The sequence below is a fragment of the Muntiacus reevesi genome, chromosome 3 (assembly GCF_963930625.1).
Source record: "Muntiacus reevesi chromosome 3, mMunRee1.1, whole genome shotgun sequence".
Taxonomy (NCBI): Eukaryota; Metazoa; Chordata; class Mammalia; order Artiodactyla; family Cervidae; genus Muntiacus; species Muntiacus reevesi.
The window spans coordinates 30888964-31022125 of record NC_089251.1 but is presented as its reverse complement, the minus strand read 5'-3'; the positions used below and the strand labels follow the sequence as shown (position 1 = coordinate 31022125).

The following is a 133162-nucleotide window of genomic DNA, read 5'->3' as shown; positions in this document are numbered from 1 at the left end:
TGTAGGGCTGGCCCACAGAAGGCTTCAAACCAGAGCTCTAATTTCCATTGTGAATGGCATTCACTATCACCTGAGAGTGTGCTCCACTCCTGGGGAACCACTCTACCCTCTCATACTGCTGACGTGTTCTAAAGCAGAGCTGCCAAATCCTCCTATGACCTCCCCCTTGCTCCTTGGTCACAGAGCTTGGCCCAAGAGATGGGAATGTCACCCAAGCTCTGGAGAAGGAAATGGCAACCCACTCCAGTATTCATGCCTGGAGAATCCCATGGACAGAGGAGCCTGGCAAGTCCATGGGGTCGCAGGAGTTAGACATGACTTAGCGACTAAACCACCACCACCACCGAGATCTTTCTAGTTGGAATCTAGGAAGACAGACTTTCTCTCAGGAGAGAAGGATAGGAGGAGTCCTGCTGATACTGGCAACCATGATTCCAACCTCATGGAAAAAATCAGAGCAAATGAAACAAACATTCAGAAAGAGACCGTATCCGTATGGCAAAGATGTTCCTTCCAGTCCCCAGGGTCCCCTGAACTGGCTGCTCTACAAGCCCATCAACCACCCCAGAATCCTCCCAATCAATCTTCACTCCCCTGTTTTCTGCTTAAGTTTGTTGGAGTTTGCTTTCTGTTACTTGCAACCAAAGGGATATTAGAAAATAATAGACATTAAGGGTCATAAGCAGGAATGAGAAAGCTATGGTCTGTAGATTGGTACAGTACTTGATAAGTAAAGCGTGACATTTTAGATTTTAAGTATATCCAGATACTTGGTGTTTCTGTTTTAAAACAGTAATAACCAACTGTAAACTGAGAAGAATTAGGTTTACTCATTTTGTTTCAGAATCAATTTAAGATGCACAGTTTTATGTAGCTTTTTTGTTTCCTTTTGTTTGTTTGTTTTTTTTTTTTAATTTTTTTATTTTTCAGTGGGTTTTGTTATACATTGATGTGAATCAGCCATAGAGTTACACGGATTCCCCATCCCGGTCTCCCATCCCACCCCCCTCTCCACCCGATTCCTCTGGATCTTCCCAGCCCAACAGGCCCGAGCACTTGATACATGCTGTTCTTTCGAAACTTCCCACCCTCCCCTTCTCCCACAGAGTTCAAAAGTCTGTTCTGTACTTCTGCGTCTCTTCTTCTGTCCTGCATATAGGGCCATTGTTACCATCTTTCTAAATTCCGTATATATGTGTTAGTATGCTGTAATGTTCTTTATCTTTCTGGCTCACCTCACTCTGTATAATGGGCTCCAGTTTCATCCATCTCATTAGAACTGATTCAAATGAATTCTTTTTAACGGCTGAGTAATATTCCATGGTGTATATGTACCATAGCTTCCTTATCCATTCATCTGCTGATGGGCATCTAGGTTGTTTCCATGTCCTGGCTATTATAAACAGTGCTGCGATGAACATTGGGGTGCACGTGTCTCTTTCAGATCTAGATTCCTCAGTGTGTATGCCCAGAAGTGGTATTGCTGGGTCATATGGCAGTTCTATTTCCAGTTTTTTAAGAAATCTCCACACTGTTTTCCATAGTGGCTGTACTAGTTTGCATTCCCACCAACAGTGTAAGAGGGTTCCCTTTTCTCCACACCCTCTCCAGCATTTATTGCTTGTAGACTTTTGGATAGCAGCCATCCTGACTGGCGTGTAATGGTACCTCATTGTGGTTTTGATTTGCATTTCTCTGATGATGAGTGATGTTGAGCATCTTTTCATGTGTTTGTTAGCCATCTGTATGTCTTCTTTGGAGAAATGTCTGTTTAGTTCTTTGGCCCATTTTTTGATTGGGTCATTTATTTTTCTGGAATTGAGCTTCAGGAGTTGCTTGTATATTTTTGAGATTAATCCTTTGTCTGTTTCCTCATTTGCTATTATTTTCTCCCAATCTGAGGGCTGTCTTTTCACCTTACTTATAGTTTCCTTTGTTGTGCAAAAGCTTTTAAGTTTCATTAGGTCCCATTTGTTTATTTTTGCTTTTATTTCCAATATTCTGGGAGGTGGGTCATAGAAGATCTTGCTGTGATTTATGTCAGAGAGTGTTTTGCCTATGTTCTCCTCTAGGAGTTTTATAGTTTCTGGTCTTACATTTAGATCTTTAGTCCATTTTGAGTTTATTTTTGTGTATGGTGTTAGAAAGTGTTCTAGTTTCATTCTTTTACAAGTGGCTGACCAGTTTTCCCAGCACCACTTGTTAAAGAGATTGTCTTTTTTCCATTGTATATCCTTGCCTCCTTTGTCAAAGATAAGGTGTCCATAGGTTCGTGGATTTATCTCTGGGCTTTCTATTCTGTTCCATTGATCTATATTTCTGTCTTTGTGCCAGTACCATACTGTCTTGATGACTGTGGCTTTGTAGTAGAGTCTGAGGTCAGGCAGGTTGATTCCTCCAGTTCCATTCTTCTTTCTTAAGATTACTTTGGCTATTCGAGGTTTTTTGTATTTCCATACAAATTGTGAAATTATTTGTTCTAGTTCTGTGAAAAATACCGTTGGTAGCTTGATAGGGATTGCATTGAATCTATAGATTGCTTTGGGTAGAATAGCCATTTTGACAATATTGATTCTTCCAATCCATGAACACGGTATGTTTCTCCATCTGTTTGTGTCCTCTTTGATTTCTTTCATCAATGTTTTATAGTTTTCTGTGTATAGGTCTTTTGTTTCTTTAGGTAGATATACTCCTAAGTATTTTATTCTTTTTGTTGCAATGGTGAATGGTATTGTTTCCTTAATTTCCCTTTCTGTTTTTTCATTGTTAGTATATAGGAATGCAAGGGATTTCTGTGTGTTAATTTTATATCCTGCAACTTTACTATATTCATTGATTAGCTCTAGTAATTTTCTGGAAGAGTCTTTAGGGTTTTCTATGTAGAGGATCATGTCATCTGCAAACAGCGAGAGTTTCACTTCTTCTTTTCCTATCTGGATTCCTTTTACGTCTTTTTCTGCTCTGATTGCTGTGGCCAAAACTTCCAACACTATGTTGAATAGTAGTGGTGAGAGTGGGCATCCTTGTCTTGTTCCTGATTTCAGAGGAAATGCTTTCAATTTTTCACCATTGAGGGTGATGCTTGCTGTGGGTTTGTCATATATAGCTTTTATTATGTTGAGGTATGTTCCTTCTATTCCTGCTTTCTGGAGAGTTTTAATCATAAATGAGTGTTGAATTTTGTCAAAGGCTTTCTCTGCATCTATTGAGATAATCATATGGTTTTTATCTTCCAATTTGTTAATGTGGTGTATTACGTTGATCGATTTGCGGATATTAAAGAATCCTTGCATTCCTGGGATAAAGCCCACTTGGTCATGGTGTATGATTTTTTTAATATGTTGTTGGATTCTGTTTGCTAGAATTTTGTTAAGGATTTTTGCATCTATGTTCATCAGTGATATTGGCCTGTAGTTTTCTTTTTTTGTGGCATCTTTGTCTGGTTTTGGAATTAGGGTGATGGTGGCCTCATAGAATGAGTTTGGAAGTTTTCCTTCATCTGCAATTTTCTGGAAGAGTTTGAGTAAGATAGGTGTTAGCTCTTCTCTAAATTTTTGGTAGAATTCAGCTGTGAAGCCATCTGGTCCTGGGCTTTTGTTTGCTGGAAGATTTTTGATTACAGTTTCGATTTCCTTGCTTGTGATGGTTCTGTTAAGATCTTCTATTTCTTCCTGGTTCAGTTTTGGAAAGTTATACTTTTCTAAGAATTTGTCCATTTCATCCAAGTTGTCCATTTTATTGGCATAGAGCTGCTGGTAGTAGTCTCTTATGATCCTTTGGATTTCAGTGTTGTCTGTTGTGATCTCACCCTTTTCATTTCTTATTTTGCTAATTTGGTTCTTCTCTCTTTGTTTCTTAATGAGTCTTGCTAATGGTTTGTCAATTTTGTTTATTGTTTCAAAAAACCAGCTTTTAGCTTTGTTGATTTTAGTTTCTTTTGCATTTATTTCTGCCCTAATTTTTAAGATTTCTTTCCTTCTGCTAACCCTGGGGTTCTTCATTTCTTCCTTCTCTAATTGCTTTAGGTGTAGAGTTAGGTTATTTATTTGGCTTTTTTCTTGTTTCTTGATGTAAGCCTGTAATGCTATGAACCTTCCCCTTAGCACTGCTTTTACAGTGTCCCATAGGTTTTGGGTTGTTGTGCTTTCATTTTCATTCGTTTCTATACATATTTTGATTTCTTTTTTGATTTCTTCTATGATTTGTTGGTTATTCAGAAGCGTGTTATTTAGCCTCCATATGTTGGAATTTTTAACAATTTTTTTCCTGTAATTGAGATCTAATCTTACTGCACTGTGGTCAGAAAAGATGACTGGAATGATTTCAATTTTTTTGAATTTTCCAAGACCAGATTTATGGCCCAGGATGTGATCTATTCTGGAGAAGGTTCCGTGTGCGCTTGAGAAAAAGGTGAAGTTGATTGTTTTGGGGTGAAATGTCCTATAGATATCAACTAGGTCTAGCTGGTCCATTGTATCATTTAAGGTTTGTGTTTCCTTATTGATTTTCTGTTTAGTTGATCTATCCATAGTTGTGAGTGGGGTATTAAAGTCTCCCACTATTATTGTGTTACTATTAATTTCCTCTTTCATACTTGTTAGCGTTTGCCGTACATATTGCGGTGCTCCTATGTTGGGTGCATATATATTTATAATTGTTATATCTTCTTCTTGGATTGATCCTTTGATCATTATGTAGTGTCCTTCTTTGTCTCTTTTCACCTCCTTTATTTGAAAGTCTATTTTATCTGATATGAGTATTGCGACTCCTGCTTTCTTTTGGTCTCCGTTTGCATGAAATATTTTTTTCCAGCCCTTCACTTTTAGTCTGTATGTGTCTCTGGTTTTGAGGTGGGTCTCTTGTAGACAGCATATATAGGGGTCTTGTTTTTGTATCCATTCAGCCAATCTTTGTCTTTTGGTTGGGGCATTCAACCCATTTACATTTAAGGTAATTATTGATAAGTATGGTCCCATTGCCATTTACTTTGTTGTTTGGGGTTCACGTTTATACAACATTTCTGTGTTTCCTGTCTAGAGAAGATCCTTTAGCATTTGTTGAAGAGCTGGTTTGGTGGTGCTGAATTCTCTCAGCTTTTGCTTGTCTGTAAAGCTTTTGAATTCTCCTTCATATCTGAATGAGATCCTTGCTGGGTACCGCGCTTTTGTGAATCACCCGAGGGCTGGAACCGCCTGGAGCCTGAGCAGCCCAGACGGAGAAAATAGCGCCAGCCCCTCCCTGCAGCGCCAGCCTCACCCCGGAGCGCGACGGAACTAGCTACCTGAATAAGAATCCACCTCCGCCCCCTGGGTCAGGGCGGAAATTAGGCCCTGAAGAGACCGGCAACAGAAGCCAAATAAACAAAGGGAACCGCTTCAGAAGGGACCGGTGCAACAGATTAAAATCCCTGAAGAAAACACGGACTTCACCGGAAGGACCTATAGATATCGAGAAGTATAAGCTGGAACGAGGAGATATCTGAAACTGAGCCGAACCCACACTGACCGAAACAGCTCCAGAGAAATTCCTAGATATATTTTTTTCTTTTTTCTTTTTCTTTTTTTTTTTTTAAGTAAGAAAAAAAAAAAAATTTTTTTTTCTTTTTTCTCTTTTATTTTCCTTTAAAATTCCCTATTACTCCCCCATTACTCCTTAACTTTCATTTTCATAAGATTTTTACGATTTTTTTAATTAGGTAAAACAATTTTTTTCTCTTTTTTTTTTCTTCTTTTTCTTCTTTTTTTTTTCCTTTTCTTTTTTCTTCTTCTCTTCTATTTTCTATTTTTCTTTTTCTCATTTCTTTTAAAGTCATCTAGTACTCCTCTTACTACTCCTTAATTTTCATTTTCAATACACTATAACCTTACAGGGGGAAAAAAAAAAAAAAAAGAAGAAGAAGAGAAGCCCTATTTTTAAACCAAACTTCATATATATTCCTAAAATTTTTTTTTTTTTATGTTTTGGTTTTTGTTTTTAATATAGTATTTTTAAGAGTCTAACCTCTACTCTAGATTTTTAATTTTTGTTTTTCAGTATATGATATAAATTGTGAACATTTAAGAATCCAATATTCAGCTCCCATTTTTATTCAGGAGTGTGTTGATTATTCTCTCCCAATCTTGACTCTCTGTTTTCTACCTCAGAACACCTCTATTTCCTCCTTTCCCCTTCTCTTCCCAATCCAATCCTGTGAATCTTTGTGGGTGTCTGGGCTACGGAGAACACTCTGCGATCAGACAACTTCGTAGATCTGTCTCTCTCCTCTTGAGTCCCCCTTTTTCTCCTCCTGCTCATCTCTATCTCCCTCCTCCCTCTCCCCTTCCTCATGTAACTCTGTGAACCTCTCTGGGTGTCCCTAACGGAGGAGAAACTTTTCACCACTAACCTAGAAGTTTTGTTATCAGTGCTGTATGGTTGGAGAAGTCCTGAGACTACAGGAAGAATAAAACTGAAATCCAGAGGCAGGAGACTTAAGCCCAAAACCTGAGAACACCAGAAAACTCCTGACTACATGGATCTTTAAGTAATAAGTGACCGTCCAAAAGCCTCCATACCTACACTGAAACCAACCACCACCCAAGAGCCAATAAGTTTTAGAGCAAGACATACCACGCAAATTTCTCCAGCAACGCAGGAACATAGCCCTGAACGTCAACATATAGACTGCCCAAGGTCACACCTAACACATAGACCCATCTCAAAACTCATTACTGGGCACTCCATTGCTCTCCAAAGAGAAGAAATCAAGATTCACGCACCAGAACACTGACGCAAGCTTCGCTAATCAGGAAACCTTGACAAGCCAATCATCTAACCCCACCCACTGGGTAAAACCTCCACAATAAAAAGGAACCACAGAACTCCAGAATACAGAAAGCCCACTCCAGACACAGCAATCTAAACAAGATGAAAAGGCAAAGAAATACCCAACAGGTAAAGGAACATGAAAAAAGTCCACCAAGTCAAACAAAAGAGGAGGAGATAGGGAATCTACCTGAAAAAGAATTTAGAATAATGATAATAAAAATGATCCAAAATCTTGAAAGCAAAATGGAGGTACAGATAAATAGCCTGGAGACAAAGATTGAAAAGATGCAAGAAATGTTTAATAAAGACCTAGAAGAAATAAAAAAGAGTCAATTAAAAATGAATAATGCAATGAACGAGATCAAAAACACTCTGGAGGGAACCAAGAGTAGAATAACGAGACAGAAGATAGGATAAGTGAGGTAGAAGATAGAATGGTGGAAATAAATGAAGCAGAGAGGAAAAAAGAAAAAAGAATCAAAAGAAATGAGGACAACCTCAGGGACCTCTGGGACAATGTGAAACGCCCCAATATTCGAATCATAGGAGTCCCAGAAGAAGAAGACAAAAAGAAAGGCCATGAGAAAATACTCGAGGAGATAATAGCTGAAAACTTCCCTAAAATGGGGAAGGAAATAGCCACCCAAGTCCAAGAAACCCAGAGAGTCCCAAACAGGATAAACCCAAGGCGAAACACCCCAAGACACATATTAATTTTGTTTCCTTTTGATCCATTGCCTGTCAGGGGCACTTCTAATATGGTAAATTTCTTTCTTTTTTTTTTTTAATATGGTAAATTTCTAATCAAACTTTATTGTTAAAACATTCATTCACCATGCATTTATTGAGCACCTACTATATGCCATGCTCTGTTCTAGGCACTGAGGATATAAAAGAGCACAGAATCGACAAAAATACCTGCTCTGTGGAGCTTACATTCTTGTTGTTCTTTTTCATTTGTGGAATTTTGAAGAAAGCTTCATTTTTCCTTATAGGTTTATTTCTGAAGAGGCAAATTTGCATTTTTTGACTGCTCTCCTTTTGCAAAATTGCAAAATGCAGTTTTGCAATTAATACTGATTGCTGCTACAAATGGAAGACCATGTAGGTTGTTAAAATGCTGTATTAATTTTTTTCTTGAGAACTTGACCACTATCATTATACAAAGTGGTTTTTCCTGTTGACCTGGAGGACATAGTACTAGACTTTAGGGGTTTCTTTATATATGTTTTATATTAAATAATTAAAATATTAATATATTCTGCCATAGCAGTTGATAAGGTTGTGTTCGTTTTGAGAGGAAAATACCTAGAATTTCTGTTGTTTTAGTTAATAGTGTTTACCTCTAATTTCACCCAGTTAAAATTCTAATTAGCAGCCTGTTCTAAAGGATACTTGGACTTTAGGAAAATTATTTCTCTGTGCATCCTAAACAGTTACGTGTTAGTGGTAATTATAGAATCAGCAGATGCAGCCCATGAAAGCACGTGTACTAGGGAAGAGTAAGTAAAAGTCTATGACTGAGAAAAATCGAGGTGCTGCATGCCTCAGATACCAGGATGTGAACATTCTGCTGCTTTCAGAATATGAGAGAAAACAAAAAGTTCATGCAATAAATACTAAAGAGAGAGGCATCGTGTTAGGATAAATTTATTTAAGTTTACGGTTTTAACATCACTCCATATAAAAGCAACCTACCAGGAGTTACTGCCTCCTAGGGGGGATGGCAGTCTTCCCAGGTAGCATTTGTGGTGAAGAACCCACCTGCCAGTGCAGTAGACATAACAGATGCAGGTTTGATCCTTGGGTCGAGCAGATCCCCTGGAGAAGGAAACGGCAACCCTCTTCAGTATTCTTGCCTGGAGAAGCCTGTGGACAGAGGAGCCTGGCGGGTTACAGTCCATAGGGTCACAAGGGTTGGACACAACTTAGCAACTAAACCACCACAGGGGAGATGTCAGCGTTTATATGAGAAGATGCTAAATCCCCATGCTGTTCCCTCCTGCTCACAGTGCTGGTGGGGAGAGCACCTGGCCCACGACAGTGATCAGTTTCAAGCAAGGTTAGAGCTTCTGCCAGGCACTCTGGACTGCTGGCATGCTGGACAAGGACTCTTTAGTGAAGCGTCCTAGTGAAATTTTAGATATAAGGAAAATCAATATGGCTTTGTGTGGTGAGGCATAGAGCCAAGCTGCTCTTCATAAGAAATGAACAAAACTTCCAGGGATTGGGGCTACCTAAAAGAAAAGGAAGAAAAACTTGGATGAGCAGGAGCTGAAAGCTGGGGCACAAAGAAGGATTACTAGAAAGATCTTAGATATTAAAAATTATTGATAATCCTAGAAAGACAGCCAATGAGAAGTTCCCAGTGACAGAAACAATCAAAGGGCTTTTCAGAACATGCATGGCTTTAGTAATGTTAGTCCCACTTTACAGATAAGAAAACTGAGGCTCAGAGAGGTTAAGTGATGTGCTCTAGGTCAAACAGAAAGCTATTCAAATCCAAGCTCACCCAACTTTAGAATCCAGGCTCTCAGTGTATGCTATCAGCCTCACGGTCCAAATTTTAAAGCACTCTGCTTCATATTCATAAGTAATGTTGTACCTGCCTTACCATGTTACTTACATAGATATAAATACGCCTGCCTTTTTGGTGGGGTTACTTTTTTTTTTTTTTTTAGTTTTGGATCTCATCAAAAGTGAGATCATATTATATATACTTTTATTTGTCTTTCTCTTCTCATTCACTAGTACCTCATAAAAAAATCTTAAGTCAATGGTTTAGTTTTAATTCAGTCTTTAGTGGCTGAATAATAATAATTGTGTTGGTATGTCATAAATAATTCAGCCACAGGACTTTGTTTCCAGCTTTCTATCACTACAAATAATGCTGCAATTTTATCCATGTTTGTATGTTTTTATGAACTAGCAGGGTTTTTTAATTAACCTTTTTAAAAAAATTGAACTGAATATTCAATGGAAGGCTTAAAACTCAACATTCAAAAAACTGAGATCATGGCATCTGGTCCTATCACTTCATGGCAAATAGATGGGAAAACAATGGAAACAGTGCCAGACTTTATTTTCTTGGGCTCCAAAATCACTGCAGATGGTGATTGCAGCCATGAAACTAAGACACTTGCTCTTTGGAAGAAAAGCTATAAACAACCTAGACAGCTTATTAAAAAGCAGAGACATTACTTTACCAGCAAAGGTCTGCATAGTCAAAGCTATAGTTTTTCCAGTAGTCATGTATGGATGTGAAAGTTGGACCATAAAGAAAGCTGAGCACTCAAGAATTGATGCTTTTGAACTGTGGTGTTGGAGAAGACTCTTGAGAGTCACTTGGATAGCAAGGAGATCCAACTAGTCCATCCTAAAGGAGATCAGTCTTGAATATTCATTGGAAGGACTGATGCTGAAGCTGAAACCAGTATTTTGGTCACCTGTTGGGCAGAACTGACTCATTGGAAAAGACCCTGATGCTGGGAAAGATTGAAGGCAGGAAGAGAAGGGGGTGACAGAGGATGAGATGGTTGGATGGCATCACCAACACGATGGACATGAGTGTGAGTAAGCTTTAGGAGTTGGTGATGGACAGGGAAGCCTGGCGTGCTGCAGTCCATGGGTCGCAAAGGGTAGGGCACGGCCAAGTGACTGAACTGATTGAAAAATTGAAGTGTGGTTCCAAACACTGTCTGTTTCAGGTATACAGCAAAATGATTCAGTTACTTGTTTCAGATTTTTTTCCATTATAGGTTATTATAAGGTACTGAATATAATTCTCTGTGAATAGCCCTGCATTTTTAAAAAGACCACAAAGGTACAATTTTCCTCATTAATGGCCCAAGTTCAAATTTTTGTGCTTAGGAATGAAAAAAACGTTTTTCTGAGGTGTGCTCAAGCCAAGAGGGAGTTAACTTGACAACTTAAGTTAACAGTAAATTAAAATATGGAATATGATACGTCTGGATATTTACTAAGAGGGTTATTTAAGTGAAATTTTGAACAAACTGTGGTAGAACCCTCTGATGCCTCCAGAACAACTTGAAAATTGTGTCTTAAGGGATATCCGCCGTGAGAATCTTAAGAAATAACTGGTGGGCAGAGACAGACAGATTCCTTTATAGTACCTGTCAGCCTTATGATTTTGTTTCTGGGTGATTTTCACATCCCTAACTTATTCTTTTGTCATCTTTAGAACTGAGAAGCTATTAAAGAGCTGTTTCCCTCCCTCGCTCCATCCCAAAGCTTAGCATTTTGCACTAGAATCACTAGCATTGCAGGAAGAAGAGCTGTTTTATATTTACCATACTGCATAGAGTGACCAACTGGAGCGTAGGTTTTAGGGGATGGGGTCAGGTTGGCTTGACTTTCTTTTTAAGATATATTTTATTGAAGTACAGTTGAGTTAATTTCTGCCATATAGCACAGTGATTCAGTTATACATACTTAAATATGCATGCTTTTTCATATTCTTTTCCATTATGGCTTATCACAGGATATTGAATATAGTTCCATGTGCTGTACAGTAGGACCTTGTTGTTTGTGACTAGTCGTTTCAGTCGTGTCCGACTCTTTGTGACCCTGTGGACTGTAGCCTGCCAGGCTCCTCTGTCCATGGGGATTCTCCAGCCAAGAATACTGGAGTGGGTTGCTATGTCCTCCTCCAGGGGATCTTCCTGACCCAGGGATAGAACCTGCTTCTCTTATGTCTCCTGCATTGACACGAGGGTTCTTTACCACTAGCACCACCTGGGAAGCCCACCTTGTTGTTTAGCCATTCTATATATAATAGTTTGCATCTGCTAATCCCAATGGTTTGACTTCCTGCCTTATGCTTATCTATATTATTTGAGTTCTCCTGATGAATGTCAACTAGTTTAATCATCTAAAATGTTATATGAAACCAAGAACTAAATATAGCACCCGATTAAAAAAGAGATTCACTCTGAGGCTAGTGTGGGGACTCTACAGTATGGATGCTCTGGGCTATAATTAAATCTTACTTCTTTACATTAGTAGAAACTTCAGACTAAAACAGAAAAAATGCTTTTAATCATTTAGAAGTTTTTTGAAAAGCTAATATAGCATCAGTGCTCTCTGGCTGGAATTTCAGATTCACTTACTGTAGTTACATATCTGCAAAGACACTTTCTCAGATAACACAGAAGCAGTGGAATTGAAGTCAGAAGGCCGGAGACAGAGGCTTACCTGTTAATAGTGTTGTGTCAGGGTCCCCCTTCTGAGGTTTGATTCCTCCATTATTAGATGAGGTTGTTGGTTAGATTACACCTGTGGCCCTATCTGGTCTTCCCAGGTAGCACTAGTGGTAAAGAACCCACCTGTCAATGAGATGTAAGAAACATGGGTTCAATTCATAGGTTAAGAAGAACCCCCAGAGAAGGAAATGGTGATCCACTCCAGTCTTCTTGCCTGGAGAATCCCATGGACAGAGGAGCCTGGCAGGCTATAATCCATGGGGTCACAGAGTTGGACACGACTGAAGCGACTTAGTACACACACATGTGGTACTTTCTAAAGATCTTTATGTTTTGAGATTTTACAAAGGCAATAAATACTTGACCTCCATATCTCTTGTATATAATTCTAGTGTGACACTCCTACCCCCCAAAAAAAGAAGAGGAAGGAAAAGAAAAACTAATTTAGAAAAAAGTTAGTGAATTAAGTTTTTCCTAAAGTTAACAATAGGCATTGTTGAACCCTCTCATTTCTTTTGATAAAGAAACCCTAAAATTCTTGCTACTTGAAAATATGGCATCTCATTTTACAAAGGCAAATGTCACAGGTCTGAAATTTTTAGTAATAAAGCAATAAGACTCGGATATTCAAAGATAATCTTTATTCTTGTGAAATGAAAGTTATCCTGACTCCCAAGCTCACTGTTTTCATCAAGGACAGGTAAACTTAAAATTTGCCTTCTAAGTTAAGTTAGTCATTTCTGGTTTTAAACATGATCAACTTGAGATTAAAACTCAGTAAATGCAAGGTCCGCACCTCCCCCTCATACTTCCACTACCCGCCTCTTCCCAGGGGAGATCTAGAGCTGGGACAGGGCTGCCTTACCTCTCATCTTTTGGCCTTCATGGCATCTTTTATCCCAGTGGCCTCACTGGCTCTAGCTGGTCCCACCTGGCCTCCATCCGCTGATGTCATGGCTTCCAGCTTCAAGGTCCCAGCACTCATCCTCCTAGGTGTCCAAGCTGACCCCAGGTTCTTCTGCTCCCTGGTCCTCTAAGCACCTCTATACCCTGCTCACCTGGGCAGTCAGTAACATGGGCCACTTTCCCTCAGCCCAGCAATGATGCACAACAGCCCCTCTTTCAGTCATCACCACTCTACCCCAAGCTTCCCTGGTAAATTGCATTGCTCCCGGACTATACCTTGGAAAGCACCTTGAACTTCTTTATCAGGTCAGGGAGTTTATGGTGTGCTTGTAAACTGACTCTCTAGGAGGCGGGTAAGAGCCCCGGTTTGTGGCTTTTGCCCAGTTTTCATGGCATAAATACTCTTTATGGTTGATTCCAAGTTGGAAAGAGATGCACCAGTAAACTTTCATGAGCTGTGATAACAGCAAATTCCAGCTTAGCTCTGGGTTTACCCACAGAAAGTGGAGTAGGCAGGGTGTTGTGCATCCTCTAGTGTCTAAGCTCTCCTCACACCCCTCAAGAACCTCTGCTTTTAAATGATACAAATGAACTTACAAAACAGAAAGAGGTTCAGACTTAGAAAACACTTATTGTTGCTGGGGGATAGTATATAGTTAGGGAATTTGGGAAGGTCATGTACACACTGCTATGTTCAAAATGAATAACCAACAAGGACCTATTGTGTAGCACATGGAACTCTCCTCAATGTTATGTGCCAGCCTGGATGGGAAGGGGGCTTGGGGGAGAATAGATACATGTATATGTATGGCTGAGTTCCTTCACTTTTCCCCTAAAACTACCACACATTGTTAATCAGCTATACCCCAATGCAAAATAAAAGGTTTATTTAAAGTTTGGGGACAAAAAGAAGATCCTCTTCTTTTATCTCATCCCTTCAACCAAATGGTTAACCCTTTGGGGCAGGGCTTAAGTTTCAGCCTCATCTTACAGCACTTGTCACAGTGACTTGCAGGAGGCACTCATTAATTCTGTTGACTGATTACAGTCTTTAACAATATTGCTGTTAAAGACTTTGAAAACCTCACTCCATTTTCCCTAATAGAGCCCTAAAGGTGACTCACTTCATGTGATTTTCCCTACAGACCAGATGAAATTAATCCAGTGCCCCAAAGCTATTTACTCCTGCACTAGAGTGTATACCCACCATATTGTCAGGGAATTTTAATACAGCAAGGCTTGGGGTTCTGTAAAATGCATTTTAGTGGGTTTGGTTGAAATTAAACTAGTGTATATCATGATGTAAATTGCTAGGTAGGAAGATTGGCTTAACTCACTAGTGGCTTCTGGTCAACATCATCAGTGGGTATTAAGTCTTTGATAGTCTTTTAAATCCAAAGTGTATGATTCATTGCAGCAAGGACAGATGGAACACCTGCTATTTGCAGAGCACGGTGGGTGCTTCAGGAACTGAGCAACTGTGTAAGACCATGATTCCCAAAGTGGGAGCTGGGACCAGCAGCCTGAGCATCACCCAGGAGCTTGTTAGAAATGCTGATAATTCTTGAGCCCCATCCCAGACCTATGTGCCGGATTCTTGGGGGCCCAGCAGTCTGTATCTAGATAAGCCCACAAGGGGATTCTGGTGTGTAATGTTTGAGAGCCACTGACTGTCCGTGGCAGACTGCTGTGAAAGAGCATAGAGTGTATTGTCCCCTGACATTCCTTCACTAAATCTCTCCTGCTTAAATTGACCAAAGTGGTAGGAAAGAACGCATGTTTTGTAGAGAGAAGGAGGTCCTGCGTTCAGAATCTGGGTCTGTCATTCAAAGCTCAGTGACCCTGGGCACCCGTCTTTCTTCTCCAGGCTTCTGTTGCCTTATCAGTGAGTATCTTAAAGTTCCCTCTGCTCCCCAAGTTCCTCCCACCTATTGTTTTTGCAAGTCTGCAGGCTTCTCTTGTTTCACTCATTTCCCTTTCTTCTACCAGCCCTGGGCTGTGCCTCTACTGCTGGGGCAGCACCTTCAGGATGACAGAGAGGGACTCTGTCTAAATAACTCTAGGTTTTCAGAGATGTACAGCTCACAGAGGCTTGGCGGTGCTGGGCAGCCTCCACCCTACCCTCCACTGTCTTCATGTGTCCATTTCACCCTAAAACTCTTGCTGTCTCCATCGCTGCTTTTCTGGGGGTGACTGCAGTGTTGCTGCCTTAGGAGCCTCTGGCTGAGTCTGACATTACAGAGGGCCCAACCCATTTACCCTGTGCCTTCATAAAGAGAAAAGATTGGGGAAGTAACACCCTTTCCCGCAGGGGTGTTTCCTGCTCAAACACCTACTTTTCAAGCCTTTTGTTGCCTATAGGATAAAATCCAAGTTCCTGTCACTTGTTAAGCACTTACTATAGATCACAGACTTCCTCTGCAACTTAAAAGTGTTTTATCTGACTCTAAAATGATCCCTCGGGATAAATATTCTATCCCTGTAGTATGGATAAGGAAATATGCTCTTTAAAAGGTTGAGTCAATTGTCTAGAACTACAGCATTGCATTGTTGCTGTTTGATCCCCCAAAGAGATGTCCACCCAGAACCTCAGAATGCGACCTTATTTGGAATAAGTATCTTTCTGGATACAGTGAGGGTAAGGACCTTGAGATGCGCACATCCTGGATTGAGGGTGGACCCTAAACCTAATGACAAGCCCTGAGAAGAGAAGGGGGAATCAATGAGACACCAAAGAAAAGGAGAGCCTGTGAAGACAAAGCAGAGATTGGAGCTATAAAGACCCGAGCCAAGGAATACCAACCGTTGCTGGCAGCTTCAGAAGCTCGGAGAAGGGCAGGGAATGGATTCTCCTGAGGGAGCAGCCTTGTCCACACCCTCCTTTTGCACCTGAGGCCTTCAGAACTGTGAGAAAACAGATTTCTGCTGGGACTTCGCTAGCAATCCAGTTGTTCAGACTTTCCCTTCCAAGCAGGAAGTACAAGTTCAATCCCTGGTTGAGGAGCTGAGATCCCCATGCCCCATGGCCAAAAAACCCAAACGTAAAACAGAAATAGTATTGTAACACATGCAATAAAATTGTCCACTTCAACAACAACAAAAAAAGTCTTAAAATATATATATTTCTGCTGTTTTAAACCACCCAGCTTGTGGAAATGTGTTATGGCAGCCCCAGGAAACCGAAACAACCACTGAGCTATTTTAAGAGTGGAATATGTGTTCAGACCGGGGCCTGACTATAGCACCCCTGCTCCATACTGTCTTAGTCAGGCATAACCCAGCCTCCACCTGCCCTCTGTCCCCTTATCCCCTCCACCCCACCCCACCCCTAGTCCAGGCTCAGTGAACTTCTCGGTGTCCCCCTGCTGTCCACGGCCTGTGGCTTTGCATTTGCTGCCCCCTCGACATGGCATGCTGTTGTGGACTCAATGTTCATGGTACCCTCCCAGTGCATTAAAGTTCTAACCCCCAATGTCATAGCATTTGGAGTTGGGGGTATTTAGAGGTAATTGGGTGTAGATGAAGTCATGAGGGTAGAGGCCCATGATGGAATTAATGTCCTTATAAGGAGAGGAAGAGACACCAGAGCTTGCTCTGAAGTCCAAGCAAGAAGGTGGCTGTCTGCAAGCCAAAAAAAGAGCCCTCCTCAAGACCTGGACCTGCCAACCCCTTGATCTTGGCCTCCAGCCTCCAGAACTGTGAGAAAGAAATGTCTGTCATTTAAACCTCTCAGAATGTGGTATTTTGTTACAGCAGCCTAAGCGGACTGAGGCACAAATTGGCAAATTCTTATTGAACTTTGATGTCCAACTCAGATGCCTCCTTCTCTGAAATTTCTCTAGACTCACCTCAGCTGCCCAGGCACATTTCATAGATTTTTCTCCTCAACTGGACAGGTGTCTCTCCAGTGTATTACTTCTTGGCAGACTAAGACCTTATCTTTTCTTTGTGTTCTTGGTTGCCTAATAAAAGCATAGTCAATGTCTGATGAGTGAGTGAATGACCTCTGTTGCTGAACTGTGAAACAGATTGAAGATTTTTCAACCATGTGCTTTCCAACTGATTATGAAAGAAGTCACAGAACACAACTGAATGTTGATTAAAAGGAGCCTAATGGAGAGGGCCCTGATGTTGGGAGGGATTGGGGGCAGGAGGAGAAGGGGACGACAGAGGATGAGATGGCTGGATGGCATCACCAACTCAATGGACATGGGTTTGTGTAAGCTCCGAGAGTTGGTGATGGACAGGGAAGCCTGGCATGCTGCGATTCATGGGGTCACAAAGAGTCGGACACGACTGAGGGACTGAACTGAACTGAACTGAACTGAATGGAGAGTAAAAAAATAAGAAAAACGTGGGTGCCCTTTAGCATCCAAATATGTTCGTTAACCAGTCAAAGCTTGGCATAATTTCCTCAGTAAAAAAGTATTTTCCTGGTTTATAGAAGTTCCTCGGAAAAGTGACAGGAGAGTTGGCTTTGTTGGGAGTCAGGCCTAGTCCCTGAGGACCAGCAGAGTCAGTACTGTTGAAGGCCTATCCAATAGCCATTTCTCCTTTCTTCCTTGTTGGTAGAGTCCTAGTGTCTGTCTCTCCACTGTGAGACCCAGGGTGAATCATGAGTGACTGAAGCCGTTTATGGTGATACCAGTTCTTCTAGTGACTGATTTGGAAGTGGGCATGTGACCCTGCTGTAGCCAAAAAGACATAATGGACATTCTAGGGAGCTCCCAGGAAAGAATTTCATCCTCCTGAAAAGGGCAGCATGGGAGGAAACTGTTTCTCTTCTTCTGTGGAATAATGTATCTGTGTATGATGCTAGATTGTGGTGCCAGCTGGCCAAATGGGGAGAGGTAGCCTGTGATGGCAGAACTGATTCCCCAAGGGTTGGCAGGGCAGAATCTGGAAAGCAACATGCCCCTTACAGATAGGCCTGAGCCACCAAATAACTAACCTTAGACCTGTTTTAACCAAAGACTTGTTATAGAGATATTTTCTCTACCGTTAAGCCATTGTGAGTTGTGTTTGGGGTTACTTAGGACAGAAATAATCCCAAAAATTCTAATACAACCCAACTATCCCAAAACACCTCTTGGCCCCACTCCAGGAGAGATGACTGAGAACGTCACCATTTGCAATTGATTAAAGAAAACTTCTGTGTGTTAAATGATAAGTTTTACCCTTGAAAGGGATTAATCACTGAGCTTTTAACACCTTAGAATTTATTCATTTATTCCTAAGCATTCCTTCCTCCATCAAGCATTTATTAAGTGCCTTTTCTATGCCAGTCATTCTGTTAGACTCTGGGATAAAACACACACACACACAGAGTGAACAATGAGTATCAATTTATAGCTAACAGTCAAATCCTTTATATTATTCTCTCTAAAGTTATTTAAATGTATTTTTTGTTTAAAGGCATTTTTGAACTTGGGCTTGACTTAAAAGAATTCCCACTTACAGCTACATTAATCCAAAATCGTGAACAAGATGAAAAGAATGTAGATGACTTGTGGGGAAGCTTTTATTAAGAGAAGCAAAGAAATACCCCCTAAGAACCTGCCCTGAACCTAGAGCCTGTTATACAGAGTGAAGTCAGAAACAGAAAAAACAAAGTTCGTATATAAACGCTTATGTGTGGAATCTAGAAAAATGGTACTGATGAACCTATTTGCAGGACAGGAACAGAGACGCAGGCATAGAGAACAGACTTTGGACACTGTGGGGGAAGAAGAAGGTGGGACAAATTGAGAGATGAGCATTGACAAATATACACTACCATGTGTAAAATAGATAGCCAGTGGGAAGCCGCCGTACAGGTGCAGGGAGCCCAACCTGGTGCTCTGTGATGACTTAGAGGAGTGGGATGGGGTGAGAAATTGGGGGGGAGATTTAAGAGGGAGGGGACATAGGTATACTTACGGCTGATTCACGTTGTTGTGTGGCAGAAGTCAACACGATATTATAAGGCAATTATCTCGCAATTAAAAATAGGTTTCTTAAAAAAAAAAAAAGCTTGTCCTGCCTTAAGAAAGGGATAAAGAGAGCAGTGCAGGGAAGGCAAACGGGCACTCACCGCCAGAGCCAGTCTCTGACGGCACGAGAAAGAAAGAGCAAGAGGCACGGCACGAGAAAGAAAGAGCAAGAGGCCTCCAAGCCAGCAGCAGAAAGACTGACTCAACCCTAACAGCTGCTAAAAATAGCAGAGCAGAGTTACAAGCTTTCCTGTCCAAACAGATCTAAAGCTGGCAGGTAGTCCGGGGCTAATAGTGAATGGAAGAGTCAGAGCCATCTCAACCAGAGACCCTCACAAGGGGTTCTGATCCTCGCTCAGCTGTGAGCAGAGCCGTCACTGGCTTCCCACTCGGCAGGGCTGGGTGCATAGAAAGCCAGAGGCACCAAGGAGGGGAGGATGGGTGAGAGACAGGGTTGCTCCAACCCACCCTGAACCCACTTCACTGAAGTGAGTTTTAATAAAGTGAAAAAAGAAATTTTTAAAATAAGAGCTATAATTTTTTTTAAAAGGACCAAGTGTTTGGTCTCGTTTTGAAAAAGCTTAGCAGATATCCTTGAATATAACACTTTCAGAAAGATGCTGGCTCTGCCCAGTGTCCCCCATGTGGCAAAGGAGGATTGGAAGAGGGGTGGCAAAGCTTGTTAGCTAACTTATTTCTACCACCCCTTGAGTATGTAGCATCATTTCTTAAGAATGCGAGAGGGAACGTAATGCCAGTGTGTTATTTAATAGTTATAAAAATCACTATCTGAAATGTTGTAAAGTGATTGGCCTCCAACTAATAAAATAATATTAAAAAAAAAAAAATCACTATCTGGAGAAGCACATGGATATGATTAATTTGAGTGTAAGTCAGCACACCAGCAGGGCCTGAGAATTTTGTGGAATGACTCCTAGAGAGCGTTACTTAAATCTGGACCACTGTCTTCTGGTAATTATCATTTTGTGTCTTCCTGTCCATTATTCCTTGATGGTCTCATCCTTTTTTGAACCACTTTTTCTCCCACATCAGCTATAGCTGGTTAGAACATGTCATTCCTCCTGCTTTGCTTTCCCCACGGTCCAATGCTAACTTGAGCCCTAGCCAAGCAAGGGGACAGGCGATGGAGAGCTATTCCCCCAGTGATGTCCAGTGAGGCTGGGCAGGTCAGATTGCACAGCACAGCCTGAGGTCAGATGTCTGGGTGTACACTTGGGCCATGCCCTTTACCAGCTGTGGGACCTTGGGCAAGTGATGAGCCTAGTCTCAGTTTTCTCATCTGTAAATGGACATATAGTCATCTTTCTGCCATAGAACCATGAAGATTACATGAGATGAGTAAGTTGGGACCCAACCAAGGAATATCTTGGATGCTAAAGATTTTAGAATTGAATCTGAAGGCAGTAGGAAAACCATAGACACATTTTGAGGAAGTAAAATTGTCTGAACTGTGTGTGCTTCCGGGAGATATGCCAAAGACAGCAAAATGGGGGTTTGGAGAAGAATCTTGGAATGAATCCCATGAACCTCAGGCATCCATTCTTCTGTTGGGCCCATAATGTCCTCTTGTTCCCAACCAGCCATCATGGAACAATGCCAATTAGGTGACATGGAAGGGAGAGGGACCCACAGGAGGGCCTCTTCCTTCCCAGCTTTACCTTGCACTAGAAGATTTCAAGGGCCTCTTTTCTCTCAGAAGAAAGTACCTTTTTAAATGAGACTTTTAAAATGCTTTACAACCTCCAGATTTTACCTGCTAGTGCCTTTAGTGCAGCATCAAGAGTAGAAACCCTGCCTGGAGAGCATGTCAGGAACCTCCCCTGATCTGTGGAATAGTGTCTCCCCAAACTGTCCTCATCCTGGTCTCCAGAAGCTGTGAGATGCTGCCTTATGTGGCAAAGGGGATTTTGCAAATATGATTAAGAGCCTTGATGAGATGATACAGGTGGGCCCAAGCTAATCACATGGGTCCTTCAAATTGGAAAACCTTTTTCTGACTCTGGGGTGTGACTATGGAAGAAATGTGAGAAATACACTATTGCTGGCCTCGAAGACTGGGGAAGAGTCCCTGAGGGAAGGACTGTGGGCAGCCTCTAGAAGCTAGACAAGGTAAGGATTTAAGTCCTCCCCTAGAATCTCCAGAAAAAATGCCGTTCTACCAATGCCATGGTTTTTGCAAGTGAGACCCATTTTGGACTTCTGACATGCAGAATTGTAAGCTAACACACCTGTACCGTTTAGACACTGAGTTTGTGGCAGTTTATTATGGCAGCTGCAGAAAAGGATTACACTTACCAGGGACCTGCTTGGCCCTCAGCACAGGGCAATCAGCAGTTTAAAACCTGAAACGGAATCATTGTATCAACAGAACTCACAGACCATGGGAGAGAGAAGTGTTAGTTGCTCAGTCGTGTCGGACACCTTGCAACCCCATGGACTGTAACCTCTATCCATGGGACTATCCAGGCAAGAATACTGGAGTAGGTAGCCATTCCCTTCTTCAGGGGATCTTTCTGACTAAGAGATCCAAACCCGGATCTCCTACATTGCAGGCAGATTCTTTACCACCTGAGTCACCGGGAAGTATAGGTATGGAAATGTACAGTTGGATTCTTAGTTTCCTGTGGAACCAGAACAAATGATCACAACTTGAATAGCATAAAACAACAGAAATGTACTCTTTCCCAAGTCTGGGGTCCACAATTGCAGAATCAAGGCGGTCAGTAGTGCCACACGCCCTGGAGGCTGGAGGGGAGAATCCCTCCCCACCTCCTCCAGCTTCTGGGGGCTCCAGGTGTTCCCTGGCTTGTGGCCACATCCCTCCAGCTTCTGCCTCCATCGTCACAACACCTCCTCATCTGTGCCTGTCTTCTCTGTGTTTCTCCTAAAGACATCAGATTTAGGGTCATCCAGGCAATCCAGGATGATCTCGTCTCTTGATCACAGCTGCAAAGACACTTTTTCCAAATAAGATCACATTCACAGGTTCCAGGGATTTGGCCATGTACCTATCTTCTGGAAGGGTGGTGACAAGGAACCGTGCAACCCACTACAGATCTCCAAGTGAAAAATGACTACTATTCCTTGAGGACAACTTCAAGGGAAAATGATATTGAGCACTTTACAAGTATTATCAAATTTGATCCCCTAGCATGTTGGGGGGTGGGGGGTGGGTAGGAAGATGGGGATAAGATCAGATCTGGATTTGGAATGAACGATTGCCCTAGTTGGGGGTGTAGAGAATGGGTGACGGGAGGAGAGAGGAAGAATAGGGTCAAGAAATGCTTCCCGAATCCTGAGATGGGGCGCCAGGCCAGGGAGTGGCTGCTGGAATGGTTTAGGTTTGAATATCTGCAATGAGGGCATGGAGCTAGCCCTTCTTGAAGCCCCTAGCCTAACCCCCTAAGAACTGGGCTCTTTTGAGCATTGGAACCAGAGGGAGGGAGAGGCACTGTGGAGTGGAGGCCTCCATCTCCTGCTGGCCTGGGCCTTGTCACCTTCAGTGTTCAAAATCTTTTTCTACTCCTTCGAATCCCAGCAGGCTGGGAGAGGCTCATTAGGGCATATTTCTATGGTGCCTCTTCCCGGAGGGGCCCTGGCTCAAGTGCTTTTGGAAATGTGACATTTCCATAGAGGCCTCGGGATTACTCAGCATCCACATACTGCTTTGCACTCCTTGGGCATGTGTCTTACTTGCCCCAAATTTAACCTGTCTGGGCCTCCACTTCCTCATCCAGGCTGAAGCAGAATGATGTTTTGAGTGTCTTCCAGCTCTGACGCCTAGGGAGCCATGATTCTGCCAGGTGCCCCTGGCCATAAGTTGGGCACTGAGTCTGAGATCACAGTGTCCTGCCCGGAGCAAGCTTCTGAGGATTCCCACTGGAGCTGCGCTTGTGCACCACCCAAAGCACCTGGAGTTCAGCCCTCCCTTGCCCCTTCCTTGCTGTGGGCTCCGGAGCAAGTCACCTCTTGTCTCTGAGTCCATTTCCTCACCTGTAAAATGGGGACCTGGGTAGTACCCAAGTCATAAAGCTGAAAACAAGAACACCACAGCGCCTGGAGGCAGGATCCCACAGGAAACAGGGTCACCGCCCACGGGGCAGCACGGACCAGTGCGTGCAAGGGGATGAATGGTTGGTATTAAGTTGATGTTATTTCAGCAGCAGGTTATGGAGTAGCTGCTCTGTTTCAAACACTGGGCTGGAGGAGAGCTGGCCCAGCTCATGAGGAGATGCTCACACCCAGGGTGAATCAGACCCAGAGACACCCCCATCCAGGGAAGAGAAGGTGGTCCTCACTGTGCTCTCTTCCCACCCAGAGGCCCCAGGAAGGGAGCAGGGCACAGGGGCTGTCAGATGGGGGAGGAGGGGTGAGGCCAGCGCCTACCCGCTAGGGCAGTTGACTGTGCCATTGAGACATGTGCATGCTCGCCCATCACACTCATCACACAAAACATGTACTCATACACTCCGAAACACTCATACTCTTACTTGTACATGCTCACGGTGGTCCAACAAGCGACCCAGAGGAGAGGCAGAGCCAGGGAGACCCTAACATGGACGCAGAAGTATCAAGAAACAGAGGACAGAGACACAAAGAAGTGACATTTGGGCTGAGTGTCAGAGAGGAAAACCACAGTGGGGGTCAAGAGAGAGACCCAGATGTAACCACAGGCAGGGCCCGAGGGAGACGGCAGCCCAGCCTGGCTCTGAGTAGGTCCCGCAGGAACAGCAGCACCAGGGTGGCTGGGCGACCTGGCCAGGAGGTGGCCGGTAACTCCCATTTGACTTGTCCTGTGGAGACTAGCCAGCCATTCTGCTGGGCTTTCCTGGGAGCTCAGATGGTAAAGAATCCACGTGCAATGCAGGAATCTGGGTTCAATCCCTGGGTTGGGAAGATCCCCTGGAGAAGGGAATGGCAGCTCATTCCAGTATCCTTGCCTGGAGGATTCCTCGGACAGTGGAGCCCAGTGGCTTACAGTCCGTGGGGTCAGACACAACTGAGTGACTAACACCACACTGATGCCCTTGAGCCCCATTTCCTAGGGGGCAGTCTCTGTTATCCACCACGAGGATACTGAGAATTGGGGAGCTGGAATCATCTGTCTGAGTCCCCTGCAGCATCCAGGCCAGTGCCCACGGTTGACTCCAGAGGACTCCTGTCCTCCAGATGAAGGCTCCGAACCTGAGCCAGAGGAGTCGGTGAGGGGTCTGGGCCCTGTAGAAGACATCCTCCTGGCCCGCCCATCTACTCTGCAATTGCTGTGGGTACACCCTGCAGACTCCTTGCCTCTCTGCACGAGTGTCCTGTTTCCTGCCCCGACGCCCACTACTCGGCCTCCCTGAGGCTCACACTGGCATGCCTGCAAGTACTTGAGAGTAAACCCACCGACTGGGGCCCCTCGACCACTGTAGGATGGAAACAGACAGATAAATACCATCCCCCCTTCCCCCTGCTCCAGTCACCCAGCCAAACATGCCCAGGTGCCTTCTGCACGGCTCCTCAGAGGGTCCCAGAGGGACTGAGCCCCACTGCCCGTGGCAGGGACCACTCCCTGCAGTAAATACACACCCTGTATTTACTGGCTTTCCTGTCTTCCCTCCCTGGGAGTCACTCTCCCAATTAAACCACCTGCACACAGGCCCGTGTCAGGCTCTGCTTTCAGCTGAGGCCCCAGTCAGGGCCCTCCCGGGGCCCAGCACCAGGGGAGCTGGGGATTTCTCTCCTCCCACTTCTCTTTCCCCAGGACTCCAGGGTTCTGCTCTGATCTATTGTTTGCTGGATTCAGGAGCCACCGCTTTTCCCCAGGGGGGCACACCACTCTTGTTTATCCAATAACCATTAATTCTCAGCAATCATCTCTAGTCTCAAACCATACAAACAAAAGTTGCCTTTGGCAAACAGGTATCCTGTCTGAGTGGATCCTGGGATCGGGTGGAGGTTGGGACGCCCTCCAAGCTTCTAGCCAAGCCCGTAATTCTGTCTTCACTTTAGGACATGTGTCATAGGCAAGTCACCCACACAGCCATTCATGGTCTTGGGTTGTGTGGGTGTGTGCATGTGTGTTTGCAAGATAGATTTACTTTATCTTTTGATTGTAAAAGAATGCATGTCAGTTGTCCAGATAATGCAAGATGCATAGCTTAGAAGACACTTCACCCCCTTTTCACTTGAGTGGGGTTATTTTTTTATTTTTATTTATTATAATTATTTTTGCCCCACCATGCAGCATGTGGGATCTTAGTTCTCTGACCAGGGATCAAACCCACACCCCCTGCATCCCCGAAACAGAAGCTTGCAGCCTTAACCACTGGACCGCCAGGATAGTCCCTGTGTGCGTGCGTGCTCAGTTGCTCCAGTTGTGTCCAATTCTTTGCGATCCCATGGACTGTAGCCCACCAGGCTCCTCTGTCCATGGGATTCTCCAGGCAAGAACACTGAGTGGGTTGCCATGCCCTCCTCCAGGGGATCTTCCCATTCCACGGATGGAAACTGCATCTCCTCTGTCTCCTGCATTGGCAGGTGGGTTCATTAATGCCACCTGGGAAGCCCAGGATAGCCCCTAGTTATCTTTAATTTACCCTGGCCCAGGACATGTTCTGCATCAGTGAATGAGGCCTGTTGGTCCTCTCAGGGACAGCCAGGTGCATTTCTCCTTAAGGAAATCATCCACTCATTCAGTGGCTGTTTTGAGCACCCACTAGGTGCCACGTGCTGGAGAAGCAGCCGTGAGGGAGCCAGCTGAGACTCTTGTAGCCTCGCTGTCTGTCTCTGACTAGCTGTGTCTTCCCTGACTGCCTCTCTTACTCAGTAGCCTCCGGCTTCAATGAGGGGCTGCAGCTGCCCTCCTGGGTTTCCCACATCCACAGGGAAGGGCTGTGCGTAAGACCCAGGATGAAGAACAGGGTTGGGAGTGTGCTGTCCTGCTGCTGAACCTTGGCAGAGGCTTCAGACAATCCGATGCTCCCCTCCGGTCCTGCAAGGCCCTGTTTCAGGTGGGCTCTGCTCAGCTGAGGGTCTATCTTGGTGGACACAGTACCCTGGCAGAGCCGGCAAGCATCTTGAGAGCATGGGCAAGGTGGCTCCTCTGGTCTTTCCTGATGGATGCCTGGGCCAGCTGGGCATCCTGGGTGCTCTCAGCACATGTCTGTTGAACAGGTGGCATGGCTGAGAGAGGAGGATTGTGGAAGGCCAGGGAGCAGAACAGTGAGGTCAGCAGTCAGGGTAGGAGGGGGCGAGAGATTTCTGTGTGGAACCCACTCCCCTCACGGGGTTCGTGGGGAGGAGAGGTCAGGGCATGGGTGGTAGAAGAAGGTTCATCAGGAAAGCCACAGGGCCCAGGGGCTGGGCGTGGCCTTGCCAAGTGGGGAGCTCCACAGAACCCCAAGAGTTGGCATGGGTGCCAGGAAAACAGGAGGGATTCACAGAAGGCACAATGTGCTTGTCCCTTGTGCCCAAGCAGGCTCAAACAGTATTCATCAGCTTTTTCTTTTTTAACGTTTATTAACACATGTATCTTGGTTGTGTTGGTGGTGGTAAAGAACCTGCCTGCCAATGCAGGAGACGTAAGAGATGCAGGTTCAGTCCCTGGGTTGGGAAGATCCCTGGAGGAGGGATGGCAACGCATTCCAGTATTCTTGCCTGGAGAATCCCATGGACAGAGGAGCCTGGCTGGCTACCGTCCATAGGGTCGCACAGAGTCAAACATGATTAAAGCAAGAGCATGAGCACTTGGTTAAACATAAAAATCGTACCTCTTTTAATATTGTGAAACGATTCAAAATTCAGAAAACTAAGATCATGGCATCTGGTCCTATCATTTCATGGCAAATAGATGGGGAAACAGTGGAAACAGTGACAGACTATTTTGGGGGGCTCCAAAAGCACTGCAGATTTTGACTGCAGCCATGAAATTAAAAGACGCTTACTCTTTGGAAGAAAAGTTCTGACCAACCTAGACAGCATATTAAAAAGCAGAGACATTACTTTGCCAACAAAAGTCCGTCTAGTCAAAACTATGGTTTTTCCACTAGTCGTGTATGGATGTGAGAGTTGGCCCATAGTGAAAGCTGAGTGCCGAAGAACTGATGCTTTTGAACTGTGGTGTTGGAGAAGACTTTTGGGAGTCCCTTGGACAGCAAGGAGATCCAACCAGTCAATCTTAAAGGAAATTATTCCTGAATATTCATTGGAAGGACTGATGTTGAAGCTGAAACTCCAATACTTTGGCCACCTGATGTAAAGAACTGCTTCATTTGAAAAGACCCTGATACTGGGAAAGATTGAAGGCGGGAGAAGAAGGGGACGACAGAGGATGAAGTGGTTGGATGGCATCACTGACTCAATGGACATGAGTTTGAGTAAGCTTCAGGAGTTGGTGGTGGATAGGCATGCTGCATTCCATGGGGTCGCAAAGATTCGGACACGACTGAGCGACTGAACTGAACTGAACAATTCAAAATAAATGTTTGTATTCCAAAGCGGGGGGAAATGCTACTTTATTGAAACTGTTGTTTGTTGTTCAGTCACTTCAGTCTTGTCTGACTCTTCTGCAACCCTGTGGACTGTAGCCTGCCAGGCTCCTCTGTCCTCGGGATTCTCTGGGCAATACTGGAGTGGGTTGCCATTTCCTTCTCCAGGGGATCTTCCTGACCCAGGGATTATTAAAATTACCCTCCTCCTAATTTTATGTCATATTTCTCACCTTTGGAAGCAAACCCTGACAGGTTTGGGCTGAGGTTAGTAGTTTTTCGTAGTTAGTATGAGGAACAGACAGAAACAGCTATGATAGGATCAAGTTTCTAACGAATCTACCCCCTGAGGTTCTGCAAAGGGCCCTCACAGATGATTTCAAGAGATCCAGGAGTCACCTTCATCCAGGGCCTGGAGGACTGGGTTTCTCTCTTTTCTTACCAAGTTCTGCTTTCCCCAGGGAGCCCACCCTGAAAGGGCTGGCTGTCCTCAGCAACTCCCTCCCCCCTCCCTCCACATAGTTACTTGTATTTCAAAACAACTTATCTCCCTTCTTTCCTTTTATCTAAATTCCTAAAGCCTGTGGTTGGTCTTGACTTTTTGTCAAATCCGAGGAAAGTAATTTATACTATGGTGTAAGAGACTGATAGACTTAACCATTCAAAAGAGCATCTGCGTTCTTAACAGCGTTCCTACATTCAAAAAACGCCTCAAACAGGTGGAATGTGCACAGCGATCGTTTGGAAGCCGGGTCTCTCCCAATTCCACGTGCCTCCTGGGCCACTCCTACCCTCTTCCTTCAAGAATCGGGCTCAGTTGCGGGCCCTTCTGCGGCAAGCTCAGGCCGGCGTTTGGGCTGCCAGGGTGGGCGGGGACACAGGCCTGGCGCGCCGGGCAGGGGAGTCGTCCCCAAACCCCAGCCCCCGCCTCTCCGAGCCCGGAAGGAAGTCGCGGCAGAGGAGGGGGCGCCCGGGATACCCCGAGCGTGCCTCACCTGCGAGAGGGCACGTCCCGGGCTTTTATCTTCCGAGACCCGGCCTGCGGGGGGAAGGCCCTGATTAGCCCATCCTTCCTGCCACCGCCCACCCCGAGCTTCCACGCAGCGATCGCCACCCGGTGCCGGAGCGTGGGGCCGCGGGGGCCCCTGCAACTCGCCCCCGCGCTCCTCCTCGCGCTCCTCCTCCTGCCCCCGCACCGAGTCCGGGTCCCGAGCGGAGCGCCTCCCCCCGGCACCTCCCCTACCCCCCAACCCCCGCCCCAGCTCCGGACCCGCTCGCCGAGAGGGCGACGACTGCGGGGAGGGAGGGGCGCCGCCCGCCTCCCGGGGCCTGGAGCGCGCGTGGCCCCGGAGCCTTCAGTGCCGCGCGGGGACTCACTGTGCCGCGCGCCCGGGCTCGGCTGGCTCCGCTCGGCGCGCGGGCGGGGCAGAGGATGCTGGCGGGCTTCCCCGGCCTCGGCCCGCGCTCCCGCCGCCAAGGGCCCCGGGTGCGCCCCTAGCAGCGCTGCCGCCGTCGCCACCGCTACCACTGCGGGGCCAGAGGGAGGGCGCCGGCACCGCGAGCCGCAGCCCAAGAGGCTGGCGCCCCCAAATTTTCCAGCCGCCGCCGCCGCCGCCTCCTCCTTTCTCCAGCGGCCGGGCGCCTGTGGATGCTGAAGGGCAGCCCTGAGCCTTTCCCGGCCTGACGGCGGGAGGGTCGCGCCCGGGCCGGGGTACCCGGGACCGCGGCGCTAGCGGGGCGGCGCGGCTCCGCGGGGAGCAGCCCCCGGGCGCGCCGAGCCCTCCTGTCCCCTTCCGCTACACGCGTGACCCGGCCTCGCAGCCCGCGAGGGGACTGGCCCGGGCCACGCGGCTCTCGAGTTCCCGCACAGGTAAGCGCAGGGGCAGGGCCTGCCTTCCGGAGGTCAGACCGTGCCCGGAGATGGGGCGCCCCAGGGGCCAAAGGGCTGGCTGGGAAGGGAAGTAAACAGAGAGATTCGGGAACCCCCCAGGCTGGCGCTGGTTTCTTGGAGCATGTTTTATCCTCACATTCTAAGACTTGGGCCTGGAGGCGACTGAGATGAGGAGATCGTGGGGTGAGAGAGACTGAGATGACGCGGAGAGAGACCAGGGATGGGTGGAGAGGTGGCCAGGCCCGTCCACAGCCGGAGACAGGAAGCAGAGTGTTTGGGTGGACAAGACTAAGTCTGTGTGTGGTCGGGTGGTGGCCGTGAGCGTTGGGGTGGCGGGAGAAAGGCCTCGGTTTTGGAGCCTCTGGCAGCAAGGATTCTTCCAGGAGGGCTGGGGCAGGTCGTGGAGAAAGCTCGGGTAGGAAGGAAGAGGGGTTTCTACTTAATGATGTCCTTTTAAGTTCCAGATGGTCAGCGCTCCCTGGGCCCTGGAATCCCGCTCTGCGTTCCTGCCCGAAGTGGCCCCAGGTCTCCGAGAGTCCCGGTCGGTGGCCGGTGCCAGAGCGCTCCCTCTGCTCTGCGGCCGGCTTCTCCGGAGCCAGTAGAAGCAGATACCAGCCAGGATGCCGAGGACCCAGGGCTTCTCCGAGCCCGAGTACTCGGCGGAGTACTCGGCCGAGTACTCTGTCAGCTTGCCTTCCGACCCTGACCGCGGGGTGGGCCGGACCCATGAAATCTCTGTCCGGAACTCGGGGTCGTGCCTCTGCTTGCCTCGCTTCATGCGGCTGACCTTCGTACCAGAGTCCTTGGAGAACCTGTACCAGACCTACTTCAAGAGGCAGCGCCACGAGACCCTGCTGGTGCTGGTGGTCTTCGCGGCCCTCTTCGACTGCTATGTGGTGGTCATGTGCGCCGTGGTCTTCTCCGGTGACAAGCTGGCCCCCCTCGCTGTGGCCGGGGTCGGGCTGGTGTTGGACATCATCCTCTTCGTGCTCTGCAAAAAGGGGCTGCTCCCCACCCGGGTCACTCGGAGAGTGGTCCCCTACCTGCTGTGGCTGCTGATATCAGCCCAGGTCTTCTCCTACCTGGGCCTGAACTTCTCCCGTGCCCACGCGGCCAGCGACACGGTGGGCTGGCAGGCCTTCTTCATCTTCTCCTTCTTCATCACGCTGCCGCTCAGCCTCAGCCCCATTGTCATCATCTCCGTGGTCTCCTGCGTCGTGCACACACTCGTCTTGGGGGTCACCGTGGCCCAGCAGCAGCAGGATGGGCTGAAGGGAGTGCAGTTGCTGAGGGAGGTGAGTCCCGCCTTTTGACCCGGCCAGTGACTTCCCTCCCCAGCGGCTCTCGGGGCTGAGGTGGTACCTGTTTCAGACAGGGGGTGGTCTGGGGCTCTCATCTACGTGTGTAGGAAGGACCACGTCTCTCTCAACCCCTGGCTTCACAGTAGCGCTGGCCTGTGGTTGGCTTGAGGGATCAGAGGGTTTCCGGACATTGGCCACTCTGTCAACCCACGCCCAGCCTGAGTGGGTGGCCGGAAGGGCCTGGGCCTGATCTCAAGCGAGGCAGCCTTGCCTTTGTCCTTGACCCCTGCCAGGAAGGACTCTCATGGGGAAAGAGGGCTCCCCCTCTTCTGACCTCTTAACTTGGCATTGAGTGGCTTCAGCAAGAGGCTGACTGTGTGGACTCAGTATGCCTCTGCCCAGTGGGAACGGTGTTTGCCTGCCTAAAGCAGTTGTTATCCAGATGAAAGGTTGTGGGTGACCTCAACGAACGAGATGTGAAGGACTGTGTGGTTGTCATAGAGCCCACTTCTGCTGCTGAGAGCTCAGGGTGCTTGAGTGCTCAGATGATAGAGGGAGTGGTGGTCTCCCCCTGGGAGCCATGGTGCAGGGATGCAAACGGGGATAGGGTAGCCAGCCACAGTGAGGGAAGGTCTGCTGGTTCTGGAGGAAGCCTTCTGCTGGAAGGGGCACAAGTTTGGCTTCAACTTAACAGATAGCCTGTGCTCCCCACTGGGTGCCAAGACCCTGGGTAGGTGCTGAGGGGCTGCGGAGATGTGATGCTTGGCCTTCTGAGCTGGGTCACCTATGGGGCAGTGGGGGTTCCGTAGGGCTGAGAGTCTATGAATTCCACAGCTGTGTATCCTACTCGCTACCTTTTCCTCATTTTGTGTATGAGCCCAGAGATAGAGAGTGACCTCTCTTAGTCCACACAGCTAGGTATGGCAGTGGGTAGCTGGGATGTCCGTGTCCAGATTCCCATTTCAGGGCTCTTCCTTCTACGTCACACCACTGCCCCCGTCTCAGCCAGAGTCTCCTGGGATGGGGGGCTGAGTCTCCAGGGGCTCAGCAGTGCCAGTGGTCGATGCAAGCACCCTCTGGGGCCGCCCCATTGGCCTCCGGCTTGGTTAGAGGAAAACACAGGTTTTTTTCCTCTGTTTTAACTTTCCCCATGGTTCTTGGACCAAGATTCTTCCTGTTTTCCCATTCTGGCTCATGCAGTGTCATCTCACAGAAGCTTTGTGCCTTGGTTCTGCAAGGGCCCGGCCCTGGGCTGGTGTACATGGATTCAGGTAGGCACACTGGAAGGTCCCTTTTCCTCCCAAGGCCCTGTTCATAGAAGGGTGACAGCCTGCCATACCCCTAATGACTTCCGAGTTGTCGAACTTCAAGTTGTGCCCCTGCCAGCTGAGGGCCCTGCTGGAAGCTATCTGGGCAAGAATGGTGAGAGACATTCCTTTTGGGAATCAGTGAAAAGCACAGCTTGCGGGCAGATCAGTGGGCATAGCAGCCTGTGGGGCCTGGGATCAAACTCGGAACCCTTTCCTTTTTCTAAACAGTCACTTCGTGCTCTTTCCTCTTTGCTGGGGTCCCTGGACCCCATGGATTTCCAGTATGCTTCGCTGCCCATGAATGAGGCAAATCAGACATTCTCCACATTGGAGCCCAGAGGGTGAACGCTTGATTACTGATGTCTTTGGGGCGCTGCTAAGAAACAGAAACTCCAAAAGATTAGGAAACAGGAAAAAAAAAAAAAGAAAAATAAGTAAATCAAGAATCGCAGTTGTTAGCATCCCAGGAGAGCATGACCTCGACGTGGGAGCAGTGCCGTGGATGCAGCTTTGGGACTAGAAGGGGAGAGAGGGGGGCTCACAGGGTCTGTTTGGGAGCCTGAGATAGAATGCAAGACGCCCCAGCCTTCAGTGGGCTGTGTTCCAGAAGTTTCTGAGTCACTTGTTTGGGACTAATATGACTTTTTGAAAAGGTGCCTGCGTTCCCAGGCCCACCCACTGAAGTCTTAAGCCATAGGGGCCCTGCATTCAGTTTCTAGGAGTATGATGGCGTCCTGAGCCCCATGTGGCCCCCTGCCGCTGTGGGGAGAACACCTGGACACACCCCCCCCAGCCTTGGATTGAAGCTCACCTGCCTGCTGCTCCCCTGGGCCCCTGAAACCCACCGGGATGGGGTGCTGGCATAGAAGGGGGCAGGGCTGGAGGACAGGGATGCGAGAACTGGGCAACCAGACCCCCCTTCCCCCCGACAGTCTGAGTAACACCAGGCACTTCCTTGCGTCGCCTTCTCCTGCCCACAGACTCCTTTTGCTTTGTCTTCTGCCATCACCTATTGGCTCCAGCCAGGGACTCCCTCCTTGGTTGGTGGGGGGTGAACTCAGTTTCACAGTTAGAAGGAGACACTGGATTTCTGGGGCTTTATGAGTGCCAGCAGCATAGGAACGTTCCCTATGCCTAAGTATGCTTCCTCTGGCCCTTCATCCCCACAAACCCATACCTGAGTCTGGGGTGGGGTAAAGGACATGGGGGCCTTGGGGTAGCCTGAAGTATCAGCGGCAAGCCACCCAGCCTACCCTGCAGGCTGGTTGGGGTTCCAGCAGGAACAGCTGGTGGAGTCAGGGGCTGCAGGATGGGGTGTTGCTGGGGCTTCATTTATCAGTGGGTGAGTGGCTTTGACTGAGCAACAAGTATGGGCCTTGCAGCCTGCAGGTCTGGGACTGAAAGGAGTCAGATAATGATGTCAGAGGCTGTGGTGGAGGAGAGCACGGTGTGGGGCTGGGGGAGGGAGAAGCAAACTGGCTTTTCCCACATCTCTCCCCTTGCCTGGGTCCTGGCCCAGCTTACCTTTTACTGCCCCATCGGTGAGCTGGTGAAGCAGGGAAGAGGTCAAGGGCAGGGCCAGGCAGCTGTTGATGGGTGAGAATGAAGGGGAAGATGGGGTGGGAAGAAGATGCAGCCAAGATGGGGAACATTCCTGTGGCCAGTGGCTGCTCCCGAGGCCCTCACATGTGGCCGCAGACATCTGTTAGCTTCTGAAAGGGTCCTTAAAAAATGAGTCTGGCAAATTAGGGGCCAGGAACCCCTGAGAAATATTTTACAGCTTTATTTCCTAGCAAAGAGGCTATTCAGGAGCAAAACTCTCTCATGGAATTAATAGCCTGTTAAGACCTTTATTCACAAATTAGAGCATGATGGAGCTGTGGATGTGTGATTCCTTTCACACCTACAAATTACATAGCAGATCATCCACCTTGTGAATGCGCATTCAGCTCTGGGAGGCTGGAGGGAGCTCATGCTGCAGATGTCCTGTGTATAGGCTGGAACTCAGGTTCACATGCATCATCTCAACTGATCTTGGGTGTTACTGGCTCCATTTTACAGATGAGAAAAGTGAGGCTTGGGCGGATGAGAGAAGGGAGGAGGACTGGTAACTAGGGAGGGATCACTGGTGGGGGGGATGATGGGTGAGGGACAGGGGGCATCCCTGAAAGCCTCTTTTTCTCTGCAACCTCTTTCGTGTGTCGTTGGCTGTCCCCTGATGCCTTTGCTATTAGCAGCATTGAAGAAAGGGCCAAGAGGTGGGAGGCCCTAAAATATCACAGGGAGCACCCCTTTATTTCCCCCTGGGAATTGGATGTAAAGAGGGGAGAAGCCTGTGACAGAGTGTTCCTGGTGGAAGCGTGGCCAGGAGTTCATGAGAAGTGAGTGTGGGGAGCAGGAACAGGAGCTGGATGGGGAGGTGGGGAGGCATAGCCTGGGGCTTGCAGCCTCCGAGGTAGGTGTGTGTGTGTGTGTGTGTGTGTGTGTGTATGAGTGTGAGTGAGACAGACAGGTATCTGTATGTGTGTGAGTGACAGACAGACAGACTGGGAGCGGGCAACAGCAACCCAGCTCTTGGCCCCTTGCAGCAGCCGAGGGGGGGGGGGGGGCGGTGTGTGTGTGTGTGTGTGTGTGTGTGTGTGTGTGTGTGTGTGTGTGTGAGAGAGAGACAGACAGGTATGTGTGAGTGACAGACAGATGGACTGGGAGTGGGTAACAGCAATCCAGCTCTTGTCCCGCTGGCCCTGGGCTCTGCCCCCATCCCACAGTGGGACAGATGGCTCACCCTCCACAAATGTGTAGAGAGGCATCATGTAGGAATTGGAATAATAAGGAAACACATAGGAAGGGACCGGGAGGCCATGGAATCCAACTGCCTGGGGGAAAGAATAGTTAGTTATTGAACATGTAAGCATCTTTGCAGAAAGTTCCCTCTCAGTCCCTTCCCCTGGCTGCGTTTTTCTGGGGTCTTTTCCTATCCTTAAAGAAAGTGAAGTCGCTCAGTCATGTCCAACTCTTTACAACCCCATGGACTGTAGCCTGCCAGGCTTCTCTGTCCGTGAGATTTCCCAGGCAAGAATACTGAAGTGGGTTGCCATTTCCTCCTCCAAGGGATCCAGCCTGAGTCTGCTGCATTGGCAGGTGGGTTCTTTACCACTGAGCCACCTGGAAAGCCCCAATCAGGTGCTCCAACCCTGAATAAACACCCGGCCACCCCCTGTCTGAGCTGTGCCCTCATGAACAAATGCACTCGTGGTGATCTACTTCCATGGGTACCATCCTGACCGACACTCAGATTTTGAACTCAGAGATGACCCGCAGGTGCAGACCCAGTGAACCTGGGGATGGTCAGGGTACTCACGTTTACTGAGTTCTTGCAGTGTTTCAGGAGCATCTTCCAGCAAGAGGCAGATTGTATTTTTGCTTTACAGATAAGGACACTGAAATATGTGAGTGAAATGGCTCATCCAGGGCTACATAGCAAGTGGAGGAGCAGGATATAAACCTGGCCAGTGGAATTCCAGAGTTCCTGCTCTCCTGCCATCGTAAAAGAACCCCTTCGATCTTCCCCGAGAGTCTGTTGAGATACAGTTCCCGCAGGACTGGGTCCTCAGTCTCTTCACCGACAAGTATCAGAAGGAACAACGTGGGGGATGAGGAGGTGTCTCTAGGGGCAGACATATTGCTGCTTATGGAAGGGCCGAGCTGTCTGGGCATTTCAGCTGATAGTCTGTATACACCTTCCTGGCTGGAGGAGGCATTGTTCCATACGGGACCTTACAGTAACCCATGTCTATAATCATGACCCCCACTTCAAGAAAACATTAGGTTACATTTAGTGTCAAATGGGGTCTAATACTACATTCTAAAAACATTTTTTATCAGAAATAGGTAAGAACAAGTTTGGATGAATAAGGATTATATTTTGGCTCTCTAGGAAGTTCACTAATGTGGGGTTGCCTGTTTCTCAGTGGCCTCACTATACATGTTGGTAAAGAATATGCCTGCAATGCAGGAGACCTGGGTTCAATTCCTGGGTCGGGAAGATGCCCTGGAGAAGGAAATGGCAACCCATTCCAGTATTCTTGCCTGGAGAATCCCATGGACAGAGAAGCCTGGCAGGCTACAGTCCGTGAGCTCACAAGAGTCAGACACGACTTAGCGACTAACCCCCACCACCATCCCTTCATATACTTTGTGTTTCAGTTATCCATGGTTATATAACATAACCTCAAACTTAGTGCCTTAAAACAGTAACAGTTTATTTAATCTCATGATTCTCTGTGCTCAGCTGGGTGCTGCTCTGCTTTGCATGCACTGGCTAAGGCCACTCACTTGACTGCCTGGACTGCATCTTTCAGCACCAGCATTCAACTGACAGCTATGCTGGCAAGCCCGAAGAGGCCTTAGACACATGCCTGGAGCCTTGGAGCTTCTCTCAGTGACCCTTCCAAGTGGTTAGCTTGGACTTCTTCACAGCATGGTGGCAGTTATCAGAGATTTTAAAGGCTAGACCCATCCCTATTGGTCAAAGCAAGTCACAAGGGGTAACCCAGGTGCAGGATAAGGGGAAAGTGATTCTACCCCTTGATGTGAGAGTGATATGTATATACAGGAAGGAAGGGATGGAGGGCTGCCGTCTTCTGAGGCTTTTTACTAAACAAGGGGGTGCATGAGGGGTGTTGGGGGAAAGAGATGAAGAGAGCCATGAGTCTGGGTGGGGTACCATAGGATGCTTCAGAAGTTAGAAATGTGGTCTGCTGTATAGTCATTTCTCTGTATCCGTGGATGTGAAACTTCCACATATGGAGAGCAGACTGTCTTCATTGTACTGTGCCACTTTATGTTATTATATGCCCTTGTTATCCGTGACAGTCCCTGGAACCAGTCTTCTGCAGATACTGTGTATAACTTTTTGAAGGTATTGATTCTCTATGAGGCCCAACACATCATTTCTAAGATTCACAAAGTCAGAAACTGCCTTGCACGTGAAAAGATGATAGCTCATGGTTCATCTGCCTGGGATTTGCTTTATGTTTTGAGGAAGAATTTGTTCTTTTTTTCAAACATGCATACTCGCTCTGTCCAGGGCTCTGTCCGGGATGGAGCAGGGCACACTGCCTCCGATCACGACCCCAGCACTAATCCCGGCCCTTTCTCTCCACGTATCAGCTAGATGGGCAGCATGGTCTGATGTTCGTATTCCTTTCTCTGGAGGTGGAAATTTGCTTGTGCGCATCTGTCAGAAACACATCCAATTTGTCTTTCTTAGCAGATTGTCATTTGCCCCAAGGAGAGTAAGACCACTAGTATAGCCCCTTGCAGTGCCTTGGTCCTGACTCTCCCTCTATACATGCGTGTTGAATAAATACATTCCTGCTTTGCTTTTATCTTTATTTCCTTCCTCATCAACTCTGAGAGTTTGGTAAATATTTGGTTAGATCCAGGCTAGGGAAACGTTCTGATGTTAATTTAAGTGATTCAAAAATGACATTTTTAAAGCAAGACATATAACTCTTAAAGAGTGCTAGTCTGTACTTCCTTACCACTTGTTAATTAAGTTTTTTTCTTGTCTAGGGAAAAAGCAGCAATAGAAAAGGGTTTTAGGGGCCCAGAAAATGAGTCATTGATATCCTGTTGGCCTAGTTCTAATCTTGACCTTGGGCAGGAATGATTTGCATAAGATCATGTAGAAGAATGAGCAGAGTTGGAGCTCTCACCATCGCATCCCACCTTCCTGCTAGTTCCTCTAGTCTAAAGAGAAACTGTGTTTCCTGTGTCACTTACCAAGCATCATTCTAGGCAGGAGTATACAAAGAATGAGTGAAAGTCATCCCTTGGTATCAGGGAGCTCCCAGGTTATGTTAGTGAAAGAGACCCTGCCTCAGGAAACAGAGGAAGGCTTCCTAAGCGCTCACTGTTTTTTTTGAGCTGGGTTTTGAAGGATAAGTAGGAGTTTACCGGGGGGCAGCAGGAACAGGGCTCTCTGATCAGAGTCATAGGAGATTCTAACTTGCTTTGGACTGGTGAGAAGACTGTGTGACAGGAGCAGGAGTGGGTGGCAGGAGCTAGAGATACAAGGTATAGAGAAGCCAAGTAGTGGAAGGGCTAAGAAATTTGGGCTTTATTCCTCTAATGATGAGGCTTCATTGAAGTTTAAGCAGGCGACAGATAGGATCTGATTTGTATTTAATAGAATCCTTCTGGTGGACTTGAGTAAGGTTGAAACTGTTTAGGAGGCTATTGAAGTAGTCCAGGCCTGAGACCATGAAGGCCACTCACCAAGATGGAATCAGAGGATGGAGAAGACGAGTTCAGGCTCAGGTGCCCGTGGGATATCCAGGTGGAACTATCAGATTATTCAGTGGATCGTTATTGAACACCTTTTGTATACCAGGCCCTGGGCTTAAGATCTGGAGCTTAGAAGAGAGGTCATGGGTTTTAGATTTGGGGATCATCAGCCTTTAAGTGGTACCCAAAACCATAGGGAGGATGAGGGGTTGCCTAAGGACAGTGTGTAGAATAAAAAAGGAAGAGGGCTTAGGGCCTAACACGAGGGAGCAGCCTTGTTGGGGGACAGTCCCCCACAAGGAACATCCATGTCCAAACCAACCTCTGCTTCCTGCGTGGGACATGCTTTTCCCAGGTGACCGGTGATGAGCAGATGGCCCTTCTGGGAGCAGGAAGCAGTCCCTGGCTATTGGTGTTTACACCGTTTGTGCTTTTGCATTGGGGAAGCTTAAGACAAGCCATGGTGAAGTAGGGCTGGGGTGTCAGGTGGGGGACTGCTCATGGGAGTGTTTGTCATCTTGTGGGGGAGGGGGTTAGGTCCGTAAGGGCACTTTATAAATTGTAAAGCACCTTGAGAATGCTAGCTGTTTATTTCGTTATTGCACCTAATCTTGACAGATCATCTCTAATCTTTGATCTATGAATGAATCAGACCAGGTTTATTCATCATCCTTTTCCTCATCACTCTTCTGTGTAACCAACTGGCTCTTTCCCCCTCCTTGTGAAAGGATTATTTTAAGGAGTGTTTTTAATTATAAAATGCCATCTAATATTGCAGAAACTTTGGAAATGAGAGAAATTTATTATAATCCTATAATAACCAATTTTGTGTGTGTCTCTTTCTAGTCCTTCCTTTCTAGAAATTTTTACAAAGCTGTACGCATTACTCTCTACTTAGCTTTATAGCACAGACTTTTTTCTGTTTTAAATTAGTGTTCACAATCATCATTTTTAATGGCTGCATAATATGATGTTGGCTCAATGTACCATAATTAACTCAACTGTTCCTTTTCTGTAGGACATTTGGTTACTCTTACTTTATTAATTTTATTTATTTATCATCTCATTTTCATTTGCTTATTATCATTATGTATATGTAATACCAGCAGGCCCATTGCCTTTCTCCTTTCCCCTCCTGGCTGTTTTGTGTCTGATATATCTTCCTTCCTCTGATTACATTTTCAGCTGTTCCTTCCAGCAGAATTCCTTTGTGGTTCCTAAGAAGTTTGCTTTGAATAATGATGAAACCTTTTCCTGTTTCTCTCTTCAAGAGCCCTTTCTTTGTTGTAAACAGAAAAGAAAATGACACATTTCAGAAGAAATCCCATACCACACTTTACCCCCATTTGAAATCCCAGCGTATGCAGACTGGATTTGAACCCTCGCAAGATTCCGTGGTCATGGGTTGTTGTTCCCATGTCATTTGAGGACTGGTCCCCATGAAATGGGGCCAGCTGAGTCAGAACTGGCAGTGTAAGGCTGGGAGCTGCCTGCCCAGGCCAGGGTTGGGCTCAGGGCTGCCCCTGAAGTCCCTGGAAGGCTGGGTTTTTCACCTGAGGCGGCTGGGCAATGGGGAATTGATCCCCATGGGCCACATTCCTAAGAGACTGACCAATAAGCCCAAGGCTAAGTCACCAACCTGCTGATGGTAGGTGGCCCTCACCATTCTCAAAGGATGGTGACACTCTGTCTGTTATTTGGTACAAATTTACTACCAATTCCTAAGAAACCAAATCAGTTACTTCCTGAAGGGGAATCTGAGCAAAGAGCATTGCCTGATGCTGAAGTGGATCATTTTCCCAGGCTGGGCTGGGAGTCCCCCTGCTAGCCCCCAGGGCCAATTTCCCAGTAATGGGCGATGCTGTCAGCTAGACGCAGCCTCCCCCAGATTGCAAGAAAAGTGCCACAATTTCTCACTCTTCAGCTCTCTGTTTTCTAAACTCCTACACGTGATTACAGTTTATCTTTCATTGTGCTGCATCAAGCACTCTGGAAAACAGAGGAGTCCCCCTTCCCTAAACTGAGGCCATAGTTGTTACATGGCCCATCTCTGGGGACAGATCTGGGACGTTGCCCCTTTATGTCAATAAAGGGTCCTACGTAGGATGATTACTTTAGCTGAGCCACCATTTTTCTTGTTGTCTAAGAAACGAAATGCATACTTTTCAGATAAAGTTCCCTATGAGGACAAAAATTCTATACTTTGTAAAAAATAGATATATTTGTTTGGCTGTGCCAGGTCTTAGTTGCGGCATGAGGGATCTTTAGCTGTGGCATGTGGGATCTAGTTCCTTGACCAGGGATTGAACCTGGGCCATATGCGTTGGGAGTGCAGAGTCATAGTCACTAGACCATCAGGGTAGTCCCAAGAATTCTGTATTTTTGATGCAGGGCTGTTTGTTTGCATCACAGCCGAGGCCTTTCACTTAATATCTTTTTTCTTTATTCCCTCTTTTTGAGGAATCAATTACGAGTAGCAGCAGGCGAGAGACTCAGTGAAGGAAGTCTCTGGAATGATTTAGACTGGAGGAATGTCAAATGTGTTCTTCCTTTCAGTTGAATGCTTGAGATTTCAATATGAAGCTTGTTTGCTTCCTTTATTGCGAATAAGGGAGCTGTGGGTCCCCCCTGCTCCTGGGTGGCCTCATTTTGTTCATTTTCATGCCCACCTCACAACACTCATCGCTGGATTTAGGGGTAGAAAAGATCATGGAGCTTGCGGTCCAATTTACAAGGTGCCCAGAATCAGAGTGTGAAGATGGAGCATGGCTGGGGTCAGGTCCAAATGCAGTGGCGGTCCTTTAACCTGGAGAGATTGACACAGGTGTTTGGTCAGTTGATGCCAAAAGTTAAATTATTTGACGGTGGTCATACAGCTCTGTGTCAGAACAAAGAGAATTTTACTGTATGTGAAGAAAAGGGAGTGAAAACAAAAGCTAGATGGTGGTAAGCATTGGTGGTCACCAGATGACCTTGATGCATTTTGTGTGTGTAAGAGCCACGATGCCTTAGATACTGTGGGGCAAGAAGGGGGTTGGATGGGGCACAGAAGAACATTCTGGGGGTGATGGAAGCATTCCCTGTGGTTACTGTGGATGTCAACACTCATCAAAGTAACATTGTATTATTATTACTTGGCTGTGCCACATGGCTTGCAAGATCTTAGTTACCTGACCAGGAATGGAACTCGGGGGCCCCTGCAGTGAAAGCACAGAGTCCTAATCACTAGATGGCTAGGGAATATACATTTTACATGGGTGCTTTTTATTGTATGTGAACTTTAACTCAACGAAGTAGATATTTAAAAGTCAGTAGAATCCAGCAATCACAAAAAAATTGCACATAAACCTTTATATGCATTTAAAATAGCTTATATCAGCTGAAAACATCTAGCTACTCGTCTTTTGTGGAAAGGAAAGATCATTGCATCTGGGTGTCCTTTTTGGTGTTCCTTGTGACCTTTTGTAGGTAAGATATGACCTCTGTAATTTCTAGTTTCCTTAAAGTGGAGAGAGGATTAAAAGATACTTGAAAATAATCTGGGGACCGAATCCTCGATCTTTATGATTTTTATTTTGGCTATATTTTTACTGTTGTCTTGCCCACTTCTAATTCAGCAGCAATTTCTGTTAGTTACTCACATTTTTTCAGAAATTTCCAAAACATTCATTTTACTTTTCTTAGAAATGATATCTGTCTGTTGTTCATACTGATATTTTGTTTGTTTAGGTTCTTAATTACATTATGGGCTTCCCTCATAGCTTAGTGGGTAAAGAATCTGCCTGTAATGCAGGAAACCTGGGTTCGATTCCTGGGTTGGGAAGATCCCCTGGAGACGGAAATGGCAATCCAGTCCAGTACTCTTGCTGGAAAATTCCATGACAGAGGAGCCTGGCGGGCTACAGTCCATGGGGTCCCAAGAGTCAGACATGACTTAGCGACTAACTACCTCCACCACCAGAAGTTGGAGCAGATGTGCAGGAAAGTTCTAGAGAGATCCTGCCAGCTGTGCACAGGTCGGGAGGTTTTGTGGGAGTGGGTGGACTTGACTAATCCGGAACATGGGCTTGGAGGGCTTTAGCGCCATCCTGGTTGCTGGCCCTCCTGCTGGAGCCCCATTCTGCCCCTCTAAGCATCTGGTCCTGGTTCTGGTTTACCCAGGGGAAGGAACTCACGTCTGCCTCTCATTCTCTACTCAGTAGCCTTCCCGGTATTCGGATTCGGCCATCTTGCTCTCTCTCGGTCTCCTCTTCAGCCTAACGCATTGCACTTTTTCATGAAGCCCTCAGGTGACATGGTTTCTGGGCCTTACATCACCCTAGCACTTTCTCTGGCTGCAAACTGAGACGTGATGCCTTTTCCCGTCTTAGACACATTTTCCCTTGCCTGCTCTCAGAACCTTGCCCATCCTGCCTTGTTGCAGGACACAAATGCTAGAGATGTAAAGACCATACTGTGATTTGAGGTTTGGTGGGGTGGGTGGTCTCCATTCAGGGAAATTTAGATGTTGTTGTTCAGTTGCTCAGTCGTGTCTGACTCTCTGTGACCCCATGAACTGCAGCACCCCAGGCTTCCCTGTCCTTCACTATCTCCCGGAGTTTGCTCAGACTCGTGTCCACTGAGTCGATGATGCCATCCAACCATCTCATCCTCCGTCCCCCCCCCCTTCTCCTGCCCTGAAACTTTCTCAGCATCAGGCTCTTTTCCAATCAGGTCTTAATAAAAGAATCAGAGTCTATGTGAAAGTGGAAGTTAATCTAGAGATACCCACTGCTGCTTAGGTGGTAGGGTAGCTCCCCAGAGACTGACAGAATGTCCCTGACCTGGCAGGATGTGCTATTTAAGGGAGTGGGGGCTGGTCCCAGGGTCCAGCAGAGGAACTGGTCCCAGGGGCCATTCACTGAAACTGCGGCCTGGGGCTGGAGGTGTGTTTGCCTCCCTGGGCTGTCCTCTGACCTGGGCCATGTCCCTCTGCAGCCTGGATGCCCCTTATGCCTTCCCCTTCCCCACTGCTTCCCTGTTTCTGTTGCCCTGCCAGAGCAGTAAAGACCAGCACGATTATCAAGTTACCCAGAGTCTGACCCATCCTCTTCCCTGTCTGCCCTCTTCTTTTCCTGCAGGGATGCTGTGTTTGTTGTTGATTGCTTAGGAAGTCTAATTGCATGTGTGTGCCTATTGATGGGCATCTGTTGTCCTTCTGTCTGCTAATTTATCTCTTCACTTGGCCAAAAACATATGGTTCTGGACACATGTTTGCACAGGTTCCTGGGGACACAGACACAGTACCCTCAGGTCGTGCCTACAAGGGAACTTGGTTTATATATTTTCTTTTTTTTTTTAATATTATTTTACTAGTTGGAGGCCAATCACTTCACAACATTTCAGTGGGTTTTGCCATACATTGACATGAATCAGCCATAGAGTTACACGTATTCCCCATCCCGGTCCCCCATCCCACCTCCCTCTCCACCCGACTCCTCAGGGTTCTCCCAGTGCACCAGACCCGAGCACTTGACTCATGCATCCCACCTGGGCTGGTGGTCTGTTTCACCATAGATAATATACATGCTGTTCTTTCAAAACATCCCACCCTCATGTTCTCCCCCAGAGTTCAAAAGTCTGTTCTGTACTTCTGTGTCTCTTTTTCTGTTTTGCATATAGGGTTATCGCTACCATCTATCTAAATTCCATATATATGTGTTAGTATACTGTAATGTTCTTTATCTTTCTGGCTTACTTCACTGTATAAAAAAATAATCATTGTCTGAATATGGGCCTGGCACAGAGCAATCCCTCCATCGCTGTTGAATGTTGCATGAATTATGAGTAAGTTGAATCACATGAAATAACCAATATCCAACCATTTTCAACATGCAAGCAATGGCAATTTCATTTCATATGGTTCTGTTTACTACAAAAGTAACAAATGTGCTCACTAGGGAAAGGCTCAGTTCAGTTCAGTCAGTTCACTTGCTCAGTCCTGTCCAACTCTTTGCGACCCCATGGACTGCAGCACGTCAGGCCTCCTTGTCCATCACCAACTCCCGGAGTTTCAAACTCATTTGAATGAGTTTGAGTTCAAACTCATTTCTGTTGAGTCGGTGATGCCATCCAACCATCTCATCCTCTGTTGTCCCCTTCTCCTCCTGCCTTCAAACTTTCCCAGCATCAGGGTCTTTTTAAATGAGTCAGTTCTTCGCATCAGGTGGCCAAAGTATTGGAGTTTCAGCTTCAGCATCAGTCCTTCCAATGAATATTCAGGACTGATTTCCTTTAGGATGGAATGGTTGGATCTCCTTGCAGTCCAAGGGACTTTCAAGAGTCTTCTCCAACATCCCAGTTCAAAAGCATCAATTCTTTGGTGCCCAGCTTTCTTTATAGTCCAACTGTCACATCCATACATGACTACTGGAAAAACGATAGGCTTGACTAGATGAACCTTTGTTGGCAAAGTAACGTCTCTGCTTTTGCCTGGAAAATACTAAATAGTATAGGGAAATATTATCCATAGTATTATCCTTCAAGGATACCTGCTGTTAACATTAGGTCCCTTTTTACAGATAGAGGTGACAATTTTTTTCTTCTATACCATGTGTTGTTCTTATTGTAAGAAATATTAATATTTCATGCATGCATGCTAAGTCGATTCAGTCATGTCTGACACTTGGCGACCCTATGGACTGTAGCCTGCCAGGCTCCTCTGTCCAAGGGAGTCTCCAGGCAAGCCTACTGGAGTGGTTTGCCATTTCCTCCTCCAGGGGATCTTCCCAACCCAAGGATCGAACCCATGTCTGTTACATCTCCTGTATTGGCAGGCAGGTAGATTCAACTGAGGCAGAAACAGTAAAGTGAAGCCCCCTTTTCCTCTGCTGCTCCCCTCCCCATAGGCAACAATTGCCAAGTGTGTGGTGTGCATACATCCAGAGAGTTTTCTTTGAATTTGCATGTGTGTGTGATATATGCACATTTGAGATTGAGAGATTATTTATGTAAGTTTATGTAAATCAGTGAAGCAAACCTCTCAGTGCTAATACCCACACATTCCTTTATAGTAACTGGTGTCCCCCCCCCAAGCTGGTCACATGGCCTTGGTAATCTGTAGCCCTTCCCTCCTTCAGCCAGGAGCGCCCCGTGGGGTCCATCCTGGTCGCCTCTTGTGCGCACCTGCAGCCACTCCTTGAGCTGAGGGAGTCAGAGTATCCACACACCCGCCAAGTGCTGACATCCTTTGTGTTTCTGATTTTGTCTGTTTCATCATTGTCTTGTCATTGAACAAGAGTTGAGTTGAAACTCTGCCCTGCTGTGGGTGTGGGTCTCCGGAAAACCCCTTGACATCACGGAGCTTGGCCTTCTCCTCAGTGAGTGAGGAGAATAGAGGACATGAACCCAGTGAGCATGAGCCGGACGTGGGGCCAGATGCAGGGCTCCATGTCTGGTCCTGCCTCTTCCAGCTCCAAGAGCTTGGTCAGGTTGCTTAGTCCTCTCTGTGCCTTCATTACTAATTCTCTGAGTGATAAAATAAAGCTCTTGGAATAGTACTTGCCTTGTGTCTTTGCCATGCTGGTAATGATGACGCGCCAGCTCCTCCAGGGTTGTGGCGAAGGCTGTAATGAGAGGATGAGTGGACACACTTTGTAAACCACAAAGCCCCATTCAGATGCAAGTGTTACTATGATTATATGCTTATCTGTCACTACGAACAACCCCAAAGTTTGCCTGTTGGAAGGTGGCAGACTGCATTTTGCTTGAGTGGTATTTACAGATCGGGAGGAGTTGGGATTTGCACCTAAGAGGATCTCATTCCTGTGTTTGCTCTCCCCTGCTGCCCACACTGCTTCTGCCAGGAGGGGTGGCCTCTGAGTTATTACTGAGTGTTTCCAGAGAGGATGCTGGGGCCCAGAGGGGAAGTGACTTGCCACAGAGAGACCGTCTCAGTGCCTCTGTCTGTAGCCTCGGCCTCCAGGCCCCCAGGCCAGCACTGTGCTCCGCTGTGGCCCACCATGGTGGGCGCAGACCCGCGACGGGAACAGGAAGCAGAAAGGAGTTCGTGAGTAGTTTGTATGGCTCTGATTCAGGAACCTACTGTGGGGACGGCAGCTTCTAAGAGCTGCAGGCAGGAATGGTTGGTGGGTGTTGGAGGCAGGTGCCATTGTAGTAATGGAGTGAAAAGGGAGTGAGGGGCCAGTGGGGCGTTAGGAGGAGTTTGTTTAGAGAGGAGACTGTTGAGCCTGTGGTTGTGTGGGGAGAATGATGAGAATGGGAGGTGGAGACGAAAGGAGGGCGGTCACCTGGTATGGGCGTGTTTGAAAGGGTGATGTGGAGTGCTGGGTCAATGAAAGAATTTCCAGTGAAAAAATGGGATGGCCTCAGGCTTCATGTCTTTTGCTGGTGAGCTGCTCTTGGTTGCTTGATTCATTTTGCTTTAGTTCTTCTAATTTGGGGAATTCTGTTTGCTTTCTTGGGGCCTTGGCAAGGATTCTCTCCTCAGAGACCTGGATCCAAGAGCTGAGTGGTTTCCTGGAACATGATTGCCTCCTGCTGCTCCCCTGACTTTATAAGAAGGAAGTTGGAAGCTGGAACGGGTTTTTTCCAACTCTTGAGAGGCTACATTGAGAGACTGGTCTGAGAGTGAAGATCCTTGGAGGATGTTTCCTCTGGCTCAGGATAATTGACTTAATCTGCTGTGTGTTTCATTTTTCCCTTTGGAAAAAGGAGAGATGCTGCCTGACTCACTTCTTCCTAAAATACTGTGTGCTCAACTTCTCTCTCTGGAAAGTCTCGCTTAGGTGCATTTTGACACAATGTCACTCTTAACTCCCATCACAGAGTCCAATGCCTTTCTTTCTTTGGGGGCTGAGGGTGGGCCTCATCCCACATTGAGTGAAAGTATGTCCTCAAGCTCTCAGGGAGTCACTGTGACAGACGACCTGTGAGAGTACAGAGAAAAGGCATCATCCTGCCTTAGCTGGGAAAGGTCTCGTAGAGGAGGCAGTACTGAACTGTGCCTTGAGGGGAGAAATATGTTTTGAGCCCTGGATTGGTAGGGGGCAGAGACAGTTGCTGGTGGGCAGTGGTCTGGGGTTGAATACACACACACACACACACACACACACACACACACACACACACACACACACACACACACACACACCTTTGACTGCAGAATTGGGTGTATGAGACAGATGAGTCTGGAAGGTAGTTTGGGATCTCAAATGGGTGATCTGGAAAGCTATTTGAAATTGCTTTGACTGCCTTTTGTAGGCAGTGGGAAGCAATAGAATCCCAGAAGAAGAGCAGAGAGAAGACAGAAAAAGTATTTTTCTAGTAGTGAAAAAAATTCCAAATCCAATGAAAACTATAAATTCACAGTTCCAGGAAGCTCAAAATAACTCAAATAAATATAAAGAGCAAAAATAGAATCATACCAAAGCACATCATGATCAAGTTAGTTAATCCTAGTGGTTAAGGAGAAATTCATAAAAACAGCCAGAAAGAAAGACATAGAGGAACAAAGATAAGAATGATAGTAGATATCTGGCCAGAAGTTATTAAAGGTAGAAAACAACAGGACTGAAAAATAGATCAAACTAGAATTCTATACTCAAAAAATATCCTTCAAAAAACGAAGGAAGGATATTTGTCTTTTTAAATAGATAGACTGAAGTTGAGAGAATTCATGACCAGCAGATCTATACCACAAAGCATTAATGAAAGTCTTTCAGGCAGTAGAAAATTGATACTAGATAGAAATTTGGGCTGTACAAAAAGAATAAAGCCTACGGAAGTTATTTTTTCTCATTTTTAATCTCTTTAAAAGACTATATAAAGCGAAAACAAACAACATACTGTTTATAACAGAGATGTATGATGTATGACAACAGTAGCCCAAAGGACAGAAGGGAAGAAATGAAAATATACTGTTATAATTTTCTTACATTACATGTAAAGTAATAATATTTGATGTAGACTGTAGTTTTTTCTTTTTAAGAAATTTAAATTATGGAAGTATGGTAACACATTTATAGGAGACTTGAAAAATGCAGAACAAAGTTACATATAGTTCTATATATTACAGTTTTTTAAGTAAATTAAGATTTTTAGTTGGAGTTTCAATATCAAACTCTCAAAAATCAATAGGATGGACAGAAAAGTAGAAGGATATATAGACTTGAAAAGCACTATGAACTAATTCAACATAATTAAGATTTATACAATTTTCACACAACAGCAGGATACAAATTCTCTCCAAGTTCTCATAGACTATAAACCAGGAGAACTGGAACATATCCAGGGACATAAAACAAAGTGCAAAAATTTCATGGTCTAAAGGTATTGATATCATACAAAGTCTGTTCTCTTATCACTGTGGAATTACGTTAGAAATCAATATCAAAAGATGTTTGAAAATAACCCATATGTTTTCAAGTGCAGTGTGACATTTACCAAGATCTTTGACTTAGCCACTGAAAGCCACAATAAGGTTAGAAGATTGAAAAACACAGAATCATTGCAGAGGAGAAAGCATTTAAATGAGAAATTGATATCAAAATGAGAAATTAATATCTAAGATGCTTAAGAAAACCCATGTGTTTGGAAATTAAATATCCATGAAATAGACTACATTAAATTAAAGATGCATATAGGCATACCTCATTTTATTGTGCTTTGTTTTATTGCACTTCTTAGACATGTGTTTTTCATAAATTGAAGGTTTGTGGCAACCCTGCGTAGAGCAATTCTATTGGCACTATTTTCCTGACAGCATTTGCTCACTTGTTTCTCTGGGTCACATTTTGGTAACTTTTCCAATATTTCGAAGCACCAGCAAAAAGATTATGATTTGCTGAAGGCTCAGGTGATTATTAGTATTTTTTAAGCAATAAAGTCTTTTTTTAATTAGGGTGTGGTCCTAGTGGTAAAGAACCTGCCTGCCAATATAGGAGACGAAAGAGACCTGGGTTCAACATCTGGGTCAGGAAGATCCCCTGGAGTAGGAAATGGCAACCCATGCCAGTATTCTTGCCTGGACAATCCCATGGACCGAAGAGCTTGGCGGGCTATAGTCCATAGAGTCTCAAAAGAGCTGGACACGGCTGGAATGACTTAGCATACCATGTTGGTTTTTTAGACATGCTATTGCACAGTTAGTAAACTACAATATAGTGTAAACATAAGTTTTATGTGTTTGGAAAAATTTGTGTGACTTGCTTTATTTCAATATTCTCTTTCATTGCAGTGATCGGAACTAAACCCATAACATCTCTGAGGTATGCATATATTGTAAATCTCAGAGCAACAATTAAAAAACATAACAAAGAAGTGTGGCACATAAGCCTATAATGGAGAAAGAATAGAATGATAGACAAAATCAAAAGATGGCAGGAAAAGAGGGGAAAAGTAACAAAGAACAAAAAAGACCAGTAGATGACAAAAGATAGTTTTAGATTCAACCATACTGAAAATAATACTAAATGTATATGATATAATGACTCTATTTAATAGGCAGGTATTATTGGATGGATAACAAAGTAAGAACCAAATATAAGCTATCATAAAGAGACCCATTTTTATTATAAAGACAGATTTAAAAAGGATGGAAAAAACTATTCCATGAAACGCTAATCAAAAGAAAGCTAAGATGGCTGGCTATGTTAGTAACAGACAGTGCAGACTTTGGAATGAGGAAAATTATCAGGAATAAAGAGGAACATTTCATAATGATAAATGAGTCAATTCATCAAAAAGACATTAAGACCCTAAATATATATATGTATATATATACCTAATAACAAAGCTTTAAAATATGTAAAGCAAAAAAGCAATAAAACTTAAAGGAATTGACAAATTTGTAATTATATTTGAAGATTGCAACACACCTCTTTCAGTTATTGGTAAAAGAAATAGACAAATTAGAAGTATAAAGAATATAGGACACATGGCAAATTAAAAGTATGCATTAATAGAACTTAACAACCAGCCAGACCAAAATGGTATTTATAGAACCCTCTACCAATGACTGCAGAGTATAATATTTTTCAGATGCACAGGAATGTTCATGAAGACACACAGTCTGGACTACAATACAAGATTCAGTACATTAAAAAGTTACTCAAATCATGCAAAGTGTAATGTTATCTGACAAAAATAATGGATTGAAGTAGAAATAAATATATCTTGAAAATTCCAAATTATATTTGGAAAATTAAGCAACATATGCATAAATGGGTAGACAAATGACAAGTTACGTTAGAGAATGTGTTGAATTGATGTGAAAACACAGCATACCAATTTTTTGGAATGCAGACAAAGCAGTGCCAAGAGGGAAATTCATAGCACTAAATGCTAGTGATAATAAAAAAGATCTAAAATGAATGATCTATGGGACTTCCTTGGTGGTTCAGTAGTTAAGAATATGCTTGCAATGCAGGGGACATGAGTTCAATCCCTGGTCAGGGAACTAAGATCCCACATGCCCAGGAGCAACTAAGCCCATGTGCTGCAACTGCTGAGCCCGTGTACCACAAGTAGAGAGTCCAGGTGCTTTACCCACATCGTTTTCATGAGTTCCCTAACCCACCCTGAGGTAGGAGTCCTGTTATTTCATAGGGGAGGGAGCAAGCTTAGAGCAGTGTTGACAACCTCCCAAGGCCACAATCCGTGGTGGTGGAGTTGGAATTCAAGCCCAGTTTCTAACTGCTGTGTTCTACTGTCCTTGAGTGTTTACCTTATAGAGAGATGGGGGGTGTGTGTGTGTGTGTGTGTGTGTTAATATATTTGGGAGGGGTTGGGACAGATGGTCCTAGGGCCCCCCAGAGGAAGGATGCCACAGGAAGTGTGACACCAAGTGTGAGCCGGGAGGGACTCAGGTGCCAATGGGGCAGACCACTGGCCATGCTGGTGATGGGCTTTAATCCTCCGCTCAGGTGAGGAGAAGATCTGATCAAAAGCATAAGGCTGATAAGTGGGAGAATTCAGCAAAAACCAAAGGGAAATATTTAAAGAAATAGAAGCTTCTCAGGAAGTCAGGGGATGGTTTGAGAGCTCTCCTGGGAGCTTGGGATACATGTGTACCCAGGGTGAGAAAGTCCCTGCCTGCTGGGTCTTTGAAGGGCAAGGACGGTGGAGGTGCTCATGAGTGGACAAAGCATTTGAGGGAAGAGGATGAAAACCAGGTCCAGAGGGGAACTTAGACCCAGTGAGCCATCTGGCATCATCTGTAAGAGACTTTGCATTTGACAACGAGAGGCCCTCCCTACCAGTGGTGATGACCTGGAGTGGGACCACTCAAAATTCATGGCAGCCACCTTGCCAGCTGGATGCACCCTCGCCTTTATCCAGGGAAGGCTTGTCAGCACAAGGCGATGATGGCTCTGTGGGGGTAACAAGAACCAACTCTAGTTCAGGAGCCGGTGCCTCTTCTGCACGTGTTGGCACTGAATCTGAATACTGAATGACAGACGATCGGCTTGACCCCTAGGGTCTGGGGTGGGGCTCTCCCTTCACTCCTGGTGTCTGCAAGCCTGTGGGTTCCTGCATTTCATGAAGCAGAGCAGGAGGGCCGAGGGTGAGGCCATCTGATGCTGTGCCCAGATCTTGTCTGAAGACCCTTGGAAGGTTTATCTTCCCAGATGGCCCTCTGAGAAACCTGGTGGGGGGTGAGGCATGTCCTGTAGAAACAGGTATGTGCACAGGGGAGGTTCTGGGTGGGGCTGCCTGCCACCGAGTGTTTCTTGAGGTCCTTCCCGGCGCAAGAGGGAGTTTCCCTGAAGACGAGTCTCTATTTCTAAGGGTCCTGGTCTGGTGGTGGTTAGGGTGTTTCAAGCAAGTAGAGGGAGCAGCCGAAACTTCCCATAGTGCCCCTTGTCTTTTATTGTTTCTGCCCAGAGAGAGTCACTGCAGAAAGATGATGCAGTGAAAAGGAAAAAAAACAGAAGTCATCCTAAATCTCTCTCCCCTGCATGATAAGCGCTCTTGACATTTTGGTGTTTCTGCTCCTGCCCCATTTCATTTCTACTCTGAAAATGAGATCAGAGTATGCGTGCATATTTAGACTTTCTTTTTTTTTCTTCTAAATGACTTATCTTGCCCTTATTTCCTCTCTAAGAAACTAGAGAAGAAACACAAGGAGAGTGTGATCGCTCAGGGGTGGGGCCATCCGGGAAGGCTCTGTGGAGGGGCGGAGGTCAGCTAGATTTTGAAGGAAGGGAGGAAGGTGATGGGGGGGCCAGTTCAGGTAGGGCACTGCTCACACTGGGATGGATGCAAGGGTGTGCTTGCCTGGTGTACTCGGGATAACTCAGGGTGACTATAACATCTGTGTTTCCATCCTCCCTCCCTGCATCCTTGCCTCCCTCCCTTCCTTCAGTCTCTCCCTCCCCCCTCCATCCCCCACTTATTCATTCCTTCACTCAGTAGTCATTGAGGACCTCCTATGTGCCAGGTGTTGTCCAGTGCTGGCCACACAGGGTCCTTGGAACAGATCTTGTCCCTGTCCAAGTGGAACATGTAATGTAACAGACAGACTCATGAGTTTTACTCAAAGGCAAACATTTAAGACACTTAAAAATAATAATACAAACATGGATTTTTAAGGAATAGAGTGCAGAAGCCGCATGCCCCAGCAGGGAAAGAGGTGAAGCTTCCTCCACATGTATTTTGGCTGAAGAGTTTGAGGGTCCTCAGAGTGTGGACTGTGACACGTGCTGAGGTTCAGGAGTGCCTGCCGGGTAACAACGTTGGGGACATCAACTTGGCTAAAGCAGATGGTTTATATCCGGAGACTGTGGGAGATATTTGGAAAAGGTCCTAGGGGACAGAGTTATTTAGGACTTCACGTACCAGAATGAGGAAAATTGGCAGCTCTTGAGGTGTTTTGAGCAGGAGATGAAACTTTCATAAAGGTAATTGTGGAATTTTAACGTGATCCCAGAGGGTAGAAAGCTGAGTGCTGAAGAATTGATGCTTTTGAACTGTGGTGTTGGAGAAGACTCTTGAGAGTCCCTTAAACTGCAAGGAGATCCAACCAGTCCATCCTAAAGGAGATGAGTCCTGGGTGTTCATTGGAAGGACTGATGTTGAAGCTGAAACTCCAATACTTTGGCCACCTGATGCGAAGAGCTGACTCATTTAAAAAGACCCTGATGCTGGGAAAGATCGAGGGCAGGAGGAGAAGGGGACGACAGAGGATGAGATGGCATCACCAACTCAATGGACATGAGTTTGGGTAAACTCCTGGAGTTGGTGATGGACAGGGAGGCCTGGTGTGCTGTGGTTCGTGGGGTCGCAAAGAGTCGGACACGACTGAGAGACTGAACTGAACTGAACTGGGCTGAACAGAAGGTAGATTAGCAAGACCAGAGAGGGGCCAGGGAAACAAGTCTGTGCCCAGTCCTGGGGGAGGTGAGGGTTTTGGCTAGATGAAGGCAGGAGGAGGACGATGAGGAAGACCCAGAAAGACCAGATGGAATGAATGACCCACTGGAGGTATGGAAAGGAGCACCAATGACAGAGAGAACAGTCAGTCAACAAAGGCTTACTGTGGATTACTTGGGACGGGGTGCTGTTATCTTGAGTACACAGTCGGGTGAACTGTGGTCCCAACCCTTGACTGGCAGAAATGGGACCTTCAGCCTGGGGCTGGCTGGGGAGACTGCGACAAGCTTGGGTGTTCCCATTGTTCCCGGGCTATACCTGGGAGCTTTTGAACGATGCCCACATCTGGGCTTCAGATTTCACTGTTCTGGGATGCTGCCTGGGCATGACCCCCAGGTGAGTTTCAGGTGCTGCCAGGGTTTTGAGCCTACTCAGATGGTGCTAATTCAAGACAGTTGAGGCTGAAGAAAGTTGGGAACGGTGATAGCTCGCCAGGCGTTTAAATTTGAGTTGTGGAATTTGAAAGTCTTTGTGTGTCACGTGACTCAGATGGTGGACAGAGAGGACTGGGCCATGGCCTGGCAGGTTCCTCCAGGCCAGCCTGTGATGGTGACTATGTAACTCAGGGTGAGAAGGATCAGAAGATTGTTAGGAAAGAGAATAAATGGACAGAAGAGAAACAGGCAGTAGGCAGAGGGAGCTGATGTAAAGCGATCGCAATGTTCACAGTTTGGTTTAAAGAACCAGGAAGGTTCCAGGATCTTAGCTTTGTTTTTGATATTTACTATAGCACCTAGGGAATCCCATGGACAGAAGTGCCTGGAGAGCTACAGTCCATAGGGTTACAAAGAGTCAGACATGACTGAGCGACTGAGTACGCATGCCTACACCCTAGAACAGTGAATAAAAGAGAATCACCTGGAGTAGGGGTGCAAAATTTAGATTCCTGAGTCTTAATCAGTTATCCTTGGGATGCCAATGCACCTGGATCAGAAACTAGAGAAACAGCAACTAAGGAATAAGCACTGAAGGGTCGAGTCAGAACCAGTGACTAAAAAACCACATCCCGGGTGTCTCCAGGCAAGGCTCTGGGAGGCTGCAGGGCTGAACGAGGCTGAGTAATCCCTCAGAAGCACCCAGAGAGCAGAGAGGGAATCGAATCTCCAAGGAGAAAGCCATGACGCGGGTTTCTGCAGCTGAGAGTCTGCAGAAAGTTCTACTCTCAGGACATGAGTCATCTTGCATCGAGAGGTACAGAGTCCTCGGAATCCCAAGTTTGCTGAGTTCCGTGGTTCTGTGTACAAGGGCTTCCGTGTGCTTGTGAGACTGCAGATCCCTTTCGTGTTGGGCTGTTTGTGTGATGGTCATACTGCTGAGATTCTAGAGCTCTCCTTCTGTCTTCAGATGGTATGCTCCTCTGGGCTGGTGCATTTGTTCTCAAGCTCACTCAAAGACAGTTCCAGGAAGTCGGGATATCTGCACTCAAGCCAGATAAGGCTATGTAGAGTTGAGAAGGCCAGAGCAGGCAGCTGGAACCCTCTCATTGTTCTGGTGACTTCCATGAGTGTACAGTTTATTACTTTTTGCCTTTTCTGTGTTTAACTTTGGTCCTTGTGAGAAATTGGGTTAAATTGCTTTTACTATCCAAGTATTACTCTGGAGGAGGAAATGGCAACCCACTCCAGTGTTCTTGCTGAGAGAATCCCATGGACAGAAGAGCCTGCCGGGCTACAGTCCATGGGGTTGCAAAGAGTCAGACACAACTGAGCACACACGCGCATAGTAGGGCTTCCCAGGTGGCGCCAGTGGTAAAGAACATCCCTGCCATTGCAGGAAACATAAGAGATGGAGGCTCATCCCTGGATTGGGAAGATCTCCTGAAGGAGAACATGGCAACCCATTCCAGTATCCTTGCCAGGAGAATCATGGACAGAGGAGCCTGGCTTCTTCAGTCGCTCAGCCATGTCCGACTCTTTGCGACCCCATGGACTGCAGCATGCCAGGCTTCCCTGTCCATCACCAACTCCCGGAGTTTACTCAAACTCATGTCCATTGAGTTAATGATGCCGTCCAACCATCTTGTCCTCTGTTGTCCCCTTCTCCTCCTGCCTTCAATCTTTCCCAGCATCAGGGTCTTTTCTAATGAGTCGGCTCTTCACATCAGGTGGCCAAAGTAGAGTTCATGGGGTTGCAAAGAGACACGACTGGGCACACACGCACCGACACGCTTGCTGATCCATCTATTCATGTGTGTATAAAAGCTCTGTGTTGTCAGCATGTGTGAAAACCCACGATTGAGTGTGACTAGCCCATTTTACTCCTTCTTGGGGACTACTGTAGAGCACAGGGAGCTATATTCAATATCCTGCGATAAACTATCATGGCAAAGCATGTAAAGAAGAATGTATACATGTGTGTAACTGAATCACCGCTGGACAGTAGGGACTACCACCTTTGCCAGCCTGTCCTCTTCTCTCACAATCAGTCTGTGTTTCCTGTATTTCCTGTGGCTTTTTTTCCTCTAGTAGACCTGGGCTCTTGAAGTTCTTTTTCACTCTCCAGGACCCAGTATGGAGTCCATCACTCAGTAACAACTTGGGACAATTGAGGGTTGAGTTAAAAAAAAAAAATCTGAAGCCAAACATGATTAAACATTTAAAAAATAGATTCCTTTAAGTAGAAAGGGAATCATTTGGCCTGCGGAAAAAAACCAGGGTGACTAATGGGGTCACATGTGTAAGAAGAGACACAAAGTGCCGTGACCTGATGTTTTGTATTTCTGCTGTGAAGCCACATGAGGAGATGGAGCATTTTGGTTTTGTGGTTCTTCATCATCTGGGCAAACAGACCCTTTGGAGAATCTGGTGAAAGCAATGGAATTTGCTCCCCAGAAGAGGGCAAAAATCACCCCCCCCCGCCAATTTTAGAGGTTCACTGACTCTCCCTAACCTGGTCCACAGACTTCAAGCAGATAAACCTTCGTCAGTATCAAATGCCAACTGTGAGATGTTTATTCCTGCATCTGCTCCTCCAAGGAGGAGACAGACCAGGTGCTCTTCTCTGGTCTTAATCGTCTCTATACATGGGATTTGGACCTTCCTTCTGTCTATTGTGGGTGCATTTGTCAAGCTGCTGTGTCCTTTTATTTAGCAAGTGTTGGTAGTGTTGTCCTCTTAGCCCATGAGATATATAATTGATATAAAAATAAATCTTCTTGTTCCATCTTTGTCCTCAGAGTTCCTTGTTCTTCAGTCCAAAAGCTTAAGCAGGTTTCAAGTGAAGACTCAGGAATCAAAAGAGAAGAAGGCATTGCTCTGGGCCAGGGTTTTTCAACCTCAGAGCTGTTGACATTTGAGGCTGGATAGTTCCTCATTGTGGGAACTGCCTGGTGCACCATGCAGTCTTCAGCAGCAGCCCTGGCCTCCACCCAGGAGATGCCAGGAGCATCCTCCCCCCTAGTTGTGACAATCAAAAATGTCCCCAGTATGACAAAACCCACTGAAAAATAAAAATTAAAAAAAAAAATAAAAAATAAAATAAAAGCAAAAAAAAAAAAAAAAAATGTCCCCAGACACATTGCCAAATGGTTCCCAGATCACCACCACCCCACCCTAGTTGAGAACTGTTCCAGCCTTTCTGCAGCTGGATTTTGGCTCTTATTAAAGGGACACCACAGTGGAGAATGGACTGTTCATTCAGTTTCTTTCTATGACAGCCATTCGTGCAGCTAACTTCTGCTCTGTGCCAGTAACTGGGCCAGGCCCTGCGGCTGCAAATGTGAGTACAAGACACACCCTGACCACAGGTGTTCCTTGCATCTTTGTCTGGGTGATACACACAGATGCATCAGGAGGTGGAGGGGGAAGGACTGTCTCATGGGAAAGAGTCTTTGCACCAGTGTATTCTTCATCCAAGAGGCTCTTTCTTCTGATTTTTCCTGTAACTGGGACTTTTTTGACATTCATATTTCAGTTTAAGCAACACTGCTTCAGGGAGACCTATCCTAACCCTCTAACCACAGTCAGCTGTTTTCACCTAATGCTTTGTAACAAAAAGCCCAGACGTCAGTGGCTCACAACCGTACATTTCTTGCTCACATGTGTGTGGGTTGGCTGGGATGTGGGTTGGCTGGGGTGTGACTGATGTAGGCTGGGCTTCAGCTGGTTTTGGCTACAAGCTGCAGCTTCAGTTTAGCTCTACTCCATGGGTTTCTCATTCTACTGAACCAGTGAACTTTTGGTGCATGTTGTTCTCATGGCGACAGCAGCAGCACAGAGCGGGAAGCAAGTGTATTTCTTGCTTGTATCATACGCACGGACATCCGTTTGGCCAAAGTAGATCACACAGTCCGAGTCAGCAGGAGGGAGGAACCTCATCACTCTCCATGAGGCCATGGCAGAGGTGTGGCTGAATAGGACTTTACAGGGGAGTGGAGAATGGGGCCCAGCCGCCGCCTCACTCCGTCTACGGCAGCCACCCAGTCACTCACTCATTTTTATTCTCTGCTGAGTTTTGATACTCTTATTGTTGAATTATTTATTGCTTATTTGTCTTTTGTTACCAAATCATCAGCTCCATGACAGCAGGGACTTTTTCTGTTGTATTCACTGCCAAATGCCAAGTACCTACCTAGCACAGGGTGGGCATTCACTAAACTGATGGGTGGATGGATGGATGGATGGTTCTGTCTGGGAATCAGGGAGGGGTGTTGGAGATAATCTTGAAATAGTAACAGCAGCTAACGGTTTCTGAGGGATGACTAAGGGCCAGGGGTGCGCTGCATGCTTATGCTTGACCTGGTTAAGTCAGGGCATCATTTCAGTGTGTGGCCAGCCCTCCGCTGGTCAGGGGGGGAGAGAACAGGGTGTTCTGGATGGAGCTGTAGAGCCCTGAAATAGCACGTCTTGTTAGAGATTGGAGAGATGCCCAGTGTGGCTGGAGTGAGGGGAGCCTGGTGGGCAGCGGCCACATACAAGACATAAGAGTGAAATGGGAGACCCGTAGTCAGGGCTTCTGTGTTCCACATCTTCAGGGGAGCCATCGTGTCTATGTCTGGAGCAGTGCCCCTGTGGTGTGCAGTACACGACCTAGAAAGCTGTTCTGGTCACGTAGCAGGTCACAAGGAACCTTGTGTCACATGTCAAGATGATTGAATGACTATCTGGAAGTCATCTTTGTTTTGTAAGAGGGTGAACATTGAATATCTTTTAGCAGAGGCATGTCCAAGCTATTAAACAAGTAGGAAGCTTCTGGAAGTCCTTTTGAGGCAGGTGGTAGGAACTTAACAAAACACCTGACTTGGAAGAGCTTGTCACAGTGCCCCAAGGCTTGAGCTCTGCATTGTGTTGAGTGGGGTTGTATTGACTAGAGACTCCAGTCATCTCTTGGCTCAAGGATGCTGGCATTTACCCTGGGGGAGCACGGGAGCATGACCCCACTGACTGCAGACCTCTCCATACGCATAAATGCTCCAGGTCTTCACTGGGTGCTGAGCTCCCAGGGTCCCCCAGCCCCATAGACTTTGCCCAGCCTCTGCTGACCCACATCACAAATCAGCTACCAAGACAGGAATGTAGGGAAAGCGGCCCTGGCCTCATGTTTGAGTGGTGTGCTTGCTGGGCAAGAAAGCGGTGGTGGACCTGCTGCAAGGCCACCCATGCCCAGCCAGGCTGGTTTCTGATGTTTGGTCTTCTGGACCAGGACAGAATTTTTTTTTAATGTCTTGAAATTTAAACTCTGTGCTTGTAGGGGGAACAATGAAAAGGGAGATCTGCATTCCAGTTTCAGCATTGCTAGGAGACCTGTTTAATGTGAAAGTTCTTGTAAAACTTCATTAAAGTGTTATTAGGGGGACTTCCCTGGTGGTCCAGTGGTTAAGACTCTGCGCTCCCAATGCAGTGGGCACAGGTTCAATCCCTGGTTGGGGAACTAGGATCCCACATGCCACACAGCATAGCCTAAAATAAAAAGTGTTAGGTACCAATTTCCCTTCTCTTCTCTGGAAAAAATTAAAAAAATGTCATTAACATATTTTGTGCCAACCCCTCTGTTAGGTGGTGTTGCAGAGAATCTGTTTTAATCTTAGCGGAACAGCCTTCAGGGTTATGGTGAGGATGAGGAGACCAAGTCTCAGAGAGGTTAAGTGACTTGCTCCAGGCCACACAGCCTGCCGGTGATGGGTGACGGGGGAGTTTCTCTGTGACTGCATGGCCCAGCCTCTTTGCCATGCGTTCGTCTACCAGTGAGCCCCTCCAGGGGTCTGCTGCGAGCATGGCTTCCCAGGTGGGGACTCGGTGGGCACTGTATGGCTGTCACTGCAGGCTCTGGCCCGTCTTCCTTAGGTTGTGGAGGCTGGTTGCTGCAGAGGTGTCTTCTCCCCTGCTCCTTCCCACCCTGCAGCTCCTGGGAGAGTTTTTTTCCAAAACATCTAAGTTAGCTTTAATGAACAGAGGCCTTCCCCCAGCAGCAGAACTTCACAAGATCTCTGAGGACAGCTGACACCCTAGAGCTGCAGTCTTCCCCTCCGCCCCCCATTTGGCGAATGTTCTGGAATCTGCAGTCCTGAATGAGTTTACAGAGTGAGGTCACCCTGAGTACTTGAGCCATGAGCCTGCCTCTGGTGGGGTGACTTCCATCTTAAAGCCCCACTTAGAGCCCCTGTCCCTGTGGGCTGTTAGAGACTGCAGGACGTGGTGACTCGTCAGATTCCAAGAGGAAGGATTTCGTAAAGGAGTTTTCTCACGGTTGCATTTCTGAGCTGGGGTATTATAAACACTTGGTCCAGCTGTCGTGGGTTAGACGCAGTTTTAGTCTGATTGTTTACCCACTTGGGAGATTCATTCATTTCATTCATTATTTTTAGAATCTTGTGTTTAAAAGGAAAAAAGGACAATTCTTTTTTTATAGTTATGTTTATTTATTTTTAATTGATGATTGCTTTACAATATTGGTTTGATTTCTGCCATACATCTACATGAATCAGCCATAGGTACACATATGTCCCCTCCTTCCCACCTCCCATGCCTTCCCACCCCTCTAGGTTGTTACAGAGCCCCAGTTTGGGTTTCCTGAGTCATATAGCAAATTCCCGTTGGCTATCTGTTTTACATTTGGTAGTGTATACGCTTCCATGCTACTGTCTCCATTCATCTCAAGGAACAATTCTTTTGAAACAAGACTGCTGCCCAGTCTAAAGGAGGCCACTAGGGCATGAAGAGGTGACCTCAGCGGCACCCTGGAGCAGTCTTCTCAGGCACTGCCTGTCTAGGTGGGCAGCCGGGTGCTGTCACGGCCAGCCCAGGACCATGGGGAGGAGCAGGAGTGACGGTCTGTGCATCTGGGCTGTTGCTCACTTTCAGAACTGGAAACTGGAGCCAGAACTCTCCAGATTCATCCTCTGGATGACATAGAGGCAGAGGCTTCGGGCCACACTCATTCACTGGCTGTGGTATCAGAGCCCGTTACCATGTTTCCGAGATCCCATCTCTCTCGAGTGTGTGTGATGCCTTCTAACCTCTTCTTGAAAGAATGTAGCATCCCACCCACCCCTACCTTTCTCTTGCCGCTTTGTATGCTCTGCTTTATACTCTGGATATTTCTCAGATGGTCCCCCTCCTGCTGTCCTGGGGGTCTTCACCATCCTGGGGGAGTGACTGAGCCCCATTCCTCTCTGATCTTAGAATGGGAGAGGTTGGGGTGCTGAGGATGGGATGTTAATTAGAACGCTGGGTCCTGGGAGGTCGTGGGAGGTCAGAGGTTGACTTTAGGTTGGTTTCTTATCTGCTTATCTGTGTCCAGAGGCTGAAAGGGTCAGCTGAGCAGGAAATCTGTGTTGTGGTTTCATTACCTGGTGTGTCCAGCCCAACTGCTCTGCCTTCCTGAGCACCGGGTGTGGGGTGAGGTCTGGGGTGGATTCTGGGGTCCTAGGGGTGAGAAGAACAGCAGTGCTGGCCTTACCAGGTGCCCTGTCTGTGAGAGACAGGACAGAACCCTGTGTGAGGAGGGTGGGGAAGGGATGGAGGGGAGGAAGGGAGATGGAGGTTGAGCAGGAAGAGGGGCAGCCAGGTGGGCTGGAGTGTTGGGGGAGGTATTTATGCAGCAGTGGGTACAAGAAAGGCAGCTCTGCAGGGACTTGAATTCTGACAAGAAGGCCCTTCCCCCCTTCACTGGAGTGGGAGCACCAGAAAGTTCGTCCCAGACCAGCAGAGCTCAAGGTTCAGCTTGAAGAAGCCCATTTGTCGTAATCACGGGAAAGACACATCTCAGATTCTCTCCAGGGTTCAAGTTTTCCTGGTGGCCAAAAGTTTGCAAAAGCTGGGCCAAAGCTGGGTCTGCAGCTTTTAAACTGTAGTGTGAGAGGCAATACTAGCAGATGAGTTAGAGAGATGACAGCTGCCCGCCTTGTCCATCATCATGGCCTTCCCTGGACCCAGACCTTCTCTGGCAGAGCTGGGCTCATGGGCCCTGGGGTGGCCTCCTGGTCACCTTTGATTCCTCGGTACAGCACTGGGTGGGCATGGGGGCTCACTGCCGAAGGAGGCACGTTTTGGGGGAGCACATTCCTTTTGCTAAGTGAGACACACTTACATTTGTAAATATGAAACAGGTAATTTAGGAATTCTCGAGCCTAGAGCTAAAGACCACCCATGTGTATGGAAATTGTGGAAATCTGTCGATGTACAGCTTTGTTTCAGATGAAAAGTGCAAGCAGCTCACAGTAAGTGTCTTAGGACCGGTATCTTGGTGGAAATTTTGATTTTAGTGTTAAAAAATATCTCATAGCCTTTCTGGGAAAAGGTGGGGTTATAAATGCTGCTTGTAGGATGGGATTGTGCATCAAAGAATAAGAAGAGAGGACTTCCCAGGTGGCGCTAGTGATAAAGAGACCACCTGCAGGAGGATTCTTGCAAGAGATGCAGGAGACATGGGTTCCATCCCTGGGTGGGGAAGATCCCCTTGAGAAGGGAATGGCAACCCACTCCAGTATTCTTGCCTGGAAAATTCCATGGACAGAGAAGAATGGCAGGCTACAATCCATGGGGGTCACAAAAAGTTGGACATGACTGAGCGAGCAGGAAGAAACCTTATCCTCTTGTTATGAGCCCTTGTTTAATTTCAGTTTCTTCTCCTGTAAAATTGGAATAACATCACCTACCTTGTGAAGATTCAATGAGATGAGGTGGGTAAGGTGCATGCCCGTGTCTAGGATGTAAGGGTGTGATGTGAGGGGGTGTTACAGGCAAGGGAACTGGACAAGATCAGGGGCTCCCGGCCCTGGCTATGGGGTCCCCTGGGAGTGCATGCAGCCTGCTCTGCTAGTCACCTGTGCACACCTGGGGTGGAGCAGCTGGGCCCCCATCACCCCAGGGGACCTGTTGCAATGCCTCCCCTGGCACTTCCCCAGAGGAGACCCCTGCTTCCTTGGCTGGAGGTGTCCTTGGCTAGGCAGCATCACCTGGCAGATTCGTGTCCTGGATTTGGAGGCTGAGAGTTGGCCTGTTGTCGTGGGCTAAGCCTCTCTCCACCTCTGCCTGCTCCTGAGGGGTTACCGAGCTCCTTTCAGTCCTCAGAACTGTGGCTCCACGTGAGAGAGGTCAGGTGGACTAGAGCAGCTGCACCCCATGAGGGCCTTTTCTTCAGTTGAAGCATGTTTAGAGAATTGGGGGCGCTCCAGGAGACCCAAGGTCTGGGACTATGGGAAGAATCTCCTGGAAACAGATGCGCTCACTGAAAGGTGGAGGGGGTTCTCTGGCATGGATAGCACCTGCAGGACCCACCTGAGCCTCCTGTGCGTGGCCCAGATGCGGCTGTTTGCTTCCATATCCCTGCAGCTGAGAGTGCAGGTCAGGAAGGGGGTGAGGTTTCCCAAGACCAGGGGTGCCCAGGGCACGGGAGGCAGCGTGGCTCTCTGGCCAACCTGGAACCAACCTGCTGTCCTTCCCCTGGCCTCTCAGGACCTGGTCTCCAATCCCAACCTTTGTCCTCAGTGAGGTCAGAGGACCAGTGTCAGGGCTGAGGGACCTTCCAGATGAGTCAGTCCCTGCCTCAGCTCAAAGATGATGAAACGAACTCGGGCTGGTTATTTGACCTTGCAGCACCTGGCTGGCAAGGGGCAGTGCCAGAGTCCAGGACTCCCCTTGAATATACTTTTTAGACTCTGTTCCTGCAAGTGGCATTGCAAAAATGGATTTTATTTTAAAACATGTGCAGTTCTATGAAAGGAATACTGTCCTGCCTACATGGCCCCAGGCATGAACCACATCTGAATCCTCTTCTAGTTTTTGGATTATAATCTTTGGTTTGGAACTTCTCTACTAGAGCAGCTCTCTGCTGGTCTGTCTGCAAGTTTGGTTTTCTTCCGTGGATGCCTCAGTAGGTAATGTATAACAGTGATTCCTGACACAAGCTCAGTTCAGTTCAGTCGCTCAGTTGTTTCCGACTCTTTGCAACCCCATGGATTGCAGCACGCCAGACTTCCCTGTCCATCACCAACTCCTGGAGCTTGCTCAAACTCATGTCCATCAAGTCAGTGATGCCATCCAGCCATCTTATCCTCTGTCATCCCCTTCTCCTTCTGCCTTCAGTCTTTCCCAGCATCAGGGTCTTTTCCAACGAGTCAGTTCTTTGCATCAGGTGGCAAAAGTATTGGAGTTTCAGCTTCATCATCAATCCTTCCAATGAATATATAGGGTTGATTTCCTTTAGGATTGACTGCTTGAATCTCCTTGCAGTCCTCGGGACTCAGGAGTCTTCTCCATCACCGCAGTTCAAAAGCATCAATTCTTTGGTGCTCAGTTTTCTTTATGGTCCAACTCTCACATCCATACATGACTACTGGAAAAACCATGGCTTGGACTATATGGACCTTTGTCAGCAACGTAATGGCTCTGATTTTAATATGCTATCCAGGTTTGTCATAACTTTTCTTCCAAGGAGCGAGCGTCTCAGCATGGTACCTTTCACACAGCCCGCCTCTTCCATGCTTGTGAGTGGTCAGGAAGACCCCTGAGTGTGGAGCACTGTCCCCAGCCGTGTGACAGCCCTGGCTGGCTGTGGCCAGGGGAGACACAGGCCTGTGGCCCCAGGTTATCCTACGTTATCTGGAGCCCCTGGATCAGTTGCTGACACTGGCAGGTGTTGGGTCCAGGTGTGTGGCACTTCCCTTATCCTCCATGACCCTGAGCCCAGTCAGCCCTGAGACTCTCGGCCTGGTGGCTACTGTATCTGGACTGCCCACCCACCCCTGTGGGCTTTGATGGGGTGCCGCTGCTCCATGAGTACGCATGGGGAGCAGGCTGACCTTGACAGTCTAGTTTCCTGAGCCATGAACTTGAGGGCAAGCAGATTTCCAAGGCCCCATGGGCCCCATGGAGAGTGGCCTCTGCGCTGGTGGAGTTTTCCGGACCTCATAGTAGATTGGCTTTGAGACCCAGTGATCTGTGTGATTTGCTTTGACTCACTGAACATAAATTATGAATTACCAGCTTTTTTGATCATCAGGTGTTTAATAAAGTGGCCTGAGGCCATACTGATACTGATCGCTTGTGGGAATGTGCTGTCATGGTCCAGAAGAAGGTGCAAGAGATGTCCCAAAGGACTTGAGATCCCACCTGCTTGCCCCACAAATGGTGGAGGCCATCAGAGCTGCCCAGGCCCAAGATCGGGCTATTGTTAATTCCCAGAACCAACTGTCTAAGAAGCTTGTGAAATTATCACCTAGTGACTTGATTTCCAGCACCAAGACACACCTCTGTTATTGTACGTCTCACCTGCTAATTAATTCATTACTAGGTGGGCCTTTCTTGAGTGCCCCCCTACACCCCCAGGCTCAGACTGGTAGCCAAGTACAAACTCTTTAGGAAGCTTCTTTCTGGGTGGTAAGTTCTCCTAGTTAGTATCAACCAGCAGCCCTGATGAAACATTAAAACAGAAGGGATACAGCATAATCAAGGATACTCAGAAGATTAATGTTACAATTAACTTGCCTTATTATCTATTAAACCTTCTTGCTTACAAATCTAAAATGGACTTCCCTGCATTTTTTTCACCCACCTCAGAATTTATTATGTTCCACTTGACTGATCTTTTCTTCCCCTAGGGCCAGGAACTCAGAACTTCTATCTGCCTTCCCACCTCTCAATTTCTACCTTCTGCTCCCAAAACCACACCCTTGAGAGGAGAGGTCTGTCTACCTCTGACAGGCCCTCAGAGAATCAAGGCAGGGAACCTGGGGCAGCCTCAGGGGAGTAAGAGGCACCACACCTGGAAACAGGCCTTATTGGAGAAGATTCACAGTCAGTGGTCTTAGAGAAGTGGGAGCAACTAGAACCTTTGTTGTTCTATTGCTAAGTCGTGTCTGACTCTTTGCGACCCCATGATTCTCTGTCCTTCGCTATCTCCTGAAGTTTGTTCAGACTCATGTCCATTGAGTTAGTGATGCCATCCAACCATCTCATTCTCTGTTACTCTCTTCTCCTGCCTTCAGTCTTTCCCAGCATCAGGGTCTTTTCCAATGAGTTGGCTCTTTGCACCAGGTGGCCAGAGTATTGGAGCTTCATCTTTAGCATCAGCCCTTCCAATGAATAGTCAGGGTTGATTTCCTTTAGGATTGACTGGTTTGATTTCCTTGCTGTCCAGAGGACTCTTAAGAGTCTTCTCTAAACCACAGTTAGAAAGCATCAGTGCTTCAGTGGTCAGCCTTCTTTATGGTCCAGCTCTCACATTCATACATGACTACTGGAAAAAATATTATTCTTGCCTTGCAAACCCCATGAACAGTATGAAATTAGAACCTGGTCCAGCCCAAAATGGGGCCAAGTTGGGTCAGAGATTGGAGCCGTCAACTGCCAGCACCCGGAAATGTGGTTTGGATGTAGGTCCACAGTCAAAGGTACCTCTGGCAGCCTCTGGGAGCTAGGGACCAGGGACACCTCGGGCAGCCTGCAGGGTGCCAGGGCTGGGGAAACAGCCTCTTGATGCCCAAAGAAGTCCTTGGTGCCAGTACGCTGAGCTCACCAGACTGACATTAGGTCCCAAGCCCCTTCTTCTGCTTCCTGTAGCTTTAGTTCCTTGTGAGACCTGGATGTTGGTGCTGGCCACCCTCTCACCAGGCGGCAGGTGAATTGGCTCAGAGGATGCACGTGAATCCTAGGGGTCTGTAACCTGTGACTCACATGTTAGGTAGCACTGTGACAACGGAATCAGCCTAGGACCTCTTCTGGTCTCCTGTGACATTCCCTATGACCTGTAGCTGTTAGGATTATCCACGCCTGGCCAGTAGATCTGGTTCACTTTCCTCCCCAGCTATTCCGCACAGTGCCTAAATGCACCTATGAAGTAATGGTAAGTGGTCGTTGAATGAGTAAGTGGTTGAATGGATGAGTAATGGAGGGACAACTCAGGCCTCGAAGTGGGTGGGATGGGCCAACTTGGCTACCATGTAAAGGAGGATGAGAGAACAGTGGTCCTCCTACCAGCCTTCCAGGCCTGGAGCCACACCCTTGAATACCTTCAGGCATCCATGGTGCGGGGGCAGGGTCCACTCCAGGTATCTGAATTCCCGCTCAAGGCCGGAGGCTCTGCCGGGCACCTCCCTGGACCCTGGGCAACTTGCGGGTGGATTTTGGTCCCCTCCCTCTCCTGAAGGCGGGCCCTGACCATTGTCCTTTCCTCTCCTCCTCCTTGGCATGCAGATTCTGGCCAACGTCTTCCTCTACCTGTGCGCCATCGTCGTGGGCATCATGTCCTACTACATGGCAGACCGCAAGCACCGCAAGGCCTTCCTGGAGGCCCGCCAGTCCCTGGAGGTGAAGATGAACCTGGAGGAGCAGAGTCAGCAGCAGGTCGGGCTCCCTGGGGAAGGCTTTGGGGCAGTACCTTGGGACCCCAGTTTGGGGCCTCTTAGAAGGGAGTGAGCCCAGTTACTTCTGGGTCTCCAGGGCTCAGTGGGGCTTGGAGTTCGAATTCTCTTTTACTAGCGTTGTTGTTGTTCAGTTGCTCAGTTGTGTCCAGCTCCTTGCGACCCTGTGACCTACAGCACACCAGACTTCCCTCTCCTTCACTGTCTCCTGGAGTTTGCTCAAACTCATGTCCACTGAGTCGGTGATACGATCCAACCATCTCATCCTCTGTCACCCCCTTCTCCTCCTGCCTTCAGTCTTTCCCACCATCAGGGTCTTTTCCAGTGAGTTGGCTTTTCGCATCAGGTGGCCAAAGTATTGGAGCTTTGGCATCAGTCCTTCCAATGAATATTCAGGATTGATTTCCTTTAGAATTGACTGGTGTGATCTCCTTGCAGTCCACAGGACTCTGAAGAGTCTTCTCCAGCACCACAGTTTCCTTGGAGGCATCACTCTTATCCCTCTGTCACTCCGTCTTGTGCAGATTCATGCTACCCACCTACTGTCTGCTCAGGGCTCCCTGCGGTGGGGCGGGGGTGGAAGACACATTCACTGGCCTCAGGGTCCTTTTGGGTGAAGTTTGTCATCCCCTCATCCCTCCTCCTGTGGGCACTGTTTCCTTTGCACTCAGGGCAGGCTTCCCACTGCCTTCTCCTGCTAAGTCATTTGTGAACATGGTAAAACCAGCCCAGCCCCTGGGGACCCCACAGTTTACATTTTTCCACTGAGAGAAGTGCCTGCTGTCCCCACGCTGTGTTTACTGGCTTCACTCCAGCCTCATCCACCGCAGAAGCTCCCTGCTCTCATGTGACTGAGTCTTTTAAATAGTTTTTGGTCTGGATTCATCTCAGATGTTTTTTGAAGGTCTTCAGAAATTTCATCCACCAGTTTCCTATTCTCCATAGGTTGGCTTCCCCTGAATAAATGAACTTAGTAGGTTGAAAATAAATGCCTCTCTGCTCTGGGAACCATGTCATTTTGTGTTCAGGTGGTGCTGTTTGCTCTGGGATAGGCAGCTTCACTAAAATTGCTGTTTTCCTGGATCTTGCCACCCAGGTGGGCAGGGCAGTAGTTTTGGGGGTTCTGTTGGTGAACCTCACATTCTCCAGACAGTGCTCTTCTAAGGCACACACTGACTCATTTAGCTGGTGTGTCCTGGCTCCCTCTGTCCTGGGGCGTTCCTTCTCTCTCTGTTTACCAATGAGATCTAGAAGCTTCTGAGCTGAGCCTTGGACTCATCTCTTTCAGAAGACAGGCTTTAGAGGGGGAACCATCCTGACTTCCATGGTGACAAGGGGCCATCACACCTGTCCCCTTCTCCTCGACCCTGTGTCCTGTCATTACCGAGGAGCTGCTGCGGCTGGAACGTATTTAAAGGATCCTGCTTTACTGGCTTTATTGAGCCCCTTCAAAGGCATTCTTTAATTTCTGCCTTCTATACTGTCTTGGTTCTTGTTTGCATTTGATCTCTCATACTGTGGCGGCATCCCGCTGTGTTCTCTACATTAAAAAAAAAATGTGTGTGTCACCACTTAGCTAGACTGGAGGGTTCTTTTTTATATAGTCTTTGCAGTTTTGAGCATACTCATCTGTGTTGATCTGTCAGTCTCATTGTGTATAATCCAGGACATCTTCAATCACGTTCCACGGTGCTTGGTGGGGGCCTTCTGGGGTGGTGAGAAAGGCCCTGTGTCTCACCCTGGGTCTGTTATTCTGTGCATGGATGATTTGGACAAGTTATCCGCCGTGTAGAGCCTCTCTTTCCTCATCTTCAAAGTGGGAGTATTTCTACTCCAAAGTGGAGATGTTGATGATCATCATTTTGCTGAGGGTTCCCTGAGGGTCAAATGAGAAACACAGACAGAAGTGCTTTGTAACTTGGAAAGCTGGGAGCGGTGATGGTCAGGCCACTAGACCTGCTTTCTAATGCCCGGGCCGTATGCTCGCTGCTGGCAGGGTCAGTGCAGGGATCCTGGGGCCTGGCAGAGAGAACCACCCCTGTGTGCTCCAGGCCTCCTGGACACTATGGAGCATCCAGAGGGTGCCTGGCTGTCTGCGCAGGCCGTGTGGCAACAGCAGGGCAGACACTGGCCCCGGAATGAGAGGTCCAGAGAGGCCGAAGGGAGGTGAAGGGAGAAGAGGGACATGCCCCCAGGCCTTGCTGGGATGCAGCAGGTGCCTGTAAATGCCCATCAAGTGGACTTTAGCCTGAGTGTGCCCTTGGGCTAGTTCTTTCCCCTCTTTGGGCCTCAATTTCCCTATATGTGAAGTGTAGATGATAATACATTTGCAGGTAAAATGGGATAATCTGTGTCAATCCTTTTGAGGATGATAAAAGCACTGGAGTGCTGCCACGTGTGAGTCAATATTTGCTCATGTTTTTCTTTAGGACTTTTGTGACTATGTACATGAGACCTGCTTTCCATTTTAACTTTCTTTCTGTGTCCTTGACAGGTTTGGGTATGATGGTTATGCCAACTTATTAACTGGAGAAATGTTCCCTCTTTTAGGTTACTCTTTTAATGTTTAGAAGAATTGACTTGTGAAGCCCTGTTGGGTCTGGAGTTTTTCTTTATGAGGAGATTGGTTCCTCTAAAAAGTAAGGGTCTACATTTCCTTTTGTGTGGGTTTTGAAAAGTTTTTGTTTTTTCAAGAACTTGTCCATTTTATCTAAGTTTTCAAATTGTTGTTATATGTGTATTGTATTTTATCTCTATGTGTCATTGTCTATGGGATTTGTGTTTCTTTCTTCATTACTGATATTGGTAATTTGTGCCTTCTATTTTTAAATTTTTTCTTAATCTGTTTTACTAAGGTTAATTCACGTTTTAGCCTTTTCAATGAAACACCTTTTCGGTTTTCTGTAGATTTCTATCATTCATTAATTTATACTTCTAATTTTGTCATTTTCTTCTATTTTCTTTGGGATTAATTTGGTGTTCTTTTTTATCTTCTTGAAATGGAACTTATATATAGCTAATTTTCAGCATTTCTTTTCTAAAACATGTACTTTTGCTATAGATTTCCCTTGTTATGTTGCTTTAGCTTTATCCCACAAGTTTCAATATGTCATATTTCTGTTGTCAATTAGTTCAGTTTTCTAAATTCTAAAATTCATATTTTCTAAATCCATTGAGGTGCTTTTGATCCATGAACTGTTTCAGTCAGTTCAGTCACTCATTTGTGTCCAACTCTTTGCAACCCCATGAACCGCAGCACGCCAGGCCTCCCTGTCCATCACCAACTCCCGGAGTCCACCCAAACCTGTGTCCATTGAGTCAGTGATGCCATCCAACCATCTCATCCTCTGTCGTCCCCTTCTTCTCCTGCCTTCAATCTTTCCCAGCATCAGGGTCCTTTCCAATGAGTCAGCTCTTTGCATCAGGTGTCCAAAGTATTGGAGTCTCAGCTTCAATATCAGTCCTTCCAATGAACACCCAGGACTTATCTCCTTTAGGATGGACTGGTTGGATCTCCTTGCAGTCCAAGGGACACTCGAGTCTTCTCCAACACCACAGTTCAAAAGCATCAATTCTTCAGCACTCAGCTTTCTTTATAGTCCAACTCTCACATCCATACATGACCACTGGAAAAACCATAGCCTTGACTAGACGGACCTTTGTTGGTAAAGTAATGTCTCTGCTTTTTAATATGCTGTCTAAGTTGGTCATAACTTTCCTTCTAAGGAGTAAGCGTCTTTTAATTTCATGGCTGCAGTCACCATCTGGAGTGATTTTGGAGCCCAGAAAAATAAAGTCAGCCACTGTTTCCATTGTTTCCCCATCTATTTCCCATGAAGTGATGGGACCAGATGCCATGATCTTAGTTTTCTGAGTGTTGAGCTTTAAGCCATTAAGAGTGCATTAATTAATTTCCAAATATCTGGGGACTGTTTAAAAGTCATCTTTTTTTTTGCCATACCATGGCCTGAGGGATATTAATTCCCCAACCAGGGACCAAACTGATGCCCCCTGCATTGGGAGTACAGAGTCTTAACCATTGTACCCCCAGGGAAGTTCCTAAAAGTTATCATTTTATTGTTGATTTTTAGGCTAATTTGACTGTGGTCAAAGAACATGCTCTGTATGACTTTGGCCACCTGATGCAAAGAGCTGACTCATTTGAAAAGACTCCGATACTGGGAAAGATTGAGGGCAGGAGAAGGGGACGACAAAGAATGAGATGGTTGGATGGCATCGCTGACTCAATGGACATGGGTTTGGGTAGACTCCTGCTGTTGGTGATGGGCAGGGAGGCCTGGCATGCTGCGGTTCATGGGGTCGCAAAGAGTCGGACATGACTGAGCGACTGAACTGTGTGATTTTAGCTGAACGACTGAACTGAACTCTATGATTTTAGCTCATTGGAACTTGATTTTTGACCTGGCACGTGTATCAAAATGCCTTTCAAAAATGAAATAAGATCAATAAATGTCAATTATGACTCATTTGCATCTACCCCAAAGTATTTTTGCCTCTTTGGTCACAATGCAAAGACCTCACAACACTTAATTCCCCCTCCCCCAGATTTTCTAGCCACTGTAATGTATATTATTATTTATTTATTTCAGGTTTTTAAAAAATTGGGATGTGGTTGATCTACAATATTTTCTTAGTTTCAGGTGTACAACATAATGATTCAATTGTAATGTATTTTAATTCAACATATATTTTAAACCCCACAAAACAGTCTTACACAATTATTGTTTTTTTACAGTTAATAGTCATTACTTATGTTTCCCCATATTTTACCCTTGGTTATACTCCACTTCTTCATTGCTGTGCTTCCACCTTCTTGAGGAATTCCTTGTAATACTGCTTTTTGTGTAGGTATGTTGACACTAAATTCTCCCCCATTTTTAATTGCTAGAAGAGTTTATTTTTATTTCAATTTTGAATGCCACTTTTTAATCAGATAAAGAATTTTAGGTTGCCAGATTCTTACTTTCTGCCCTTTGAAGGAGTCTTTCCCCTGTCCTTGGACTTCCATTGTAATGCCAGCCGTAAGACACACTGTTGCTCCTATTATTATTTATTTATTGAAGTGTTATTGTTCAGTTGCTCGGTCATGTTCTACTCTTTGCAACCCCATGGACTGCAGCACGCCAGGCTTCTCTGTCCTTCACTTCTGGAGTTTGCTCAAATTCATGTCCATTGAGTTGGTGATGCCATCCCACCATCTCATCCTCTGTCGCTCCTTTCTCCTCTTTCCTTCAATCTTTCCCAGAATCAGGGTCTTTTCCAGACCAGAGGGCCCAGGTTCAATCCCTGGTTGGGGAACTAAGATCCCACAAGCCATGGTGTGTCCAAAAAGAAAGGAAAAGAAAGATTGTGGCAACCCTGCACCAAGCAAGTCTGCCAGCACCACTTTTTTTTCCCCAGCAGCATTGCTCATTTCATGTGTCTGGATCACATTTTGGTAACTCTCACAATATTTCAAATTTTTTCATTAATTTTATATTTGTTGTGGTGACCTGTGATCAGGGGTTTTTGCATCCGCTCTTGTATTTATATGGGGGCACCATGAACTGTGCCCATCTGATATGGCAAATTTGATATATAATATTTATTCTGACTGTTCCACTAACTGGCCCATCCCCTATCTTTCTCCCTTTCCTCGGACCTTCCTATTTTCTGAGACTCAACAATATTGAAATTAGGCCAGTCAGTACCCCTACAGTGGCCTCTGAGTGTTCAAGTGAAAGGAAAACTCACATGATTTTCACTTTAAATCAAAAGCTAGAAATGATTAAACTTAGTGAGGAAGGCATGTCAGAAGCCAAGACAGGCCAGAACCTAGGCCTCCTGTACTAGTTAGCCAAGTTGTGAATGCAAAGGAAAAGTTCCTGAGAAAGCAGAACAGCCTTATCGCTGATATGGAGAGTTTTGGTGATACGGATAGAAGATGAAACCAGCCACAACCTTCCCTGAAGCCAAAGCCTAATCCAGAGCAAGGCCCTCACTCTCAACAGTTCTAGGAAGGCTAAGAGCGGTGAGGAAGCTGCAGAAGAAAAGTTTGAAGCCAGCAGAGGTTGGTTTCTGAGGTCTAAGGAAGAGGCCATCTCCATAACATAAAAATAGAAGGTGAAGCAGCAAGCGCTGATGTAGAAACTTCAGCAAGTTATCCAGAAGTTCTAGCTAAGACCATCAATGAAGGTGGCTACACTAAACTATAGGTTTTCAATGTAGATGAAATAGCCTTCTATTAGAAGAAGATGTCATCTAGGGCTCTCATAGCTAGACAGAAGTCAATGCCTGACTCCAAAGTATCAAAGAATGAGCTGCCTCTCTTGATAGGGGCTAATGCAGTTGGTGACTTGGGAGTTGAAACCAATGCTTATTTATCATTCTAAACATCCTAGGACCCTTAAAAATTACACTACATCACCCCTCTCTGTGCTCTATAAATGGAACAACAAAGCCTGGACGGCAGCACATCTGTTTACAGCATATTTTTACTGAATATTTGAAGCCCACCATCTAGACCTAATGCTTAGAAACAAGGATGCCTTTTAAAATATTACTGCTGATTAACAATGGACCTGGTCACCCAAGAGCTCTGATGAAGAAGTACAAGATTAATGTTTTTTTCATACCTGCCCACATTGCATCCACTCTTCTGCCCATGGATCAAGTAGTAATTTCAACTTACAGGTCTCGTTATTTAAGAAATATATTTTGTAAGGCTACAGCTGCCATAGGGAGTGATCGATCCCTCTGATAGATTTGGGCAAAGGAAATTGAAAACTTTCTGGAAAGGATTCCCTAGTTTAGATGCCATTATGAACATTTGTGATTCATGGGAAGAAGTCAAGATATCAACATTAACAGAAGCTGATTCTAACCTTCATGAATGACTGAAGGGTTCAAGACTTCAGTGGAGGAAGTAATGCAGACATGGTAGAAATAGCAAGAGAGACAGAATTAGAACTGGAGGCTGAAGATGTGACTGAATTACTGATGAGACTAATGGATGAAGTATGGCTTCTTATGAATGAGCAAAGAAGATGGTTTCTTGATAGATTCTACTCCTGGTGAAGATGCTGTGAAGATTGTTGAAATGACATCAAAGACTTTATTAATAGAATATTACATAAATTTAGTTGATAAAACAGAAGCCCAGTTTGAGAGGATTGACTCCAGTCCTGAAAGTTTTATTATGGGTAAATTGCTATCAAACAGCAATACATGCTATGGAGAAACCATTTATGAAAGAGTCAACTGATGCTGCAGACTTCATTGTCTTATTTTCAGAAATTGCCTCAGTCACCCCCAACCTTCAGCAGCTACCACCCTGATCAGTTAACAGCCATCAATATCAAGTTAAGGCCCTCACCAGCAAAAAGATCATGACTTGTTGAGGGGTCAGATGACAGCTAAAAATTTTTAGCAATGAAGTATTTTTTTTGATATGCTGTTGTACACTTAATAGACTCCAGTATAGTGTGAACATAACTTTTATATGCACTGAGAAACCAATAAATCCATGTAGTCACTTTATGGCAATATTCACATTATTCAGTTATTAGAACTGAACCCACAATATCTCCGAGGTGTGCCTGTATAGACTTTTCACACACAGATGGTCTGTTCACTCTTCTCCACACTCTATTCACCCAGTCCCTTAGAGAGGGTTCCAAGTTCATATTACATTGCCTCATGCTTTTTGTGACTGTGTTGAATTCCATTGTGTAGAGGTAACATCATTTATTTAGAAGGGTTCCTATAAGTAGACATTTAGGTTATTTCCAGTTCTATGCTACTGTAGATGTTACTCTAGTAGATATCTTTATAGGGATACCATATTATATATGTATAAATATATCTGAAAGCTAAAAACCTAGAAGTGGAATTGCTTGATCAGTGCATTTTAAAAATTATATGTGTATACATATATGTGTGAACATGTATATATGTGTGTATATATATGTATATTTACTGTGATAAAGTATACATAAGGTAGAATTTACCATCTTAAACATTTTGAAGTTTATAGTTTAGTGACATTAAGTACATTCTCAATGTTGTACAGCCATCACCATGCTTCATCTCTAGAGCTTTTTCATTATTCCACACAGAAATTTTATACCCATTAAATATTAAATTTTCATCCTTCCCTTCCCTGGCCCCTGGAAATCACTGTTCTTTCTGTCTTTATGAATTTGACTGTTCTAGGTACCTCATATACATTATTGTTGGTATTTAGTCACTAAGTCATGTCTGACTCTTTTGTGACACCATGGACTGCAACTCACCAGGCTCCTCTGTCCATGGGATCTCCCAGACAGGAATACTGGAATGAGTTGCATTTCCTTCTCCAGGGGATCTTCTTAACCCAGGGATTGAACCCACATCTTCTGCATTGCAGATGGTTTCTTTACCACTGAGCCACTGTCAAGCCCCCTCATATAAGTAGAATCCTACAATATTTGTCCTTTGGTAACTGGTTTATTTCACTTAGAATAATGTCTTCAGGGTTCATCCATGTTGTAGCATGTATCAGAATTTCATTCCTTTTAAAGCTTGAATAATATTCCAGTGTATATATGTAACACATTTTGTTTATCCACTCATCTGTTGATGGGATCCACCTTTCAACTCTTGTGAATGATGCCTCCATGCACTGTTGGTGTGTAAGTGTCTCTTTGAGTCCCAGCTTTCCAAGCCTTTGGGGAATAAACACAAGTGGAATCGCTGGGTTATATGGTAGTTCTATATTTAACATTCTGAGGGACCAGGCACATGCATTTTTAATGTTGACTTGTTGTTGTTGTTGTTTTTGTTCATTCATGAAGTCCTGTCCAACTCTTTGTGACCCTATGGACTGCAGTACACCAGGCTTCCCTGTTCCCTTCATTATCTCCGGAGCTTGTTCAAACTCATGTCCATTGAGTCAGTGATGCTATCCAAGCATCTCATCTTGTCACCCCCTTCTCCTGCCCTCAGTGCTTCCCAGCACCAACATCTTTTCCAATGAGTTGGCTCTCTGCATCAGGTAGCCAAAAGATTGGATCTTCAGCCTCAGTCCTTCCAGTGAATATTCAGGATTTTTCTTTAGGATTGACTGGTTTGATCTCTTTGCATTCCAGGGACTCTCAAGAGTCTTCTCCAGCACCACAATTAGAAAGCATCAATTCTTAGGTGCTCAGCCTTCTTTATGATCCAACTCTCACATCTGTACATGATTATTGGAAAAACATAGCTTTGACTATATGGACCTCTATTGGCAAAGTGATATCTCTGCTTTTTAATACGCTGTCTAGGTTTGTCATAGCTTTTCTTCAAAGGAGTAAGCGTCTTTTAATTTTATGGCTGCAGTCACCGTCCACAGTGATTTTGAAGCCCAAGAAAATAAAATCTATCACTGTTTCCAATTTTCACTTTTCTATTTGCCATTTAGTGATAGGACAGGATGTTAGGATCTTAGTTTTTTGAATGTTGAGTTTTAAATAAACTTTTTCACTCTCCTTTCACTTTCATCAAGAGGCTCTTTACTTCCTCTTCACTTTCTGCCATTAGAGTGGTATCATCTGCATATCTGAGGTTGTTGATATTTCTCCCAGCCATCTTGATTCCAGCTTGTGATTCATCCAGCCTAGCATTTCACATTGATGTTCTCTGTATATAAATTAAATAAGCAGGGTGACAATATACAGCCTTGATGTACTCCTTTCCCAATTTTGAACCAGTCCATTGTTCCATGTCCACTTCTAACTGTTGCTTCTTGACCCACATACAGGTTTGTTAGGAGATAGATAAGGTGGTCTGGTATTCCCATCTCTTGAAGAATTTTTCAGTTTGTTGTGATCCACACAGTCAAAGGCTTTAACGTAGTCAGTGAAGCAGGAGTAGATATTTTTTTGGCATTCCCTTGCTTTCTCTTTATCATTCAGGGGATGTTGGCAATTTGATCTCTGGTTCCTCTGGCTTTTTAAAATCCAGTTTGTACACCTGGAAGTTTTTGTACTGCTGAAGCCTCGTGTGAAGGATTTTGAGCATTATCTTGTTAACATGTGAAATGAGTGCAGTTGTGCAGTAGTTTGAACATTCTTTGGCATTGCCCTTCCTTGGGATTGGAACAAAAACTGACCTTTTCCAGTCCTGTGGCCACTGCCGAGTTTTCCAAATTTGCTGACATACTGACATATTTATTGTTGATAAATATTACCAAATTGTCTCACAGAGGTTCAAACAATTTACGCTCCTCTCAGCAATGCATGAGAATGGACTTAGGCACTTAAACTTTCCTTGTTTATCTAGAAAAGACTTCTTTTTTTTGGGAACTCCTGCAGCTCCCCCCACAGTTGTCTGTTTGGAAACCCCAACTGCAGGGAAGAGGCCCCAAGGCAGTGGTAGCATCCTGTGAGCTGTTGCCCACTGTTTTCTTATTTGAGTCAAGTCACAGCCAGGTGAACAGGGGTTGGAAGAGTTTCTTTTCATTTTCAGTATACATTGTACAATATTTGATCAAAACAGACAAGTACAAAGAAAAAATACTGATTGGGGCATATTCCTTCAAGTGTTTTTTCCTCCGTCTATGTTTTGCAAGTGTTAATCCTTAAAAAAGTCACAGCTTATTCTCAGATGTAGCAGTTTAGAACCAGATATTCAAGTTTTTGCTGTCTCATATGCTTATTATGGAAGCTAAATTTAAAGTGTTTATTTAGCACAGTGCTAAGCCATGAAATTAAAAGACGCTTGCTCCTTGGAAGAAAAGCTATAACCAACCTAGACAGCATATTAAAAAGCAGAGACATTACTTTACCAACAAAGGTCAGTCTAGTCAAAGCTATGGTTTTTCCAGTAGTCATGTATGGATGTGAGAGTTGGACTATAAAGAAAGCTGAGTGCCAAAGAATTGATGCTTTTGAACTGTGGTGTTGGAGAAGACTCTTGAGAGTCCCTTGGACTACAAGGAGATCCAACCAGTCCATCCTAATGGAAATCAGTCCTGAATATTCATTGGAAGGACTGATGCTGAAGCTGAAGCTCCAACACTTTGGCCATCTGATGTGAAGAACCGACTCATTGGAAAAGATCCTGTTGCTGGGAAAAGTTGAAGGCAGGAGAAGAAGGGGACGACAGAGAATGAGATGGTTGGATGGCATCACTGTGGTGATGGACATGAGTTTGAGTAAACTCCGGGAGTTGGTGATGGACAGGGAAGCCTGGCATGCTGCAGTCCATGGGGTCACAGAGAGTCGACATGACCGAGCTGCTGAACTTAACAGAAATAGTAGACCCTGAACTGTCTACCACTAATATTATTGTTGTTGGATACATTTTGAAGATACAGAGAAGTAGAGAAAAACTTCCCATAATCCAGGGGTTTCTTTTAAAAATTACAATTTTTAAATTGGGCTCTCGGCTAGAACAGGCTTTCTAGTTTACTGGGATTTTTTTTCTTTTTCCTTTTTGTTGAGGTGAAAAAGGCTGTGTTGAGACAAGGGAGCCCCTGGGTGATGAGGAGATGGGGCGGGGTCTTGGATTCCCGTGACTCGGCTTGTCTTCTGCTCTGCCGGGAGAGTGGGGCCTCGTGGGTTTGAGGCTCTAAGAGCGAGCGTGGCCCTGGCAGGCGAGGGCCTCTCGTTGCATTGCTGAGCACATATCTGACACTTTAAGCCATCCAGTGGGACCACAGGGTGGAGTTGTTTTTCTTTATTCTCATGTGACCATAGCTCCAGGGTTTAGTTGGGGAACTTGAGGGTTGCTAAGCACCCCGGCTGCCACCTGGCAACTGCAGGCATCCAGGAAATCCACCCAGCACACCTGTCATCAGGTATGGACTGCAGAATTATGAACCTTTCGGAATCACATCCTCAGAATCACTTCCCAGGGATGGGGAGTGGCTGGAGGAGCCTGTGGGGGAGGGTGGAGAGATGATGGGGCTACGGCTAGGCAGGCCTGCACGTCCCTTCAGATCACGTTCAGTTAGGAAGTCAGCCAGGTCCTCACTGGGGGAGGAGAACTGCCCTTGGTCCCCACGCTCCCGGAGGCGGAAGCTGCAGGGGAGCCCAGGGTCAGAAAAGCAGTCATCATCACCCGTCCCCAGTGAGGGCCAGGGCCAGATCTCCTTCCTCCGTGGTGTCCTGGGGAATTCAGTGTGGGGAGGCAGTGCGGTGTGTGTGGGGGGGGGGGCAGTTCCTGCTCAGCTCCTGGTGGGATGTGCAGGCAACAGTTGCTTCTTTCTGCCTCTCCTCCTACTTCAGCCCAAAGCCCAGGTCACCTGTGACCAGGGATGGCCTTTTTCTTCGTGCAGGAATCTTTGCTGGGGTGGGTGACCTTCTGTCCTTGAGCAGGTCTCCAAGAGGAGCCTTACCCATTTACCATGAGGGTCAGATTTCTCAGGTAAGAGAGGCTTGGGACTCAGAATTATACCATTTCAAAAGCTCCATCTCCTGTCTTTTTCTGAATGTCTCTGCCCAAGCCAGCCTCCCTGTTCCCTTCAAGACCTTTAACTGTGAGATTAAGGCCCAGAGTGATCTCAGCCTCGGTTGGTGGGGAGAGGGGAGTGAGAGTGAAGGGAGGTGAGAAGCTTGCTGCCTCCCAGCCTAGGGCTTGGCTTCCAGTGTCAGCCCTCAAAGTGCCCGCTGTCGTCCTGGCAACAGTGAGGTTGGGACTGGGGACCTGCCTCCTGGGAGCCAGTGGGGGATAGGGATGGAGGAGGAGGATGCGCCCTGCTGTCCGCTGCAGCAGTCCTGTTATATAAGCAGCTGATGTAGGTGGGGCAAACCCATCACCTACTTGATGGGAACCACAGAGGAAACCCCCTGACATCAGCCTCCAGAGATCCCTGCTGTCTTACCTGCTTCACAGAACCACTCGCGAGTCAGTGTTTTTAGTCTAGCCTTGAAGGCTTCTTGGTTTGAGAAAAGCCAGTAGGTGAATTTCCCGTGGCATGAAATAAGAATTAGTGCGTCTCTCCGTTCCAGCTCTCACCTCTTGGATTTCACAGCATGCTCTTCCTTCTAACATTGCAGGATTTGGCAAAATAAATGGATGTTAGATGATGCCAGTGAGGAGCCTTTAGAGGAAAGTTTGTTCTAAGGCTGTGGAGGGCCCCTGCCGGTGGGGGGACAGGGGCCTGGTGGCACTGCCCGTGGTGTTGGCGGGCAGCCCCCTGTCTGGGCTGGGGGGCCGCTGAGCTGGGTCCCTGCCAGGCTCTGGGGGGCCGTGAGCCCTGACCACATAGCCCAGCAGTGTTTTCCTCTGCACGCAGTCAGAGTCCACAGTCTGCGTCCAGCATGGTCAGGGTTGTGGTGCATCCCCCACCTTTATCTGGCTCGAAGTTTTGTTTAGTAACAGGGGTAGTTGTGCTTTGTTGTTGTTTTTTTTAAAACAATTTCTGGTGCCAAGTCGTAGGCTGAGTTTTTACTGAATTATTTAATCATCACAACAAAACCCTTCTGGGGAATAGGCCCTCCCCTCTCCATCCTGGTGAGGCTATCTATTTGGGGGAGTTACTAACTAGGAGGGTCAGGTGAGTAGTCCCAGATGACATCCACTCTGTCCGTTTCTGTTTTCTTTGAACTGCCCAGAGCTTCACAGCTTTCCAGTACCTAAAGATGTAGTCACTCTATATAAAAACATGTTATTTCTGACTGCCTCAGGAAATGGAAAGGTCTGACAGCATGGGGTGCAGAGTGAGACTTGCATTCACATCCGAGCCAGGGCACTTAACCTGCTGCATGACCTTGAGCCAATTACTTCTGCCCTTTGAGCCCCCGTTTCTTTGTCTATGAAATGGGAGCAGGATAAGATTGGCAGACTGTCTCAAAGATAGGATTCATCCCACAAATACTTTAAACATGCTTCTAGACACTGGAGATACAGCTGTGAGCAGAACAGAGTCTAGATTACTGTTCAATGGCATGGGCCAGAGAAGGCTTTCTAATAAGATGAGATTTGAGCAGAGACCTGAAGGCAGTGAGGGTGCGAGCCATGCAGTGATCAGAGAAGTGAGCAGTAAATGCAAAGGCCCTGAGGTATGTTCACAGATCATCACGGCAGTCAGTGCAGATGGAGCAGAGGTGAGGGGATGAGAGGTGGGCAGTGCGGCAGAGAGGTGATGGGGCCTGTTAGACCTTGGCTTTTCCCTTAAGGAGAACCCTGCTTTGGAGGATTTAAATGGATCAGTCTGGCTGCTGGTGGAGAGGACACAGCAGTGGAAGCAGGGAGACCAGTTAGAAACTTTGCAGTAATTTTGGTGAGAGAGGATAATGGCCCAGATCAGGATGGAGTGATGAGGAGAACAGAAGATTCGGGATATGTTTTGAAGGCAGGGTACTGGAGGGTAGACTGGGGTATGGGAGAGTGATGGCTCAGTCAGAGATGGCTCTAAGGATTTTAGCCTGGAGGTGGTGAGTTTGCTCTGGGTCCAAGACAAAAGCAGGTGGTCTGTGCTTCCATGGCAGGCCTCTTAGCACCCTTCTCCACTGATCACAGATGTGACCTCAGCATCCTTCTCAACACAGTGCTCTGGGCAGCTGCTCTCTGTCCCTCAGAGTTGGCATGTGAGCTGGACTTAATTGCTGCTGTAGCATTCTAGAGGTGTACAGTCATTGGGACTGTTTAAATTAAAATTATTTAAAATTTTTAAATTAAAAATCACTTTCCTCCATTGCAGTAGCCACAGTTCATGTGCTCGGGAGCTCCGTGTGGCTGGCTTGTGCATTGGACGGCAGAGATTACCAAACATTTCCATGACTGCAGAAAGTGCTGTTCTGGAGGGTGATGCCTTGCCCCTTGAGCCGTGTCTCCTGGTTGACAGCTCATTAACTCACCAACCCTCTTAGGAGCACCTACTTTGTGCCAGGCTGTCTTGGTGAGGGCTCCAGGTACCACACAGGTGGCTATCTTTGGGCCCGAAGGGCTGTCTCCTGAGATACTGGACACCTTGGCCCACAGTAACCTGTCTCTGGGGACTGCACAGGCACCCAGTCTGGTGACTGTCAGCCCCACGTGCTCTGCACCCCCTCTCCCCTCTAACAGGCTAAGGGTGGGGGCTGACCCTGGGTCTATCTGGTTTCTGGGCTGTTCTCTCAACTCTGAGGTTGGGTGTGGAGTCCGTCTTTCTGGGAGATCCTGGGCTGCTGGTTTGGAGCCTGTCTCGCCCTGGAAGGTCTTGTTTAAAGATATGCTGGGTTTTGAGTTATGCAACCTCTCCATCCTCTGAGCTCTGCCCGCTTTTGCCTGAAGACAGCAAAGCACTCCTGCCCTGAGAGACCAGCCACTTGGCGTGCAACTTGACGGCCTTGCTCCCCTGAGTTCCTAGGAATACTGTTCACCATCGACCTTCACAGCATGTAGCTCAGGGGTCTGCCTAGGTGACCAGTGACTGTTCTTTGAGTGACCTCGATCATGACCTTGTCTTTGGGATGAAGCAGCATGTGTGGGCCCCCTGGGTCTAAATGGTGGCTGTCTGTTCACATTCAAATAGCAGATTGTCCAGATTACATGATGTGGTCCCGTGTCCTCTCATCAGGTCAGGCGCTATTTGGGCCCTGACCTCCCCGGGCTAATAGGGCAGGTTCCTACTCGGCATTTCCTTCTCCTTCTGCCTCCTCTGCTCAGGTAGTCAGACCAAGATGGGCACCCGCTGGGGGCCAGTGACCTTTTGGCTTCTAAGTGGCCTGGAAACTCCAAGAATATGGATAAATGAGGACCAGAATAGACATGTTTGCAGACAGCTGTGGGTCTTCTCCCAGCCCATTGTAGTGACATGTGTGTGTGTGTGCGCGTGTGTGTGTACACGTAAGAACACACACATCCTTTAACTAGATAAGTAGAATTAACATGCTTACTTCATATGGACACTGTATACACACATACACGCATGCCAACCACCTGGGCACTGTTGGTCTCTCCACAGTTAATCTGTCTCCCTCCCTCTGTCCCCTTCACGAGGATGTTGTAGAAACTTAGCTTCTCATCAGCCAAGCTCATTTACCCCAGTCCCTGGTGACCACGCTGCTGTAATTAACTCGTGAATCTGCCTCATCAGAGCATCAGCTGTAACCACGCAGGGCCCCTGGGAGCAGTGCTGGCCCCCTCCTCCGTCTCAATCCCAGGGCGGCAGGAAGGTGGGACCTGGCGTGAGTCCCCGCTAAGGAGAAGGGGGCTCGGTCTGTCCCTTCCCCGAGCCTGGCTGAGGCTGTGCTCACAGCGCTCTGTCTGGGGCTCATCTGAGCAGCTCAGTACGTGACCATTTACAGATGAGGAGACCACAGCTCAGGAGGCCGAACCTCCTGCCTGGGGTCACTGTGGTCTCTGCCCCCAGGGACCAGGACCTCCACCCCACCCGAGTCTGCTCGCCCAGCCCCTGCCCCTGGAGTGGGCCTGGGTCCTTCTCCTCTACTCACAAGGTCAGTCTTCTGCTCTACTCATAAGGCCTTCTAGAGACTTTCTCTCTGTTTCTGGACCTCGTTTGGTTCTTTGCCCAGAGGGTCAGGGCCTTACTGTTCGTTGCTGTGTGTTTTTAGGATGAGCATCAGAGCTTGAGGGCTGGACAGGGGCTACAGGAGGCTCTTCGCCCGCCTTCTTTCTCCGTGTGGAACCACGTCACAGCCTCTGGATCCCTGAATCCCCATCTGCTAGCCAGTCCTCCATTGGTGGTTGCCCCCTCCTGCTGCCCTCTCACATGGCATCTGAGGATGAGAGATCACCACCTCTCGCGGCAGCACATTCTTTACTTGAACTCCTTTGACTTTTAGAACATTCTGCCTCTGCTAGAAGCAACAGTCTGTTCCGTGCAGTCTTCCCTTGTGGGGCCTTCAGAGCAAGCGCATCCCTTTTCTCCACAACAGCTTTCCTTGGACTTGAATTCTCTGTGAGGCTGCAGGACCCTCCCTTTCCTGGGCTGATTCCCAGTCCCCCAACCCCAACCCCCAGCCACCCTCAGGTGCGCCAACTCCAGCGCCCTCACCTCACGGTCACTTGCCGACCATGGCCCAGGAGATCTGTTTCTTTGTTGGGTGGGGGACCCAGCAGCTCCACCACCTCCTCTTTCAGGACCTTAACATCTCTTAAGGGCCAAGGGACTTGTGCAGGCACCATTTCATGCTGTGGATTCATTTAAGATCTAATAGCATCTCAAGTGGCTAGACTTTCCCCCAGTGTTGATACACTGTGCCTCCCCAGTTCTTTTCTCTTGTAGTTGGTTATTACATTTACCCACTTTGAACTTCATCCTGTACATTTTACCAGACCACTATGGAGTAAAATTCATATTCACCAATTGTCCTGTGATGTCCCATCCAGATATTCTATAAATACATCCTATGTGTCTTCTGAAGTTTTCTTTCTGGAAGTTCTGGAAGGATTTCCACTTTGAACCGAGAGAGAACCCATTTTACAGATGAGTAATCAAGGCCAAAGGGGCGGTGTATGTCCTGGGTCACAGGGGCCTTAGAAGCTTGACTCCAGCTCAATAATTTTTTTTTTCTCTACCCCCTTCAGCTACTCTTCTCTGTTCCAATAAGATTTTTAAACCTTTAAAATGATTTGTCTCTTTAGCAAAGCCTGTTATGTAGATAGTCATTATTATTTCCACTTCTGTCTTCAACCTCCAACTTTGATTCCTTCTTTTAGTCTAGACCATCAGATTTTAAAATTAGCTTCAAGGTAAGGAAATGTCCTTTTCCCATAGTCTAGTTTCTGGCAAATGTCCAGCAGGCTCTTGTTAGAACTTGCGGGCACCACCAGCCTGGAAAGGCACAGTCCTGAGAAAAGTGGCCTCTGCACACGTCATTTTTTATAAAAGGAGAGATGATAGGAAGGGGTCTGGAGTGGATCATAGAAATTCACCTGATAATGAGTGCTGAGTGTTAGAATTCAAAATGCCAGGAGTTTTAAAGATGTGGAGGTGATAGTTTCAATTCAGTTTTGAAAATGTTACAAAAAACTAATTTAAAAAATAAAAAAGGGTTAATGGAGAAGAAAACTTAAATGAAAAGATCATCCAAATTGTTGAACACCCTCCCCCTGCACCTTCTCTTTGTTCCTGATAAACTCTGATCACATCTTCCTCTTCTACTCCCAGTTCTTTGGGACTGTGATCATCAGTGGATTTTGTCTTTCTCAGAGTAGCCTGGGTGGGGGGCTGGACCTCTGCATCTTTGACTGTATGAGTCCAAGTTTCTGGAGGTGTGTTGTCATTTCCACCTTGACTTGAATCTCGCTGCTACCTTGTCCTCTGGGTTTTAAGTGTTCTTCTTTCTAATCCTCAAGTCTCGGTTGAAGGTTTTGCCTGCTGCTTGAGCATGGTCTTGAAGGCCAGGGTCTCTAGCAGCGACCTCAGCGTCAGGCTCTCTTTCTCGGTGCACCAGTAAGCCGCTCCTCACTACATAATCATGGCTGTGCCTTTCTCCTCAGTTTCCTTTCCTTCAGATCCTTCTCAAATGCTTCTAAAGTGGTGCTCACAAACTTCAGTGTGGTCCCCAGTCAGCTGAGGATCCTGGGCCTTGCTGGGTGAGCCTTGGGCCCCCGTCTGCAGGCCAGACTTGGGGTCATGAAGCCTCGGGTCTCATGAGGTGGGCTTAGCTGAAGGGGGACCTTCTAAAGCCTAGACACCCGAGGAGTCCCCAGAGGTTGCTGCTCTTCCTGGCAGTGCTGCGTTACTTCCAGCAGGAAGCAGGCACCTTGGACCCTTTGTGGTCAGTCCAGTGGCAGCTCACTACACCTGCGCTGTGGGGGAGTCCTGCTGGCGCCCCTTCTAGGCGAGCCCCTCTGGAGCTGCCGGAGCTGATGTCTCTCACAGCTTTGGGGTAAGCCAGTATCCCAGGGCCCTCATTGTTGGTTACATTCAGAGCCAACTGTCCGTCGCTGAGGCAGAGCTCACAGCATTGGACCCTCTCTCCTCCTCCCCTCAGCCCTTGGGATAGAGGGAGGTGAGGCCTGCCCAGGACTCAGCCCAGGCCTCTCCTGTACCCACCTCAGCAGCACCCTCCTCCTCCTCCTCTGCTGACCATCAGGGGGAGTCCCAGCTGCGGTCTGGAGTGCCCCAGGCCACCATACTGAGGCGCCCACAGAGGACCCACCCTCCCACATAGCACCACGGGGACTGGGGCCCACAGAATGTCTTGGTGGGCTCTCTCACGGGTGAGCTCCTTACTAGATAACATTCGGGCACTTTGCATTCATAGCAGAACAACGTCTGATGCAGGTGAGAGAGTTAGTGTGAGAAAAGCACATCCTTTGGGTAAGAAGAATCCCCTGATTCCATCAGTCAAAGATCCCTGGGTTCGAGTTCTGGGTCTTCCATGAGGCCCGAGGAATTGGAACAAACCACTAACCCTCCACACTTCGATTCGGGCACCTGCAGAATAGAGGCAGTTTACACGTTTGTGAAAATACAGGGTAGGTGGGAAGGTTTTAGGGAAGAGGGACAGTTGTGATATTGGTCAATAGTGTCCATTTGCCAGGCAAGTTGCTGTCCTCTGAGAACTGCAGAAAGAAGGCAGCCCAGAGTGCTGGTTCTGTCTCATGGCTCCTAAGAGAGGGCTACTGCCTCCTCCCTCCTCCCTTCGCTGCAGGGCTGTGGTCTCCTGCTTGTTTCGTACCTGGCCGTGGGTCTTCTTTCTCAGGTTAGACCTGACCAGACTCAGGAGTCTGGAGCTAGCTCAGTGGCCTTGCAAGGGATTGTCTTTTTCGAAGAAAACCGTGGTAGCTATAGACAAGCTGGGGTCAGGTCACAGCTGGCAGCAACAGGAAGTTTTGTGTTTATTTCCAGTTTAAAGCGTAATTTTAAACAGCCTCAGCAGTGTGACACCATATGGAGGTAGGTTTAGTTGCTCAGTCATGTCTGACTCTTGGCAACCCCGTGGACTTGTAGCCTGCCAGGCTCCTCTGTCTGTGGAATTCTCCAGGCAAAAATACTGGAGTGGGTTGCCACCTCCTTCTCTAGATGACACCATATAGCAGTTTTGAAAAACATCTGAAATTTTCTCCTAGTTTGATCTCCCACATTGAATTGCCCGTTTCTGTCTGGCATATATCCTCCTGCTGTTGTTTAGATGCACGTGTATCCAGCATCGCCTTCACAGAACACAGTTCTGTGTCTTGCTTCTCTTTCTCATTATTTCCTTGTAACAGTTTTCATCAAGGTCATTTTTAAGGTTTCATAATCTTCCATCCAGAGGATGTGTCACAATCTAATGAGCCATTTTCCGGACATTTGGGCTGCTTAGAGGTTTTTCCACAAGTATAAGTGATGCTGCAGTGAGGTTCTTCTTGCACATAAATCTTTTTATTTCTTTTGGATTATTTCTGTTGGATAAATTCCCAGAGGAGCCATTAATGGGTCAGAGGCTTGGAATATTCTTATGACTCTCAAAACATATAGCAACTGCTATCTTAGGAAGAGTGGGGTGGGGCTCTGCCTCTCTGCTGGGGAGACCAAGCCATATCTCTCTGCTCTGGGCCCCTGAGGCTGCCCTGGGTGCCCCCTGTCTTGTCCACCCCTGCGCCCCCTGTGAGGCCCACCTGGCAAGTACACTTGGATCCCAGCTTCTCCCTCCTCCAAGGACGTGGAGGAAGGAGTTTTACCTGGACTCTGAGAGTGACTGTCAAGAATCTTTTATGTGTATGTGAGGATTTATCGGAAAGATCTATCATTAGCATCACACAGTCTTAAAAGAGGCCAGGACCCAGGAATAGGTTTAGAATCTCTGAAATGTAAGGGCAAACAAGGTCAGCATCAGTGAAGATGCTGGTAAAATGGGTGTGAGTGAGGAGCAGGGTGAACACACCTGGCCAGGGGCTGGGGGCTCTGGGGAGGTGGCAGGTCGGTGAGGGAGGGTGTTCTAGAAAGAGCGACACCAGAGCAGAGGGCAGGAAGGCATGCAGAGAAGAGCAGATGGTGTCCAGCTTGTCTACCAGGAGGGGCCAGTAGGGCAGTCAGGGGGAGTCGGGGCCGTGAAAGCAAGTGGGTCACATGGAGGAGGCCTTGGGGCCACAGAGGAGAATACCGTGGGAGCCATCCGGGGATGTGAAATCTGACGTGGAAGGTGGTGGGAGGAGGAGGAGAGCAGAGCCTGGCTGGCACAAAAGTCCCAGGGTTGTGACATGGGCCTAGCCCCTCCTTCACTGCCCACTCAATCACTTTCCTGCCCTGCCCTCCACCTTCTAGAATGCTCTTTCCCATCAAGTCCCTTTGCTGCATTTTTTCTCATCTGACAAATTGTCCCTTCTTCTGTGTACACTACGCCTACTTCTTATTTAAGACCTGTTTTATCAGAGTGACTTAAGGTAGACTGCCATGGAATTCTCCAGGCGGGAATACTGGGGTGGGTTTCCATGCCCTCCTCCAGGGTATCTTCCTGACCCAGGGATCGAACTCATGCCTCTTACGTCTCCTGCATTGGCAGGCAAGTTCTTTACCACCAGTGCCACCTGGGAGGCCCCTTATCAGACCCTACCTTAAAGTAGACTCTGCCTGCTTAACCGTTTCTGGTCGACCATGAGGTTGCCTCACACGGCACAGGAAGATCGGTAGCCGTAATTTACAACACAGCCGCTTTCTTATTATTTGACAATTTGACGTTGAGTGATGATCTGCTTTCAGAACTCATCTATTCTCTTGTAAAAAGCTACAGAAGTATATGATGCAAAAAGTGACAGTTCCCCCCGTGGCACTCCCCAGAGATGAGCCTCTGACCTCCTCGCTCTGTTTTCTTCGAGGCACTCGGGTTTGGGGCATCAGAGCTGCAACCCTTTGTGTTTCAGCTGCTGCCTTTGTCCAGCCCTGGTTGACAGTCCTAGAGCCCAGACTGTGCTAGGAGCAGCCACCGCACAGGACTAGATTGTATCTTGATGTCCCCAAGGTTCCCAGGGAGCCCAGAGAGTCTTTTTTTGGAGGACAGAGTTTGGGCAGAGTCCGAGGGTGTGGGAGAGACCTGACCGTGTGAGCAGGGGCTGCGGAGTTTGCAGGAGACGGGCAGCACCACACGGGACTTTCTTGATCCTTGGTGTCCTGTGGTCCCTCTCCACCCTTCCCAGCCTGGCATGTCCTCCCCAGCCCCTCACACACCTGCTGATTCCTGGTATTACTGTGCACCCCGCATGCATATGTCCGGGGGAGAAAAAGGCTGAGACGAGCATGGAAGGCAGGATCCTTCTTTGTGTGCCCTCATCATCACACCTGGACCAGACAGAGCTTACAGGGCCTGGCCGAGGGACAGAAGGTCTCCTGCTGACCTGAAAACCCCCTGGGGCTTGTCATCGCTAAGCCTGTGGTCAGTTCAGGAGCCCCAGGCAAGTGTAGACCTTGTCTTTCTGAGACACTTTCTGTCTCGGTGCTTTAGTGACATTTCACATCAAGTGACACAAGAGCAGCTAAGGTATATGGCATACTTGCTGTGTGCAGACACCGTTCTAAGTGCTTCATGGTAACGAGTCACTCAGTCTCTCCACGGGTTTCTGAGCCCCGTCAGTGCTCTGAAGACGCTCAGGTCTCAACACTCAGCCTGTTCAGGGCAGGAAATGACCCGTCCTGGGCCTCCAGCCGCTTCCCAGTGTGGGGTCTGCCCTGCCCGGTCTCCATGGAAGGTCACCTGGTTCCTGGCCCACGTCTGTCACCAGGATTGGGGCATTTCTTCCCAGAGTGTCCACACCGGTCCTGCCCTCCCCGCTCACCCTCTCCTCCCCTGCAGGAGAACCTTATGCTCTCCATCCTGCCCAAGCACGTGGCCGACGAGATGCTGAAGGACATGAAGAAGGACGAGAGCCAGAAGGACCAGCAGCAGTTCAACACCATGTACATGTACCGCCACGAGAACGTCAGGTGCGCCGGCCACGGGCCTGGGTTCCAAGCACTGGATGGGGGCTTTAGGGGGTTGCCTGAGGACTGTGGGATTCGAGAGTCTTCCTGGGGACTAGAAACACGCACCCCCTCCCCACAGCATGAACCTCAGCCCCTGCAGGAGCTGCCTTGCTGCCGGATGTTGGGGCCTGAGATTGGCCCTGTGGTCCAGGCCCAATATTGTACAGACACCACAGACTAGCTAAGCTAGAGGCCAGAGCCCTGAATGCACCCTGGACGTGCCAGGGTCTCACCACTTTGGGGCCTGAGCAAGGACCTGGCTGCCGGGGGGCTGGAGTGGGAGCTGGCGGTGGGCAGCGCGGAGCCTGGCTTGCTATCCGCATCCTCACCGCTGGGCCTTCCTCCCCTGCAGCATCCTCTTTGCAGATATCGTGGGCTTCACCCAGCTGTCCTCAGCCTGCAGCGCCCAGGAGCTTGTGAAGCTGCTCAACGAGCTCTTTGCCCGCTTTGACAAGCTGGCGGCTGTAAGTACCCTGCCCCTCAGCTGGCTTTCCACGGTGGGGAGCGGGCGGCACCCGCGAGGCCTGGGCCTGCCTCTCCCCCTCCTCCCTGGCCCTCACGACTTCCTCCCACCCAGCCTTCCTCAGCGGTCTTCGCCTCTCACCCCTCCTCGCCGAGGAGGGGGGTGCCTCAGGACCCCAGTCCACACCCTGCCCTTTCAGAAATACCACCAGCTGCGGATTAAGATCCTGGGCGACTGTTACTACTGCATCTGTGGGCTGCCTGACTACCGGGAGGACCACGCCGTCTGCTCCATCCTCATGGGGCTCGCCATGGTGGAGGCCATCTCGTAAGTGGGGCGCCGCTGGTGGGAGACAGAGGGGCTCCCAGAGTATGGGTCCTGGCCCCTCAGGGAAGCCCACCTTCTGAGCTGGCCTGTTTCGGTGGGCCCTGTGCAACCCAGGCCCCCGAAGAGGGTCCGTCAGGGTATGACGTGGGTGCAGCCTCTGATGGAGGCTTTTCCAGCCTCAGGCCATGCTTTTTGTTCTGCTGGGAGGTGTCCTCATCACGAAATGCTTCCACCTCACATTTTCTTTATTTTCCTCCCAAGTGTCCCCCCATCTCTTCTCCCTGTGTTTCCTCATCGTGACCCCCCCCCAGGACAGATAAGTTCAGAGATCCCCATGCCTGTCTCTTGAACCAGGAAGTCCGAGTGCAGCAGGGGAGTGACCACTGATGTCACAAGGTGTTTGGGCAGCAGAGCCGGGCCTGGAACCCTGGCCTCTGAGCTCAGAGCTCCGCTCCTGCCTTAAGGCCGGGAGCCTTGAGGGCAGTGAGCTCTGCGTCCCCAAGATCTTTCCCGCTGCAGTCTCTGCACCCTGAGCTTGGAGATCCCTGGGGGATGCTCCTGGCTGTCCCCTCAAGGCCTCTGGGGGGCCCTGGGTGGCATCAGCCCCCCCAAAGCACCTTGCTGAGTCTGAGAATTGGGTGTGTGTCCAAGGGGGTGGTTTCGCATTGTTAGCATCCTCCTCTAGGACTGCCTGGAGAGAAGCCAGGACTGCCGTTCCCTGGGGACCGTGGTTCAGGATTTAGAGATTCACCTCCACTCCCATCACGGTTGGGCAAAATTCTGAAATTCACGTCTGTCTCCTCCTGGAGGTCTCAGGCGGGCAGTGTTCCCCTCCACGCACACACACCTAGCACAGGGCCTGCACACAGTAGGCGCTAGGTGATGTCAGCTGCATGGACGAGGGAACGGATGAGCGCAGTCAGCGGTCCCTCGGGGCAGAGGGTCTCTGCTGTTTGCGGCCCCCTGTCTCCCCCCACATCACACACAGGTTGTTGAATGTGGGCTCAGGCCCCTGCTGTAACCCAGCAGCGGGTGACTCAGACGTGGGCAGCTGGTAGTGGCCGAGGGGGGCTGGCCGCCTGGTTGGGCGCAGGCTCACCCGCCCTCCTTTGTGGGGCCCCTGGCAGGTATGTGCGGGAGAAGACGAAGACTGGGGTGGACATGCGAGTGGGGGTGCACACGGGCACCGTGCTGGGGGGCGTCCTCGGCCAGAAACGCTGGCAGTACGATGTGTGGTCCACCGACGTCACCGTGGCCAATAAGATGGAGGCCGGCGGCATCCCCGGGTGAGTGCGTGTTCCTTCCCAGGGTGGGGATGGGCACTGGGGCTGAGGGAAGGGACCGTCCCTCCCATCCCTCAGGGCTGTGGTCCAGACAAGGGACAAGGGGGCTTGGAGAACCAGGCCTCCGCACCCAGGAGCAGCTCCTCTTGCTGGGCCCTGTCCTCCCTCCCCCTTTGCTTGCCATGGGGCTGCCGGGCTCTGTCCCCGTAGCTCCTACAGGGCGCAGGTCTCAGTGGAGGGCGTTATTAGCTATGAGAGTCCCCGACAGGCCCTGAAGCACCCGCACATCTTACTGAGCTCTTTACAGACTCAGTCGGGGTCGGCGGGGCAGGCCCTGTCCTCAGGATGGACAGGGATGTGGCCAAATCTTCCCGGCCTGGGTCCGGGGGCTTCCCTCGGATGCAGTCACAATTCTCTCCCTCAAAGTCACTCCCTAGACATGGGTTACTACCCCCTGACAGCTGGTGGTACAGCTGAGACTCACACCGGGTTGATAGTAATCAGACCTTATGACCTTCGTGTTCAGAGCAGACTTCAGTTCCTTATCTTATCTGATACCCTCAGCCGCTTGGGAGGACAGACCATCTCACGGATTGACCGCTGAGGCTCAGAGAGGGGGAGGTGCGGGGCTGCCCACACAGCCAGCTAGTGGCAGGACTTGCTGGTCACTGCTGTGTCCCAGGGGCAGCAGGTGGGCTGGGGGGCTGCCCTGGGGTGGGGGCTGCCTGGCCTGTGCTCAGGGCCCCTCTCACCGGAACCCAGGCGCGTGCACATCTCCCAGAGCACCATGGACTGCCTGAAAGGAGAGTTCGATGTGGAGCCGGGTGAGGGGGGCAGTCGCTGTGATTACCTGGAAGAGAAGGGCATCGAGACCTACCTCATCATCGCTTCCAAGCCAGAGGTGAAGAAGACAGCTGCCCAAAATGGCCTCAATGGCTCGGTGAGTCCTCCGCCCGCCCCCCAACCCTAGAGATGAGATTGTAGAAGAGTTGGCAGAACCATGAGAGGTCCTCTAGGTGCAATGTTAGAGCAAAGGTCTGTACAAAGTATTTTGTGCCAAGGGTAAAGTCTGAGCAACAGGAAATGCTCTAAAGAACTCAGAAAAAGTAGAAAGCTGTGCTGCAGAAAATTAGGAAATGTCAGGATGGAAAGTGGAGCCCCAGGAAATGACACTTGACCCGGTCACAGAATTCTTGAGTCTTCATATTTTACGAGTGTTACATGTGGAACTTCAACATATTCCCTAGAACAAACTAAAAATCTTCTTCTAAGCAATTCTGTAAGATGCTAATTTGTGAAGTGATGGAACATTTACAGTTTCTGGCCAAAAAAAGGTTTTTAGTAAATTTTAAAATGTTACTCCTTAAAAAAAAATTACACAAATTTGCTTGTCCTAGGGACCACCTTGAAGTCACAGAGCAGCAGTCAAATGTATCTTTGTGACAGCCACACACAGTCCTGTTTGCTCTAATCTTGTGTTTTCTTATTCAGTCCACCCTTGCATGGTGCATCATGTGAGTCAGGAGTTGTTTGTGGCACCTGACACCCCCGAGAGGGTTACGGGTGGGATCTTGACTTGGCAGCAGCATCTTTATGAAGCTGTTTTTCATTATTCAGTTTTCCAATTAGAGAAAAGTTGAGTTCATGGATGTGTAGCTTGAAACACTGGCACAGAGGCTCCGGGGTCTGAGTTGTTGGGCCCCGGGGTCTGAGTTGTTGGGCCCCGGGGTCTGAGTTGTTGGGCCCCGGGACCCGGATGCCACTATGCAGGATGGAAGCACAGGCAACAGCCTCCCATGGACGGGAGTTAGACTTCTTCCCAAATGCTCCAGCCAGACCAACGAGCCGACCCATTTCTCATGGAATCATGGGCACTGTTCCCTTCAAAACTTGTACTGACATTTTGAGGCAATCCAGGTTTACAGTGTTTTGTAAAGTTGATTTTCAGCTGTTTCTTAGATGCCCCTACCTGAAAAATATAAATGTCTCAAAGTGGAAAAGCTGGATTAAAGATTCTGTACAATGTAAGTTTAACCCACGTCCCCACCTCCTGCCACCCTCTCTGGGCCCTTGCTGGTTCTTGACTCACTTTTTTCTTCATTCATCTGAAAGATGAAGCCAGGGTATCTCACTGTTTTAATCGCATTTCTTCAGTTATTAGCATGATTGGACACTTTCCACATGGTTGTCAGCCTGCGGCTTCTCTTCTGTGAAGGGCATATTCGTATCTAACCTTTGAGGACTTTCTACACCTTTGATTTGTAGACTTTGTTGTTTATGAGATGAACCCTTTGCCACACAACACTCGTCAGATCTGTGTCAGGCATCCACTTCGTGCCCAGCACTGTGGCGCATCTCTCTCGGGGAACTTAGATGCCGGGCTACTGTAGATCATATCCGTTAGTTATCTTCTCTACCGGTCACTGCAGCTACTGTCAGCCCCCAGTGGGCGTTAACTGTGCTGACAGCTTAGCACACTTAACCTCTGTGATTAGCTCAACAGTAGTGTAGAACTTCTCCTGCTCTAGTTGTGCCCTGAGAAGGCCGAGCTTGCAGATCACCAAACCTGCTCAGCAGGGAGTGAGTCGGAAGCAGTCGAGCACGGACAAGATAGAGGAGCTGACACATGAGCCATGTGTGAGTGGTGACAGGGAACAGTAGGGACAGAGGTGATGGGGCTTCTCTGGGCCTCACTGGAGCAGACACCATTCCATCTGCAGCGACCTCTCCCCATGGTTTAGTTGAACAGAGTGATAGGAGGAGAGTGTGAGAAGAGTCATTGCAACAAATCCCTCCCGAGTGTTGAAAAGGCGTCTCCCGCCTACATGGACCTTGTTGCCGGTCTCATTCAGTTGTCCTGAATGCCGTCGCCAGCCAGCTCCCGGATTGCGATCTCAGCCCCACTGGCATCCTTGCACCAAACTTCCAGCCACGTGTGAATCTCCATCTGTGTGTGTGTGTGTGTGTGTGTGTGTGTGTGTGTGCGCGCGCATGCGTGCTCAGTCGTGTCCGAGACTCTGTGACCCCATGGACTGTAGCCTGCTAGGCTCCTCTGTCCATGGGATTCTCTAGGCAAGAATATTGGAGTGGGTAGCCATTTCCTCTCCCAGGAGATCTTCCCAACCCAGGGATTGAACCTGCATCTCTTGTGTCTCCTGCATTGACAGGCAGGTTTTTTTCATCATTGCGCCACCTGGGAATCCCACTGGTCCAAAGCCGAGCTCCCAAGCCTCTCTCCACCCTAGAACCCACTCTTCCTTGGTCTTCCCAATCTTGATCAGTGGCAACTCCGTTCTTTTAACTGCTCAGCCCCAAACCTTTGAAGACATCCTTGCCCCCTGTCTACAATCCACACGATCTTGCACGATGTACCTCTAGGCCCCCCCTTCTCACCCCTGGCAGACATGTCCCCTCTGCACCATTGCCGTCTCATGCTTGTATCAGCACGGTGGTCCCCCAGCTTGTCGCCCTGCTCCTGCCCTTGCCCCGCTGCCCTCTCTCTGCTCACAGCCGCCAGAGTGATCCTGCAGGGATGTTGGGTGAATCATGTCACCACCCCTCAGTTCAGCATCTTCCTTTGGTCCTCGTCTCACTCGGAGGAAGAGCCAAAGTCCCCTGAGGTCAGGAACCCCATCCTGCAGGTCCTCACCACCCGACTGCTTTCAGTCACTCGCTTGGCTGGGGCAACGCCTGCCTCCTGGCTGCTGCTGAGACCCTGTGGGTGCATGCCCACTCTGGCTGCACACCCACTCCGGGTGCACGTCCACTCCAGGCTTCCTGCTCCCCAAAACCTGTCTGAGAGCTGCATAATGTGCTCCTTCACGTGTTTACGGGAATGTTATCCTCACAGTGACTCCTCCCCAGCCTCTGTTTACAGTCACCTCCCCGGGAACCGCTGTGTCCTTTGCCTCCCCTGCCTCTCCAGGCCCTGCTCTCAGACCTCCTGTAATCATTTATTCTTTGTTTCACCGCTGTCTGCCTGTCCTCACTAGGTGGGCTCCCGCGTCAGGACATTGTGTCTGTGTCTCCAGAAGTTACAACAGTTTCTGTCACACAGTAGCTACTCAATAAATACTCAGTAAATGAATGAGTGGACTGTGTTCCTATGTAGAGGATCTCATTTATTCTGTCAAGGAAAAGTGCTAATCCCTGGGGAAACTGGTTTATGGCATTTATTCAGATGTTTGGAAGGCGTTTGACAGGGCTCTCTACCCCAAAAATGATCCCTGTGAAGCTCTATATCCCTCAGTTACTTAGAAATAGGAATTAGAACAATAGGATCTTTCTCTGCCTGGAAAAATTTTAATACTAGAAATTTAATACTAGAAAATTACAGCATTCTAAAATGGATGTTCTGGAGGAGGAAACGAATAGTGAGATTTCTAAGGCTATGAGGCCTCTGAACTCTGGTGGGGAGATTCCAAACCAGAGAGTAGACCAGAGTGGGTGGCTGGCAGTGCCTGGGGGCCCCGATGACCCCTCCCTTCTGCTGCAGGCCCTGCTGAACGGAGCGCCGCCTTCCTCAAAGCCCAGCTCCCCTGCCCTCATTGAGACCAAGGAGTCCAATGGGAGCATTCACACCAGCGGCTCTATATCTGAGGAGCCGGAGGAACAAGATGCCCAGGTATGGGTGGGGCTGAGCCCCGGGATGTGGGCAGAGATGGGGAGGCAGAAGGTGAAGAGTTCTGAGCTGAGGGGCTGGCCTGGCCTCTAGCTGGGCTCCATCCTTGGAACTGCGTAACCCAGGGCAGGTCAGCCCCCACCTGGTCTCACTGGCCCCTCTTCAGTTACTGGTGATTGGGTGGCTAAGGTCAGAAGACGTGCCCACTGCCACGGCCTGGGCCAGCTCTGATGTCCCTAACCCTGTAGGTCTGAGGGCAGTGAGGACACCCGCGGACACTGCTCCAGGATTGGACTGTTTTGGAAGTGGGCCTTCAGGGCTGTGCCCACCTCTCGAGCTAGGTTTAAACCCCGCAAGTCCTGTGCTCAGATGGAGGGTTTCCAAAGGAATTAACAGGCTGTCCCCCTGAGATCAGGATCCACTTTGGGAGAGTGTCCAGGATCCATCCATTACTGAAGAGCTTCCTCAGTACATCCACTGACAGAGGCAAGTGCTGAGACGGGTCTCGGCCCTGCAGAGGCTGCCCTGAGCTGGTCAGCCGCACCGCCGGTCTTTACTGCCCTGTGCCTGTAGATCAGGTGCTGGAGGACAAGAGGGTGGGTGGGGCTGAAGGAAAACTGGGTTTTCTTGAGCACCACAATGCTCAGTAACTCTTCCTTGTTGTGATTTTCTTGATAGAAAGTGGAATACCAATGCAGTGTAATTCACTAACAAGAAAGACACAGAGGCTTAATTAGCAGCCTGTGATTTCTTCTGTCCTCTTGATTAGCCGGTGTCGCATTGCTCAGATATGCTTCAGGGACGGAGGTTCCTGGTGCTGGAAAAGAGCATCTGTGTTGTGTTACAGAGAAGAAATTGGGGCTGGAGGAGTGTGGATTATACGCGTCAGGCTCCACCCGAGGCACGCCTGAGCTCCAGCCCGGGGCATCTTGGTTCTGGCTTCCGGATAGACTCTTGGACCCATCTAGATAGCCCCAACGAGCCCGGTCCCAGTTGTTTGGACTGACGGCTGTGTAGTCCTGGTCTGGAGTCATGTGCCTGGAGCTGATGCTTTTCCTTTGTGACCAGGAATAAAAATGGTAGGGGGCACCCCAGCCCCACCACCCCACAAGCAGTAAGATTGTTGGTTTCTCTGCATTGCTTTCCCCCTCAGATTTTCCTCCCCTCAGATGAGCCAGATCTGAGCTCTTTTAGGAGCTCCCTTTAGCCCGAGGGCTCGGGATCTTTTACATCCCTGAGAATGCCGATGCATACGGGTGTGTGACACCGCTGTCCTCATAGCAAAAGGTGCTGGCACCACGCTGCCAGCAATCTGTGACTCCAGGTCTCCTGCTCAGGAGCCCGGTGGCTGCTCCCCACACTGTCATTAGTGGGTGGTCACTGCAGAGCTCCTGTTAGGGGCACGGGGCCTGGGTGAGTTCAGGGAAAGCCGGAAGGCCTGCGGCTTTGGGTTCAGACCCAAGCGGGATGGGGCCACGTGAGACCACTGGGAAGGCTTTCCCCAGGAGATGGTTTTGAGAGCCACGGGGCGGTGCTCTGTGATCCCTTCTGTTCTCCTTTCCCCCAACACCACTGTGTGTCTCCCCAATCTCTTCCCGCTCCACCCCACCTGCCCCCCAACTCAGCTGCCCTGCCTTGCAGGCCGACAACCCCTCGTTCCCCAACCCTCGCCGGAGGCTGCGCCTTCAGGACCTGGCTGATCGCGTGGTGGACGCCTCTGAGGACGAGCATGAGCTCAACCAGCTACTCAACGAGGCGCTGCTGGAGCGGGAGTCTGCCCAGGTGTAAGCGGCCCCGTGGACACCCGGCCCCTTGGTCTTAGCCTTGAGCGGCCCTGGCACGCGGCCCAGGAAGTTTAGTCTTCTTAAATGTATCTCATGGGGCTTGTTTGCACTGCAGAGTGAAGAAGAGAAACACCTTCCTCCTGTCCATGAGGTTCATGGACCCCGAGATGGAAACCCGCTACTCGGTGGAGAAGGAGAAGCAGAGCGGGGCTGCCTTCAGCTGCTCCTGCGTCGTCCTGCTCTGCACGGCCGCGGTGGAGATCCTCATTGACCCCTGGTGAGGGGCAGGCAGGGCAGGCCCGACAGTCGGCAGGGCGGAAGGGGACGAGCTACCTAGGCTGGAGGCCAGAGGGGAGAAGGTCTCAGGTGGAGCCTGACTCAGGGCCTCAGGCTCGGTTCCTCATGCCTCACCCCCAGAGCAGCCCAGGGAATGCTGGGACTGCGCCCTGCACCCCCTTCCTTCTCTCTGCCCCTGGGTCTTGGGATAGAACTAGCGTCAAAGCGGAGCTCACATCAGGGCTGAGAAAGCTGAGGAAGGGAGGGGTCCAGGGGATGGACATCTGGCTGGGTGGGCCTGAGTGGTGCTGGGACAAGGAGACGGGCTGGAGATGCTCTTCAACCTCAATCACCATGGCCCACTGGCTCCCTTTCTTGGCTCATCTTAGTAAAGACAGATTTCAGGCTCTAGCTGTAGACTTGTCTCCTCTCACAGCTATGAGAGGTCCTCCAGGGCAAGGCAGGGTGTTGGGGAATCCTTGCCCCAATCCTTGCTGAAGTCTGAACTGAAGGATGACTGCCCACTCCCTTGCTTTCTCCCCATAGCTGATCAGCAGTTCACTCCAGTTCAGGGATTCCCACCGGGAGAGGTGTGGAGCCCTGTTCTGATCACAGTTTGGGGAACTTAAAAGAGCCTTGGACTTGTCACATAGTCCTAGGTTCTGGGTGTGGCTTATCGCCTATTTGTTCTATTTGGATACATCACTAAGGGCTCCTGGAGCATCCGTTTGCTCACTTGTAAAGTGAAAGATCAGGATGCTGATGATCTGAAGATAATAATATCTGGCTAACTCAGAATTGTTGTGAGGACCAAATTCATTCATTTACTCCACAAATATTTACTGTCTACTTTGCACCTAGGGTTAAGGTCTAGGGATTCAGTGAACACTGTCAGTTCAGCAGCCCTTGGCCATAAGCTGCTCTGTTCCATGCTCTCTCCTTCCATCATAGTGACATGGCAGAAGGCTTGTTCCTAAGAATCCCTTCCCAGATTTTACTGGGCTCTACCCAGGGCATTTGTAAGTCTGCCCTTCTTTGGGAAATGCCTCTAAAGAACAGTTACAGCTGGGGAGGGTTGCGTCTCCCCAGACCCTGCATGCAGCTGCGTGGAGGGGAAATCACATGGAACTTTTAGGGTACAGGCTTGGCCTGACTTAGAGGGTCTGCCTTCTGTCTCCCTTCCTCTGTTCTGGCCCCTGACCCAGCTCACTAAGCCCCCTGCCCACCCCGTGCCTCCCCCCACCCCCCGCCCCAGGCCCTTCCTCATCGTGTTCTCTCTTTTACAGGCTCATGACGAACTATGTGACCTTTGTGGTTGGGGAGGCTCTGCTCCTGATCCTGACGATCTGCTCGCTGGCTGCCATCTTTCCGCGGGTAAGAAGCACATCTCCTCCTGGCTCAGAGCTGTCTGGAAGTATCACTCCCGGTGAGCGTGGGTGCTGATGGAGCTGTCAGATCCTGTCAGGTCCTGACAAGTAGATGACTCCTGTCGCGATGGTTCAGGCACCCATCCATTCGTTTATGACAGACTCCTTCACTATTGGCTCTGCACCCTCTTTGGTCCAGGCCCTTGAGTGCGCAAGGGTGAGAGAGCCTGTATCAAGATAAATGGGAACCTGTGTGGAAAAGCAGAAGAGGCCTGGCTGGAAGGTGAAATGGCTCCAATTGCAAAGGACCCAAAGCCAGACACAAGGGGTTAAGACTTTCTCCTATAAGCAGTGGGTGCCAGGCAGAGGTTTTGATCAGAATGATAACGGAAAAGCAGCATTTTAGGAAATTTAATCTGGCAGGTAACTCACAAGAAACTTGGGGGTTTTAGGTACACTGACCCAGGGAAGGCAGGAGGAGCCAGGCAAAGTCAGCCGGCCCTGAAAACTCCCCTGACCTGGCTTCACCGCCCAGCGGCCAGGAGTGGACCGCTGCTGGAGGGCCACCCACAGGCTCCGGGCTGATCCCTGAGTGGCTCTGGGAAGGGCTCTGATATCTGGGTGTGTCACCCACACCTCCAGCAGCACTGGCAGGCTGAGCTGGGACCCACATGCCTTCTCAGTTCTGCCGCGGTCAGCTTTTGTTTGATGCACATGCACAGCACTGCTTCCCAGGTTCCCGGGGAGTGTGGGAGCAAGCAGAGTGGTTAGCAGCCATGTTTACAAAGGAGAAAGCTGTCAAGGCTCAAGGCCCTTGAAATTCCATGCTTGTAGGCCTTTCCTAAGAAGCTCGTGGCCTTCTCTACTTGGATCGACCGGACACGCTGGGCCAGGAACACCTGGGCCATGCTGGCCATCTTCATTCTGGTCATGGCAAACGTGGTGGACATGGTGAGCCCCCGCTGTCCTGCTAGAGGGACACCCGCTCTCAGAGGAGGGTTCTGAATTGACCCGCCTGAGCAGTTGCCAGCCCACCCTGTCCCCCCAGCTATCCACACTGGCTGCTAGACACAGGTTTGAGTGGCACTTGGGTTCCTAACTGATCATCCTGACCAGCGGGGTCATCTCCCCCAGGGTACCTCCCAGATTGCCTCTCTCCCCCACCCAGCTCCTTGCTCTCCCAGCATCTAGGAGCCCAGCTCCAGGACCTGTGCTGGGGGCTTTACGTAGGTTGATTCATTTAATCCGTATAATAATCCCAAGAGGTCGGTATCATCTGTAGTTTCATGTGAAAAAATGATGCTCAGAGAGGTTAAGTCAGTTGTTTAGGTCACACAGCCAGTTAGTAACACAGTGAACTGAAGCAGTTCTAAACCCTGTCCTTTGTTTTCTTCCTCTATGTCTCACTGCTCAGGGGCCCCAGTACTCTAAGCTTTCTGCATGTCTTAAGTGTCCCCTAGTGAGGCCAGTGTCAGGCATCCAGCAGGACAAGGGAGATAAACCTGCTCCCCAAGAGGAGCGCTCCTGTTGGGCCTTCATCCATCTGAGTGAGGCCAGACCTTCCAGAGGTGGGTCACTGGGGGCGGCTGCCTCACTGAGCCCAGGAGGCTGGTGGCAGATTTACTCCTCTGTTGGGACTTCCTTGGTGGCTCAGATGGTAAAGAATCTGCCTGCAATGCAGGAGACCTGGGTTCGATCCCTGGACTGGGAAGATCCCCTGGAGGAGGGCATGGCAATCCACTCCAGTGTTCTTGCCTGGAGAATCTCCACAGACAGACGAGCCTGGCAGGTTACAGTCCATTAGGTCGCAAACAGTTGGACATGACTGAGCCACTGAGCTCACGTGAGATCTGCTCTCCCCAGTTCCTGCAGGTTCTGTGAAGGGGCAGAGGGACAGCTGTGGGAAGCCACCAGCCAGTTACTGAGCACTGGGCACTTAGAGCTGTCACTGGTGTTCTCTTGTCAGGCCTCACAGCTCCCTCCAGTGTTGGTAGCATTAGGTGCACCCTCTTAATTTAAGAGTCCTATTTTGAAAATAAAATATTATTTGCATTGTTCTCTTTAACACTGAAGCACAGGAGAAAACTCAGCATGGAGACTTATTCAGCAGCATATAGGTGAGAAGCCCTAGGCCATTCAATCCAAGTTCAACAGGAATGGGGTTCAGAGCCCTGATGTGCCCACAGGTAGCTGGTGCCCACAGTGCAGGGAAGAGAAGGCCCAGGTCTCCTGCGTGTCAGGAACCCCTGGAACCTGATGTCTGGGTCTGGGGACCGCTATCTAGCAGGGTTGTGAACACTTGCAGGACAGCAGGAGGTCCTGTCACCAGGAGGTCCTGTCACCAGGGGAGGGGTGAAAATCTGGCTAAGTGTAAGACTTTCCCCATGCTAGAGTCACATGCTGAGGGCTTTCCCAAAGCCAGATAATGGCCAGGGGGTGAAAGTGAAGAAAAGTAGGTCTGATTCGGTCTATGGATGCACTTTCCATTGACCACATTGCCCAGCAGCGGGACTGGCAACCAGACTCCAGAAAGGAGTCTGAGCGGGGACCAGCTGCCCTCACAGTGAACTGTGAGGGGGCTGACTGGCTGACCCAGAACTCCTCCAAGGCAATAGTGCAATGTGGGCAAGAGCATCTTGGGCTTGAAACCTAAATTGCAGATTCCTAGTCTGGTAAACCACCTGCTAATTTTGCTCCTTTGGCCAAGGGTGGCCTGTCTGTTTTATATGATCGTGTGTGTGGTGTGTACTAGGTCGCTTCAGTCGTCTCTGACTCTGTATGACCCCATGGACTATAGCCCTCCAGGCTCCTCTTGTCCATGGGATTCTCCAGGCAAGAATGCTGGAGTGGATTGCCCTTCCCTTCTCCAGGGGATCTTCCTGACTGAGGAAGATCGAACCCACATCTCTCATGTCTAACCTGCATTGGCAGGCAGGTTGCCACTAGAGCCACCTGGGAAGCCCCTTACATGATGGTAGCAGTACTCAGAATACACAAGAGAATGTCCATGATCATCATCAGAGATGATGGGAAAGATCTTAGCAGGAATTACTGACTTGTGCATTACTGTCCCCTGGTAAACTTTCCCTTCTTGCTCGGGGTTTCTGAGGGAGCAATGGACGTGGCAGCTGCCACGGCCCAGCCTTTTCTTACCAGTGTCTGCTGTCCCCTTGCATCCCACGCTCTCCCCATCTACTCATGGTCCTGGCCTCCAGCTCAGCTGTCTCCAGTACTACACAGGACCCACCAACGGCACCGCAGAGATGCAGGTGGAGGATGGCTGCGTGGAGAACCCCAAGTATTACAACTACGTGGCCGTGCTGTCCCTCATCGCCACCATCATGCTGGTGCAGGTCAGCCACATGGTCAAGCTCACACTCATGCTGCTCATTGCGGGTGCCGTGGCTGTCATCAACATCTACGCCTGGTGCCCCATCTTTGATGACTACGACCGCAAACGCTTCCAGCAACACGAGTAAGATGAAGCCTGTTCGGAGATCCGCATGGTCTCCTTCCTCCCACCCGCCTCCCCAGTCCCCGATTCAAGCATGGTCTCCTTCCTCCCACCCGCCTCCCCAGTCCCTGATTCAAGGTCACGGGCCTGCAGTGAGCTGACCATCTGTCTCTAGGGCTCATCAAAGGCTTGTATGGGAATCAGGGTTTGTGGCTTCTCACAGACTGGTTGGCTGTGATCCCAGGACAGATCCTGTCCCTTTCTGAGGACTGAAAGGCCCAGGTCACCTCAGTGTTTGGCTGGGTCCAAGTATGTGCTGTTATCTGTCCCGACAGTTTTCCGATGGTGGCCTTAGAGAAGATGCAGGTGTTTTCCAGCTCGGGGCTCAATGGCACTGACAGGTAAGGATGTCTACTTTCCTGTCCTGCCCTGTGTTTCCGGTCCCTTTCTTCAGGAGACAAAATACAACAGGGTCTCATCCTTCCAGAGACACACTGTATGGGATGTTCAAGCTCGAAAAGTCAGCATGTTTCTGTGGGAGGTTGGAGCAGACTTTAGTGCTTTTCTGGCCATGCTGGCCTTTCCTGAGGTGAAGAGAATGCAGAGCGGTCTAGAGGGTGGAATAGAGAGCAGGCTGGAGAGGTGGAGAGAAAAGGAGCAGCCACATGGATGACAGCTGCGCAACAGACCTCAGAAGCCTGAGAAGGAAGGAACCCTGTGGCATTCATACTAGAACACCTGGATTCTTTCCCCACCACATTAGTTCTCTGTGGGGCCTCAGCAGGCCAGTTTTCCTGAGTCTGTGTCATCTCTTGAAGAGGTTATCAGTAGAATTCTTCAAGATCCTGTCTTAGCTTTGAAGTTTTAGAATGTTACAATGCAGTGACTTGACTAGACTTTTAAGTAAGTTAAAAAAAGAAAAAAGATTACCGAACAGAAGATAGATAGAAGACTTGAATAGGCCTTTCACAAAGGAAGTCTAAATAGGCACTAATAAATTAAGGGCATTCAAGTAATCAGGGTCATACAAATTAAGACCACCAGGAAAGACTGTCACACACCAACCAGTTTGGCAAAAATTAAGAAGTCTGATAACATCGTGGATTATGGTAACCCATACATCCCTGGTGGAAGTATAAATGGTGCAACCATTTAAGAAAACAATTTGGAGTTAATTAGTAAAGGTGAAAATAGACCTATGACTCAGTAACTCCACAGCTATGTATACACGTTAGAGAAATTAATGTACATGTTATTTGTCCCCAGATGTATGTACTAGAATGTCCATAGTTGCACTGTTCATAATAGCCACACATGTACAAACATCCAAAACAAAGGACAGCCCCAATGAAATTAAGACTAAGTGGATATGTACATTGTGGTATATGCATATAATACCAACTCAGCTCCACACAACACACAGTTATAGAAAAGCATGGTGCAGCTGTGCCCTCATCCCATCACCAAGATGTTAGTCTCTCCCTTCTCCAGATTCCTACATGGTTGCGGCTACTGCTGTGATCACTCAGGTGATGTGGTGTTTAATAAACATCTAGGGAGCAGCTCTGAAGGCCTGACGTGGATTCCAAGTGCAGCCAGGACTGGCCAGGAGTTGGCTGGCAGTTAAGACAAAAACCCAGTGATTTCAGTAATTTTTACTGTGCAGTGGGCATCTGGACTTTATATGAAGGTGCTTAAGCTGCTGAGAAAGGTTTCTGAGGTGATAGGAAACAGCACAGCCACGTTAGAGGGGATAAAAACTCCGTGGTCAGCAGAAGGCAGCATGGCGCACTTTCAACTGAATTCTCTGGGCCCCACAGGCTGCCCCTGGTGCCGTCTAAGTACTCGATGACAGTGATGATCTTCGTCATGATGCTGAGCTTTTACTACTTCTCCCGCCATGTGAGTGCCTGCACACCTGCCCCTTCCGCGCGGACTCCTCAGGGCCTCCTGAGAAGCAGCCCCAGGATCTAAGAACCCACGCTCCTGGGGAATGCCATTTTACTTACCCCACATGGCATGTGACCCTGGTCAGGCCACCACCTCTGCCATTTTCTGGTCTCTTCCTCGCGAATATTAATACCAGAAAAACAGTTCTTACCTCTTGCTCTGATCTGCTGATGGAAGTCTGGGGGTGAGGCACAAAGCCTGGATAAAATCTCTAATTTCCTAGGCCAGGGGCTCATGGATTTCTACTCATCCTGGCTCTGGGAGTCACTAACACACTGACTACAGAGCCAGAAAGGGAAAGAAGCTGGTGAAATTTTTGTTTGGTTAAAAGGAAAAAGAGGAAGAGGGAGGGGAAGTACCCACACAAGGGACTTACTTTCATATTAGCTCAGGAGCCACCCAGTGGCTTGTCAAGAGAACTGCAGCCACCTCCAGCCACTTGGCGACTGCTGCCTGCTGGAAATGGGGACTTCTCTTCTCTGTGCTGAGATCCCCACTGCTGCCACCACCCACAAGGCTGATCTGTAGCTAAAATGGGGTCCCAGGAGGCCTCCTCACATCCTCCTGTGACCACAGAGGCTGAGATCCTCACCCCAGCTGTAGGGTGTGACCTTTTTTTGATGAGATGAGTCTTTCTGGGGTTCATTTCCCCAGCTACCCAGCCATCTCCATCTTCCTTTCAGTTTTTCCATGTTGGAACCTCTCAAATTCCCATTTTTCAACTTTTTTTTTTTTTTTTGGATACACTTTATGGGATCTTAGTTCCCCAACCAGGGACTGAACCCAGGCTCACAGCAGTGAAAGCACCTGGTCCTAACCACTGGGCAACCCGAGAACTCCCTCAAATGGCCAGCTTAGGGCACACACCTCGCCTGTGTCTGTCCATAGGTGGAAAAGCTGGCACGGACACTGTTCTTGTGGAAGATTGAGGTCCACGACCAGAAGGAACGTGTCTATGAGATGCGACGCTGGAACGAAGCCTTAGTCACCAACATGCTGCCTGAGCACGTGGCACGCCATTTCCTGGGGTCCAAGAAGAGAGATGAGGTTAGGCGTGGCCCCATGCTGGAGCCATGGGGCTGTCTTCTGGCTTTCTGCCCTCTCACGACATGGCCTGGGGACCCAGGGAGGGCTGGACCTACACAGCACCACAGTATTAGAAGTGAATCTCTTGGTGAAAAGCACCACTGTAGACATCATTTCCACAAGCCATAATTTCTGTGAGGCCCGTTTCAGAAGATGAGACCTTGGCGGAGCCCACCTTTCTGTGATTGTCTGAGTGGTTCTCATGCCTCACTTCCCAGCTTGCCACTGCCCTCTTTCCTAGAGCTGGGGCTGTTGGCAGGAACTAGCAAAGCTCTTTTTGGTTTCCAAAGTTGCAATGAGCTACTTTCTAATAATTCAGTCAGGATAGTCTGGGAGACGTGTGTGTCCAAAAAGCTGAGTGCACATGTCATGGGTGTGAAGGACATTCATTTCTGTAGCATATCATTTACTTTGACTGTCTTTGAGCATTTTGGCCCTGCCTCTTTAGGAACTGTACAGCCAGTCTTATGATGAGATTGGAGTTATGTTTGCCTCCCTGCCCAATTTTGCTGACTTCTACACAGAGGAGAGCATCAATAATGGCGGCATTGAATGTCTGCGCTTCCTCAATGAGATCATCTCAGATTTTGACTCTGTGAGTGACTATCCTGGCCCCCGCACCCTGCCACAAAGCCAGCCCTTCCAGATTGCAGCCCAAGAAGTTTGGGAGTTACTTTGGCTGCTGTTTTCCCATAAAAACTCCTCCTCAAAACGCATGGCCTTCTGCAGTTGTCTGGAAATGTTGGGTCCCATGTGGGAGCCTGGGAAATCACCTACAAGCTCATAGGATAAGGTCTGGCCAAAACAAGATTCTGAGGCCCCTCTGGTTCCTCTTATCCTCAAATTCAGATTCAGCAAACATTTATCAGGTATTAATAACTTGTGTACCAGGGGGAATGCTTTTATATACATGCTCAATACTTCAAGACTGGCCCTCTTATCCCTGTGTTAATGTGGTAGAAACAGAGGCTCAGAAAATCAGGACATTGGCCCAGGATAACATGGCAGATGTTGGCTAAATGAAGCTTTTATAGGAAAACATCTCTTAGATGTTTCATGGGTTTGTTGTAAAAAAAAAAAAAAAAAAAAAGGGCAGATCTGTCATTTAGTTGGCTCATTCATCTCCCTGACTGCTGATAATTCTCTCTTAACACTGGCCTCAGCTTCTGGACAATCCCAAGTTCCGGGTCATCACCAAGATCAAGACCATTGGTAGCACCTACATGGCAGCTTCAGGAGTCACCCCAGATGTCAACACCAATGGCTTTACCAGCTCCAACAAGGTAGCTAACCAGCAGTAGCTAGAGACGGATGGGGCAAGAGAGAGGCAGCCCACACGTCATTGGTGGGAAATGGGTCTAATAAAAATAGCTGCCGTTAAGTACTGTTGTTGTGTGAAGGCGTCCCCTAAGACACACACCAACTAGCACCATGCGGTATAAATATAAACACAGGTTTACTGAATTTAATGAGCAGAGAGGGGAACACACACGACCCTCCTCCTGCACTAGTTCCACAGCGTAGGCTGGGCACAACAAGATGGTTTGTGTAATTGTGGCCATGCTCTCTGGTTTGTTGAAATATAGAGAGTTGACTTATAATCTTGTGTTCATTTCTGCCATACAGCAAAATGATTGTTATATATTCACATTCTTCATTTTCTTTTCCATTATGGTTTATTACAGGATATTGAATAGTTCCCTGTGCTATACAGTAGGACCTTGTTGTTTATCCAGTCTCTGTATAACAGTTTGCATCTGCTAATCCCAAACTCCTAACCAGCCTGCCCCCACCCTACTTAGCAACAAGTCTGTTCTCTGAGTCTGCTTCTGTCTCACAGATAAGTTCACTTGTGTAATATTTTAGATTCCACATAAAAGTGATATATGGTATTTGTCTTTTGGACCTAGTGTGATAACCTCTAGGTCCATTCCTGTTGCTGTAAATGACATTTTCTTTCTTCATGGCTGAGTAGTATTTCACTGTATACATGTGCCACATCTTTATTCATTCATCTGTCATTGGACATTTGTTCAGTTCACTCAGTTGTGTCCTACTCTTTGAGACCCCATGACTGCAGCACACCAGGCTTCCCTGTCCATCACCAACTCCTGCAGCTTACTCAAACTCATGTCCATTGAGTTGGTGATGCCATCCAGCCATCTCATCCTGTCGTCCCCTTCTCCCACCTGCAATCTTTCCCAGCATCAGGGTCTTTTCCAGTGAGTCAGTTCTTTGCATCAGGTGGCCAAAGTACTGGAGCTTCAGCATCAGTCTTTCCAATGAATATTTCCTTTAGTAAATATTTAGGACTGATTTCCTTTAGGATGGACTGGTTGGATCTCCTTGCTGTCCAAGGGACTCTCAAGTCTTTCCCAACACCACCATTCAAAAGCATCAATTCTTCAGCACTCAGCTTTCTTTTATAGGCCAACTCTCACATCCATACATGGCTACTTGGCTATTGTAAATAGTGCTGTAATGCACACTGGGGTGCATATATCATTAGTTTTCTCCAGATACATACCCAGGGCTGCAGGATCATATGGTAACTTTTTCGAGGCATCTCTGTACGGTTCTCCATGGTGGCTGTACCAATTTATATTCCTACCAACAGTGTAGGAGGGTTCCCTTCTCTGCATTTGTTATCTGTAGACGTTTTACCAACAGCCATCTCCATTTTATGGATGAGCTTAAAAAGACATGTCTAGGACGGTGTTTATAAGCTAGCTAAAGGCACCCAGCTGGCCCTGGCACTCACAGCCACTCTCTGGCACAGGAGGAGAAGTCAGACAAGGAGCGCTGGCAGCACCTGGCAGATCTGGCTGATTTTGCACTGGCCATGAAGGACACGCTCACCAACATCAACAACCAGTCCTTCAACAACTTCATGCTGCGCATTGGTAAGGCCTCCCAGCGTGCCACCTCCTGCTGTGCGCCCTTCTCCCCAAGCAGGGGGCTCTCCAAATCGGGGGGGGGGGGTCTTGGAAAGACCTGATGCATTTGGGTGGGGAGGGTCACACTTCTCAAGCTGAAGGGACCTTAAGGGTCTTTAGGTCAGTGATCAAACCAAAAATGTGATGCTCAGCCATTCCTGGCCCATGCTGTTTACGATGGTCTCCCTTCTGAATCTGGCTGGGGCTTGAGTTTGTCTCCCTTTCCAGGGAATCTTCTGTCACTTCAGTCCGGCCCATTAGGATTAACGTCACCCATCACACACTTCTGGGGAGGGGGGTTCTCAATTCTGGGCAAGGTCACAGGAGACTTGAAGTACCAGGTGGGTGGCAAGAGAAACTGGCAACTTCTGCACTAAATTACTTAGCACAGCAGGGTGGCTGACATCTGCTGAGCACAGTGAGGATGAGAAGACTTGATTTCTGTCCTCTGGGAACTCAAGAGTCAGGCTTGATGAGATCGGGTTATATAACCAGGAGCTTTGTGGCTGGAGTCAGGCGGAAATTCTTGAGAGGAGCTGGTGGCTTCTGCGAGCTCAGCTTGGGCTGAGCTCAGTTCTGTGCCCCACCCCACCCCAGGAATGAACAAAGGAGGGGTCCTGGCTGGGGTCATTGGAGCCCGGAAGCCACACTACGACATCTGGGGCAACACAGTCAATGTGGCCAGCAGGATGGAGTCCACAGGGGTCATGGGCAACATCCAGGTAAGTCCAGGGAACAGAATCAGAACAGGGCATGTGTTGCTGGGCACTGCGGCCTCTGTTCTGTGGGCCCACAATGTTAAGTGGGTAGTGTTGCAGTCAAGAGCAAGAGTGGGAAGAGCTGCCTCAGTAGAAGGGAGGAAATATTTCAACTCTATTTGCAAAATGTAGGTTTAAGTTTTGGGTAAGAACATCCTGCCTCTTGATGTGAACTAGCTGATATTTTGGGCCTCCAAGTGCTCCCCTCAAAACCACCTGATCTTTGTCACTGGGATCTAGCAGGAAAGCTCCACAAAAAAGGCAAAGAGGACAGAAAAGCAAGATACAAGTTGCCAAACAAGGTGACCTATGGCTGACCTCCTGAGAGAGCAGGCAGGAAGGCTACCTGCGGGAGAGAGGAGGGCTAGGCAAACCTTCTCTCCACCCCCAACCCACCACCATCTGTGCCCAGGCTGAAGGGGACAGGAGGGGAGCCCTGCAGGCCTGAGTGTGGGAACTGTGCTGGGTGCCGCCAAGCCCCTCAGCCCAGGCTCACTCTCTAACCCCAGGCTCTCGGTTCTCCTCTGTAGGTGGTGGAAGAAACCCAAGTCATCCTTCGAGAGTACGGCTTCCGCTTCGTGAGGAGAGGGCCCATCTTTGTGAAAGGGAAGGGGGAACTGCTAACCTTCTTCTTGAAGGGCCGAGACAAGCTGGCCACCTTCCCCAATGGCGCCTCAATCACACTGCCTCACCAGGTAGTAGACAACTCCTGAACAGCCTCCAGCTCTACGAGAACCCAAACGGGAGGGAGTTCATTTCTGGGACTCAAAGAAAGGCCTCGGGAAAGGACATGTGACCAAGTCCCAACAACCCAGGCTGTTGAAGTGCACACTCACATAGACTTTAGGTTTAAGAAATCTCCTTCAGCCTTCTTCTGTCCGTGGACGTGCAAGCTCTGAGGGTGGCCATACTATTCCTCAGTGTGCCTCTAGCTTCCCCAGAGTAGGGCTCAGAGTCATAGTACTGGAACGTTCCTTCCAGAGCCCTAGGTCTTACCAGCCCTCTTCCACCCAGAGAGGCCACGGCCACTGTGAGTAGAAAGGGCTGCCAGGGGAGGAACAAGGCTGCTGCCCCCGTGCCTGGCTGGGAGCACGGGTGGAGCAGCTCTGCTTCAGATGAGGGCCGCCCGCTGGCCACCACTCGCTCCCCAGCTAGAACCCGGAAGCAGTGCTTTTCACTCTGAAGACCTGCTTGTCTGTGGTCCGAGTTAGGTGAAATGGCCCTTGTCCTGATAATCTTGAAAGGTTCTTCTGGAACCCGTCACCTTAGTCATGGGAGCAGAAAGTGCAATATTTCCTTTTACCTGGTGGGAGGGAGGGAGGGAGGGAGGGAAAGGGACTTTATTTCTGAAAGAAAAAATATATAAACAGATCTTCTACATTTATATTTTTAACTTTCTGTTAAGAAAACACTCCAATATTGCCTTGCCTTTTGAGCTCTTGCTACAGTCGCCTTTGCTACTGCTTAAAGAGAGAATTTACAGGTATTGATAAAGAACAAGACTGTTTTATTAAAAGCTTTATTCAACTTGAATATGATCATTTGTGCCAATTCTGTTAACAGCCCTCATCTGAGAAGTGCTTTGCTCTCTCCCACATTGGTCCTCATGTGCCTGGAAGGCAAGAACTTAAACTACAACCTCCCTCTCATCCTTAGGCTGCTTCCTTCTAGATGGTGGTCCAAGCTGGCTCAACCATCCCCCTGTGCTCCTCTCAGAGGTACCTGTGGCACCCACACCTGCAGGTTGCTGCTTGGCCATCAGCTCTAGGACAGGACCATTTTAGAGTGGGGCCAGAATGCAGCTCAGGATTTTGGACAGTAAGGGTAGTGATGACTTCTATTTGTGACTTGGCAAGTGACAGGTTTTCACATCCATGCACTGGCCCTGCACATACTCCCAAGGCAAGGAACAAAAAAAGCCAGCAGAGCGGAGGCCATGGTTATGTGGAGAGGTGGTTCACTAACTGGACTAGGAGAGGATGAAAACAATTGCATGGCCAGGGCCTGGAGCTTACAGAAAAGGGAAGAGATAAAGGAGAGGGGTCCACTTCCTTTGCAATGATCAAGGTATGAGTAGACTTCTGATCATGAGCTGACTCAATATATTCAGTGCTCTCCCAACTTGTTTTAGGAAACGACATTAGATACATGCAACCCCAATTACTCTATCCGTAGTACTCACACAACATTCTTTGTAAAACAGTGGCCGAGAATATTCCACTTCAAACCAAAGATTAACCACCCTTCCCTTCTTAATTATATGATTCATGTCATATCAGGAACCCTGAGAGTTCTAAGAACTTTCTTCTCAAAAGTCACAAATAAGAAAATGAGACAAAGTTAGCTGAAGGTTTTATAAAAGCTACATAATAACTCTTCAATTAAATGGTAATACTCCCTCTCTCACAAAATGCCTTCTGTAAAAAAAATCTTATTTTCGGCTAAAACATATAATTAATCTCTCAAAAAAAAGAGATGATTTTGAGCACTGGAGCAAGTGACCAGGCAATTTTGGAACCTATCCAAAAATGCCAGGGTCAACAGACCCAAACTTGCCCCTGACCATCCTGATAAGGTGGGTGTCTGTTTTCACTCCAGGGATGGTCCCCAGGAGAGGAGTCTGAGCCTTTCAACAGTTTTCAGTTCCCAGGACCTTGCCCGCAAGTGTGGTCAGTACTCGTTTACTCACTTCTGATGTGTTCCCAAAGAAAATATTCTAGGAGAGCAGGCTTATATCCAGCTTTTCTCCTTTTCTTGCAAATGAAGTAAACACCTGATGTAGGGGCTTCGTAAGAAACAGGTTTTCATGGTCTGCTCGCTGTTCTTCCCACGTACTGGGTAATGCTTCCATCCCTGAAAAAAAAAAGACAGGATCTGTCAATCTCACTTAGCGCAACTGAAGGAATCAGAATCTAGAGCACTAATATTTGGGACCCATGGAGCTTTTTTTTCGTTTTTGGTCTGGAGCTGAGAGAGGCTTGCCCCTTATTGGTCCAATGAAATTTTGAGACCAGAAACTTAGACTCTGCCCAGAGAAATCTAAATCCTATGATGTGAAACCTGCCTCCTAAAAACATTTTATCCTTTTTCTCGTTACTGTCCATTATGTAATGTTTAACAACAGAAGTCTCAGCCATCCCTGAAAAATTCCCATTTAGAGACCAGTCTCTGCAGAGCTAAGGGTATGCTGACTTGTCACATCTACTTGGTTTCACAGTGAAGCAAGTCTAGGCTTTCGCCACCACAGTGACTCTATGATGCAACCTCATCAGGTGTCTAAGAGGGGTTTCCAATGAAAACAAATCATAAGCTGAAAGAACTCTGGTGGCGGTGGACTAAGCAAAGGAGAAAGAAAAAGTTGGATAATTATGTTTACTACTTAACAAAGAGGAGAGGAAAAACTGGCAGAAATAGGGCAGATATTCTTGGTATCTTACTATTTTTCGGTTCACAGTATGGAAATAGAAAATAGTATCTCAACAGGACCAGCTGATACAATCTCACTATTTCACTCTGATTCAATCATGTGAAAAACACAGAGCATATTGTAATTTCTTCCTGGAGGCATCCTTCCTCTTACCTTGAGAAGTAACAGTGACGTCAGTTGGAAGGGTTGTTGTGAGGTCCTTATACAGCAGTCTAGCACAAAAGGGGAAGGACTGACCTTCCAGCTTCACTTTGTAAGTAAATGACAGCAAGTTGCACAATGAGTTCCTCTGCAAGGGCCCCACAAGGAAGGCTGCAAAGTCACTCTAATGGGGATGGGGATCAAAAGAGACACAAAGTATATGACAATTACAGCTCCAAAGGCAGTTAAGTGGTTATGACGCATCAAACATGTCTACCAAAAACAGGGCCCATTAATTAAATCTCAGAAATAAATGAAGGATAGAGAAAGGCCTGAAAAAAGGACAAATGATAGAGATTGAAGATAATTAAGAGTTGGTAGCAGCCTAGAAGGCCTGTAGGAAGCACTTACTAAGTCAATGGCCAGAGGCTGGGGAGACACTATTTCTGCTAAGAACTCAGGGGACGTCACATTTTTGGCTGAAATGCTTCATGTCTACATTCACATGTCACTATCTAGCTGATAACGAGAAGTTTCGGTCATTCCAAATGCACAGAGAAATGCTAAGCTTATAAGAGTCACTTATTCCCTGCTTGCATTCATTTCCTTCTCCCCCCCCACCCCTTTTAACTGCAACCCTAGCTCAGTTACAACCCTAAGAATGCAAGCCTGAGCTTAGGCAAAGATGGACAGCATTCCTCTATGGCATTTTCAGAAACCATTATTCTGCTTTGCACCTAGTCCCAAGGCTCAGCAAAGATACCTGGAACACAGCACGTCATCTACTGGACCTCCACTGAATTAAAAATAAAGCAACTGTACCCTACCACTTTGTGAGAGGAAGGAAGGGTCAAGTATAAAAGCCTGAGAATCACCATGCATGAGTAAATAATCCCTTCACCAGTACCAATGCTCAACACCATCCAGAGTTTCAACAGAAGAGGAGGTGGAAAATAGCTTGTGTGTAAATAAGAAATGAGCATTAGGACGACAACAGTCAAACTTCTGGCTTGGAATTATGAAGCATTCTAAAGTACAAAAGAACATGTCCCTTCCTTTCAAGTCTATCTGGGTCAGGTATCTGAGACCACAGATACCTGAAGTCGATCTGCCTGGTACTTCCTCCCCGAGTAAGCATTTAGGTATTCGCAGAGAACAAACAGGAAGTGCTGAGTATTAGTCTGTAGGTATTTTGCAGATATCTCTTCTAGCGGAATGAAGACTGGAACCGAATGGTGATGTATCCAAAGTGGTTTCTCCATGACAAGGTCCACAAAGTAGGAATCCAGCAGGTTCCCCTCGAAAGCAGTGCTGATGCAGACACAGACTCCTCGGCTGGTCAGCTTCCCGCTGATCCCTGGGACAAGTAAGACAGTGCCTTAAGGGACGTGAGGCAAAGGCAGTATCCTGTTCATCTGTGCATCCCACGCCCCTCAGCTCCGCCTAGTACACACACCATACGCTCAAATGCTCACTGAACGAATGTCTAGACTCTTTCTTCTGACCTTGACTTACTTTGAATCTGTGTTCTTAAAACCACAGAATGGTGGGGGGAAAAAAATATTCTAAGTAACAAATTATTGAAGAAGAGATTTTGAAATTTTCCATTTACCTATGGCTCCTTTTTTCCTGAGTGTCAAGTAACTTACGGTAGTACCCAGGTCTTCTCACAATCCTCTTTTGATGCAGATAATAGGTAAGTAAGTCCTCATTTTAATGGTGAAACAGAGACTTGAGGGGTTTAAACTGTTTGAACAGTGGCATCAGGCAAACCAGCTGTACAGAAACTCTAGCACACGATTTAGCACGTGGTGAATCACTACAATGAACAGCCTAAGCCAGTCACCAACCAATCTGCTGCTGCACAGGGGCCAACTTTGCAGGTAAAGCTTCCTGTGAAGAGCATGCCAGTTCTGCATGTGTATGTCGGGGGGTGGGGGGCAAAATTCAGTGTTAATGAAATAGGTCCAGGACTAATAACACATCTTGCAAACTGTCTCACTAGAGAGGAGACTCAGACTGAAACAGGTCAGAAAAATATTATACCTGTAAAACGATATGCCTGCAGAATGGCTTTCACGTTTTCCTGTTTTCTCTCCAAAATTTCTTGCTCACTAATCTCTAATGTTTGGTCAGGTTCGACACTGGCAGTAGATGCTTTAACCTGCAAGACATGTAGCAGATCAATCTAGGTACAGAGGCATAATAATAGTCCCATGCCCTCACCTACGTGGGAAAAATGTAAATGCAGGGTATTTTTTTTTTTTTATTATGTTATGAATCAAGAAATGCTACTGTGGCCAGCCAGCTGGTGCTATGAATTCACAGTAGACGAGGAATCTTGTGGGTTATATACAGTACCAGGAATCAGAAGTACAAACTGTGCCAGCCTGAAGAACAATGCATTTGGCTGCAGTATACAGTCTTGTGAGAGGATAAAGAAAAAGAGGTAAGGAAAGCCTAGGGTAAGCAAAAACAGCTGTAAAGAGGCAAAGCTGGGAAAGTTGGGTCAGACTGTGCAGACTTTCAAGTGCCAGGATGAGAAATACTGATTATAAGTCGCACACTGTGAGCCACAACCCAGTAGATGCTATCAAACTAACTCCTTCTAAGACAACTACACAAGCTGATGAAACACCAAAAAGAAAGGAGCAATCATGCAAGTAAACAAACAGAAAATGGCCCGAAGGCATCAGAGAGCCACCAAATTAGCCCGACTGAAGACTAAAGATAAATGTGGAAGTTAGTTGGGTTTTCCCCCTCATAGTCTTGTTGATTTCTATCACACAGCATACAGGCCAAATAGAAAGCTGCAGGCTAGATTCTGCAGCAGTCTCACAGGGCCAGGGCAACAGAAACTGGAGATTGAGGTTACCAGAGCAGACTTCCTATGGGCCAAGATATAGAAATGGGAACCCAACAGGCTGCATGCCTCCAGGCGTAACAGAAAGAAGCTGCTGAAAATCAAAAAGCTAAGCAGATTGTGGAGGTCAGGGCCTGCCAAAGAAGATGGATCTTAACACATCTGTCCAAGCACACCCAAGCTTTCCAGTAAGGCCTCCACAAAGGCCTCCACCCTTCAAATGAGGGCAGACCAGAAACAGATGACCTCAGCTGGTTGACAGTGATATGCTCATACACTATCTGCCTGTCAGAAAAAAACTGGAAATTCTTTCTGGAAGAAGACAGTATAGTTCAGAATCCCTATTTTTTTCAAACACTACCCATCACTGAATTAAAAAGAAAAATTACCAAGCATATTAGGAAAGAGGAACAGATGGCTGAAAACCAGAAGGAAAAAGAAGACAACAGAAGCAGATCTGAGGGGATTCAGCTATTTGAGTTATTATCAGACATAGTCATTAGCACAGATTAAAGGACGGAAAATTCATACCAAAGGGCTGGAATCTATTAAAAAGAATCAGATGAAAATCCTGAATCCAAAAAATACGGTTACGGAAATCAGGAATTCAACAGGTTTAAAAGCTGACTGGACACATTAAGAAAAGTAGAAAACAGGTATATTTTCATAGCTAGATTAAAGCAGAGTAAAGATATAAGAGAGCTCACAGTAAAAACAAAAACTCCACACATGGAAGCCCCAGAAATAAAGAAAAAGAACAAGACAGATACATTACTTGAAGAGATCCCGGGCAAATTCTCCAAACAAATGAAAACTGCAAGTGATTACGGAGTGCTGTGACACAAAGCAGGATAAAGAGAGAAAATCAATCCCGGCCACATGATGATGTGAGACTGCTAAAACCCAAGGGCAGAATCTTAAAGGCAGCCAGAGGAAAAAACACACATTATATTCAAACAGGAAGACTGACATCTGAAAGAAACAACAGAACCAGAAGCCAATGAAAAAATGTATTTAAAGTATGAAAGAAAATAAATTTCAACCTATAATTTGAATATCCAGCAAAAATATCCATTTAAACATGAAAAACATAGTGAAATAAGGGTGCTTTCAGACAGACAAAAATAGAGAATTTTCATTTCCAGCAAACCAACACTGACAATGGTACCAAAGGGAGCTACTTAAACTGAAGGAAAATAATCCCAGATGAAAATATGGAAATGCAATATTAGAGAGCACTGAAAAGGGTAAATAGGTATATAACTTTATAGGCAGAGTGACTGTACAATGAAGTGTTTCATAGAGCTTAATACATGTAGAATTTACACACGACAATAACAACATGAAAGGTTGTATGTGTGGGAAAGAAAAGATGTTAGGTTCTATAATTATCTATGAAGTGGTAAAGGTACTACACTGAAGTATATTCTAGTAAGAAAAACAAGCCTGTTTTCTCAAGGATAATCACTAAAAAAAAAGCTAAAAGTCATATAATTAACAAGCTAATGGAGAAGTGGACTAATACACAAAAAGTAGCAAGAAGAGAAACAAAGAACAAATAAAACAGTAACATGATAGACGGAGATCTAGATATATTGCTTTATATCCTTTAGTCGCTCAGTCGTGTCCAACTCTTTGCGACCCCATGGACTGCAGCCCACCAGGCTTCTCTGTCCATGGGATTCTCCAGGCAAGAACACTGGAGTGGATTGCTGTTCCCTTCTCCAGAGGATCTTCCCCACCCAGGGATCCAGCCCTAATCTCCTATATTGCAGGCCGATTCTTTACCGTGTGAGCTACAGGGAAGTTCTAGATACGTTAGGAATCATTAAAAGTTTATGGACTAAATAATTAAAAGACAAAGACAGCCAGGCTGGATTAAAACTAACTATATGCTACTTACAAAAATAAGAACTTTTGAAGTTATACTTGACAAAGTTTGTTTTAAGGCAAGAAGTTTAACTAAAATAAAAGGGAACATTGCGTAATGATAAAGTCAAAGTCACTCAGTCATGGCTGACTCTGCAACCCCATGGACTATACAGTCCATGGAATTCTCCAGGTCCGAATACCAGAGTGGGTAGCCTTTCCCTTTTCCAGAGGATCTTCCCAAGGCAGGGATTTACTCCCGCATTGCAGGCAGATTCTTTACCAGCTGAGCCACCAGGGAAGCCTAAGAATACTGGAGTGGGCAGCATATCCCTTCTCCAGCAGATCTTCCTGACCCAGGAATCAAACCAGAGTCTCCTGCATTGCAGGCGGATTCTTTACCAACTGAGCTACCAGGGATAGCTGATAATGATAAAAGGTTGCTGCATAAAAATAAAAGGTTTACTAACCAGGAAGATAAAACAATCCTAAATTTATCTGTACCTACTGCACAGCAGGGCTTCCCTTGTAGCTCACTCGGTAAAGACTCTGCCTGCAGTACAGAAGACCGGGGTTCGATCCCTGGGTTGGGAAGATCCCCTGGAGAAGAAAATGGCTAACCCACTCCAGTATCCTTGCCTGGAAAATCTCATGGACACAGAAGCCTGGGGGGCTGCAGTCATGGGGTCGCAAAGAGTCGGGCACGACTGAGTGACTAACAGTTACTTACTTACTAATTCAGCAAAACTGAATTAAAGGGGAAAAAATGTACAAATCCACAATCATAGTACCCCATTAGTTACCCCAGTAACTAATAAGTTGACAAGTAAAATAGTGAAGAAATGAACATCATGATGAACACATTTGGTCTATTTGATATATATTGAGAATACAGTACCCAAAAATGTAAAATCCACATTTAATGAACATGGAACATTTATCAAAATTCACATGATGGGTCATATTCTTCAATCACAATGGAATTAAGCTACAAATCAATAACTAAAAAAATTACTAACAAATCCAATTTTTAGATATTACGTAGTATACTTCTTAAACCGATGGGACAAAGGAGATATCACAATGGAAATCAAAAATATTTTGAATTGAAATGATAATGAAAACATATCAAAACTTGCAAGATATAGATAAAGTCATGTGCTATGAATATTTGTGTCCCTCAAACTTCATGCTGAAATCTAATGCCCAATGTGATGGTATTTGGAGGTAGGGCCTTTCGGAGGTGATTAGGTCATAACTGGAGAGCCTTGTGTCCTTATAGTGTCTGGAATTAGTGTCCTTATAAATGAGATGCCAAAGAACTAGCTTGCCCCTTGTGGCATGTGATGTTACAATGAGAAGACCATAATCAAAGAGGTAGTGAGGGGGACTCCCCTGGTGGCCCAAAGGTTAAGAATACACCTGCCAATGCAGGGGATGCATGTTCAATCCCTGGTCTGGGTAGATCCCACATGCCGCAGAGCAACTAAGCCCAAGTACCACAACTACCAAAGCCCATGTTCTGGAGCCTGTGTGCCATAACTAGAAAAGAAGTCACCACAAGGCTGTGCACTGCACCAACGAGGACCAAGTGCAGCCAAAAATAAAATATTCTTTTAAAAAGAGGTAATAAGTCCTCAGACACTAAACTTGCCCGTGTCATAATCCTAGACTTCCCAGCATCTACAACTGTGAAAAATAAATATCTGTTGCTTATGAGCCATCTAGTTTACATATTTTTGTTATTGTGGCCCATGTAGATTAAGATAGTATGCTTAGAGAGAAATTTATAACTTTAAACACATACAGAAGAAAAAAAAAGATTTAAAGAACAATTACGTATTCATCCCAAGAAACTAGAAGATATATGCCATGTACAATGACTGGAAGGCACAATACTATAAAGATTTCAACTCTTTCTAAATGGATGTATTGATTTAGTGAATTAAAGGAGGCTTCTTTTTGGAAACTGATAGCCAATTCCCAAATTTATGGGAAATTTGAGGGGCCAAGAATGGCCAAGATAATTCTGAAGAGTAAGACCTAAACTGTAGGAATCAAAACTTTTCAGTAATAAACCTCTGGCACCAGCACAAAGACCAACAGACCAATGGAACAGAATAATTCAAAGATGGGCCCGCAGTGGACCCAATACAATGGGGAAAGAGTGACCTTCAAGCAGTGGTACTGAATGAACTACATACCCATATGGAAGAAAACAACAAAGTGTGACCTTCAGGGATTTCCCTCATAGTCCAGTGGCTAGGCCTGTGCACCCCCAATGCAGGGAGCCTGGGTTTGATCTCTGGTCAGGAACTAGATCTCATATGCCACAACTACAGATCCAGAGTGCCATTAACTAAAACCTGGCACAGCAAAATAAATAAATAATGCTTTTAAAAAAGTAGTAGTATGACTTCTATTTCACACCATGTTACACAAACATCAATTCCAGAGGGACTGTATTTCTGAAAGTAAAAAGTAAAATAAAAACTTTCAGAAAGTAACAGAGAACATCTTCATGTTCTTAAGTTAGGCAGATATTTATTCAAAGGAAACATGAAGTTAGATTCTTAAATCAAACCTCATTAAAATGAAGACTTTCTCCTCAACACAAGTTGTCACTGGAGAGTGAAAAGGCAAGTTAGTCTTTAAAAGAAGATTTGGAATACAGATACACAACAAGGTACTTCTAACCAAAATGTGTAAAAAATTCTACAATTTAATAAGAGATATATGACCCAATAAAAATTCTGCAAAAGTTCTGAAAAGTTCATTTCATAAAAGAAGACTTTCAAGTGTCCAAAAAAGATACTTAAAGAACTCAAATTAATTCACAGTGACTTACTATTACACTCTCACTAGAATGATAATTTTTTTAAACTGACAGTATCAAGTATTGGTAAAGATGCAAAACAACGGAAACCCTATATACTGTTGCTGGTAATGTAAAATTAATACAATCAGTCTCAAATTCTGTTTGACAGTATTCACTAAAGATAATCCTTGTACCCTGTGATCCAGCAATTCAACAGAAAAGTATGTATTTTTACATCAAAAGATAGCAACAAAAATACTGCATTATTCTTAGTACCCCCAAAGTGAAAAAACCCAAATAATGTAAATGTCACCAACAGTTCAATCAGTAAATAAATTGTGGGATATTTTCTAAAATGGAATAATTATATAGCAATAAAAAAGAATGACCAGGGGACTTCTCTAGTCGTCTAGTGGCCAAGACTCCGTGCTCTCAATACAGGGGTCCTGGGTTCGATTCCTGCTCAGGGAACGAGATCTCAAATGCCACAACTAAAAGATTCAACACAACCAAATAAAATAAGTACATATATTGTTGCTGTTCAGTCACTAAAAAGGACCATAGCATGCACCAAAGTGGATGAATCTCACAGAGAAATCAATCCACAAAAGAAGACAGAGAGAACAGAGTTCATACTTTTTTCATTTATATAAAGCTCAGAAACAAGTAAAACCAGGGTATGGTAACAGAAACTAGAATAGTGTTACCTTGAAGGAAATGACTAGGAGAATGGAGGAGGGAGACTTCTCAGGTACTGGTAATAGTCTACACCTTGATTTGTATGGTACCAGAGTGTGCTCATCTCTATAAAAGGATCTTTAGATTTGTGCACTATATACACATATTTATCTATCTATATTAATAATGGATACAGATTTTTTCTTTACTAAAAACAAAGAATCAGAAGGAGGAGGAAGAGAAGAAATGGAGACGAGAGAGAAGAAAAAGAAGGAAGGCTGAGGACGGTTGTTGACAATGAGCAAGAAAACTTGTAATTTAATGAAAAATGTAGTATTTTATGAACATTTTCTTGGCTGTGCAAAATTTATTGGAAAATATAAATATTAGAAGAGAACCAACTAGCAGACTACTACAATAATCCTACCATCTAAATCATCTGGTAAATATTAAGAACCATGTGTATAATGTACAAGCTACGGTAAGAAAGAGGTGGAGGAGGGGGGCACAAAGACAATCTAAAGAATTTGACAGGTTTTACTAACTGGATCTGGGCTAGAGAGAAACCATAAAAGAGGGAAGAGTCAAAGTTTACTGTGAAGTTTCAAGTTGGGTGAAAGATGATTCTAGAAAGATGGTATTAATGACAAAAGTACTAATGACTCAAGTCTGGCTGAAACTGAGGTAAGAGGCTCATGTCCAGAGAGCAGGTTAAGACAGCAGGTTAAGAGACTATTATGAATTCACCTGGCCCATCAGTAAGGCCTGCCAACTGTTAGATGATATTGATATCAGCTGACTCTATAGGTGTGAACACTTGAGGAATCAAGGGCTGAAACTGCTCCAGTTAAGACCACAGGTAAAACATATTATTCAGATTTGCTTATCCCAGATCATGTTAGGTTTTTACACTCCAGGAAAGCCTGCCAGTATCGATCACACTTTACTCACTCTGGCTTGACGCTCTTTCACTTCAACCCTCAGGTTATCTCGCAGACGTTCCAGTTCATGAATCCTGGCTTCAAGAGCCTGTGCATCCTGTGGCTCTTCCAAGTTTTTATGGGATTTGCTCACTTGAGTCTCCAGTCTTTCCAAGTGTGCTAAAACACCTGAGGGAAGTAAAAAGGAACTTTCAAACAAAGCTAAGGATTTCTAACTCCAGGAACAGGAAGCACTTCAGGGAAGAACAGATGGTGACCCTTTCCCCAGAACTTTGTGGTCGGTTAAATTGTAGACAACAATTGCCAACAATTTATAAGACAAGAGGAGCTGACAACAGAAGTCAATGGTAAAAAAAAAAAAAAAAGAAATCAATGGTCAGCAACCTCTTAGGGCAGAACACTGACATACACGTGGTTCCTTACTAGGCCACCCTTCAAAAAGGGAATCATCTAAATATAGCTAATCTCAGTTATCTGTGATAATAGTGACCCAGAGGAAAACAGGGTCAGAAAAAGTGTTTTTTTTAATTGAGTTTTATACACGTTTTCCCAAAGTGGTAATGCATAACTATTTGGATTTAGACATCCATAGACTTGAGTGAGTATTCTGAAGCCCTGAAAAGTATCAGGAGCATAGAACTATAAAGGTACACACTCAGAGGAACTGTCCACCAATATTACTGGTTATTAGACAGGAAAACAAGCTCACCAATGGATAGAAACTCGGGCAATCTCAGTTTCCAAGAGACTAAAGATCAATATAGTTGAGGTCCTAGTTTTAAAATGCTAATCAACTCTAGCAATGAAGCATCTGCGAACATTTCCTACATATTAAGACACTTGCACTAGATCCTTTACTTGCAAAGCATAAGAATTAAAGCATTTATATCTCCTATACATTATGCATCTGCTAAATGCTTCAATGAAAAAGCATTAAAACAATTACTTATCTAAGTTCCACAACCACCATCACAGTGCTATTATTTTCTCCATTTTTCAGATGAAGCAATCAAGGCAGAGAAAGGTAAAATAACTTGCCCAAGGCCACAATATTTATAATGACACAGCCAGACTCAAACGCAGGTCTAACCAACACCGGTCACTGCCTGGCATGGCCCCTTCCACCGGAGTAATGCGGGAAATGGACCCCCAAATGTTCTGAGAAGAAAAGAAGGCTCAGTGGCTAGAATTGCAACTCTGAATACAAAAACATTTAGCATACTACTGCATGCAACCTACTGGTCGACAAAGGGAAAAGAGCTTAGGAATAAATAAAAGTCATTTTTCTTGCTCCAATGATCTCAGCTGCTCTTCCGTGTTAGTTTCGTTCACCATCCTGCTCCCAAACTTCGGGTTAGAGGAGAAACGGGCTTTCAGCCTGAGAATTATTTTGAGGAGTAGTTAAATGTGAACCTTTGAATACCTCCGCGAGACTCGCCGTCTTGTTTTAAAGTATTTGCCAGCTCCATCTCCTCCTCAGATTTTCAAAGGCCTTCCTAGAGAAGTTGTCCAGGCACCAGTAACTGAGTTATCCTTGTGGGCAAAAGAAAATGGCAGGAATGTACTCACACTCACGACAAACCCACAGGGCCGGCCCACAAAACGCAGACACGCACCCCTGAGCCCCGACACCCCAAGGGTGTTCGCTAGGACGCCCCTTCCCTGACCCGCCCGGCCCATCCCCGGTCCGAGTCGGTGTCTACCTCCCGGTCCTTGCGCGCTACCGCGGCGCCACGCCTCTGGATCCCCTCTCTGGGTGTCCTCGCACACGGAAGGGACTGTTAAGAGGCCGCTCAACCTACCACCCTGATCAGAGTCCGGTCCGCCACTGGGTCTGTCTTTCCCTTTACCGCCTCTCCCAGCCAGGGTCAAGAATTCCCGCCATCCTCGGCTTCAAAAACCAAGCCAAGCGGTCCCAGCGTGCTTTGCGCTCCTGCCGTACAAAAACATGGCAGCGCTCAGGGCCCCTCCCTGATCCCAGCATGCACCGCGGGGTAGGCCCGGCCTTTCAGTTGAACAGGAAGATGGCGGCCTCTGGCGGAGAGCCGCAGATCCTGGTACAGTACTTGGTGTTACGAAAGGATCTATCACAGGCTCCGTTCTCCTGGCCAGCGGGCGCAGTGGTCGCACAGGCCTGTCACGCAGCCACCGCGGCCTTGCACCTTCACCGCGACCACCCGCACACAGCCGCTTACCTCCGGGAGCTAGAGCGCATGCGCAAGGTGGTCCTTGAGGTGAGGCACTAGGCAGAGGGGTGGGACCTTGAGGACGTTGGGCCGGAAGTGGGTGTAGTTTTGAGTCCCGGAGCCTAACATCACGGAGTGGAGTGGTTGTGGCATGTGGGGCGGGGGTGGGCGCCTAACATCATGCAGTGGGTGTGGCGTGTGTGTGTGTGGGTGTGTGGGTGTGTGGTTGGGGTGGGGGGATGGCGTTTAACTTACAAGTTTTCGAAACGGTTCTGGGGCTTGAGCTACTGCCCGGCGAGCCTTACCTAGACGGGGCGGGGCCTGACGGTGTGAAGAGTGGACGCCCGGCCGGTTATAAATGCGTCCCTCTTAAATAGATGCCTGTGATGGCGGAGGGCTTTCTACCCGCCTTTCTACCTGAGCGCTGGGCTGGCCCTTTTAATGGCTGTGCTCAAAAGTACAGTCTTTATCCCTCTCCGAAAAACCGATCCAGAATCATAGGGACTCAGGGTTCCTTACTATAAGTGAAATCAAACTGAAGCATTTACCTGGGTCTGACCCCAAAATTTGAAAATAAACGTGAACCCTAGTGTGATTTGAACCTAGCATCAGAGGTAAGGTTCTTTTTACAGATGGCCAAACAGATCTTACCCTTACCTTCTGTCAGTTCTGCCTTTAGAAATGTATCTTAAGAAAATAACAAGATGCATCTAAAGAGCATTGCACAAAGATACTCATAGGAGCGTTTTATAATAGTAAAAAATGTGGAAATCATTAAATTTCCAATACGATGAGTTGGCTAAACTTCGACCCTGATAATGGATTATTATGAAACTAGCCTAAGTCGTGTTTTTGAAATACATTTAGCTGGCGTGGAAGAGTGCTCATGACGTGGTGCTCGTTGAACTATAGTCTACATACAAAATGATCCAGATTATGATAGGAAAAACTAAATACATCCAACTATTAAATAGTGGAATTTTGTTTTTTTAATAATGCTTCTCTCTCTTTTTACTTTTCTACATTAAGCATATATTTTATAATGAAAAAAATGATTGCTTTCATTTGAAAGCAGCTTTCTTCTCATAAAATTTATCTTAATAACTGAGGTGGAGGGTTGGGGTAATTCCTTCTTGGCTAGCTGGCAAAAGCATTATTTTTTCAAGAGAAAACTTGCTGTTGAGTGTTGAAACATCAAATAGTAACCTGCAGGGAGAAGTCCTGAGAATCTGTAAGGCAGAAAAGAAACATAGCTTTTCCTTTGGATTCTTTTTATAGGACTTTTATAGGAAGACTTCAAGAAATCATGTGGTTCGGACATCTCCCTCTCTCTTGCTCAAAAGTAGCAGATAAAAATATTTACCCCTTTTCTCAGATGAGACATCTGAAGCTCAGAGATTAAGTGACTCCTTAGCTGTGACTCAAGAAAGGGACTTAGGAGTCACCACTGATTAAATAAAGGTGCTCCCGTAACCACAAAGACCAGTAAGATATAAGACAATAAACTCCAGTTACTGAGTGCTTACTGTGTGCCAGACACAGATCTGAGCCTAATTTCACTGAATCTCATTACTTCTAGGAAGCATTATCATCCCATTTTACAGGGGGGAAACAAAGGCTCAGTTAAGCCATACAACTTATCAGAGATCACACAACCAGTAAGTGATGCAAAGTTAAAGTGTTCGTCACTCAGTTGTGTCCAGCTCTTTGTGACCCCATGGACTGTAGCCCCCAGGTTCCTCAGTCCATGGAATTCTCTGGGCAAGAATACTGGATTGGGTAGCCATTCCCTTTTCCAGGGGATCTTCTCAACCCAGGGATCAAACCCAGGTATCCTGCATTGCAGGCAGATTCTTTACCATCTGAGCCACCAGGGAAGCCCAGTAAGTGGTATAGCAAGGGTTTGAACTCACTCTAGCTTTACTGTGCTGCTCCTGTTGCTGAAGAAGGAAGGAAGGGAAGTCAATGCATTCTTCTTCAGTATGCCCAAAGGACTCAATAGATGAAGAGTAGCAATCCTCTAATTATCTTAGTGACTTCTGCCTTTCTAGGCAATTTATATATATATATATATACACACACACACACACACACAAACACACACACACACATATGTATACCTTATGCAACTTAACACACTAGTGATCTTTATTTTCTGAGTGATAGCTTTACTATTTCCTATAATGGGATTCAGCATGGGTGATAAAGATGATGAGAAACAATTTCAGAAGGACAGTGGAGAATCATTTGCCCACCATTGAGTTAACAAGGGAGAACTATCCCAGCAGTAAGAAAATCCTTCTTGGTTTGTGTGGACTAGGGTGGAAGTAGGAGGGAGGTGGAAGTGATGTGATTTTAGAAAGCCTTTCAGTAGTCAACTCTTCATGTCAGAGCTGGCCGTGGGATTAGTGATGGCTGTTTAGGCACCAGAACTAGGAAATGCATAGAGCATAATTACTGACAGCACATTCCCTCAGCATCTCAGGAGGGGAGAGAAAAAACTCCATTTTATACACAGGAATATGAAACCTCACCCCACTCCCACCCCTTCAGAGAGTGAATGGCAAATGGAGCGATGAAGCTGTTGCTTCTGGAGACATTCTCTACAGCGCCTTCTTTGGTAGAGCTGTTCCTGCACTTTCAGTTAAGAGGAGTCCCCCTTCATACTTTTTTTTTTTGCTTTTGCTTTTTGTCATTTCCTAAGTGGGCTTTTCAGTCTGTGTTCTGCTCCTTTTAGGCCCCAGATGAGACCACCTTAAAGTTGCTGGCAGAGACGCTGCAACAGAAGAACATTGACCACAAACTGTGGATGGAGCAGCCAGAGAACATCCCCACTTGCATCGCACTCCGTCCCTACCCCAAGGAAGAAGTGAGCCAGTATTTGAAGAAATTCCGATTGTTCAAATGACTGACATTGTCCATTGCTTTGTGTGTTTGAGTATCAGCTGTATCCAGAAACTGCATGCCGTCCATCCCTAAGCACCGTGTACTCCTTTCAATGACGACTCCCTCTTCCTTTTAAATTATGGTAGTTTTTTTTTTCTTGGCCATGCCGCATGGCTTGTGGGATCTTAGTTACCCAACCAGGGATTGAACCCACACTCTTGACAGTGCAGAATTCTAACCACTGGACTGCCAGGGAATCCCCAAATTATGACAGTTTCTTGAAGGTCAAACACATGTTCATATTAAAGTTGTCATTAATAAGTATTTCCTCTTACTTTTAATTAATAAGTTTAGATGGGGAAGGTAGGTGAGTAGCATTATCATCTATGGGTCTTTGCTCAAATAGAAGATTTGGTTAGACTTCTATATAGGGTCAAGGAAATGCCCTTACTTTTTTGTTAGAATTAATATAGTTCTTTCAGTCACCCAGGTTTAAAACTTAGCCTTTAAAGTCCTTGTCTCTTATTCATTTTCAGGTCTCATAATCATTGAATCTAGGACACCATCAGATTTAAGATACACAGTGATTTTTACCTGTTGTTAAGAAAGAAGAAATGCTCCAGTCGAGACATACAATTAACTGAAAGATATATTCCAACTTCAAAGATATAAAATTTATTTAATAAAATATGCCAAGTACCACATCTATTTTCTTATAGCTTCCAGTGCCACAGCCCTGAGTCGGCTCTCATTTTCCTTGTGGGTGTCCCACTGGTCTGCTCACCTAGTGTATCCTGGTTACAAGGTAGCAAATGTTCTGCCACAAGGTTTATGTAGGATCACTCAGCACCCTCGTCAGTATAGGGTCCTACTTGCCCGTGGAATAAAGTCAGGATTCCTCAGCTCAGCCCTTAGGCCCTCCGTGGTTATATTTCCTAACTAACTTTTTAGGTGACTCTTCAATTCCCTTATTCAAACTTGATGTATCAATAAAGACACTCCAGTTGCTGCCCTCCAGTCTCTGGCCTGGGAGTCGAATGTTAGGACTCTTCTCCTCCCTTGCCTGCCTCTGGATGTAAGCTGTTTCTGGCTCAAGTGCTACCACCTTCACAAAGTCTAGCCCAGCCACAAATGATCGCACCCATCTCTGAATGTTTATATAATATAGGCAGGGTCAGGGGCATAATGGAGGACTGGCCTTGAACAGGGAGAGAGGGAGAAAACTTTTTTGAGACTAGAGGAGAGGGAGTGGGGTAAAGTATGAATATATGTAAGTTTATAGTGGAAGAAATACCTGTTGACTTAATTTTCCTCTACGAAGTGGGAAGCATCTAGTCTTCCAGAACAGTGAATAAACTTTCTGAGCCCCTTATTACATGGCATAACATAGTGGTTAAAGCTCAGACTCTAGTGTCAAACAGCCTGGGTCCAAATCCTGGCTTTCATACATTTCAGCTGTGTGAACTTGGGCAAATCACTCAACTTCCCTGAGTCTAGGCCCTTCATCTGTAAAACAGGGATTTACAGGAGTGCTGTGTGGATTAAATGTGTCAGTGTGTACAAATCCTGTGGAACAATGCCAGGGCACTCAGTGCCAGAACCTGAGCATAAAAATGTAAGACACAGCCCTCAAGAAGCTTTCAATCACGTAAGCCGGTTGTCTAACTCCTTTTCTATGAAGTGATGCCATCCACTCCCTGTTACCTCCCTTGAAGACAACTAGGTAAATGTTTCCAAATGATAGTGAATTTTTTAAAAATCCATATATTTTTAAAATTCAAATTCTGCAGTAAGACAGTGATACAGTCAGAGACAGTTGAGTGTCTATACAGTTGAGAGATAACAGCTCAGGCAAATGCCTAAAGCAGCTCCCAAGGGAAGAAAGGACAGGCACTCAAGTGAGAGTACAGTAGCAGGGAAGCAGCAGCCTTCCTTAGTAGAATCAGCTAAGCTTATTATCATCTGAACTTGATTGGAGGTTCTCAAAGTGTAGTCCCTAGATCAGCATCATTTGGGTACTGGTTAGAAATATAAATCCTGGGGCCCTACCCCAGACCTACTGAACTGGAAACTCTGGTCCCAAGAAGCAGCCAACCTAAAATGTGTATGATGAATGTGTGTGATTTCAAGTCAACACATTTGCACACCAAGTTTACAAATAAAAAAGAATTTTTTCTCCAATGGAGCAAGCTTGTGTTGCTAGACCTAGAATAGGCAGCAAGTCCTTGAAAAGAATCTATGCTTTGGTGAGTTTCTTACATGTCAAAAAACATCTGATTATGAACAAACTGCTTCCATAGTGCTAATCAATTTGACAATTTTGTGATCCAGGCTGTCTTGTCTCAGGTTACTGATTCAGAAAGGCTTAGACTTGCCCAAGATCAAAGTCAGTGGCAGGACTGGGGTTGAAAACCAGATCTTTCGTCACTCCAGTTTTCTCTTAACCTCTTATAGCTGGTTACTCATTTGATTTTCAGCCATGTAGATACTAATTGAGAGTGGTTTGAAAAGGGGTCATGAGTAGTTCGAGTGCTAGGAAGAGCTGTATGTTCCATTTTAAATTGGTTAAATGACATTCCAGATTATAAATCAGCCTCCTGTGACTGTGATCTGTGTGACTCTGTACCCTAGGGATCAATTATCACTGTAGGAGCTGACAGAATTCAGCTTGTGAACGTGTACAGCTGAGGATCAGCGCCTAGGTCATTGCTTCCCACAGGGCTGGCAGAATGCAGAGGGCTCCCCCACGGGGCATATTACAGTCACCTTTTATTGTTGTTTAATCAACGTATCTTCCCCACAGATTCTGAGATGCCACCCTAGGGGTGTGCACTGCTTCCTGGTTGAGAACTGTGGCAAGAGTGAACCACTGTTGCTGACAAGAAGGTGTTAGTGTGGAAAAATGGCTGAAAACCACTGCCCTCAGCTACCTTGGCCTCACAAGTTTTAGCCATCCTCTGAGATAAGTCAGCACAGCCCCAGCTTCTACTCTACCTTGAGATCCAGATATGGAAGGTCTTAAATGCTGGCCTAGGCCTAAGTTTTCGCTTTGGGGGCTTTTCAAGGGCCAAAAAAGTGGCACCCAAGTTCTGAACCTAGGTTTTTGAGAAATAAGATAAAAAACAGATGAAGAAAAAAAAATATCATTTTTACTATCAATAGGTTAGACAATAGAGCTTTATGTGACCCCTGAATGGGCTTGCTACTTTCCTGTCTGAAGGGAAAGCAGATACCAAAGTTTCTGCTTCTGGTCAAGGGAAGAAGTAAAGAGAGAATAATAAATCCCCCACATTCAATCTGCCAAACTTTGATTAGTTCCACCCAAATGAGAAACATGGACCAAAAGCAATCATCACCAACTAGGCTATTCATTCAACCTGCATGAGGAAGAGCAAGGGGTGGAACAGCAGACTCCATATGAACATTATGTTTATTAAACTCACTATATAAAGAGAGGAGTGGGGAAAAGGCATTCCACCTTCTCCCCAACACTGGATGTAAGTAATTCTGAAGAAGAGCTAATGAGTCTTCCTCTAAGAGGAAGACTGTTCTGACAACAGGTTCAAGATGGATTTGCTTGGAATGGGGAGGAAAGTTGGGACATTAGTAAGGACAATGTATGAAATTAGGCACAAGACTGATGATGTGGTGGCAAAAGGAAAACTGAGCCATAAGAAATATGGTGTTACTTCCTTACAGTACAAATGGAAAGAGCAAGGCAGGTGACAATCCCAGAAGACTTGAGATTAAAGCTGAACCCTGCTACTTCATGGTTATGCAATTTGGCCTCTGTTTCTGTATCTGTGAGAAATTCCTAATGGGAATTAAACAATCAATTCAAATTTAAGGACCAATTTAAACAAAAGCACTCTCTAACACCGCACAATTTAGTGTGCGATTTAATGCAATCATTATAATCAATGTTTTTTTTTCCTCATTTTATTGCATTATGGAGATGTCAGATCAAGACCTTGCACTGTGCTAGGACCTGTAGTACAATAATAGCAGTGTGCATAGGTATCTCTGACTTGCTGTCATTGACTATAAAGGGAAAGCTTTTAAACTTTCACTGTTAGGTATGTTGATTTGTTGAAAGTTTCAGCAGATCCTTTGTTTAGATTAAGGATGCTCTTTTCTGCCACTGCTAGGCCAAATTAAAAAAAAAAAATTCATATATATGTGTGTTTTTAAAAAATCAACCACTTTTTTTTTCATTTACTGAGATGACCATTTTTTTTTCATTGTTACCATGGTGAATTGCAGTGCAAGATCTCAAATATTGAACCATCTCTGTCCTTGGAATAAACCCTACTTTGGCATGATGATTTAGTATGAGGGAGATGGCCTAGTTAAGGCACCTGGGTTCCAGTTATCGTACCGTCTCATGGCTTTAAAAACTAATCATATGATGACTTCCAAATTTGTATCTTCAGCCCCAGCTACTCCCCTGAATTTCAGCCCCCTCTATATCCTATAGGTTTCACAGCTCCTGTGGGATGTCTAATAGGAATCTCAAACTTATCATGATAGAAAATAAACTTGCCTCTTTTCCCCCATCCCTGTTAATGGAAATTCCATCCTTCTAGTTGCTCAGGCCAGAAACCCTGGAGTTGTTTTTGATTCTTCTGTCATTTCACATCTGATATGTTGGCAAATACTGTTGTCTCTATTTTCACAATACATCCAGAACCTGACCACTTCTCACAATTTCCACTGCTACGATTCATCTTAGCAGATGGAGAAAATGGTCCAAGCCATCTTCTCTCAC

The 133162-nt window shown here is 47.0% G+C and overlaps 3 protein-coding genes and 1 non-coding gene across 9 annotated transcripts; 3 read left to right on the top strand and 1 right to left on the bottom strand.

Moving 5' to 3' along the window:
• Positions 1-28732: 28732 nt before the first annotated feature.
• Positions 28733-111348, top strand: ADCY3 (adenylate cyclase 3). Of its 4 annotated transcripts, none has more exons than XM_065928676.1 (22): positions 28734-29269; positions 29755-30585; positions 67256-67405; positions 90111-90241; positions 90633-90744; positions 90943-91070; positions 92198-92356; positions 93116-93293; positions 96849-96977; positions 98616-98758; positions 98874-99035; positions 100321-100408; positions 101236-101352; positions 103617-103876; positions 104191-104256; positions 105676-105757; positions 106694-106852; positions 107340-107486; positions 108055-108174; positions 109671-109794; positions 110425-110549; positions 111116-111348. In XM_065928676.1, exons 2-22 carry the CDS (start codon positions 29911-29913, stop codon positions 111296-111298), a joined length of 3438 nt encoding a protein of 1145 aa, XP_065784748.1. In that variant the 5' UTR covers positions 28734-29269; positions 29755-29910; the 3' UTR covers positions 111299-111348. The 4 variants fall into 4 exon arrangements, with proteins under 4 accessions (XP_065784749.1, XP_065784748.1, XP_065784747.1 ...); XM_065928675.1 differs by having other exon boundaries at positions 29749-30585; XM_065928677.1 differs by lacking the exon at positions 104191-104256 and having other exon boundaries at positions 28733-29269; positions 29749-30585.
• On the top strand, positions 59420-59492 carry TRNAG-CCC (transfer RNA glycine (anticodon CCC)). Its single transcript has one exon. It is a non-coding gene; the product is annotated as a tRNA-Gly (tRNA).
• Positions 111349-111688: 340 nt separating the features above from the next.
• On the bottom strand, positions 111689-125250 carry CENPO (centromere protein O). 2 transcript variants are annotated; one of them, XM_065928680.1, is made up of 8 exons: positions 125125-125250; positions 124746-124855; positions 123333-123490; positions 116200-116317; positions 115251-115510; positions 114166-114337; positions 113275-113438; positions 111689-111888 (listed from the first exon to the last, which is right to left on the bottom strand). In XM_065928680.1, exons 2-7 carry the CDS (start codon positions 124789-124791, stop codon positions 113302-113304), a joined length of 891 nt encoding a protein of 296 aa, XP_065784752.1. In that variant the 5' UTR covers positions 124792-124855; positions 125125-125250; the 3' UTR covers positions 111689-111888; positions 113275-113301. The 2 variants fall into 2 exon arrangements, with proteins under 2 accessions (XP_065784752.1, XP_065784751.1); XM_065928679.1 differs by lacking the exon at positions 111689-111888 and having other exon boundaries at positions 112076-113438.
• On the top strand, positions 125231-132950 carry PTRHD1 (peptidyl-tRNA hydrolase domain containing 1). Of its 2 annotated transcripts, XM_065928682.1 has the most exons (3): positions 125231-125556; positions 128246-128377; positions 128931-132950. In XM_065928682.1, the coding sequence occupies exons 1-3, from the start codon at positions 125305-125307 to the stop codon at positions 128937-128939; spliced, it is 393 nt and encodes a 130-aa protein (XP_065784754.1). In that variant the 5' UTR covers positions 125231-125304; the 3' UTR covers positions 128940-132950. The 2 variants fall into 2 exon arrangements, with proteins under 2 accessions (XP_065784754.1, XP_065784753.1); XM_065928681.1 differs by having other exon boundaries at positions 125277-125556; positions 128246-129093.
• The last annotated feature ends 212 nt before the right edge of the window (positions 132951-133162 follow it).

What these genes read in the sequence shown, in the direction of transcription:
- PTRHD1 (XM_065928681.1), top strand. Translation starts at nt 125,305, where the DNA reads ATGCACCGCGGGGTAGGCCCGGCCTTTCAGTTGAACAGGAAGATGGCG. An exon ending in TGCGCAAGGTGGTCCTTGAG is followed by an intron (nt 125,557 to 128,245) that starts GTGAGGCACTAG and finishes TGCTCCTTTTAG; the next exon opens with GCCCCAGATGAGACCACCTT.
- ADCY3 (XM_065928676.1), top strand. Translation starts at nt 29,911, where the DNA reads ATGCCGAGGACCCAGGGCTTCTCCGAGCCCGAGTACTCGGCGGAGTAC. An exon ending in CGGAGGAACAAGATGCCCAG is followed by an intron (nt 96,978 to 98,615) that starts GTATGGGTGGGG and finishes CCTGCCTTGCAG; the next exon opens with GCCGACAACCCCTCGTTCCC. An exon ending in TTTACTACTTCTCCCGCCAT is followed by an intron (nt 105,758 to 106,693) that starts GTGAGTGCCTGC and finishes GTCTGTCCATAG; the next exon opens with GTGGAAAAGCTGGCACGGAC.
- CENPO (XM_065928680.1), bottom strand. Translation starts at nt 124,791, where the DNA reads ATGGAGCTGGCAAATACTTTAAAACAAGACGGCGAGTCTCGCGGAG. An exon ending in TGAAAGAGCGTCAAGCCAGA is followed by an intron (nt 116,318 to 123,332) that starts GTGAGTAAAGTG and finishes CATGTCTTGCAG; the next exon opens with GTTAAAGCATCTACTGCCAG. An exon ending in ACCAGGCAGATCGACTTCAG is followed by an intron (nt 114,338 to 115,250) that starts GTATCTGTGGTC and finishes CATCCCCATTAG; the next exon opens with AGTGACTTTGCAGCCTTCCT.